Source organism: Semicossyphus pulcher, unplaced genomic scaffold, assembly GCF_022749685.1.
Source record: "Semicossyphus pulcher isolate SPU_LCO1_2020_fin unplaced genomic scaffold, fSemPul1.0.p SCAF_9, whole genome shotgun sequence".
Classification (NCBI taxonomy): domain Eukaryota; kingdom Metazoa; phylum Chordata; class Actinopteri; order Labriformes; family Labridae; genus Semicossyphus; species Semicossyphus pulcher.
The window spans coordinates 17,105,026-17,228,885 of NW_027211770.1; the positions used below are offsets into that span (position 1 = coordinate 17,105,026).

At 42.5% G+C, this 123,860-nt stretch overlaps 8 protein-coding genes across 8 annotated transcripts; 5 read left to right on the forward strand and 3 right to left on the reverse strand.

The window, feature by feature from the left end:
• The first annotated feature begins 1,641 nt into the window (after positions 1-1,641).
• ankrd28b (ankyrin repeat domain 28b) lies at positions 1,642-17,150 on the forward strand. The gene is made up of 28 exons (XM_069655855.1): positions 1,642-1,813; positions 6,204-6,287; positions 6,781-6,859; positions 7,343-7,413; positions 7,511-7,711; positions 9,092-9,179; positions 9,348-9,490; positions 9,660-9,872; positions 9,991-10,069; positions 10,183-10,297; positions 10,468-10,550; positions 10,702-10,765; positions 10,854-10,922; positions 11,023-11,163; positions 11,300-11,411; positions 11,596-11,622; positions 11,758-11,832; positions 11,919-12,120; positions 12,315-12,402; positions 12,484-12,601; positions 12,943-13,162; positions 13,496-13,583; positions 13,676-13,759; positions 13,865-14,010; positions 14,132-14,214; positions 14,366-14,448; positions 14,617-14,708; positions 15,578-17,150. The coding sequence occupies exons 1-28, from the start codon at positions 1,787-1,789 to the stop codon at positions 15,859-15,861; spliced, it is 3,159 nt and encodes a 1,052-aa protein (XP_069511956.1). The 5' UTR covers positions 1,642-1,786; the 3' UTR covers positions 15,862-17,150.
• Positions 17,151-18,040: 890 nt separating this feature from the next.
• On the forward strand, positions 18,041-22,988 carry hacl1 (2-hydroxyacyl-CoA lyase 1). The gene is made up of 17 exons (XM_069656560.1): positions 18,041-18,240; positions 18,514-18,618; positions 18,726-18,766; positions 18,863-18,943; positions 19,034-19,106; positions 19,184-19,261; positions 19,377-19,471; positions 19,573-19,685; positions 19,799-19,934; positions 20,121-20,226; positions 20,459-20,542; positions 20,705-20,806; positions 20,902-21,056; positions 21,187-21,345; positions 21,419-21,526; positions 21,623-21,809; positions 22,821-22,988. The coding sequence occupies exons 1-17, from the start codon at positions 18,190-18,192 to the stop codon at positions 22,851-22,853; spliced, it is 1,707 nt and encodes a 568-aa protein (XP_069512661.1). The 5' UTR covers positions 18,041-18,189; the 3' UTR covers positions 22,854-22,988.
• Positions 22,989-23,501: 513 nt separating this feature from the next.
• On the forward strand, positions 23,502-32,772 carry colq (collagen-like tail subunit (single strand of homotrimer) of asymmetric acetylcholinesterase). Its single transcript, XM_069655708.1, is given in 20 exon segments — positions 23,502-23,584; positions 23,742-23,898; positions 23,901-23,959; positions 24,000-24,178; positions 24,703-24,812; positions 25,072-25,179; positions 25,937-25,981; positions 26,168-26,194; positions 26,983-27,054; positions 27,314-27,376; positions 27,880-27,906; positions 28,002-28,046; positions 28,135-28,170; positions 28,264-28,344; positions 29,227-29,323; positions 29,867-29,997; positions 30,317-30,436; positions 30,528-30,669; positions 30,770-30,872; positions 30,971-32,772. Coding segments are annotated over 20 exon segments (1,755 nt in total). The 3' UTR covers positions 31,041-32,772.
• Positions 32,773-34,014: 1,242 nt separating this feature from the next.
• On the reverse strand, positions 34,015-42,261 carry plekha8 (pleckstrin homology domain containing, family A (phosphoinositide binding specific) member 8). The gene is made up of 13 exons (XM_069656938.1): positions 42,110-42,261; positions 41,510-41,626; positions 41,261-41,416; positions 41,030-41,151; positions 40,593-40,751; positions 40,429-40,469; positions 40,096-40,214; positions 38,429-38,780; positions 37,588-37,673; positions 36,521-36,579; positions 36,064-36,265; positions 35,915-35,976; positions 34,015-35,836 (listed from the first exon to the last, which is right to left on the reverse strand). The coding sequence occupies exons 1-13, from the start codon at positions 42,147-42,149 to the stop codon at positions 35,639-35,641; spliced, it is 1,713 nt and encodes a 570-aa protein (XP_069513039.1). The 5' UTR covers positions 42,150-42,261; the 3' UTR covers positions 34,015-35,638.
• A 308-nt stretch (positions 42,262-42,569) lies between these two features.
• On the forward strand, positions 42,570-44,089 carry fkbp14 (FKBP prolyl isomerase 14). The gene is made up of 4 exons (XM_069656860.1): positions 42,570-42,837; positions 43,120-43,271; positions 43,357-43,484; positions 43,596-44,089. The coding sequence occupies exons 1-4, from the start codon at positions 42,641-42,643 to the stop codon at positions 43,752-43,754; spliced, it is 636 nt and encodes a 211-aa protein (XP_069512961.1). The 5' UTR covers positions 42,570-42,640; the 3' UTR covers positions 43,755-44,089.
• A 1,778-nt stretch (positions 44,090-45,867) lies between these two features.
• On the reverse strand, positions 45,868-69,732 carry chn2 (chimerin 2). Its single transcript, XM_069656724.1, has 13 exons — positions 69,148-69,732; positions 62,089-62,127; positions 60,507-60,562; positions 58,308-58,339; positions 57,995-58,108; positions 57,644-57,914; positions 51,062-51,145; positions 50,061-50,145; positions 48,581-48,754; positions 48,292-48,369; positions 47,944-48,081; positions 47,749-47,854; positions 45,868-47,205 (listed from the first exon to the last, which is right to left on the reverse strand). Exons 1-13 carry the CDS (start codon positions 69,194-69,196, stop codon positions 47,034-47,036), a joined length of 1,398 nt encoding a protein of 465 aa, XP_069512825.1. The 5' UTR covers positions 69,197-69,732; the 3' UTR covers positions 45,868-47,033.
• Positions 69,733-71,949: 2,217 nt separating this feature from the next.
• cpvl (carboxypeptidase vitellogenic like) lies at positions 71,950-76,831 on the forward strand. Its single transcript, XM_069656621.1, has 13 exons — positions 71,950-72,032; positions 72,205-72,383; positions 72,458-72,579; positions 74,381-74,495; positions 74,604-74,662; positions 74,785-74,864; positions 74,960-75,026; positions 75,128-75,250; positions 75,388-75,519; positions 75,611-75,709; positions 75,814-75,987; positions 76,115-76,297; positions 76,380-76,831. Exons 1-13 carry the CDS (start codon positions 72,028-72,030, stop codon positions 76,476-76,478), a joined length of 1,437 nt encoding a protein of 478 aa, XP_069512722.1. The 5' UTR covers positions 71,950-72,027; the 3' UTR covers positions 76,479-76,831.
• Positions 76,832-77,588: 757 nt separating this feature from the next.
• On the reverse strand, positions 77,589-113,290 carry creb5b (cAMP responsive element binding protein 5b). The gene is made up of 10 exons (XM_069657115.1): positions 113,218-113,290; positions 112,764-112,857; positions 110,922-111,043; positions 109,362-109,519; positions 99,362-99,488; positions 97,964-98,074; positions 83,948-84,274; positions 82,554-82,781; positions 81,256-81,364; positions 77,589-80,284 (listed from the first exon to the last, which is right to left on the reverse strand). The coding sequence occupies exons 1-10, from the start codon at positions 113,269-113,271 to the stop codon at positions 80,130-80,132; spliced, it is 1,485 nt and encodes a 494-aa protein (XP_069513216.1). The 5' UTR covers positions 113,272-113,290; the 3' UTR covers positions 77,589-80,129.
• Positions 113,291-123,860: the final 10,570 nt, after the last annotated feature.

The following is a 123,860-nucleotide window of genomic DNA, read 5'->3' on the forward strand; positions in this document are numbered from 1 at the left end:
CCATCTACAGTATATTATATGTTTTCCATCATAGCGGCAGATCTAGTTCTGCATTGCTACACTGTGAACAATGAAGCTCAATGTACTGGCTGTGTCTGTGACATAATCACTGAGTCACTGGGTGCACCATAAACAGACAGTTTTATGTCCAAGCCTTTTGGCACTCTTCCATGATGTCATCCCCGCCAGTCCATACAGAGGAAATTACTGTCCCACATCATCAGCTGTTGTGGCCGTAAAATTCTTCAAGTGCTTTAGACTTTTAAGAACAGACATGCTTATTGATAGGATTATTAATGCAAAGACTGTGTTTCATTAAGTTAAGCATGGGTTTATTATTTTGTCCAGATCTGATATCCCTTAAATTTAGATTCCATATTATTTTCCAAGTTCTTTGAAGTTAAAGCAATATTTTTCCCCCCACAGTGATTACAAAAGTTTGCCCAAATCAATAATGCTTTCAAATTCACCCTGTGTCATAAAATAATCGTCTAAATAACAAGTAAAAACTACAAATATTGCAACCTGGGCTTTTTTATAATGTATTTGTAGGCTATTCCTTTTTCATGCATTTTTGCAATTTGATGCACACTGTCAAAGCATGCCTGTAGTTTAAGGTTAAGTCACTAGAGGGCCATGTTTCATAATAATTTGGTGTGAGGTCACAGGACATACTGAGACTCACTCCAACCTGTGGATTTTTCAGAACTTAGGCTGCTTCTCCCTAGTCAGTTCCACATTAGACAGTGCTACTCTGTCTTATTATCTCATTGTCACAAGATATGTCCTAGAATTACTTATTTATCAGTCAACACACAAAGCATACATATTCTTAAATAGTGTAATAGGTGTAGGCCTATAGGGTCTGAGTTTTGCATGTCAATCGCTTTCCTCCAAATAGCTTGTGCAGCACTGTACATGTAGTGAAATCACATTTTCACATTTAAATCAACCTTCATTATTAAACCCCAATTTTTAACATTAGCCTATAACAGAAATGAGGAACCAGGTGATTATAATACTTTAGGTAGCCTACCGTGAATAGTTTTTATTTTACAAGATTAAGAGTATTGCAAGGGGACCTGACCTCCATTAAGCTCATTATACTTAGTTTTGTGGCGTGCTACCATAAACCAGAGAATACGTTAATGTTGGGTGAGATTGTGTCTGAAGTAATTCCTCTTCTATTCTTCCTTGCATAATAATATAATATAGTTTGTACAATACACTGACTCAATGTAGCTCCAACCGAGCTCTTGCGTCCGATGGAAGCATGGCTCTCGTTTTTTGTGCAACTTCATGAGTCACGGTGCGTAAAAAATAGAACAATAAGCAGCTGTTACTCCGACTAAATAGAGACACACATGTAAATACGGTGAATCAAATGAGCGCAGAATTGTTGTACTGTAATTAAGATCGTTCAATATAATATATCTATTATATCATGAGCGCAGGCAGCAATGCAATATTCAACACAGTGCGCCTCTTACAGGACGCTGTTAAGATCAACCAATCTCTAACTCCCTTACTGGAACGTCCGGCGCGTCAGACCAATTGAATCGCATCTTTGTGAGTAGCGAATTATGGTGGCGCCAATGTTATGGAGTTTCCGCTACTCCTCTGCTTCCATGCCATCAGGTTAGGGAGCTAGCAAGAGAGCTAAGCTAGCGTCACACAAGGCCTCCGGCAGACCAGCGGGAGAGCTACCAAGATCAAACACTGCTATTCGGAAGGAGAAACATATCCCTTTATGAATCTGCATGAGAACGATTAAAATCCCAGAAATATGGTGGTTCTCAAAATTCGAGACCAGGTAAGTGACCATTCAGTCAAAACAGACTCAAGTTAAAGCTACTGTCGGCTGGCTGCCGTTAGCCAACGTTAGCTGCCCCGATTTCAACAGTCGCAGGCGGAATGTAATTCGAGTTTCCCCAGCTATTCTCCGAAACGGAAGCATCTCCTTAAACGTTTGAAATGAGCCTAAGTTATATAGAAAAATGTTCAATGAAAGAGGTTGAAAGTTTGCCACACCACTGTTGGTTGAACCATATTTAGAGCCATGTTTTGGCGAGAATAAGTGACATTACATTTACCTTGATACACATGCTCAAGAGGTTGTTGAGTTGTAGCCAGCTAATGATACTGTGTTTATCTCCAGCAATTAGCCAGAGCCTGTGTGAAATGCTACCAGCTACTGAGTTGGGAAGTGACTTGTTAGCATGTTGTGACTTAACAAAACAAGACTGGGATAGAGTTCTGGCTTGTAAGTGATATTACGACAGAAGAATAGCCACTACATCTCTCTACTGGGGGAATGGTGTGAAATTATTACCATAACAACAAAGAGAACTGTTGGTGGCGACGTTACTGTGACAACTGGACGTTTATGACATCTTTATATGAGCTAACGTTGACTAAGCTGGGGAGGTGTCATGATAGCCATTTCACTGGATAACATGTAAACACATAAATAATGACATACGCCACTATGCCACGATTAATCCTTATACCTGTTTTAATAAGGTCGGAATACCACTAATGCATTGTGAAAGTGTAGATTCGTCAGAGGCTTTGAACCTTGTTCTTTACCTGATTGTCCTCATGTGTTTTTTCTCTCTCTAAATGTGGTTTATAGCAGTGTTATAGATGCGTTATGTCATCGATCGCAAGTGTTTCCCCCTTGAAAATGCAGTTAATAATTTAACCGTTAGCTTTTTAGGAAGTAGTTGTTTACCAAATTGTGTTTAGGTATTATATTTAAGACTATACCTGTGGGTAAACTGCTGTAAATCGTTTAGATAAATGTATAAAGTGACTGGCAATGTGACAGTATTAGACATGCGTCCTCTCACTTTATTAAACACTCGCCACCTACTTTACAACACAAAAATAGCTTTCTGTTATCATTTAAGGGCTGTGTGTTTTTGGCCATGCCTGCTATTCTTGTACCAAAATGTACGTGCACGTGTCTTTCATTGTGTGCGTGTGCTTGAATGATCGTGTACCTGAGCTCATGTGAGCTGCTGGAGTTGCCAAAGAGCTGTCTCCATGGTGATGGTATTAACTAGGCTGGCTTGTATGAGAAGAGGAGGTGCACAGTCGTGCAGCTAGAGAAGCATAGAAAATCTCCTACACCAGTCGTGCAGGACTGGGGAACTTGAAAACAACAAAATGCAGATTTGTCCTTCCATTTCATAGTGGGGGGGTTGACAGAAATGTAACAGTGTAAGAAGCACAAGTGCCTGTTTGTTACTCTGAATTTATCCCCAGTAGCTCCAGCCACTGTTTCACCCTGCAGATATTCATGGGCATTATAATCACTGAATGAGAGGATTGTCTTATGTTTTTTTTAAAGCCAATGTAAGCTACTTGGTCCCTTGATGGTAATTGTAGTCTTTGTTTTACTTATTCTAATAACTTCCATCCGTCTGCTTAAACGCATCATGTGGCTCAGTTTTTGTACAAGGCCATAGCTTTTTTTCCCTGTTTATTTCAATGGACTTCAAAGGGAATAATCTTAACCATGCCTCCTTTTATACTTTGAAATATTTATAGTAAAGTTTTCTCAATAGATTCATATTTTCGTTCAAAAAGAAGTCGTACAATATAAAATAGAATATGTTATTCTGTTTGTGCTATACCAAGGTTTATTGCGTACAGTACATGCAGTCCAAGTTCATTCTGTCAGCTAAAGGTGAAAGTACTTGGATACATGCTTGACTTTCATAAGGCTGACAGTGTACCATGTAATGATACTAGATAGCAATGTGGTTGTGAGCACATAGCTCAAACTATTCCATGTACACTGAAGGTCTTTGTTTTACCTCGATACATGGCTGAACGTTGGCTAATTAGCTAGGCTGGCAGCCTGGTGGGTTAAATGAGGGATAAAGTCTTAATGAACAAACGTAATCAAATATAAGTTTAGTGTTTTTGTTTCCTCTCACAAATTAGGCTTGTAGAGTATTTGCCTTTTTACACTTTGCACTTTTTCCTCTGAAGATGTATTCAGGGCAGACGGTGGCAATGCATAATGCAGGTTCTCATTCCTGCCTAACAGTCCAGCAGGTTGTTGTCAACTCTTTGCCCCATCTTCATCTTACGCTTTGTTTTGGATACATGGGTGCACATTGCTCATTCAAATGTTATGAATGCTCACAAGTAATGCAAGTGCTTGACAACCACTCACCTGACACAGACAACATTTAAGCACTGCCAAACTTCACATGTGGATAAAAAAAATTGTTGCTGTGGTTGTTGCAGATGAATGCTGAAACAAACTCGGTTAAACGGCTTTAATGGCTTTATTGTTCTGTTTTTTTAAAACTTGATTCAAGTCAGGAAAGAGTTAAGTTTTAGCGGAGGCCAGGAATGTTCCATCTGGGTCTTTCATGGGTAACCAGTTGCAGCCTCTGGATGGGATCCCCTGCCCTAACTGTTCTCCCCATCTATGCCAGCCTCCTCCCACTGGCAGTGGAAAACTGCCTGATCAAAGACTCTCCACTGGTGTTATAGTGGATCAGATAGGGCAGCAGAGCAGTGTTTAGCTGGCATATATCACACATGAAGGTTAATTTGCACACTTAACTACACAGTGATGACCATTTCATAAAGTCATAGAGATATAACACTGGTTATAATCCCAAGCAAACATTTGTGTTATGTGATGTAGAATCAATGAAACAAGCACTTGAATCAACTGTCTGTGTCGTGCTTGTTCTCCATCCAGGACATCAAACATCAATTAATTTAAATTTAAAATTAAAATGCTAAATTGCCTCCCTATGGTGTGGCAGAAGTGAGAGATTTATATTCGCTGCCGTGTCGGTTAAAAGTAGGAATTATTGCATTCACAGTTGCAGGGTTTTATTAAAGAAGTGCAAAATGCTGATTCTTTTCATGTAGTTGTGGGCAACTTCATGGACTAGATGTTGTAACCCTGTTATGTTTAAAGTCTGCTGTGTTGGGACATTATGTTCTCAGATGCAACTCACTATTCAGAGTCACAGCAAGTGTTGTAAAAGAGCCTTGTTGTCTTACAGGAAGTGTTGGCAAAAATCTCTTAGAGTGTAACAATGAATAACAGCTGGTTCCATATTTTGTTAAATCATTAATATGGTTTCAGCTACATGTCTTACAAAACAGTGTTACTTTTGGCTATCTTTGCTGTCCTTTGAGGCACAAACATGAATAGATGTGCAAATTGGAAATAAGGGAAATATTTTGCTTGCTTATAGCAAAGCCCACAGTTCTACTATCTCCATGTACACACCCCTAAGAAGGGTGGGGCAAATTCAGCAACTTTTTAAGAGGCTTGGGCACGACTTGCATAACGCAAAGAGCAACACTTCATAAAGGCCTTCAACAAATTTCTCCTTTTACTTTCAGTATAAATTTGGAAACGTTGTTTCACATCGTCCTTGTTTTTTGTCCTGTTGGATATGTTGAACCAGACCAGCTGTATGGATCTTTCCCTTTTCTTTTCTGCTCTGTCTCCGCCGAAGATGCAGACAGCCACAGGAAGTTAGTCATGCTTAAGTCTAAAATATGTCTGGAGAAAAAGATGGACAGCGCGTTATTTGGAGCACCATGTTGGATTGTGTTTTTTTAACTCCGTGCAATGGGATAGATGTAGTTTCGCTTGCCAACAAACTGTAAACACCGGGCAGAATTAGAAACTGGCTGCTCAGCACTTGTCAGTATCAATCCTGACAGTCTGCCTTCATCATCCTCTGATTCATGGACTCATCAATTTGTTAAATGACCGCTGTAATGTCGGATCCAGCCTACTTTAGTCATATCCCTCACTGCCATTACCTCAGGCTTCAGTCTGTGTGTTTTTATTTCAAGGATTTCAAACAAGAATATTTCTACAGTACTTTTTAGCAGGTTTAACATGATCGTGTAATCTCTGAGCAAATGAGTCGCGTGTGTATCGTGGTGCTTGAGGTCGAGGGTCCCGAAGTTTCCCCGAGGTCTAAGGTCTCCAAGGTCTGAATGGTTATTGTTTTCTCAAGTTTTAACCATAGCTAATCTCAAATCTTAACCGAGCGTCTGGCATTTAAACCATGAAACAGTGTTTTCATTTCATCAGCCGCACATAAAAAATTTACTTTATTAATGAACGTCTGAGATAGTGTTTCATGTCTGCCAGAAAAGCCTTGAAATTCAGTTTTTAAAAACCCATTCTCTTTGTTTTGCAGCCTGCTTTGCTGAAAGCTATTTTCAATGTGGACCCAGATGAAGTACGCTCGCTCATATTCAAAAAAGAGGATGTGAACGCACAGGTAATCCCAACAGTTTCTGCTAATCTCTTTCCGTTTCCTCATATTATTTCTATATTTTGAAAACGTCCCAGCAACACTGAATTTAAATCCTCTAATGTATAACTGTCCTCGAAAAGCCTCTCATAACTCTTTCAGTCAGTAGTTTCTTAGAACTGGGAGCTCATAGCTTGTTTTTACAGTTCCTACTGCAAGATCTGGATCTGCTTATTTTATTGCATTCCTCAACATTACTGCTCTGGTGGGGGGCGTTCTGTTTTTGTACGTTCTTGTTTTTCAAAAGTTAACTGTCTTTAACAGATCTTTTGCTATAAACAGTTTTTGTCAACCTTTTTTTATGTCACCAATATTAGATTAAACAGAAAATATGTGTTTTATAGTCACAACCGGTCATGCACACATTGACCCATATAAATAAAAACATGATACAAGGTTAGGATGGAAATGTTTTGTTTCTATTTAATCCTACTAATGTCTTTCTGTTCTTCCATTACAGGACAATGAGAAGCGAACTCCATTGCATGCTGCTGCCTACCTTGGAGATGCAGAAGTTATAGAGCTGCTGATTCTTTCAGGTATGTTTTTCCAAAACAGGATTTATGGAAAAAAAACTGATGTACAAACAAATGTGATTGTGATTGTGTGACAAACAAGGCCAAAGGCATTATACCAATCTGAGAAGTCTGGTTCTTTATGACTTTTGCATCAAGTTTAAAGTCTTAAAATCAGTTCAAAAGCATCGACACCTTTCTTTGCGATGCTGTATATCAAGGCTCTGACATACTGTGTTTTCTTTCCTGGTAATTGAATTGAATTCAAATGTGACACTCAGGATATTCACATGCCTACGTGGCCACATGGTGCATCTGTATTCAACATTTTTCTCTACATGCACCCTTTGCAGTCTGCCCTGTTTTGCTTATGCAGATGGTAATATTACTAAACAGGACCTCATAGCTGTCAAAAAGACTTTAGTCAAGCTGTTGAAATGTTGCACTTGATGTCATGTTGCTATATGACCTTAGACAGTCTGACAGCCATCGTCCTCTGACTTGTAGGTGCCAGAGTAAATGCCAAAGATAACAAGTGGCTCACTCCTCTGCACCGGGCTGTGGCCTCCTGCAGTGAGGTATGTGTATTTTCCTCTGATTCTGTTGAACACAATCTATTGTGCATTATTTTACAAATCTAAAAACCTACATGTGATGACTTCTTCTTCTTCTTAGGATGCTGTGCAGGTGTTGCTGAAACACTCTGCAGACGTGAACGCCAGAGACAAGAACTGGCAGACTCCGCTTCACATCGCCGCGGCAAATAAGGCGGTGCGCTGCGCCGAAGCCCTCGTCCCGCTGCTCAGCAATGTGAATGTGTCAGACAGAGCAGGCCGGACCGCGCTGCACCACGCAGCCTTCAGTGGTCATCTGGAGGTACTAATAAGTCTGACGTGTTGTTTGATGTAGCTGTGAGCTGCACTTGAATATGTGCTTAAATGACGTTAGTTGTAGCTTAATGGATAGAAGACGTTTGAAATATCAGTATCTATAAGTGCAGTGGCTGTACAGTCTGTCCTGTCATTGTAGTGTATTTAAAGTATTACCACTTTAGTACTGCTCATATTGACAGAGTAAGACTTCCCTCAACAGAGCATGTACCACATGCACAACGTTTTTATTGGCAAACCATCACACCAGCCCTGCTTGTTTGTATTTGCTCAGGACCCTTTCCTCTTGCTGAAAGGAATTGTTTCTGCTTGCCTAATGTATGTGTCAACACAATGTGCATTGTAACTTGTACCACTGAAATAGAGAACAAATACACAATGGCTATTTTTTGCTTGTTTGAGAAGTGTGCGCTGAAACAATCTACATCCCCATATAGCTCTTCTAACTACCTACTGTAAACAGCTGTGCAGGCAATCACCACAACTGTCATTATCACAGCTCATCATGTATTATTATACAGGTGGCTATATGCTCATATCCCGTTGCCTGGTCCTACATTCCATTTTAGTCAAGTAGCTAAGCTAAGCTGCTGTTGTATTGATGTTTAGTCGACTTTTGACAGGGTGATAATAATCAGCTCTTTGATGTTGTCACCAACCCAAACCCCCAAATTGGAAAAAACCCCAACTAAACAAACAGTAAAGCTGCTTCCCAATGAACCAGTCATAACTTGTTTTGAAAACATTTTCAGACAGTCGTTTCATTTCCACCTGGATGCAGAGCAGACTGACACTGTCGGTCATAAATTGTGGTCACACTTTCTAGGATGCCACGTGCACAGACAGTGCTGGTCCAAGCGCATATTTGCATGCAAATGAAATCGTATGCCCTCGTGCAAGTGTGTTATCTTAAAGGTATGCAAATTAAGTGCATCAGAGCTGTTCAGACAACCTTCTGGTTAAGCAGCAATAGTTAGTAAAACACAACAAATACTGAGGTGAGCTGCAGCTAAAGTCTGTGTTCAACCTGATGACAGCTCATGCAGAGGCTTCAACATAGGTTAAATATGGAAACGGACTGTACAATGCTTAATGTCTTGAACCGCTGATGTAAAGTCAATAGATTTTTCAACCCACACATGCTCAGCAATTAAATAATGTACTGCTTTGTGGAGGTGCGTCTAATCCAAGAGATTAGCTTTAAAGTAAACTATGCATTTCATGTAGACCAGAATGAGTCTGCATTAAATGCATGTAAACACAATGGCTTTATGAGTTGCCATGCTGATATAAAGGCAGTAGAATCAGGTTCAACTTTCTTTGACACATTTTCTTCTTGCTCCCTTCTCTGTGTCTCTGCTGATAGATGGTGAGGCTCCTGCTCTCCAGAGGAGCAAACATCAATGCATTTGACAAGAGGGACCGCCGTGCAATCCACTGGGCCGCCTACATGGGTAATACATCAACCACAGGGGTTTTTACGTCACATTTTCTATGCAGCTTCTTTTAATAAAAGTCTCTGGGACTCAGTTTTATTAATGTCTTCCTTGTTAATATGATACTTAAATTCTTAAGGTTTCTAATGTTAGGACATACTCTTGATCACTGATATTTCTCTTCAGGGCATATAGAAGTGGTGAAGCTACTGGCATCTCATGGAGCCGAGGTGGCCTGCAAAGATAAGAAATCCTACACCCCCCTACATGCAGCAGCTTCCAGTGGAATGATCAGTGTTGTCAAATACCTCCTGGACTTGGGGGTGGATGTAAGTTCCACCCACGAGCTTATTGTCACCGCACTGTGGAGTCTGCTAGAGTTTCCCTGCATATGAAGAATGACTTCGATATTGTGTTTAAAAGAAATTCAAGTATCATACTAGTTAGTTGATTGGAACCATGGGGTCATGGCTAATTCCTGTTCATGTTTCCCTGCAGATTAATGAGCCCAATGCGTATGGCAACACGCCGCTCCACGTGGCCTGCTACAACGGGCAGGATGTGGTTGTGAACGAGCTCATCGAGTGTGGAGCCAAAGTCAACCAGGTGAACGAAAAGGGCTTTGCACCTCTCCATTTTACCGCCGCCTCCCGCCATGGAGCGCTTTGCCTGGAGCTACTGGTGTGCAACGGGGCTGATGTCAACATCAAGGTAAATATTACCTGGACAGACAGTTTTGATATACTCAGTCTTTCATGAATATATTCAATAGCCAAAAGCCCTGTTCCTGACCTTTGTTGTAACACCGCCATGTTTTGTTTCTCTCCAGAGTAAAGACGGTAAGACTCCCCTCCACATGACGGCCATCCACGGGAGGTTTTCCAGATCTCAAGCAATCATTGAGAACGGTGAGCTCCTCTACAAAATTCAGCCTGGTCATGCTGGATCGTAAAACTTAAACTGCTTCTCGGTGTAACCCCATCTTTAGTGCTTACTTAGTTTGTTTTTGTTCTCCCTGGAGGTGCTGAGATTGACTGTGAAGATAAGAACGGAAATACACCACTGCACATCGCAGCTCGATACGGACACGAGCTCCTCATCAACACACTCATCACAAACAGAGCTGACACGGCTAAGTGAGTGAGCCCGTTTGCCCTGTATTAGCAACTGTTCAAACTTTAAACATCATGAGCAAGTTTAAACCTCTTCCATTTTACATTACGATAAAAGAACTAACTATTAAAGATCATTCGGTACTAGTTTTTGGATAATACCAGGTAAATCATCCTGTGTGTGTCTTTTTCAGACGAGGCGTTCATGGTATGTTCCCACTGCATTTGGCTGCTCTTAGTGGATTCTCTGACTGCTGCAGAAAGCTCTTGTCTTCAGGTGAGCAACCCTTTTACTCATGTTATTCAGCTACTCACATTTAGCACAGTACAAATTGGCCCGTTCTTTATATTTGTCACTTTGAACGTCTGTGCTGTAGAATTTCATACAGACTGCAGACTCTTGTTAATAATCTTGTGTTCTGATGCAGGGTTTGATATTGATACTCCGGATGACTTTGGAAGGACTTGTTTACATGCTGCGGCTGCTGGAGGGTGAGTACAGGACAGCCTAATACTATGTTTAAAAGACTGTCATCATATTTAACAGTTCATCATCTAGTAAATCTCCCTCACCCCTCAGGAACCTGGAATGTCTCAATCTTCTCCTCAACACGGGCGCAGACTTTAATAGAAAGGACAGCTTTGGCAGGTTTGTAGCATTTAATTGTAGGTGTTTGAACAGGAGTTTGTGCTCTCCTAGTTTCTCGGTCAAGTTTGAACAAGAAGCTGAGCTGTGTTTGCTTTTCCAGGACCCCTCTGCACTATGCTGCTGCCAACTGTAACTACCAGTGCCTGTTTGCTCTGGTGGGCTCTGGGGCCAGCGTTAACGACCTAGACGAGAGGGGCTGCACTCCTCTCCACTACGCCGCTGCCTCTGACACAGATGGAAAGTCAGTATTAGTTTAATTAGAAATCAGGGAGGCGGGAGGCGGGTTAATTTTGAGTTGCATTATGAAAGGGGCTGAATAACAGACTTAAAAGATGATGATTTTTGCCCCGACTACAGCCTCTTTATTGTGTCTGCAGGTGCCTGGAATATTTACTGCGTAATGATGCAAATCCAGGGATCCGGGACAATCAGGGCTACAATGCTGTGCACTACGCCTCGGCGTATGGACATCGTCTCTGTCTGGAGCTGGTGAGAACATAACTTCAGAGTACACAACATACACTACCAGTCAAAAGGTTGGACACATTTTCTCATACAAGTGAATGGGAAAGTGTGTCCAAACTTTTGACTGCTAGTGTATAACAAGTATCTCTGTATTGCTGTAGTGTCATGATGTTTAATCCTTTGCTACATCTCCCTTTCTGTCTTGCAGATAGCAAGTGAAACACCTCTAGATGTGGTGAGTGCTTTTCTTCCCTGTGTGTGTTTGTTTTTTGGATAAGCATCAAAAAGAATGTACAGCGAAAAACACGTGCTTGACCAAAAGTGTACATATGAGGTCTGTTCTAACTAGTGCGCCTGTTGTTTTTCTCAGCTAATGGAAACCTCAGGGACAGACATCCTGAATGACTCTGATGTCAGAGCCCCTGTCAGCCCCCTGCACCTTGCTGTGAGTACTGCGTCCTGTCATACTTATTGTCTTCAACCTCAGCGTATCTTAAATGTTAACGTATTCCTGGTGAATGAATCTTCCAGGCGTACCACGGTCACCACCACGCTATGGAGGTCCTGGTGCAGTCTCTGCTGGATCTGGACGTCAGAAACGCCCAAGGGCGCACACCTCTAGACCTGGCTGCCTTTAAGGGCCATGTAGAGTGTGTGGATGTGTTAATCAACCAGGGGGCCTCAATCCTGGTCAAAGACTTCACTCTGAAGCGAACCCCCATCCATGCTGCAGGTACGGTCCAGGAGTTGTTGACTTGTAAATATGCCTACATCTGACCTGCGTACTGTCTTATTCATTGGTGTTTAATTTGCTGTTTTTATTGTAGGGTGTATTTGTTTTTATCTTTATCTAAATGTTGCATTATAAAGAAAGTTAATTTTTATTATTATGAGTATTACAATAGTGTCTTTATTCTTTCCCTGCAGCTACTAATGGTCATTCAGAATGTTTACGTTTGCTGATTGGAAATGCTGATCTCCAAAGTGCAGTAGACATTCAAGATGGCAATGGACAGTAAGTACAACTTTTTATTTTTAATAACCTTAAATCCCACTCATGATCTAATGTATTTCCTTTTTTCCCGTTTTCTCTCAGAACCCCCCTGATGCTGTCGGTCCTGAGCGGACACACAGATTGTGTGTATTCCCTATTAAATAAGGGAGCCAGTGTAGAAGCCAAAGATAAGTGGGGCAGGACAGCTCTACATAGAGGGGTAAGGAGGTCCAACCATTTTTACATGCATCATCTGTATTAACTGTGGGACAGTTGTTTATATTCATAACCTTATTTTGCTGTTTAACTATTTTCATTGCCAGGCATGTTATATATAAACAAATGTGGATACTTTTTAGCCGCCCAATAACAACTAGTCACCTGTATCAGATGTAAACTTTGATTTTGGATCTGGGCAGTGCAGTCCTGCCTATTTGTCTAAGGATAGAGTCAACTCCAAATCATTTGTCAGCTCTCATCAGCTCATTTGAAAAGCATAGTCATCCAGGATATGATCCGTCAGCACTAATAACACTAAAATCTACTGTGTTCTGGCTTTAGGCGGTGACCGGCCACGAGGAATGTGTGGAGGCCTTGCTGCAGCACAGCGCCAACTTCCTGGTGCGAGACTGTAAAGGGCGCACGCCGATCCACCTGGCATCAGCATGTGGACACATTGGGGTACTGGGAGGCCTGCTGCATGCTGCCCAATCAGTGGAAACACTCCCTGTCTTAACAGACAACCAGGGCTACACCCCACTGCACTGGGCCTGCTACAATGGTACAGAAATGAGGGTGTAAAGACCTCTTAAATAGGGATAAATGGAGTTATGGGAATGTTTGTGGGATTTTAGGAATGTATGCTTTTAAGTTGTGGCAAGTTGCCAGAAAAGTGATAAAGATCACTTCAGCAAGGATAGATTTAAGATAGGCATGGACAAATTCATGTTTCATGTTTGATGCTTGTTCTTTATGTAATTCTGTCATGCAGCGTCTCTCTGCACCCAAAGGCTACGTTTTGACACGTGTTGAATGAAGCTAAATGTCAAAGAGAGCCCTGATTGTGAGAACTGCAAGATGAAAGCTGATGTGGCTCATGCGTTCTTTCCTGCAGGTCACGATACGTGTGTGGAGGTTTTGCTGGAACAAGAGGTTTTTCACAAGGCTGAAGGAAACACTTTCAGCCCACTCCACTGTGCTGTGTAAGTTCTTGAGCTGTCTCCTGTTTGGATCAATGCGAGTAAGGACAGTAGCTCTAACAGAGACATTAATTGTGCTCTTTTCTCCTCTTTAGGATCCATGACAACGAAGGTGCTGCTGAGATGCTAATAGACACTCTGGGGCCTGCCATTGTCAATGCCAAAGACAGTAAAAACAGGTAAACACACTCATGCAAAGCAATATGGTTTGCAGGCTCAATCATGGAACCTGATAATTAATAGAAGTTTTTGATTCTAATATTGTTGTCATGATGTTTCTGCAGGACCCCACTACACGCAGCAGCTTTCACTGACCATGTAGAGTGTCTCCAGCTGCTGCTGAGCCACAACGCTCAGGTGAACGGTGTGGACGCCGCAGGGAAGACCCCACTCATGATGGCTGCTGAAAATGGCCAGACCAATGCCGTTGGTATGAATGTTTTTCTTGTTTAACCACTAGACTGAAAAATACATTTGTGGGATATAACAATCAGCATCATTGTATTAAATTAACCTCTGTTTTTCCCCCTGCTTGTTTCTCTTACTTTTAGAACTGCTGGTGAGCAGTGCGAAAGCTGATCTCACTCTGCAGGATGCTGTGAAGAACACTGCACTTCATCTCGCCTGCAGTAAGGTGTGTATCGCCATATGGGGGCACTGTTCTCTCATGCTACAGCATGATCCTGAGATCATGTGTAACTATTATAAACGACGGACTGCAGAAGGAATATAAGCTATCGTAGGTGTGTTTTTAATATGCATTGTACCCTTCATGTTTTCTGCAGGGACATGAAACCAGTGCCTTGTTGATATTGGAGAAGATTGCTGACAGAAACCTCATAAATGCCACAAATGCCGCCTTACAGACGTATGTATCCCTTGAATTACATCAGTGTCTTGTCTCCTGCTACATCTAAGCGATGGGATGGTTGTGTTGTTGGATTACTGTGGGGATTTGTATTATTAATGTCGGGATACAAATTGTACAATATTGACTTTCCTGTTGGTTCATCCATGTTCCAAATCTTTCATTTAGGCCTCTACATGTGGCTGCAAGAAACGGATTAACTGTGGTGGTGCAAGAACTGCTTGCAAAGGGAGCCAGTGTACTTGCAGTTGATGAAAACGGTAAATTTCCAATTAAATTTTTTATTCTTTTTACCATCACATTTTATGTATGACGGGCTTATACAGTACACCACGTACACATACATTCTTATTTACACTGTAGGATAAAATGTTATTGGTGACATTCAGCAAACTTATTTTATGAATGGCTATTTGGCTGCTTTTATTTTAACACAATATCACATTTTTTACATTAAAGCGGCTTGCTAACCTTCTAATACATTTGCCTAATGTTGTGTAAAATGTTTATTTAGGCAACATTGCCAAAAAGATACTGCAACCATCAATGTATCTAGTGATAACCAATTAGTGATAATACCATTATCATCTTCTTAACGGTGCCATATGTAACTTTCAATAAATCCTCATTCCTAGCGACACGGTTGGCCGTTGAGGGAACTGCAGTCAACCTTCTTGTTGCGAGCATCAGGGTTTTTTACCGAAGACACACGAAACTGAGCATGCTCAATCTTGGAACTCACCGGCTCTGTTTACTTTTAAGTGACGAGACGTGTTCATTGACCGGCAGCATGTTAGGCGGCAAATTTATGTGTAAAGCTAGACTGACAACACTGACGGACACACTCTGACACTATTTTGGTTGACATAGCGTTAGCGGGCATGATAAGGTTAGCCAACTAGCTCTGACATAACTACACTGATGGATCTGGCATTGTGCTTAGTAACCAAATGGCAAATTACGCCGGCGAACCAGCAAATCATCACAAGCATCAGCTAACATTAGCCATGCAGGGCAGGGCGGCTAGAGAGAGCTGGGACGAAGCACTTGTGTTAAATAGTGATATAATGTGGAAACTGTGTACAACATTTATAGAATATGTAACATGGGTGCACTGTCATTGTTCCAGGTTACACACCCGCCTTGGCTTGTGCCCCCAACAAAGATGTGGCAGACTGCCTCGCCCTCATCCTGGCCACCATGATGCCTGTGTCCCCCTGCACCCCGGCACCCACCATCCCCTTCAGTGCCATTAACCACTTCACCACCAGCCCCTCCAAGAGTGTCACCTTCGACAGCCTGCCCGTGCTGCGCGGCGAGCACAGCTCCTACTGCAGCTTCAACAACATCGGCCACCACGACGGCTTCTACAAGGACGAGGAGCTCAACGACTCGGATTCAGAGACGTACTGAGGGGCGGGAGGAAGCGAGAAATGCATAAACACACACACTGTGTCTTAAATATCACCCACCGCCAGCTTGGGAGGGCAGAGGAAGAGAAAAGCCCCCGCAGGAGCCTTAAGAGACCCCCCGCCATCAGAGAGCAAGAGAGGGAGGAGGAGCAGCAGGCTGGCCCACACTCATCCCGACCTCATCCAGCACCAGGTGTCCTTCAGCTGATACTGGACCTCAGTAACCGCTGCTTTACCAACACTGACTTCTTGAGTGCTATAAGTGTACTTGTTGGGTGGACAGCAACTTTTGTACAGCAATAACATGCTGGAGAGGGATGGTAGCACTTCGCAGAGAGCTAAACCGACAGGGACCAAAAGACATGGATGCATTTTAACCCAGTTTTAACTGTGTAAATGAGAATTTTTTGGGTTTATCGGTTCGCAGGGGGGAGGAGCCAGTTTTCAATTTTGAAATTTCTTGATAAATTTGACGCTTATTTCCGCACACTACATCAGTCAGAATGAACTCTTCCTTCAAGTCTGTAATTCATACAGGGCGAAAATCATTTATTTTTTTGAGATCAAAATTTTAATATACCCATGTTCATGTCTTAAACTCCTCCTGAAGAAAAAACAGATTTACTGACCTGGGTAATTTAAAACCGTTTGATATGTGCACCAGGTTATTTTTAAGTTGATCATCCTTACCTTTGTATATTGACCTGTCCGTTGCGGTTTAGTCTTTCAAGAATAAATTATTTGTGTACTTTTGGTTCCTATTTATGTGTTCATTTTGTGCCTTCATTAGTTACTGAGAATGATGGGTTTGTAGAGGCAGCTCTGAAAGTACAGTGATGCACACTAGGTAAGTAATGAAACATTTCTAAGAAGCACTGATCCAGTACTGAGGTATCTGAGGCTCAGCTTTGTGAGAAGAAACACTGTAAACCAATGACAAGACAGCGTGTGATTTTCTTCTGTTTGAATGATCCTTTTGCTCTTATATTAGTCGATGTTTGTTGACAGGTTTTGCTTGCTTTAACTTAAAAAAAAAAAGAAACCACTTGATCCTACCATGATTCAAATCTTCCCTTTTCTGTCTGTTGGAAATTAATTTTAACTGGAAATATGTAAAAATACATTTGCTAGCTTTATTAGAACGGAAAAGATTTTTTTCTTTTCGTTTAATTTTCTTGAAGAGGGATGAAACTAGCATGTATATAGAAATTATGACTGTGAATTCAAAGCTCCGATGAGTTCTTTCAGTACTGAGATTGCTGTATATTTTATGAGTAATAAAGAAATGAGTTATTTAATAATGAATATGAGTCTTTTTTTGGAGTATGCTTTAAATAGTGTTAAATACTTGAAACAGTTGGACTATTAGGAATGTCATGTTAGCAAAAGCAAAGGTGTAAAGAACACAATTAACAGCTCATGCAGGTACACTAAATACTGTTAGTAGGAAACTTGAATAAAACAAAGCATCATTGATTTTATTAGTAACACCTGTGCTTTCTTACACTGACGAGTCACAATGTCTGTCGTGAGTAGGTCTATTAAACAGAAATAACAGTGTACAGCTAATATGGGTCTACTACCATTTTATGAGTCAATCTATCACAAGTGTGTCTTTTATATCCTTGTAAATTCTGTGTTGTGTGTGCAGCCTGGGCCAGAGGACTCCTTTAAAAGTTATTATGTCAGAGGTAGAATTGGCAGAGTAAGAGTTAGAGCCAACAGTGTGAGGTGTCCTTTTTGGTAGTTTGTTAGCCGCTGTTATGCTATCTATTAAATTCCCACTGACTTACAGTGATGCGCTATTCAGTCCTCTTCCACAACAGCAATAATTAAAACAAGATAGGCTATTAATATAGGTCCCATTAAAATGTAGCTATAATGATTTAATGTGTTAAAATATTCTGGTCTTTTATAACCAATGTTTCCAATAATAAATGGTAAAATGCATAACGTAGAGTATATATTTAATCAACTATGAAGTGAAATCATACGTGTATATACGCACAAAAATAAGAAAGCCTCTAATTGTTTTAGAACTTCACTTTAACAAGCACTGTATTGTAATGTTGCCCGATTCAAGGTTAGCCTTCAATACATGTGTAATGTTCCTTGTGTGAGGTCATACGCAGTGGCTCCTGTGATTGGATGGAAACCCGGAAGTGATAGGAACGGGGAGGCTCAGGGGCAAAGGATGGTGGAAAACAACTTGTTCGAGTAGCTTTTAGTTGCAACAGTGACAGTTTATGACAGTCTGACCTTACATGTAGCTCTGAAGGTACACATTACAACAGCTTAACAATTAGTAGTCAACAGCTTCTGGACAAACATGGACGAAGTGACGGGAGCTCAGCTTATTGCTGAGTCTCTAAAGTCTCAGGTAAGAACGCTAAAAAACACAAACTATGCTGAGATTTATATAGCATGCTGATCTATTATTGAACATAAAAGCTGAGTCTTTGCTGAAACGTAACAATGAATCCCTGCAGTGGTTGCAGAAAGTGTGTCAAAGTTCAAGTGCTGCGCAGTCGAGTTTAAACTTTTTATACCCTTATAGTTGCACTTATATCTACAATATGTGCAGTTTCACTCATTCTTTAAGCTCGTATATTTCGATGTCTGTTTAATAAAGATTAATTTTTTGTTCTTGCAGAAAGTGGAGTACATGTTTGGGATAGTTGGTGTTCCTGTTATTGAAGTGGCCATGGCTGCTCAGGCTGCAGGGATCAAATATGTGGGAATGCGCAACGAACAGGCGGTAATGGACCTTTATAATATTATGTTATGCTACCCTGCTGTTAACCTGCACTTCTAATCTACAACACCATGATACTTTCATAAAGAATTAATTCTGTCACACAACAGGCATGCTATGCAGCATCTGCTGTTGGATACCTCACAGGCAGGTAAGATATTTAGTAACAGAACAGCATACCTGTGAGCAGCTGGTGTGTCAGTTTGTATCTTACATGCTGCTGTCTCCTGTGGTTATATGTATGTAGACCAGGTGCCTGTCTGGTGGTGTCTGGACCCGGACTCATTCATGCTCTGGGTGGAATGGCCAACGCCAACGTGAACTGCTGGTATGACTAAAAAAACAGAGTGTATAGTTTTGATATGGCTCCTATTGCTCTGGTCGTATTGTTGGTAATGTGTTTGTATCGGTTGTACAGGCCGGTGGTTGTTATTGGAGGGTCCTCAGATCAAAACCAGGAAACAGCAGGAGCCTTTCAGGAGTTTCCTCAGGTAATGCATGCCTTCATCGTCTGAATTTTGCCTCTTGATCCACTATTAAATTGGCACTATCTTTCTTTTGTCACAAGGTGGAAGCATGTCGCCTCTATAGCAAGTTCTCTGCTAGACCCAGCAGTCTGGAGGCCATCCCTTCAGTGGTAGAGAAGGTAATTCCCAGTATATTGTGTTTGTCTGATCTTTGCTCGTTTTTTTTTCCCTCTAGCAAACTGAATAGGATACTTTGTAAAGTAAGTGAGTTTTATTGTGTTTGTTTGCTCATAGGCAGTTCGCACAAGCATGTACGGCCGTCCAGGTGCCTGTTATGTGGACATTGCAGGGGACATGGTGAATGCCAAAGTTGATAGGAGCACAGTCAGGTTTGCTGTGTTTTTTTCTTTTTTTATTTATTTTACCACTACAGTATCACTTCAGTGATTTCCGACATGTAGACATTTAAAGTATTGCAATTCTCCTGCAGGGTTGTGTCCTGCTGTCCGACTCCTCCGGTGAGTTTGGCTGACCATGCTGCTGTCGCTGAAGCCATCTCTGTCTTGAAAGCATCTAAAAGACCCCTAATCATCATTGGTAAAGGTAAGATAAAAAAATAATAATTTTGCATTTGCCTGTAGATTTGATCATCATATGTGGATCAGAGTAGTTCATTAGATAAGTCATGATTGTATGAGTATTGTTTTTCCCTACAGGAGCAGCGTATGGCCGGGCAGAAGCTGCTCTGAAGGAGTTTGTGGAAATGAGCGGTCTTCCATTTCTGCCCACCCCTATGGGGAAAGGTGTCCTACCTGATGATCACCACAACTGTGTGGCTGCTGCCCGATCCAGGTCAGCTTCTCTTTTACTATACACATATACAATGTTGTCATTAGAGTAAACTGAAAATAAGCACACAATTCAACAATATTTAAATTATTCATACAACAGTTTTACAGTGCGTTCAATTTCTTTTTGTTATTCCCCTTTTGTCTTATTTCATTGTCGCCCCTCCTTCTTCTCCTTCTTGTTTTTAAGAGCTCTTCTTCAGGCTGATGTTGTGCTTCTGCTTGGAGCCAGACTAAACTGGATCCTGCATTTTGGTCTGCCACCTAGATTTGACCATGATGTTAAGATCATCCAGGTGTGTAAATGAATAAGTCTTGTGTGTTTCATTTGTGGAAAGTAAGACTTTCCTTTGACGCCTTTCAAATAATGTTAAAAGCACCTCACTTTTACAGAGTGTATTTCTTTTCTTATTTCATTCTTAGTGTTAGTACTTTAATTTGGTCACATTAGTGCAGTTTCTTGGGCCGTGTCCTCTGTATTTTTTCTGAGTATTATTTAATAACAACAAAGATGTCCTCTGTATGCAGGTTGACCTTTGTGCTGAGGAAATGGGGAACAATGTGAGGCCTGCTGTTGCTCTCCTGGGAGACATCAATGCTATTGTCACTCAGGTAACAGCAACATACCAACTTAATGTTTGATAAATCTCATCTCCATGTGGTCTGTTTGCTTCCTTCTTGGCTTCCTTAATGATGTGCACTAAACATTGACTATAAGTAAAGACCTTGTGTGTTTGTAAAAAGTGGTTATGTCTTTAATTTGTTTTTTCTTAGCTCCTGGGATGCGTCCGAAAAGATGGCTGGAAATATCCCTCAGCTACAGAGTGGTGGAGCACACTGAGGGACAAAATTGCTGCTAATGCAAAAATATCAAAGGTGGGTTCAGACTCAGCTGATGTGTGACTGTGTGTGCTTACTTTAACTGTTGTCTCACATGCTGTAGACCATTAAGTAATATCATGTACCCACAGGCACTCGCTCTTCAGTCATCAACGCCCATGAACTACTACACAGTGTTTCATCACGTTTCCCAGCTGCTGCCACATGACTGCATCATCGTCAGTGAGGGGGCAAACACCATGGACATAGGACGCACCATGTTGAACAACTACCTACCTCGACACAGGCAAGGCAGCCTCACTGCAACTGAGAACTTACTACATTAGTGACAAAGTCTTACATAGTGTTTGACTAAAGTATGTTATACTCTCCATGAATTTTATTAATGGCTGTAAGCGTATCCCGCTGATGTTCAGGTTGGATGCTGGTACATTCGGGACAATGGGAGTGGGTCTTGGTTTTGCTATAGCAGCAGCCGCTGTGGAGAGGAGCAAGAGTAAAGGCCAGAGGATCGTCTGTGTGGAAGGAGACAGCGCCTTTGGCTTTTCCGGCATGGAGGTCGAAACCATGTGCAGGTGAGTCAGCTGCCTCAATTTCAACCGACCCCCTATAACTACTTCATTACATCTTAGCTTTATTTTTTTACAGGTACAATTTACCTGTGATCATCATCGTGGTCAATAATAATGGCATTTACAGCGGAGTGGATCCTGAGACGTGGAAAGAAATGGCAAAAATGGGAGATCTGACCTCAATGTGAGTCAAACATTATTGGTAAAATTATCAACATACAATCTTTATATCAATGTTTATGTAATGAAAGTTGTCTAACATCATCATGTTGCTTGTCAGAGCCCCCCCTGTGACCCTCCTACCTGAGGCTCGCTATGATGAGGTCATGACAGCCTTTGGAGGTCGAGGCTTCCTAGTGAGGACAGTGGAGGAGCTGCGCAGTGCGTTACAGCTCAGCTTGAGTGACTGGGAGAGACCCAGTCTCCTAAATGTGCTCATCGACCCCTCCTCCGACAGAAAACAGCAGGTAACTGTCACCTGTCAGAAATGTGTGTGTGGAGAGTCATCGCAGTTCCCCCGAGAAATACAGGTTGCAATAAAATGTCTCTTGAGTCGTATTGTGAAGTCATCGTTAATTTGAACGCCTGCTTCAGGTGAAATTATATCTTTAGCATCGAGGCAGTGGACATGCCGCGCACCCATCAATTTCCATCTGTCATTAAATAGTGTGGGCTATTTGGATAATGAGAGGCAACCATTAGCTTCACAAAAAATGGCTTATTCAAAATGAATTCTGTGACTTCTGTGTACATACAGGTGTAATATGGAAGATTAAGTCTGTCACTTAAGCAGACTTTTTGCAGAACGTCAGAGAGGGCGTAAGGGTAAAGAACTTGGCGTTGGTCATAATGATTCGGAGTTCCGTCTCATGCAGCATGTTACCCCCCTGCAGCCCTTGCAGACATGAAGTCAGCACTTAAAACACTTTTACGACCGGAGGCTGCAAATCATTTCACCTGGTTTCCCCCCAGGAAGTCAAACAGAAAGAAGATGGACAATGACTTAAATGACACTGACAGTTGCAGCAGTAAAGCCGGGCCTGATTAAAAGCGGCGTGATTTCAGCTCATGATTAGTGCAGAGCAAACAAACAGTGTGGTGTTTACTCTCCGTTCATCCTTATTGGGCTGCGTGACTGACATGCCTTACTCAACTGTAATCCATACAGTCCAGGTGCACCGCAGAACTGTTGTATTCCCCTCACAATCCCTGCACCTCACACCAACCTGACCTTTCTATTTCAGAGCCCCCATAATTAGAAAGCATGGCCCCCTGTGTTTATGTTGAATGTATCCACGCAACCCTCCGCTGACATGTTTGAAGGTTGTACTGAGGGCTGTATCCATGGTGCTGAGCTCCATGGTTGTACACTCATAGTCACAGTGGAGCTTTTGAAAGGGCATTTTAAATGCGCCTAATATTACATAAAATACATTTAAAGGAGGTCTAACATTATGCTGTGTTGTGTGTGTTTGCAGGAGTTCCCTTGGCTCACGCGCTCCAACCTATAGACTGAAAGAGGTACCTGCTCCCTCCTCGTCCCACCACCTTATCAGAGCTGCCTTTGCTCTTTCTGATTGTTTCCATGAAATAACTTTATATTTTATACTGATTTTTACTACACAGTAGTATTACAATTAACAGAAAAATAAATAATACAACAATAAAGCATTTTCATCCAAACCGGAAATGCCTTTCGTCTTTATTCCTTCAATCAATTTTTTTATTAATACGTGACATTGTTAACGCATATTAAAAGCCTCATTAAACTGTTGAGATGCTGGGCAGCTAAAAATGCAATTTTCACTAATTTAACTCATGCTTAAAAAGCAGCTCTGTCCAGGTGTCTCAAATTTACAGATGTACATGCATACATTTACACCCTGCTTTGATTTCACACCTTGTCAGGAACATCTGAAAAACAAGCAGCTAGAGGACATCTAACAGCAAGGACTATTTTATGCAAAGTCGTCATATTTTTTTATTATAATGCAGCAACAGTTCAGAAAAAAAGAAGTGCATAGTGTGATCAATGTTTATTAGAGGAATTATTAAATTAATGTTACATGAAACACCTACTTGAGTCTCTTGCAGACCTATTCGATGCAGGGTTTTTGTGCTTGTGTTTTCAATGCAGAACAATACATTTGCTACTTTTGATGTTCCCTGTATTTACAGAGTTGTTTCCACACCCTCCAGAGAGCCTCCTTAGAAACGCTGGCTTGGTTTTGTGGGACAGACTGTAAGCAATAAAACCAACCAGCCTGCACTATGAGCACCCCAACAGAAGGGATGCTTATTTAGTGCATAAGAAAAGTACTAATAAATACAGACAAACTGATGGACTCAAGATGTACAAATGTTACATTCACGCAGAATCTTAATTGAATCTCTTGCAGAAAATCCCACTGTGGTCAGGTCCTGATAACCCCTCCTGTGAGAGGAGTGGAAACAACAAAAGGCACCCCCTGCAGTAGTAGAGATCTAATATTGGCACCCGAAGCAGCTGGCGGGCTGTCTCCTGTAATTTTAGCGCACACTGATGCAGAGGAAAGATTTAATGGGCATTGGTCGGCGTACCCTCTTCTGAGGGCGTAAAGGAGACCGAGCGGAGGGAGCTGAGAGGGAGGGGAGCAGAGGGAGAGGACAGTGAGGAGAGAGAGCGAGAGAGAGAGAGGAAGGCAGCGTGTGAGGGCTGCTGAGGCTCAGAAATAAAGTCAGGCAACTATCTGGAGCAGCATGACTCCTCTAACACTTGGAGTATATCTGCCTCTGTGGTTTTGTTATGGCCTGGCTCAATCCTCTTTTCTGGACAGCTTTATTTCTTTCCCAGCAGGTAAGAACGCTGTGAAACCGACGCTGATTGATCCTGCATGCGTGTGTGTGTTTGTGTAGGTGTGTGTGTATCATACTGCACATGCAGTTCAATGCATGCACAGGTGTTGAAAGGTTTGGGCTGTAGAAGCATGGATTCTAAAATGTAGAATTTTAGGGGAATTTATGAGCTTGTTTATACACTTGTTTGTATTTCTTGTTGTCCATGAGGCAGACTGGAAATGCCTCTATAAATAGCGAGAGCAGCTCCAGTCTTTCAGTGAGACGCACAGGCACTTCATATCTGTGTCCAGCTCGAGGAACTCTGCTGGACGGGTGTCATGAGCTGATAGTTTGCACCTGTTTCCCTGTCGCTTCTGCTGCTCGTGCATGCTATAACCTCTGCCATTGCTCCAATAATTACTGCATATACGGAATATTTCTTATTTTAAAGGTAGTTTTTGCAGATAAAACCACCTCCTCTGACTCTTCTTCTAATTTCGACATGATTCCCCCTGTGACTGACCGCATGCACACCTCACTCAGCTCTCAGATCCCAGGAGCAGCAGAAGAGGTTCAACCCATGCTGTTTACTGAGTCCGCCTCCACCCCCACTGTTTCCTCCACCCCCTTCACTTTGGCGCCGCCACGCTCATGTGAGTCAAAGTCATGTGACTTTCTATTGTGGAATATCTGTCTGTTGATATGTCCTTGGGTGGCGTCCAAACGGCCCCAGTCTTACTGCGTTTTGACCCCTGAATGACACCGTAAAAAAACTCAGATGGTGGAACACGTTTGTAGACAGAAATGCCCAAACAAGACAAACTTTGACTATGTCAACATTATTGTCAACACCAGAAAAACCCGCTTGTTGACATTGAAATACAGATTTTAATTTTTTCTTTAATATCACAGATTGAAGGTGCTTCATCTTCTGGTGGAGAGTCAGAGCCGGGCAATGAGGACAAAGGTTCTGCCTGTGTCAGAGGTCTCCCCGGGCCAGCTGGTCCTCCAGGCCTTCAGGTAGGATTTGGACTCTTTCCACTTGCACACTTCCTTCTTAGGATGCCCGTCAGACTGTCTCTGTTTCATGTTGGGGTCTGCATAGTTTCAAGGTGTTAAAAATGAGTACTCCAGCACTGTATGACCCCCAACTGTATCTCCTCTCCAACTTGAGAGTTCCTGCAGAGCAGGAGATGGGGATTTCTCTGGCCCATGCAACACAGCAGCCCCATTAACGCTCTACATTTAGCCCAGACACAAATAGCCTTTTTCCACTGCCTGCCAGTGCGCCACACATCATTCTCAGAAACTGTCCAAAGAGCTGTCTGCCTGGAAAGGCACACTGGGCTGCGTAAATTCCAGGGATTACCAACACAAGCATGTGTCCGTTTGTTTGTTTGTCTGCTCTGGTGATGAGCGATATCAAGACAATTCGGTTCAATGGGTTCATGTAAAGCGAATCTCCTCCTCTGCTTGCCCAACATTTAATAAGTGAAATGCAGAGTCTCTAAATGATTGTTCAAGCTTTGCCCAGCTCAGGCTGTTACAGCACCCGCTGGACTGCTGCAGCAGTTCAGTTTATCAAAAGAGGCCCGCGAGGCACTTTTTAAATCAATAGTGGCCACTCAGCCTTTAGCTAATTGAAACTGCAGCTGTGGGCCTCCAGAAGCAGACAGGACTTTGTGGTGGGAGGTTGTGGACAATAAAACTCATTTAGATACAAATCTCTATGATTTACGAGCATGTGCCATATATTAATTGTTTTTATGCTCATCAGGGTCCACCTGGATTACCTGGGATAGGAGGGCCCAAGGGAGAGAAGGTAGGCGGTGTATTTCCCTGCGCTCTAGTCTTGTTTCATTTATGTGCCTCATTATACATCTTACAAGCTACTTATCATTTTATAAGTTATAGTTTGATTGACCTGTTGCACATGACCGAAAGCCGTTTCCTAGAAGTGCATTAAACAACATCTGTCCTTGTCCCCTCCTCCGCATCCTGTCGTCAGGGAGAAATCGGAAGACCTGGGCAAAAGGTGAGAGTCTCCATTAATCACTTGATATTCCCGCTAAGTGGATTTACTCAAAAATGAGATACAGTGCCTCCGCCCGCTCGCTAGCTGTAACTCAGAGCGAGCGCTGCCTCTGCCTGGTTGTGTACATCAAGAAATTGCGAGCAAGTGCAACCTTGACAGGAGACAGCACAGACGCGCTGACAGGATGCGAGGGATTCAGAGATGCTGAGAAGGGCTGTTTTGATGGCAGAGGGGAAGTTAACATGCAGGTCCCCTCTCGCTGTTGACCCCTCAAAGACACCCAGCCTCCCTGTCAGATGGCCCTCCCTCTCTATTAAAACACACACACAGCTTTATTGAAAGCTCAGGACACAGGGTTTGATCCCCTGAATGATCAGACGCCATGGTCGAGCAGTAAAAGCGGCCCGCTGGGAGAGCTTCGTGGCCGGTGGTCTGACTGAGCAGCTTTGCAGCACTGCAGTGCAATTTAGCTTAGTGCTTCAGCCAGGTCGTAAATCATTTTATTTCCCACAAGCACGGGCTCCTGTTCTATATACAGCCCATCATTTAATTAAAGAGAGCAAAGTGACAGGGCTCGTTAAAGTCATTCTCCCCCTACATGTGCAGCACAGTCTGATAAATACTGGAGCAAGCAGCCTGTCAGCTTATCCAGCAAATCCTGCAACAAGAGGCCCTGATTTCATAACCAGATAACTGCTTCTTCAGCTGTGGTTGCAATTGTTTTACAAGTCTTTTAAAAGGTATTACTATATCTAAGATGAAGTGTTAAAATCTATGTCCAATGTTAGGGTCGGACAGGTCCACCTGGACTTCCTGGTAAGCAGGGACCAGCTGGATGGCCGGGACCAACCGGGCCCAAAGTGAGTAAGTCAGACTTCATAATGTAGATGATGTAACAAATATATAACACCACAAACCACCTATAAATGCCAATATAAGAAGGTAAAGATGTATATTTGCTGTGATTTGTGTTCAGTCAAATTTCAATGAAGTGCTGAGTTTATAAAGATTGATTGCGATGTATGTATTCTTCTGGGAGGGGTAATGTTTTAGGACATGTGTTCAAAAAACCAAACCAATCCACACCTGTCTTATTCCTAATGTCTTCACCTGTGTCAGGGTGAGAAAGGTGACCCGGGGCTGATGGGTTTACCTGGAGCCAGAGGACCAATTGGCCCACGGGTAAGATCTTTTCTTTTGTTTATTGTTTTTGCAAAGGGTCGATGATCATCTCCATATAAATCTCTACGGAAGCCCAAAGGGGACATACATCCATAAGTATTATTTACTCCGTTTTCCCGTGATAACGAGTCATTTCCGTTTTTTTTCTTGAGATCTCAAGTTATGTATCTCAAGATAACAAAGCTGCACCACCGAAAGGTCAGAGGATCATAACTTATATCTCCAGAGCAAACATAGAAAAAGGCTGAACTTACCTCATTAGTGTGGGCAATGGCAGCATGGCATATCCCTGCCTGTTATATCACAGAGACCGGCCTATTGTTTTGTTTTCTAGATCGCCAGAAAATGATCCCGTTACCACGGGAAAACCAGCTTAGAGAAAAATAAGTGGAGATCTCGACAAAACAACTGGAAATGACTGTATGTCCAGGGCTTCCGTAGATTTCACCTTAGTACTTTTTAATATCTTCAATATTCTGTGACCTTTATCTTTTTATTTCTAGGGCTTACCTGGGTATAAAGGGGAAAAGGTATGTCACAGCTTCAGTGATTATCATTATCAGTTAAAGTGCAGTGAGATATATTGATTTTCTGTTATGTAACACACTGAGATCTGCTCCGTCAGGGCTCTCGAGGTGATCGTGGTGAGAGTGGAGTGAAAGGCGACAAGGTAAGCAGAGTCCATCAGCGGGGGATGTCGCTAATGAAAGCACTATAGTAAATCTTCATCATCACTCATTCCTGCTCTCTATCCACAGGGTGGGATGGGTTTCCCAGGAATGCTTGGACAGAAAGTGAGAAACATTTAAGGAGTATTGATTTTTTTCTACAGCTTTCCAAATGTGACCAAACGGAATGCTGAGTTGATCTGATTTGATGTTTTTTAGGGCGAAATGGGTCCAAAAGGAGAACCTGGAATCTCAGGAAACAGAGGACCCACCGGCCGACCAGGGAAGAGAGGCAAGCAGGTGAGGGGCCTGTGTGCATGTGGCATTCTGGTTGCTCTGTTTCGAAGTGCCTTTACATATGGAGTTATTTATGTGTCTGAATTCTGAGTGTGTGACCAGATATTTTTAGCAAAGAGGAAGATTGTTTTGACAGCATATTAGGGGCGGGAATCAGAGGGTAACTCAGGATACGATACGCGATACGATACGCGATACGATACGATATGTGGCCCACAAGACAGCGATTCTGCGATAAGATATATATTGCAAGACAATCATACAGTGATGCATCACAATATCTGATTAACTTTTTATCCGGCAAATTCATTTCCGTTCAAGTTACCTTCATTCATGTCATAAGCGCCACCGCGAGGAGTCATGGAGTAATGACGTGCTGAGTCAAAATCACAGGGACATTTAGAGCGCCGTATATTTGTACATTAAAATATCGATATTTGACGCCAGCCTATTGATAACCGTATTGCACAAGTCAGGGTTATGATATATTGCCGTGACGATATTTTGTCCCACCCTTAAGGTATATGTTGTAGAGAACAAACATCAAGTACGCAGGGAAACTATAAATACACACACAGGACTTTGGAGTTTAGAGAGAAAGGAGAAACTTTAGAGGGAAAAGGAGTGAATGCGTCTGAGGGAGATTATTTCCGTGCACTTATTTGTATATTAGCAGGCACCAATTACTTAATTTTTAATAATTAATGTTTGTAATAAATGTTTTAATAATTACTAATTAAAATGTTTTGAAAGATATTTTTCAGAGCTCAAAATGTCAGATTGTACACTTGAGGTTAAGTGTACTTTAGTCTTTATCTCTGTAACATGATGTAAAGAAATGTTTAAAATCTGACCGCCCTGTGCGTTGTCGTGATTGTGCTCCAGGGTATGAAAGGAGACTCGGGCAGTGTTGGTCCCATGGGACCTGCAGGCCCACAGGGACCCACCGGACACCCTGGCCCTCCTGGTTCACCTGCCACAGGTGAGAACTTTTACACAAATAAAACTCTTGAGGATGCTGATTTAAAAACTGGTGTGTGTGTGTGTGTTTGTGTGGCCCTGCACGTATCCTGTCTATGAGGGTAAGTGAAAAGCTGAGCTACCAGTGTGACAAGTAGCAAACATCTCAGTCAGCAAAAGGAGGCACACTTTAGACGAGGTCGCAGCAGAGAAACTTTATCTGCTGAGGTGAAACAAGACGCTCTCCCTGTGACATCATGCGGCTAAAACGGACTCACAGATGGCCAGCCTCCTTACAGACAGTTTGACACATATTACCTCAACAGATAATTCATGGGACATTTGTCTTCTTGATCAAGTTTATGTTTAAATAAGTTTATTGTGTTTGTTTCTTAAGATACTTTATGTACTGACAGTGTTTTATAAGCTATCGCAGCTCTTACTCTGAGCAGCAGGTCAGCTTAGCTCACTGACCGTGAAACATCCTGTTGCTGACATTAAACCTGTTGCATCTGCTGTGTTTCTCTCTGTATAATATACCAGTTTCCTCTCTGTATACGTTTAGGACTATATATGGTTGGAACAAAGGGCGCCCGAGGTCCACCAGGGCCTCCTGGAAAGTGCAGCTGTGGCTCTCTCAGCAGTTTTCCGTACGATGATTATCCTTCACGAGGAAACTATCCCAAAGTACCAGCGGTGAGGAAATTGTAGTCTTATAATAAAACTTATAAAGCGATGTGATTTTTGAATTACTTCTTAAAGATTATTTTTAGCCACCCTGAAGTTATGGGGCTTAATAACTTTTGAGTGAATAATTTAAAGATATAAACATGTTGAAAGATTAAAGTCGGCCTTCAGAGGAGATGGATATTGCTTTGAGATAATATTAGCAGCGGGGATATTAAATGTTGATGCTCAATATCTCAGTATTTCACTCCAACAAGACTCACCTTTCTAATTTAAAATGTACTAAATATTAAAAGCATGACAGTGAAGTTCTTCACTTTACTCTCAGATATTCGTTGTGAGCAATGAGGAAGAGCTGGAGCGTCTTCACACAGATAACGCTCTCGCATTCCGCAAAGATCAGAGATCTCTCTATTTCAAAGACATCGACGGCTGGCTGCCGATCCAGGTATCACTGCATGCAGCATTTTATCCTGTTAACACATTTTATTACGCAACTTTTCCCCCCTTGTGATCAACTGTTTTAAACTCTGTTAAAGACCTTTCCATTCCAGCTGACGCCCTTCCAGTCCATGGAAAACGCACCTGATGATGAAGGTTACTGCGGTGATGGGATCGTGCAGATTTCCAGCGGGGAGGAGTGTGATGACAGAAACCGAGTCGTCACTGACGGCTGCGTCAGTAAGTCATGTGTCCCTGTTTAGTGGTCAATAATAGCTCATTGGTTTGCTGTGCACATATAGCATGACCCCTCCAATCCTGCTGTCTCCCCTTTCCACAGAGTGTAAACACGCCTACTGTGGAGACGGGTACCGCTATGAGGGGGCCGAGGAGTGTGATGGAAAAGACTTTGGATACCAGACATGTAATTCATATCTTCCAGGGTAAGCACACTGTACAAATATATTTGTTGACAAACGCGTTGCTGTATGAGAAGTGTTTTGTTGACGGGTTAAACTGACCAAAAGTCTGTTATCTACAGGTCATATGGTCACCTCAAGTGCACACCATACTGTGTTATTGACTCCACGAACTGCAAGTACTTCACCTGAGGAGGCAGCTGGACGGTGCAGCAGGATCCTCTGTGTGTTACTTGACACATAACAGGAATATTTTCATGCAAAAAAAATATTATTAAAGCTCCAAGCAAAAGACTCTGAAGGTAGAGGCAGCCAGTGATGAAATCTCTATTTCTATGATGACAGAAAACATAACAAACGTATATATATAACTCCTCTGTTTTGCTGCTGAGATGCCACGTAGCTCCCCGGAGTTATAGTCGATCAGTGGAGGTTGAAAGCCTTCGCCCACACATTGGAAATGTACAGGACAACTGCACTCCGTCTTAACAAGCAGGACTTAAGACCGGCCTCCTCACCACGCCTAATCGGACCGGAAACACCCTCTGGATGCAACAGTTGTGTGACAGCCATGCAGAGACTAAATGAAGTGAAGGAGGGAGATGTTGCAGAAGGAGCAGCAGCCGGGCCTGAGGCCAATTGATCTTGACCCAGTTACTGTTTTAAAAAAAAAAAGAGAGAGACAGCAGGACATCCAGAGCCATGGCCTCAGGTATTCTGCTGCAGTGTGAATGACAGCGCGCAGCATTTGCATGAGGCTGGGATCTATGAGACCATGACAGCAGCTGTCACTGTCCGAGCATGTTACCCATCACTTTACTTATAATTGCCACAACAAGGTTCAAACTGTGTAGCGTCAATATCACATGAAGAAGTTGTGAAGGTAAAAGCAGGCACATAGAAGCATCAATATGTACAGTTAGGTTTGGATATATGAGTTATGCACATAGTGAGACTGTTATAACAGGCCACACTTCAGAGGCTCCATTAGCTTGTGGCGGTACTACTCGACAGTGCATTCTGTTCATTAATCTAAATATATCTCAGGAACCAACAGGTAATGTTGCTCCACCTTTCACACGCATCCTCCACTACTCCCTTTGTAACATAAAATGGCAGTGACTGTACGCCGAAGCACACAGGAAGCTCAAACAAAAGCTTTAAAGCATCCACACGACCGAGTGTCCTCCCTGTGCTACAGCGTGAAATGAAATATTCTGTATGTGAAGGCTTGAAACTGTTACGTTCTTAATTTTCTCACGGCACAGGAAAAGGCTGGAAAAAGTCTGTTTAGCTGCTAAAAGAAGGGAGGTGTTTCAATTCCAGTCTGCTCTATGGTCATTACTGTATTTACTCTAATACCTCTTTATCCAGTCTTTCTGTCTTACGGTGTATACAGCAACCGAGAAGCTCAACAGTATACTTAACAGTGTAGATGTAGTCAGTGGTGAAAATGACTTTGCAGATGTATAAGCTGACATTTTCCATAAGCTACTGTACGAGTCGCAGTGCCAAGGGAGACTTTTCTCAGCCATACTAAGATGTTAGTCAGGTGTTGTTAAAGCAATCGAAAGATAAAGACTGTTACTCTATTGTCTCCGCATGCTTGTGCTAACGTGCTAATGAGTGTGAAACGCTTCCACTTTGTCAAGCAGTGTTTTGTAAACTATGCATAGCAGGTGTCTTAAGAAGTACTGACACGTATGTATGACACTTCTTATATGATAGTGATGAACTGTGCCATGCACAAATATCGTCTGACGTGTGTTGAATGTCCCGTCCGTGCTGTGCTGTACTGTCTGCACAACGCTGCTGAAACATAACATGCATGTGGTAACGTACTGTAAGGCTTTATGAAATATATAACGCACTGTGACCGGGGTAGTTACTTTGTTTTATTATTCTGATATGATTTATACTGTAGTTGTGGATAATTTTAAAGAGAAACTGAAATAAAACAGATTTAAATCACAGTTTTTTTTACTCATGTATCGTTAAAGTCCGGGGTTTGTCAGAAGCTTTGTTTCCTGTCTGCTGTGAGCACGCGGTGACAGTGATTGGGCGCTGTGCAAAAAGCCAAGAGACAGTGATAGAGATGCCATTGATGTTCCGTCAGAGCGCTCACTGTAAGAAAAAAACAAAAAGCAGATATCTATCAAGTGGGGGAAAAGATGCTGTCAGCAGCTCCTCACAAAGTGCTGCGTTAGGCTGAATAGTAAACAGACCACACAGTGAACTCTGTGCAACACTAGCTCTTCTCTCTGTCTCCATGAAACCCCTCTGAGATGTATCTGCGCCTGGAGATGTGGCACAGCGATACAAGTCGGGCACAGGCAGCCGGTCCGTGTTGCAGCAGAGATGTCCGAGGCTGGGTTCGCCCATGTAACTCCATTAGCAGCCTGTATTTCTTTTCTAAATCACATCAGGACAATTTGTCTGCTGAGATGCCCGAGTAAAAGCTTACCTTGGCGGATTTATGCCATCATGTGCATTCCCCTGACCAGGCCAATCAGATTTGTAGCACAGATGTCACAGAGCAGCATTAAATGTCGCTGGAGATGCTGCTACCAACCGGATTCTGTAATGAAAAGCTCTGCTCCGCACACATGAAACCCCCCCAAGTGAAGTTTTGTACCTTTAGGATTTAAAGATCCTTGACACAGGCCATGAAGTTCAACGTGTAGTAAGCGGGATCTATTCTGAGCTCTCACAGGTTGATGAGTGAAATCAAACACTTTTTCCAACAAAAGGGGTTATTTTGGTGCAGCTTGTGTAGTGTAGCGTTACCGCTGTGGCAGAAGGGGCCAATGCAAAGGAGGCCACAGGGACAGGAAGCAGGAAGGGACCCAGCTGTTGGCCCTAGCCGAGTGAAAATCCCTGACCTATAGGCAGGAATGGCCGGCATGCAGGGTGCCGTGGCGCTGGCAGAGGACACACTACCTACCGCTACACATGCAAAACATTCATTTAACAGACAGCGAGGTATGCAGCTGTGTTATTTAAGCTCGGTGACACTGTTGTTTACACAAACGAGTGTGGAAATAGACGAGTGAGGGCAGGAAATAGCTTCATAAAGTAAAGCATGATTCAATTACGTCTGGGCGCAAAACATAAGACAACATATTTGACTGCAACAAGACTGCACACACACTGGAACAGTGTAGTTATTTATTATGTAAAAATCAAATAGCATCTTATATACAATCATAGAAAAACAAAATCAAATTGTAATATTACAATAGCATCATTTCAGGATTAACAGTACAATTTATCTGCACATCTCAGATGTAAACCTTCTGCCAATGACTTGGCTACCGTTACTGTTTTTATTCCTGAAGAGGCAAAAAGAAAAGTTAGAATCAAGTTAAAAATACTTGGTGGTATGTTTGGGTAAAAAAAAAAGCCCTACGAGGATGTTCCTGCTTTGTTCGAATGGCTCAGTAAAAGTGCGGACACTTAAACCTGGCCGGGAAGTGGAGTCTAACCACTTATTTTTCCTTTGTTGAATCGACATCATCAAAGAGTAAGTACAGCTAGTAACAACACTCAGGTTAATGTAGGACAGTGCATGGACCAGATGGTGAAAAAAAAGATCATTATCAGTACAGAGACAAATGAGAAGCAATATGTTATAACTTTCATGATCTATCCCCTTTAAGATTATTTACTGACCTATATTAACTCTAGGTATTTGCCTATATTCAGTTTCCACTGGCCACTATGTTACATAATACATAAAACCATGCAGTCAACATGCACTGTGGGTACAAATGTCCATCATACATTCACACACAAAAAACATCTTCCAAAATGTCCCCGAGATATCAATATGAACTTAATAACTTAAGACATAATAAATAGACATTGTGAAAATGCAAACTATGCATAGGTTTGTGCAGAGGATGTCCACATAAATAATCAGCAGTTGTCAGTACTTGAACAGCTACGCTGTTGTTTCATTCATGTGTGTTGTGGTACTGCAGGCAGCCGAGGCTAAAGCCATTCGCGTGACAGTTCCTTTTTGGTCCCGTGAGAAGTCTCTTGAGTGGTAGCTCATAACATGTTAGCGGTGTTAAACATTACATTGTCAAACTGCAGGATTCAGATATAAATTTCAGGGGAGAAAACAGAATAAGTATCAATCATAATTCACTTAACTTCGACAGTCAGTGCAAGAATATATGTTTACTTAATACAATAAAAGCTAGCCCAGTATGCAGTTTCATCACATACGTAAGGCATATTTGGGCATTGTAACAATCTGACATTGTTTTTAGTGCTTTGTGTTAGTTACAAGAATCATCCTGTTACCAATTTATAGTCAGTCTTGATTAAAAAATGCACAACTGATCTTCCAGGGTTTCTAGAGCCAAACTCCCTGTGTTGTACCTCAAAACACAAACAGTACATAAAAAGCCACGATACCACAACAGAAATAAACATCACCATCAATCATTATGGTTGGAGTCTGCATAATAGGGCTTAAAACCCTACATCATAAAGAGTCTTTTCAACCAGACTCTTTTCTCAGCCAATAATGTCTTAGCGTTTGCCCCTTTAGGGTTCCCAGATACAGACATTAATACCTTTTTCAACGCCAGACCCTCCACTGTCGTAGAGTTCGACAGCCACTGGACACACCTTACACTGACATGGGACACGCTCACACCATTTTGTACACAAGACGCACTTGAACGCATCTGGCACCTTCCTTCAGCAGGTAGCCTCGTCTCTGCGCCCTGCAGTCAGGTTCTGTCCTTCCCGAAGCCCGGATCGTCTCCGTTTAGGTTTCACACCACTTCATCCGACTCCAGGTTGTTTTCTTCATACAGAGCATCGAGGATGGCCAGCTGCTTCTCCATAGCAGGCAGGTACATTCCCAGGTCCCTGTGCACGCCGCTGGTGAAGCCGCTTTTCAGCTCGTCGCCTTCTGTTGTGACCAGGGCAGCGCTGAAGCTTTGATAAGACGGGGCAGCTCGCAGGGCCAACTAGGAAAACAGGAAGTGGTCACACTCCAAGAAAAGATCAACCTCAGAGGGGGGATAGTGACAGTAAGAAATACTTACAGCAAAAACACCTCGCACAACCCATCCGTGGTACTGCCGAAGGGTCTTTCCATAAGCATTGTCTGGGTGAAAGAATGGACCGAACGTAAAGCTCTGTGCATTTGAACTTGTTTGTAGATGTTAACATTCATCTTAGATATCAGACTCACTCAGCGCTCCCTGGATGTCTCGCGCTCCTGCGTTGACCTCTGACAGAAACTCCTTGAGGAACTTCAGGCCTCGTCGGAGCCACAGCAGGGCCTCGGTGGCAGAATTGCGCACCTTGGCAACATCTGTGTCGACTTCATGAAGCACAATGGACTGCAGCGTGGGGAAGCTGTCGGGGTCCGACATCAGCTTCTGGTTGATCTTCTACAAGGTGAAGAGACAGGCGGATGTAAAGATTGTACTCAGGACAACAATCAATGATAGCGTGTTTTGTTTTTTTTAACTGTGCCTCTTGCTTATTTTGTTTTTTATTTATTATCAATCAATTACTTTAACTTGTCTTTATTACTGGAATTAACTTAGAATATTGTAATAAAGCATAAAAAGATACAACTATGATATAACTTATTAAGTGTGACATCTGTTATAAGACCATGTGTCGATGAGGTGTACACATACCTTAATATTTCCAACAAAATCCATTTTAACTGGTGCAAACACTGTGGACCCCAGCTTGTCTGGAAAAGGAAAATCCATGATCATTTCTTTGTTGCTCATTAAGATTTTCAGTTTTGTGTCTTTATGATGTTGTGGCTGTTTTACTTTTGAAATGATCCTGTGTAACAGCTTGAGAGTAGATTACACCTTCTGACTGCAGATTTGATGGAAAATAATGAAGGCCTTCGCCAACTAGAGGACCTCTAAGACGTCGAGATTAGTGTCAAGACTTTACGGGGGATCTGTCATCAATATGGGCTTTAAGCATTTGAGCACAGCGGGAGGTGAGCAGGCTGAATCAGTTAAAACATTGCCACATTATGAATATAAATTACGGTTCATAAAGATTTGCATAGTTTTCAATACATGAGAAAACCTAAAGGGGCATCTTGTCATGATCAATTCAACCAGTTAAAAAACACTTAAATCCCCCCTCACTCTAGGTATGTTCATGACATTCAGGCTACATTAAATGTGTGCAAATTGAACACTGATGTAAAAGTGTTTCTGCAGATCTCTCATACCACCAGATCATGTTGGATGACAATCCTAATTCCACCTCTCCTCCTTATTAATTGGCAAGTCTGATAAATCTCACACCAGGAACTTATTTGTCAGTCTGTGAGTGTTTATCAAATGTTGAACTTGTTGATCTTGTAACTGTGACTGTGAGTGACTACCTTATTCATGTGTAGCACACAGAGACAAGGAGACACGCAGCCACAAGAATACGCATGAGCAACAAACCAACATCATCATACATAAGACTGCAAAGACAAAAACAAAACCTCTGACGGACAAAGAGATGCAAAAGGAAATAATGAAGGCATGAGAGGAAAGGATGATGATGAGTCCAAGACAGAAAGCTTCCACCTCATTATATACAGAAAAGGCATGCACACATGATAGGAAAAGAGAAGAAGGTAGAAAGTTCTCCTTGTAAAGGTTATAAAGGGTGACCACATGAGTGGCATCAGGAGAGAGAGGAACAGATTAAGATGAGGAGAGACTAAAAGTGACCAGCCTACCTAATACAGGCACTATTGCATAGCATGAGTCCAAAAACTCTTGAGTAGGGATACCATTGTCGTCGTCCAGTCTTATATCACTAAATCTAAAAAAAAAGTAGAACAGATTGAAACAGGAGAATATATTAGAGGTGAGTATGCCACTTCAGATTTTATTTGATCAAATCAAACAGAAGATACAAACTCCAAAACCAAGCCAGAGAAATGATTCACACATTGTCATGCAGAGCTATGCCTGACAATACCTGAGACTATTCTGCTACTTTGTCTTCAACTTAAAATAGTTGCTGCTAATGTTAGTGCTCTAAATCTGTGCAGACTGTGGTCCCCGTGTTGCAGCTGAATACTGGTTAAATGAGACAGTTATAATGATAATGTTTACCTCATAGTTAAATATTACAGAAATAATTATTAACACTCATTGTTCAGTAACACTCTTCAAGGTCTTTAAAAAAGAAAAGTAAAATACGTTTGAAATACAGAGTGAAACAAAAAAGCTTTACAAACCCAAATATCAGATGAGGGCCTCTCTGTGTCATGTGATCAAGAGAGAACACACTAATATAAAACACTTATCATGACATCTTGATTCAGTTAAAATCTTTAAAACCTGTCATCTTACATTTTTCTGTGTAACACTGTAATACAAGTTAAATATTTCAATAAACTAAATAGCTGTGCAGCAAAAGTGCAGTACCTCAAAGACAAAAATACTACAAATAGCTTAGATTGGTTAATCCTAATACTGTTAGAGTGAGATATCACAGAGGATCATACAGTAACTTCATACAGTAATAATGCCTCCTAAAGGATGTGACCTTCCTGAGTAGCATTTTCATACCTGTGACTCATTGTGCTGAAGAAAGTTTCCACCTGCTCTGTGTCTTCTGGCTCCGGTGTATCTCTGGAAGGGTCGTCTTCCTGTGGAGCCTCTTCTTGGTCCGGATCAGCTTCCTGTTGGTGCTGAGGCTGTTCGGCGTTCACTTCCTTGTTGTTGTTGTCGTGCTCTTGACTTTGGTCCGGTTTGTGCTTCTGCTCCTTTTCCGTCTCCTTTTCTTCATCCGCTTCACTTTCTTCGTCCCCCTCTGCTGGCTGCTCGTAGTGTTCCGTCTCAGAGGTATTCTGGGTAGTGTCTGATGCAGGATCGACTTGCTCTTCGTGGAGTGAGCTGTTGTCATTTGCTGCTTCGCTTTCTGCATGAAACAGTGGACACAGATAAGACATGTACAATGTATGTAATAAGACAAAAGGGTTTAAAAGGCATACAGATTATTGTTTTAGAAAAAAAAAAAAGCTCTGGCACTCACAGGATCATGTATGACGGAATTTAATGTGGGTCGCAGATAAACACACTTCAGCATGAAGACGTATGCGTTTCGGCTCTATGCCGTCTTCAGCCAAAACGCGTACGTCCGTGACCCACATTAAATTCAGTCACACATGATCCTGTGAGTGCCGGAGCTTTTGTTTTTCTAGATTTAATTTTCTACAGTGCACCCGAAACGATATTTTGTAACATAGTTTGGAATTGTGCGCGCTACCACTGCTAGATCCTTGTTTTAGTCAACATGAGAGTAAGGTTGATTTCTCATCAGACTGGATGTAGCAAACGGGGAAAGCTGCACTTAGACCCATTCTCTTTGACCACTGGCCGGGTTCACTGACACAGACCTTCATGTGGCGTTACAGTTAAATGATATTCTAGAGTAGCACAAAATCTTGTTTAGTATAGCTTTTGACTTCATAGGGTTCATATTTTCCAGTGTGACATCACAGTTGGGTGTGGTGAGGTGTGACAGGTTTCTGTTGTGACTGAATTAGCATTGGGCTTTGTTAAATGCTGTGATTTACAGAGGAAGCAGGAATTTCAAGAAGTGTAATGATTCTCCCTGCCTTCTCTTTGTTTTAATTTAGTGTTATACACAATACAGACAAGATTTACAACCTTAATTATAAACTAACAAAACATTCTTATATCACTCCTTAAAGTCTGACTGAATGTGTTTTTTTTAATTGGTCAATTAAACAATTATGATAAAATAATCTATTATTTTTTTGTTATTGTTACAGTGTTTAAAGGCACTACTGCATCACTGATCAATAAATTCTGAAAAAGTGCTACATTACATCAAAATACTCCTATAATATTCCTTAAAAAAATCATTACAATACCCTAAAAAATATAAATAATCCCATAAAAAAAATAAAAATAATTATGTCTTTTAAACAATGTATCTTAAATGAAATAGCATATGGATAATGGTTAAACCAAAACAATCCATTAGAGAGCCCTGGTGGCTTGCCCTGTGCACTGCTCAGGGACATGCTATAATGTTAGTGGACATCTATCAATGTCTGCTCACTTAAAAAGGCAATAATCTATCCATGTCAGTTAAGGCGGATGTACAGACAAAAACCAGCCCCCCTCTTGGTCTGTGTGGTCTTAAAATTTAAGGAATGCTGTAATGTTTGCGACTTAAGAATGAGGGGATGGGACACCAGACTTACCTGAAAGGGAAGAAAGGTGTTCTGGTCTATCAGGCTCTTCTGGTCCCTCGGCTCCAGAGTCAAGGCTCTGGTTGTCATGTGCAATTGCTTCTCCTGACTGTTCAGGCAAATCTCTCCATCTGGAATTAATTGGGGCACAATTTGTTATTTCTAAAAAACTTGGGGTGCACTTTGTGTGGACAAATATTTTGATTGCTATTAACATATGAAAGGGTATTTCAGTTTTGTTTCACAGTGCGGAGTGCTGATTTGAACATCTAAGCAACCGTTAATTATAGAAGGAGAAGAAGTGTAAGCAACATAAATAGGTAATGACAGAAAAAAGCAACCTACTTTTCTCCAAGGTTCTGATTTAAATGATTGACAGGTTTAATCTGTTGGAGAAAACGAAATTAGAAGATCACTAATATGAAATCATCTTTGAGAACAAGTCCTACTGCTTACACTAGATGTTATTTGGTTATCTCATTGACAAAGGGGTGGTGACATTAATGTACCTTTTGAGGTTTGATGGCTGCTACAGGAGGAGATCCTGGTGGTGTCTGTGTTGGCATATCTGTACTGAAAGTACGATTTGCTATCTGCATGCATTCCTCTAGAGTCTTCAGGAAAGTGGTGCATGTAGACTTCACCATGTTTCCAGTATCTATGCCTGTCTGAAAAGGCCAAACAAACACACACATGAGCTACCAGTGGCACATATCCAAACTTGGCCCTAAATTCTGGGACAGGCAATTATGTTGTTAAGTAATAATATGCAAATAAAAAAGTCAATATACTTGTGCTAACATTTGCTGCCATTTTGGTCTACCAGTAAGCACAAATACAAATCATTTAAATGTCTTTCTAGTTGCAAATAGGTTTCCCTATACTGCAGTTGCACACCAACAGCAGCTTCTCTTATTTCGTCAGCTCATCCAAACTTTAACCTCACCTCCGCTGTTTCTCCTAGCTCATCATTGTCCTTGATCTTGTTTACTTGCTGTAGAAGGAGGTCACAGTACAATCTAAGCTCTGACATCTTGGTTTTCAGCGCCTCTGAGTTCTCCTGGAGCTCTGTAACAGTAACAGCAAATAAGCCAGCATTTAGGAAATGTTACAATAAAATACTAGCTATATTTGCATCCATATCACATCACAATTGAATGTTATAACACCAGAATACCTTTTTCTCTTTTTGTACGGTTGTCTGTAAGGCAAGCTTTGGCCGTTCCCAATGCCACCAGCCATTTCTGCCTCTCTGCTGCATTGATGGCTCTGAGGTAAAAGTACTGCTCTCCTGGTATGGTCAGGTCAACTCGTGTAGAGTCAGAGGAATGAACTAATACCAAAGAGCAGCAAACAAGGAGGCAAGTTACGGACACACTCTTACAATATGAAACACAGTACACAGGGCAAAGTGAGACATACTGACCTTGTATTTCACAAACTGAAATTTTAATGCTGCCTTTGCAACCTTTCCAGGCATCTTCTTGAGAGTCATAGTAAGACAAAGTTCCTCCATCGAGCACAAACCAACGAGGCTGCCAACCTGTAAAAATACATTTAAAATTTGTAACAACATTTTTGCACTGTTGCTATTAATAAGAGTATGAGTATCTAATTTTTAAATATTGGAAGTCACTTAGTAAAAGTCATAAAAGAGAGTAACCACAAACTTGGAAAGAGTTAACCCTTACGTTATGCTAGCAACGGCTAATCAGTTAAGTCAGATTATAATGACAGATGGTGGCAACTACCTTAACTAGCTAGCGCTACCTGTTACGACTAAGAGAATAAGGTTACATTCAAATTCGTTAAATGCCTAATTTAGCTAAGTTATTAAAACCTAGATAATTTAAAGTCCTACATAAGCTCCAACAGTTGAAAGCTTACTGCAGCTAGCGTTAGCTCGCCCCCGCTGCCAGTTATCTGAAACTCAGTACAAGTGCGCTGTGACGTTGTCGTGCTAGCTAGCAGCCTCAAAACCGAGCACTACAACCGACAACACCAAACAGCTATGGAGTTAACTTACCGCTTATGTAATTGGTCCATTTATACAGCATTCCTTCCATTGTTTAATTGTGTGTTCTAGCCGTTCATTACTTGTTTATCATAACAAGGTAGGATGCACAGCTGATTGCAACGACTCCATCGGGCCCCGAGTGTGATTTGTGGAGTAACGTCTTCAGCTTTACATCTCAGCTACGTAGATAAAAGTACGTAAACTTTTCCGTGAATGGAGCTCTAAGCCGTCACGAGAGCAGCTAAAGAGGTTCCTCCCCTTTACATCAGAGAGATTTAAGTATTGTGGGCGTGAATTGGGGTGATTGACGTAAAGACGAACTAATCAAATGAGATAACATCTAAAAAGGGCGTGGCTTTTGAATTCAGCTATCCAATTGCAGACGGAGGAGGGCGGACAGCTGCAACAGTGGCTGCGTTCATTGCAGAATTTGGCTGCCACGTAGTTTGCATTCCTGCCATGTATTTATTTTTAGGTCCTCTATCCTACGGAAACATTGAAATTAGTTTTTTGTGAGAAAGTGAGTGATTGTTTGTCAAAATGTTTCTTTTTACTATTTGTTCGATATTGCCCTCACTTTTTGTACTTGTAACTGGGAGGAAACTGCCCGAGCCAGAGGTGAAAATTGAAGTTATAGACAAACCCTTCATGTGTTACCGTAAGTCAAAATATGGAGACATGCTTCTTGTTCATTACGACGGATTCTTGGAGAGCAATGGCACCATTTTTCATTCAAGGTAAATTGTCGCTTGAAACTGTAATAATGCTGCATGCACTGCTGTATAATGTTTTCAGGAAAAGTTACTTTGGGGTCACTTAGCTGTAAAACTCATTATATGTAAAGTATATGTTCGATGGACTACACTATGCTTCAGTCAACCACTTGTCAGTGTATCTGCAATGTCAGTTAGGTGGCAACCATTCAACCCTTACTGTACAGATTTGTGATATCAATTCTGTGTTTACTGAACTCTTCTTTCTCTAAGAAAACTGTGATGGATCTTTGTGACTCTTGGCAGCCGCAAAGATGGGGATAAAAATCCAGTATGGTTCACTCTGGGGATGAAAGAGGTGCTCAAAGGTTGGGATAAGGGTCTGCAGGACATGTGCACAGGAGAGCGCAGGAAACTGACCATCCCTCCATCTCTGGCTTATGGCAAGGAAGGAAAAGGTAACATAGGCCTTCATACAAAAAATACATTTTAGAAAGGATTGCATCAAATCTGAGCTACTTTTACCTGAATGTTTGTTAACAGGAAAGATCCCTCCAAGCAGCACCTTAATTTTTGACATCGAGCTCATGGACATCCAAAATGGTCCCAGGTCACATGACTCTTTCCGGGAGATGGATCTCAATGATGACTGGAAGCTCTCCAGACTGGAGGTGTGAAATTCTTTTAAGCTGCTGTTCTTTGTATGAAGAATGCATATATTAAAATGTATACATATAATGTGTCTATAGTTGAATGTCATTATCCATCTGTGTGCCATGCAGGTGAAAGAGTACCTGAAAAAAGAATTCCAGAAACATGGATACTCACCGAATGACACACATCATGAAGTGATGGTTGATGACATCTTTAAAAACGAGGATGAAGATAAAGATGGTTTTATATCTGCGAGGGAATTCACCTATCAACATGATGAGCTCTGATTTCAACTACTTTTTAAACTAGTGCCGTTGTTTGTTTCCTGAACTTCAATCACAATTATCCGATGAGGAACTGTGAATTAGTTACCGGGCTGTTTTACAAGGACTTTTGCTGTCAACACTTAACCAACTTTAACAAGGTCAGCCATGATGGAAATAAGCATTTCAAGTTCAATTTCATTTCAAACTTTTTTGCATTCGAACAATATGTTCTCACTTTTGGTTAAACATCCATTACATTTCTTTTTGTACCTTTAAGGAGATGATATCCATAACTTATTTGCATCTCTGTTCTTCAAGCACTGACAATGTCACCAAAGTTGTATTAAGGCTGCAGTATTGAATAAATGTTGAATTTAACAGAACTTCATGTGCATTGATATTTTTTACCTTTGAAATGTGTTTAAAACTGAACCTTGGTGATGTCATGCTGGATGATGTAGTTTTTCTCTGTGCATGTCATCATTAATCACTAGAGGGCAGTCTTGTCCTACACTTTTGTGTTGTCCTTAAATATCATCAAGTTTCAAAAAACAACAACATTCAGTCAGTGGTCTTTGTATTTCAGTTTCTGCATTTCATTCTGTTATTGAAAGACTAAAGGGACTGAAGGATCAAAAGGAGAGTGCAGTCACACATACCATTTCATGTCATTGAGGTGTGACTCATGGAAAAGGACGGAGTGGGTTTATATTGCAGGCTTTCTGCTACTTGTAGTGATGAATAATCCAAATGTTCTGTTATGGCTTCAAGGAATAACATTTCATTTCTATTCATATATTTCATACATAAGACCTTCAGTCTTACCACCCTTAGTGGTTTCCAAAATGTATGTTTTACTGTGAATAACTTACAATCAGACATGCTCCTTAAAAACATATCTAAATGCAAAACTGTGTCAACATTTATGTGATTTGAGAACAAACCATAACCAGGAGGGGAAAACCTCCCTCTGACATCAGTGAACGACTTGTCAAACTCGTAGCTCTGTAAATACACTCATTGTATGTCAAACATCATGTGAGTCCACATAGCTTCCTATATGTAATGATTCCTTGTAATGATAAGTGACTCTATGGAGGGATGGAGGGACTTCCTTACTGAAAAGAATGTCAATTTAACTTGACTTGTTAAACTAAATATAATCTAAGACGTAAAACAACTGCAGAGTATCTCAACAGGCAACCCCATAACAGGCAGAGCAGAAGCAACCTGTGGCTCACTGATCAAACAGCAGGCAGCATCAAGAGAAAGCACAAGGTTTTAGAGATTAAAGAAATAATGTGTGATAGCTGTCAGAGCTCTCAGTCAATTTTTTTTTGTTTAAACCATACAAATGAAAGCTCTGTAAGATTTCAGTGAATCCTGACAATGAATATATGAAGTTTAGATAGAAGAGGATGCAACGTCTTTTCCCTCTTAACAGTAAAGACTACCAACAAGCATTTACCAGCATCACATGCTAGGAGTATGAATTGAGTATTAGCCTAAGACACACAATGTCCTGTTATAGAAGTGCATGACAATTCCACCATAAGTGAGTTATACAGGAGTGTAGAGTGTACACGTTGGTTGCTTTTTTTAGTCCCTAATTTGACTGTTCGATTTACAATACTTGAGAAAAAGAAGAAAAAGAGGTGGGAGAAAGAATGCTATTATTGTTTTGCAACCTTTTCCTGCTAACATGTCATTCTAATGAAGGCTGACATGCACTGTGATATTCTTAGAAACCACAGAAATATTTCAGAGAAGCAACCCAGAGTGTGATGGTGCAGCTTCGTGTTAACTCTGCAGTTCATGTGCTCTCTGGCAAAATTCCACCAAGCTTACCACACCTACAGGTAAAACTGGAGGAGAGCGAAGGTGTATACGGCAAGGCAGAGTTTAAATATTAGATGAGGCCTTCAGGGTAAAAAAAAAAAAATCTGGCATTTAGCATTAGCTGTCACAAGATAAAAAATGGTTGTACACCACATACCTGTGATTCACTGAGCCTCAGGCTACAAGCAATCAGCACCAACACAGGGATGGGCCTCTATTCTGACTGAACCTCCTCCAGAGCTCTCACACTGAGGCAAGATGTGATCATTGCGAGAAACAGGTCAGACTATAACTATAAGTTTTCTCTCCTTTAATAAATCATTTGATAAATTACATTTTAATTGCAACCGTCACAAAAATACATTTTGATAAAATGGATTTATAGAAAGAATCACATTAAACATGAGAGAAACACGCTCAGCACGGCTAAAGGATGACTGTTCACTTCTATGGCTTTGTGAAGCGAAAGGCCACTGCAGCCGCTCTGAGCGATGTTACTGGCATACAAAAAGGAAAAAAGGGCCCAGATCTTGTTTTTCACTTGAAAATATCCCAGATTACAGCATGTAAACAGAAATACTACAAAACTGGCAACAATCATGTGTGCAGAGGAGCTTTACTCATGTGTTGCACAGTCTGCAGTATGACGTGAATTATAATGAATAGAGCCCACGCATGTATTCCTCATCATAACACTGAGCACAGTGCAAATGAAAACGGTACAGCCACAAACTTTCTCTGTTCCGACTCTGCTTTTCTCCTGTGAACAGTTTTATATTCAGACATCAATTCAACAGACATCATTTCAACAGTATATATTAATGTGACAACAGAACATGATGCAGATTAAAAGACAAAAATAAACATCTTTACAAAATAAATCTGTACACTTGTTGCAAAAAAGTGCTTCATGAGCGCCCAATTGTCTCATCTCTCATGTTTTAGTACACAGTTAAAATACTGATCATTACATGATCTGATTTAATGGACAATTAAGTTTTTACCAGCATTCCCACTGAAATCACAATGAGCTCACGCGTCATGTGGGAACGCCGGCTTTGCTGCTGTGAGGCTCGGTTTACACAGCATCAGACTTTCACTGATTGACACCCTGCCTGAGGCAGATCTCACACAGCGCTGTCATGACTGAGTCTACACCAGGTAGGCTTCAAACTAAAGAGAGGAGGGAACAGCACTGTAGGTAGTTAAAATACTGGATCCTTTCCTAATAAAAAATTGATGGTCTTGGCTGACTCTGAAAACCCAAAACATACAGCAACAAGACAATGTCAACACTAAACAAACTTCAACTAAAACAGTCATGCGAGAGAGAAGCGTTTCAAGTTCTTTTGATTACAAAGTGTTCAGAAACTTCATCAGAATCAAGGTGGCTTGAATTTCCTCTTTGACAGAATAAATATTGTCCTTCGTGTCTGTGAAAAGGCCTGCACGCCTCGGTCCTCAGAATAAGACATCTTCGTGCTCGATCATGAGCTGCACCACTAGTTTCTGCTGCCTCATGTCATTCAGGGTTGTCAAGGCGTTCAGCTCCGTCGGCTGCATAAGTGTCGGACCGAAGACAATCCCCAGGTTCTCAGCATTCATTAAATTGTCCTTTTCGAACAGTGTCACCCTGCAAAACAGGACAGAGGTAACGAGTCTGTAAGGACAGTCGCAGAAAGATAATACAAATGCAGCAACATATTTTAATGTGGTTTTCTTTCTGCGTCATCATTATTCAATTATCCCCTTATAAAAAGGCCAAAAGCAACAATGATCATGTGCTCTCAATAACAGACCTCTGTACTCTTACTGTGGCACTTCCTAAAACAGCTGTACACTCTTCTTCTCTCAGCAAATTTTATCCTAACAGGAGTAAACTGTTACATTCTTGGGACTATTTTCATCTGGGGATGAAGATACAAGTTATACTGAGCACTAGTTGTATTGAGTATTTATGACATTTATGATCTGTACCCAGCCTGTGGTGCAGAAAGTAATGTTAAAAAGGAAGATAATCAAGCTGTGGTCATGCATGCAAGATTTCTTAACAGTCACGATATTGTTGGTTTTGATCTTTTCAAGGGATTTGTAGTGATTACAAGAAATATGGAACATTTTAAGCCATAAACTTTAAATCAGAGCTTGTTTTGATGACCTGTGTGTGGGTACTGACCTCTTCAAATGAGCCATCAGGTAACGCAGGGTCTCATAGTGGGCGGGGGGAAGCTGCAGCAAACTCTCGTGGATGGCCTCCAGTCTGGATTCAGCATTTGGATTTTCTACATGACATGAATAACACGATAAGTATCAGAGAACGGCAGGAGACTGGTGACACTAGTGGAATAGCCAGGAGTGGAGCAGCACTTACTTGCAGCTTGAATAAATTTGGAGTACAAGTCGAACGTAATGACTGGAATGGGAAGGTCTCTTAAGTAGAGCTTCAAAGCACCAGCGATGATGTTGATGTCTGCATAGGCACTGGCACTGATGTCAGCCTTTTCACCATCTGTTCATGGAAGACAGGAAATCTATGACGGGCATGTAATGTCGTATTTAGATGCAATCATAAATCGGAGCTGAACGTTCTGGTGTGCGTCACGTAATAACTGAGAGTGTTTTGTCATGCTGAAACAAGCATCTCTATTAGGTTTTAAACCCATGAACCAAAACCTCAGAGACCTAGATCCTGGGGCACAGAAATGTGGTGTCAACAAACCTCGGTCAAAGGAGAGCCTCACGTCCTCTATGTGCTCTGAGAAGCCAGACACTCGGTAGAGACCTTCAGATTTCATACCTGAAACAAAACAGTGGGAAACGTAGTTTTTTAGGGACTTTATTTGTACCTCCCATCAAATTTAGGCCCCTTTTTCTTGAAACAAAGGGATACATTATACTTCTAATTGCTGCAAACTAGCAGCTGCAGAATACATGAATGTTTGCGGTACGCGTTTAATATACTATACTGAGTGATTGTTTAATTTTAACACCTATTAATCCCACTCTACCTCTGAGCTCTATCTCCTGAATACACATGTCCACCACCATGGGCCGTGTCGTGTTGTGAGCTTTGACCAGCGTGGTGAGGTCACAGCTGAACACTTTCTTTATCCTGCGCAGGTCCGGCATGCAGTCGCTGGGAACCAGTTTGGAGCACTGTTTGTGTACATTCAGCCCGCAATCTGCAGAGCAAGAGGGAGATAAACAGAGAATGAAAGAGATTAGTCTCAGACCGATGATAACACGACATTCACAGCAGGCTCAGGACAGCTGTTTGAAAAGGTTTCCCAGACTCTGTGATGAACTGCGCTGTCAGACAGAGCAGCAGCCGCTAAGCTGTCTCGGTGCACTGCGCAAAAAAGGTAGATAACAGCAAACATGGCAGCATGGGCGGCGGTTCTTGTTGTACTTTTAGTGTGCTGGGCAGCTGAATATGTGTGAGACGTGCTCCTGCTTGTGTGGCGGTACAGCTGGGGATGAAGGTTTTAAAGGAGCTGCACTTTTTAGATGGTTGTCTGACTGGAATCGTCCATCACACAGACGTTTTTACTGCCTGAGCGACGCTTACACCGGGTGGCTGATTGGGGTCTTCGCTCTCGGTCGGCGCTCGCAAAAACAGTTCAGAAGCTGATATAGAAGAAAGAAAAATAAGACGCTATAGGGGGAGAGAGTGAGGACAAAAAAAAGTCTCTCCTGTTTTTCCCACAGCACATGAGGTGTCTGATGATACCAGTGTTCGCCTCTGGCTTATCAGCAGGGCAAATGTCTCAACAACAAACAGTCTGTTCAGGGAGAAAGCGAGCGAGTCCACTGATGTGCACATCAGTTTCAGGGCTGTGTGTTCGAGAGGAGGAATCTTGTGACCAGCGAGGCCTTCAACATTCAACTGAACTCTTGTACGCGATCATCGATTAGTTCTGCTGCTATATCTGGCGAACAATAACAAAATATTTAACGATTTCAGTTGTACCACATCACTTAGATATAATCATAACACTTTTATTTATTATTTGGAATGATTTCTATTGACAGAAAAACAACTGACTCATGGATTAAAGTGCGGTGAGCACACTGAGTCACATGGCTTTTCTTTGCTGTTATAAGGGAATTAGAAAACAGCGTGGAAAATCATCTTGCTGCCTTTTATTTTGGCATGAATGCGATGAAATATTCTAGATTTTAAAAAAGAATGACAGCATTAAAACATCAGAGGTGCTGGTGCCTCTCTGGGTTTTCCTCCAGAATGTTTTAGTTAATCACCGACAGGATGTTTTAAACTTGTTTGTCACAGATATAAAAGAAAAAAGAACCATGAAACATGACATCATCAAACCACCAATGAAAAGTGGAAAACACTTATGCAACTGGAACATCCGTGACAGGACAGTGTCAGCCACAGATCGTACACCGCTTGTGTAATCCAAGACTTATGAGACATTCTGTGTGTAATCCATGACATGCAATTTAGATGTTTGAGTGCGCAGTTACCTGAGCAGCGGACACCCTGTGCGATGAGGCCCCACATGAAGTTGGCACAGTACTCGCACCAGTGCGGCCCTCTGAAGGTGTGTACCTGTGGTGAGAGAAGACATTGTTATACACACACACAAACTGCAAGTCATTCCACGGTCCAGTCCAAACTGGAGACGCTCCCTTTTGATGTCCTGGATGGAGCTTACATTTTGATCCACAGCTACAGCGGATGGGACCCCCCTCGCCAAATGAGAGCATTTGTATATACAAGGCAGATTAAAGGATTTACAATAATGTGTCTGGCATCTGCTGCCGGGCAATCGGATACATGCAGGCAAGCGCAGAGGCGAGCCTGCCAGTCAAATAACAGATGTACAGCCACCATTCACCCTGAAACACACAGATAAGATGGCAAATGGAGCCACACACACACCTGACTGTGAATAGGTAGAGTGATGAGTGAGGGGGGCAGACGGCAGGTGGTGAGTGGATGGTTTTTTTGTTCTTTTTCAAAGGGGAGCACACAAAAAGCTGGGGGTCATTAGAACCAGCCGGGTAACTGAAACCGAAGATACAATTGCAAGAATGTGGAGCAGCCCAGGGGCAAAGTATCCCCCATATTCTGCTTTGTGTTTTTAAATGCCTCCATTACACGTCCACAGTGTGCGATGCACTTACACTGCCTGTGTGAGACAAGAGTGGGCTCTACAACACTTTTCAACTGCTTTTACAAAAATGAGCAGCCTCAAACTAAAATGGATCGAAGAGCTTTAAAATCAATGTGCCCGGCTGTTAATGGGCTGTGGAGAGTGTGTCCATTACTTCCCCTCAGTGCATATGGGTGTCAGCTGCACGTGTTCACATTGACACAACACACACATTTTGGTCTATGAAGTTGGCAGGCAAACATGTGAGGCAAAACCACATCTGTAAATGCATTTATCTTAGCACTGCACAAACTTTAATAGCAAACAGAATCGTGTTTGTGCTTTGTGGAAGAATAAAAACCTTCTCACCTTGAAGTTGTGATTCTTCTCATAGGTGCACTGCTTCTCGGGTGTATCCTTCAAGGCACTCCGTCGCACCAGAGGGGAGGAGATCTGCGGACAGGAGGCCAACAGTTTAATAGGCTTCCACAGAAGTGTCCCTTTACTCCCAAGTTTGACTCCCAGAGCCAAAGCCAGCAGCTCCTGTCGCTTCCTCTCGTGTCTTTTCGCCTTGTGGGTGATCAACTCCCCTCCTGAACTTCCTTTGTTTTCCTCAGCCTCCATGCTCAACTGCTCAGGTTCCCACAGACTCTCCATCTCCTCTGGGGAAAGATGTGGAGGGGAGACCTTGGTGCCGTGCAGCAGACGCTGCCTGCAACAGCCCAGCGCAGAGGCGGCAGCTACGCTCCACTCCCCTCTGACCCAGGAGGGCGACTGATGACAGCCAGCGCGGGGTTGGCTCTGCATCTGCTCTGAATTCAGCGACAGAAACAAGCTAGAAGAGCAGGGGGGGACGGGATCGGCAGTGGGCGGCCTGAGGGCAGGAGTGTGCCTCACACAATGGCCCTCTTTCACACGGCCAGAAAGGAAAGAGAGAGAGAGGACAGGGTCCCTGCCAGGGAGGGGCCAGGAGGTTGAGAGCTGTCAGGACCACTTCACACAGCTCATCAGCTCTGTAAAGCAGGATCAATAGTGCGGACGCCCTCTTTATATCACACAGCACTCTCCCATTAGCACGCTGCCTTCAGGACCCACTCCACTCCACTTAAGTGGAGATAAAAAGTGGACTGCCAGCAGCACCCAGGCAGCACCTAAACGGGTCACTCGGCTACACAAAGGCTGACCCAAGATCTTCTCTGCTGTGCCCTCGTAACTCAAACAGATCTCGACCTCCAGCTATGACAGGCGGCTGGTGGAATTCCCCAAACTGCCGTCCAGACTGGCTCTTCCAGACACTCTGGCTGCAGACTCCTCCCGCCAATCACAATCATCTGTCTCAGAGGACCAGCAGAGACAGACCCTCAACTTGGATTGGGGGGGATTACTTCCATAATCCGTACACAGAGAATAATCCCACAGTGCCCAAATCCATGTAAAATCCTGCAGGAAGCTCATTTGCAGGTCTGCAGGCGTACAGTATTTTGCCAGTGGGGGGCTGTTGCTACATTTATGCCGAGTTTGTCCCTATTAGCTTTGCTTGTAAACAACCAGATAACAGCAACACAAGGCGGTCTGCCTTTTTAATTAAGCATGAAGAACTTAGCAGAGGCAGCTACATGCCAAACAACAAATATCTGCAAGAGTTTACCAAAAACAGCTTCTTGTTTTTAGCCTGAAACACAAGAGTTCATCACAAAAATAAGGTTCAACTGGTTTACTGAGCAGGGAGAGAGGTGAGAACGCCAGAAAGCATTGGATTTGTGATGGTAAAGTTAGAGCGGGGTGGTGAGGCGGAGCGCGAAAGACCCAAAGGGCGACTGCAAAGCTGAGATAAAATAAAGGATTGGCAACGTACAGACACAAAAGCAAAGTAAAAACTGCTGCAGGCCTTTAGTGTACCAGCTTTTTCTTTTTGTCTCTGATGTCTGCAGACAACAGTTCACTGTCCGATCGCTGCCAGAGTGACAGGACAGGTGAAGATATTTGTCATTGTGCTTGACATTCTTCCAAAAGACCTACACATACCATACCATACAATGCAGCTCTACAGCTAAGTCTGAAGGGACAGATGAGGCATAGACCACTCGGAGGTATTTTAGCCCTGCGAGGAGACTGGAGGGAGGGGGGGGTGGGCGAGGGCTGCCCTCTTTGTCTGCAGGCAGATGGCTTCTTGTCTCTTAAAGAAGAGCTCTGAAGAAAAGGACACAAAAGGTGGTCGCACAACAAGCCCTGCTTTCTTTTCAGTGGCTTGGCTCTTTTATTCCTTTTGTGGGACTCGTGGGCAAACAGCACAGTGGGCAGTGACACAGTAAGACAGCAGGATACAGCTACACACACCACAAACAAAACAGCTCTAACAACATGTCGAACAAAAAGATAAATGGACATGCTGTGGAGCGGTCAAGGATATCTGCCTTTATTAAAAAGTGGAAGAAATTGCTGCTTTTGTCTTCAGTAGGAACACTGAAAATGATCTATTTTTCTGTCTGAGAATAAATAACGACTGGACGTGTCCTCTTAGAAAACAGTGCAACTCAAAGACCTAAATGGCTGTTTTTTTTCTATTTTTATGGCATGACACTCTCAGTACCGAACAGGAAATTATCCTGACAAGAAACACCAAAATGTCTTTGGAAATCTTTCCAGGGTATGCGGGCGACCAGGCTGTCGACAGCTCCACAGAGTAAACCAGCGTGGTGAGTATCGGGAGGAATGTGGCAGAGGTTCTGACCACTGAGCAAATTCCTGCACATGCAATGAGAAGGAGACTCAGGAGGTTGATCTACAGGTCGAGTAAAGTGTCCCCCCCTCGCTCACCTTCTGGGAGCATTTTAATTACACAAGAATTTGCAGTCACGGCAATATGGCGGTATCAGCCTGACACTGAGTAAATACACATGAATGTTGACTATACAGTGAAGCTTCTGTGGCTGTAATGCCCACGGGCGCGGCTGTGTAATTGGTAAACATGAAGTTCAAAAAGCAGCCACAGATTTGAGCCATCAGGCCAGGTCTCTGCTTCTTGGACGCGTAACATTTGAGCAGCAGACAGAGAACAGTTTTCCTCTCCTTTCTCACTCTTTCAGAAGTGACTGGCAGGCGGTATTCAAGCACTGCCTGACATCAGCGTGTGAACATCACAGCCGGCATTGACTCAGATCCTCGTGTAGAAAAACTTGGCAGGAGGAATATGAAATCAGTTTGTCAAAAGCACTGAGATTACTGACAATGTGACATAAGAGACGTGCTCCACATTCACTTGCCAAATGGAGGTTAAACGGAGCCTGCAGTCCGCACAATTTCAAACATCAAAGCTGCAAATCCAACAGAGGGCAACAGCGCGTGACACTGTTCAATAAAGCTCTGTGTGTTAAGCAAACATACATTGGAGAGCTTATGAAGGGAGTTCTCTGCCTCGAGGGCTTCCTAGAGGTGAGCAGAGGCACATGTAGCATTACGTTTTATGAAACTAAGTCTTTTTACCACATTCACACAGCGGCCATTTTCCTCTGATATCATGCTCAGGATGGGAAGCTCAAAAGCTGTTATAATATCATAGTGTTGTGTCTCTAAGTTGTATGAACTTCAGCTTTTTTTGATTCATAAACAACTGAAAGACCAGAGGGAAATGTGGCCATATTTCAAGTTCAAACAATCTATCTACCGACTATCAGACAACAGCTAACCTTAGCATTCAGCCACTTCCTAGCTAACATTACCGTTAGCTAGGTAGTGGCTGAATGCTAAAAGTACCTTTTTAAAGTGTAGTACAATATGATAGAAAAGGCATATATTCCTAGCTAACATTACTGTTCGCTAGGTGGTGGCTGAATGCTAAAAACACCTTTTTAAAGTGTAGTACAATATGATAGAAAAGGCATATATTCCTAGCTAATATTACTGTTCGCTAGGTGGTGGCTGAATGCTAAAAACTCATTTTTAAAGTGTAGTAAGATACAACAGAAGAGGCATATATTCCTTGCTAACATTACTGTTCGCTAGGTGGTGGCTGAATGCTAAAAACACCTTTTTAAAGTGTAGTACAATATGATAGAAAAGGCATATATTCCTAGCTAAGATTACTGTTAGCAAGGATGTGGTTGTATACTAACATCAGCTGTTGTCTGACGGTAGCTAATAGATAAAATAAAATATGTTGTATTTACTTGAAAATTTGCCAATATCCCTCTGGATAATAATTGCCATCTATTCTACATTTATATGACGAACATCCTGTAACACAGCATTATACCAGCATTTGAGCTTCCCACACTGAGTATGAGGAAAATAGTCACCATGTGAATATTGTCAATGGACTACTGACTGACTGAAAGATGTCTAGTAGGTTAAAATTGCAGCTTTAAAGGCTCATGTTACAAAACCAAACTGAAGACTGATATTAACACGGCAACTGATGCTCCTGCTGACAGAGCTGTCTTTTGTATCCCATTGAAGGACTGTCAAACTGTAGGCATTTTGAAGTATCCACAAAGCATTAAATCTCACCTTCAAGCAAAGAGGATTATAAAAGATCATAAAAAGAAAGAATGTCTGAAGAAGAAAAGACCAAGAAATGATTGGTAATAAAAAGAGCTGGGTGTGAATCTGTGTGCTCCAGAATGAGGAGGAAACAAGATAAGACTGCCCCCTAGTGGAGGGATACTTTTAAAGAAAGAAAACAGACGTTCCTGTTTCCTCATTGATAAATCATTCACAGACTTTAATCCAACAACAGCTCAATGAATACAATGAGCAATTTGTCTCACCCAAGATGAGTGTGTATGATATGCACGGCAGGCAGAGCAAAGTCCCAGTCCCCTCGGTCATCATTACCTTTCAGAGTACGCAACAAAGCGTGGCAGCAGTGAACACACCCAGGGGCTATGGGGAGAATGAACGTCTCACTCACAGGACAAAGTGTCCTCTCATCCCACCGGGAATGTACTGAAATGTTCAGCAGCATGGAAGTAGATCAAAATATTATACAGTGTGTGTCACTGGGCCTGGGAAATGTAGCATTTAAGTAACTAGTGAACTGAGATGAAGGTTTTTTCTAAATGAGATGTATTAGTGTGAATAAAGGGTAATCTTTAGTAAGTCTTTTTGAAGGATAATTAAGTTTTAAGGATTTTTGATAACAAATTGAAAATAGTTTTCAAGGCTGGTTGTTTAATAATCTAAAAGTACTGATTAACAACCTTTAAATCTGGTTTTATTAAGTATATTTTTTATAGTGTACTGAAACTGAGAACCTTCACAGACATCTTTTTATTGTGTACATAATTCTTAGGCACACTTATCCTCATTGTATGACTAAGCTCTTAACATTTTGATTTACTTGTTACTAGTCTCTAGTATGTTAGATAATGGTTATGAAGTAGATTTTTATTGTTGTATACACTCAACAAACTAAAAATGAATGTTATTAAAATCAAATTAATCATTAGAAATTTGAAGAGATATGCAGCTTCTGACATGCTCATGGGGCATGTGCAAAACTAACAACATTAAAGAACTTAATGTAAATAACTCAATTGACCCAATATGTAATTTTTACACTTTGGTTTTTGGACAGATAAAAAAACAAAAACATGCGATAATATATTAATTAATGAACCTTAAAGTTGCTGCTAGTTTGTTACTTTGGACACAGGCAGGCACAATGTTTCCCATTGTTTACTTGTTATGCTAAAGCCGTTTCCCACTGGTCAAAAAACCTGCTAACACCCGGCTTTTTTGCTTAATGAGAAAGGCTACAATCAGCATTCAGACCCGGGTCAAATGATTCTGCAGTAGAACCGGGTAATTATCGCCTCGGCTCTGATCGCCATTGATGGGAACACAAAACCCGTGTTGACATGCTAATCTCCGCCCCCTTTCCGACGCGATGCTATGCTCTGTCGGTAACTTCTGCGACTCCTTGTCATCCCAGCTACAAATTCCACCTGTCTCCGTCTGAGCAGCGCTCGAACATCGTTCCAAATTAGTCAACGCCGAGTTTAATAAACAGACTGACTGAGTGATAGATACAATAAAGACCTAACCACTGTAACATCTTCCCTGTTTGCTAACCCTGTTTCGGGCGGATCAGTGACGTCAGACAGTGACGTAGCAGAAAAGAGACTAAAGAGACAGCATCTATAAGCGGGTCTTCCCGGGTCTGAAAAACCCGCATCACAGCGCTAATGCTTAAGTGGTTTTTTTTAACACAAAATCTCATCCTGCTTTCTTTAACAGTCGTTTCACTCACAGAGGCAGCGTGCAGTTACGCTTTGTATGACACCTAACCCCCACCAGCGGTTTCAGGCATTAAAAATAACTATAAAAAAATAATCAATCTTGTCGCTGATGGTCGGTTTGTGTGTGCAGGTCATAGAGAGTAATCAGAATTAATTTCAGTCTGTTTCATAACCAGCGAGAAACTCTTCACAGGAGCTTTAAGACAACCAGCTGCTGGCGGTAGCAAAAATTAAACTACTGATCAACTCACCTCTCTGCAGGAAATTGAATGAGCCTATTTCACAAAATGTTGAACTCATCCTTTAAACAAAAAAGATCCTTTAAGAAGAGTGGACAGAGTCAGAAATATGGGAAGCGAGAGTGGGAATAACATGCAGCAAATAGCCGAGGGTCGGAGTCGTAACCCTGGGCTGCTGTGTTAGGGTCTATGCCTCGAAATATGGGGTGTTCGCTTAAACCGCTGAGCGAAACCGAATTTGAGAATTGTTGACGACTAATTATCTGTCAACCACTGACTGACTGTTTCAGCTCACAACAGCAGTCTGAAGCTTCGTCTTGCTCAAGGACAAATCTACAAAGCAGATGCCTAAACACCTTTCAAACAGCCTCTCACTTTGAAACTCTGCAGTACACTTCAAATAACCTTGAAACTCACAAACAATAAACTGTATACTGAATTGTTGTGGTGACACAAACAGTCATAAAACTCACCCTCTCGTCTCTCTGAAAGGTGACCCTGCGTGGTTCTATGCGGCCGCGGCTCAGCCTGTGCACCATCTTGTCCTTAAGCAGCGAGGTGTAACCGAGGTGCTCGTAGATGGGGTTGGTGGTCATTTTGGCGATGTACTCCGCCGCCTTGGTCTCGATGTAGAGCGTGATGAGGGCGTCTGTAACGAGGTCGTGCACCGACTCAAACCTCTTCTCCCCGACAAAGTGCTTCCCGTCATAGAACAATCTGTAGTTGAGGGTCTGGTGCCCAAACCTGGATTGAGATGCATTGTCAAATGAGGATGTGTTGGAGATTTAGGGAGGACTTTCACTGAATACTGATTGTGTTATCACCTTAAGGCCAAGGTGTGTGACCCTGGCTGTCTTTGGCTCTCCCTGATGAGGTAAGAACCCTCCACTCCTGCCAGCAGCTCATCTGCATACTCTCGGGAAATCATGCCATGAAATCTGTAATAACAAAATCATGCATTTCATCCTCAAATACATTTTCATTTCGCTAAGCTTCAGCTTTTTTCAAAGGAACAAAAAGACACAAAAAAAATACACATCCACTAACTTAAGCCTTGAACACATCTAATAAAAGAAAGTAATAACAAAAAATGAAACCACGTTCTTGCCAGTAATATTTCAAAAAAGCTACACTCACTCTCTGCCGTAGTATTTGGGTCTGCTCTCCATCTGTAAAACAGAAGTAGACATGTTAGCTGGAGCAGCATGATATGAAAGCTCAATTAAATGGCTTTGCAAATTGTTCTTACAGCCTCGTGTGAAAGATAAAGGACTCTACACCACAGGACAGATTATCTCCATCTGTGCCCCCACGTCTATTCTCAGCTACCAAACCATGAAGCCAAATCACAGAGTGTGGAGATGACGTACGGGCAGAGCCAGAAAACAGCTGGTGAGACTCGGCCAGCTGCAAAGAATCAGTTATCAGTGTGTTACTGTGTCGCGCCGAGATGTGTAGTGTCTGCATTGTTAATATGAAAGAATATAAAAGATAAATCATTGTAAATTACAATAAGAAAGTCAATCCTCACATTTTGTATTAGCCTATATACACACTTTTGCAGATGACAGTTAAACAATATCACATGAGAGGGAGTGACGTTGTCTACGACCGAATCACAGCCGTGCTGATATTCAGTACAACATCACAATCTTGAGTGTGATATTGCTTTTATACAACAGTTATACAAGCAGCAAATAGTAATAAATAGTAAAAATCAACAACAGATTATTTTGTGCTCCACCAACTCAACTAGTTCCACAGCTTAACTGAAACTGAACTCTTGTTGCCAAGCAACACGAACATTCTCCTGCACTCTGTGCCTACAGGTTACCAAGATCAGCTGTTTCTTATCATGTACATTTATCTGTTTGTTTTAATTGATCATCAACCAGTGAAATAAGAGTCTGCTGTGTGATTCAGAGATCAGCTACACGGCCTGCTGTAATGTTAATAACAGTATTCAGAACGCCTGGCTGAGGCGGAGTGATACACCGAGTGACAAGTCCCAGTGATGTTCTCTTTATCAGCACTCATGTAATGCCTCTTGTCCAATCAGATTACTTGGTCAGAACTAACTGTTGTATAAAACTCAATATCTTTGAAAAGTCACATTTATGATCAAAATAGATGCTAATAGATGTAAAAATCTTTTTGTGCATAATGTGTAGCAACGTATCCTGCCTAGCCAGCCCACTACTGTCAGGTTTATCATCATCATAAAAATAGGATGAATCATGTTTTCTGACAGGCTGCACAACAGAAGAGTGACAGTTCTCAGTGAGGGCAGTAACACATATAGGAAGCTGTTTCAACAAGACTGAGGGAATAAATTCTATGCTGTCAAAGTGTTCCTGCTGCTTACATTATTTAACTGTAAATTGTTACAGTCTTCCAAACGGTCTTAAAACAACAGCCAGGCGCTCCTGTGAGCACTGAAGCAGGTTTTTGCTTGCTGTTATATGTAGAAGACTTCCCTAATGTTCTAATGTGGGGTCAGAATCCACCTTGGAAATGTATTAAGATTATCTTAAGCTAATCTTATCTGAGTTGGACCAATCAAGTGGATAACATTCAAAGGTACAGACTTATTAGGACCGAATTCCCTTTTAGAACAGTCTTGAAACACTTTGAGCCTATCCTGGATAACAGATGATTAGCAGTTCTCTTCTTAAGACAGATGTCAGCTCAGACCCTCCCTACACTCAAACCACTTCCTGGGCCAATCACTTATCAAACGTACATGGGGAATTCACTGAAAAAAGGCTTACTTTCTCCTAAATTACCACCAGATTTAATTTCTAAACGAATTAAGGGCCAAGAACAAACCATCCAGTCTCAGGATCTTACTGGATTTTGTAACTCTAGTAACACCACAGAGTTTAAACACGCGTGAGCTACAGGAGTCACTCTCCATAGGTTACTGATTGGTCTGGTTTTCCAGCTGCCAGGCTCAATCACTGCTCAGCGAATGTTTTCCCGAGTGAAAACTCAGTTTGCGAGACGTAGCGTGGCTGTCGTCTGGTAGACTGGCTTCTGAAGTAAGGGGAAAAAAAACTCTATAAAGAAATAAATGGGAGCAGCAGGTGGTTCAGTTTGCAAAGGTGCCTAACCACATGTGACAAGAGAGAAAACTGTGTTTCTAATGTTGAGAAATCTTGCATCTGCCTTTTGGTGTGCATTTTTTAACTTTTGTGGAGAACATTTCAGTATGGAATATGCTATATAAACTAATTTTATGATAACAATTATGATGTTTTATGTATTGTTATGTGTCACAAATAATTCCAGCCCAGTACAGCAGCCTATTGTACACAGGATTGCAGATGCACTGACCTCCTGAGGACATGTGATCCTCTTTGGTCTCGGGGCTTCCTGCTGGAGCTGGTACACTGTTGGCCAAGCACATGCATGTTAATTAAGGCCCCTCTGACTCAATGCAAGTTGTGAAAACGCATTTATTATAGCTGTTTTACAAGATAACAACACACACTTGAGATAAAGGAAGCTCGATGGTGCAGTGCAGCTTTTATACACCCTACAGGAAATCAAACACTTAACAGTCCATCTTCTGACCACGGCTCTCACTCACTGCAAAGCTAACACGCTGCAAAAGGAAGCATTAGCTGTTATATGCTATGCTAAGCAGTCAGTGGGTTTTTATGACAGGAGCCATATATCTGCAATGCATCTGAGTGAATTAAGACCTAATGTGCACTTACAGGTTCACTTACAAGTGCACATTAGGTGACTGCAACACCCAAATACTTGCACTTATAAATACAAACATCAAAGCTTCTCTGCATGTGAGATATTTAGAGTATTTGGAGAACCTCAAAGTAAATCAGTGAAGCAAGGTGAAAATGGAATTGAGGGATTTGTGGTGAGCGGCGTGATCACCATAAACACCTCAGCAGCCGCACAGAAATGTCACACTGCTGCTGTTTACCAGGATGTCTGTTAGAATAGAGAGAAGAATCGGGAGCTGAGTGTAGTTCCCTTCTTTACAACAATAAGAAGTCTTCTTCGATTTGACAAACCAGACTCAATGTAAAAATCATGCGATTTAACAGCCTTAAGTGATTTATACTGCAGTACAGACACTCTAAGGCAGGCTTTAACCTTGTAAGGTGTGTATTAGTACTGAAGACTGTGCATTCTCCTTTCTACCAGCACAGAAGTCACTGTGCGAGGGTGAGCTAAGTCGTTGCTGCAGCAGATTTTCCAGGCAGGGAAGGAAGACTCCCGACTGTGAATTTGCATGTTTTTGTCAGGCTGACTTAAGCCAACCAGCAAGATCTGGACATCATCCAGTCCTGTGACATGGTGAGCTCTAAAAATACCTCTGCAGAGGACCAGTGGACTCAGGAGAAGATTCAGAAAAAGCAGTTTAATTACAGGGATAAGGTATATATAAATATACATCACAAGTGGTTAAACGGGAATCACTCTCAGGATGGTAACAGTGTGAATTTCTTTGTGCTCTGCTTTGCCAAATGCACCAAATATAATCCGTGGAGTGAACCCATTTCCACCCACATGATGAAAACATCGTATAATGAGGTGGGTGTTGTGAGGACCCCATTTCGGCTGAGCCTCTTTGCAGGTAGAAAATGTTATTCTCCCCAGTGACGGTAACCCATTTTACACACGGATCAGGAATCGGCTGCTTTGCATTTTGTGCATGCGTGAGTGTGTTGTGTGGGCGAGTGTGTGCATGCGTGTGCAGAGCCTTTTGGAACCTGTGGCGTGTCTAATTGTACTGTGTACGACTAAACCCAATTCTTCCAAGTATAGAAGCATGTCTCTTTGTTATTTATAGATCTTAAATAAGCGGGCTGGTATTTAAAGAAAGAAGCTAAAGGTCAAAGTCAGGTAAGAAGTATCTTATCAGGATATAAAATGAATTATTACTCACAGTATGACTTCCATATGGGCGGCTGGTAATCCTCAGGGTCTGTGAAACACAGAAATAAAACAGGTTTCTGTTAGTGGTGTTAACAGACTGTGGCCTGCTCTCTCTCATTAAAACCTCCATTTCTTTCCCGTTCCCAGCGGAGTGTGAGCCCTTCACTGTGGTTATGTCACTGTTGTTTATCTCTGTTATAATTATGCATATGGCTTCACACTGTGCAGCTGCCTCTTGAGATGCACCAGTGAATTCGCTTGTAATCAGTGTCTCTGACTCGAGGACAGGATCCATACAGATGTCCAGGTCATGTCAGAACACCTGATCTATAAAAACCTGTCTGTATCCTGACTAGGGATGCACAATATTATCGGCACATTATCGGTATCGGCCAACACGCCGATATCCGCCGATTTAATTAACCTATAAAATAATGGGCTGCTGCATACTTGATTAAATGCCCGACCTCGGCGCAATGTCCCCTATGCGAAGAAGACCTGTGCGGCGCAGCGTGATGACGTCACGTGTGTCGACCTGCAGCATGAGAGAGTTAGAAGCCTAAATGTCCGTGGTGTGGAAGTTTTTTCAAAGTGTCCGAAATAGAAAGCAAAACTGCTATTTGCAATGACTGCTCAGCTTCGGTGATGCGAGGAGGAGCCAAGGCAAAGTCTTTCAACACTACAAACTTGATTAACCATCTCAAGACCCGTCACCCCGACCGTTGTAACAAATGTGATAAGAGTATCACCATTATACTGTACTCTTAACCCAATACAGAAGAGAGTTGATGATCTCTGCATTAGGTGTGCGGGAAAAAAATATCGGTATCGGTAATCGGCTAAATGAGTTGTAAAATATCGGCATATCGGATATTGACAAAAAATCCAATATCGTGCATCCCTAATCCTGACGCAAGAGTTCAAAAACACCAATCAAAATGAGCAAAAAGTAAACACAATTTAGACGCCACCACCCACAGTTAGACCTTCCTCTGGGAAATGTAGTCCCTGATTTATGATCATGTGAACACACTCCTGGAATATATGATGAAGTGTGCTGTTATATTAGCTTGAAAAGAGTCAGAGAGGTGATGAGGTAAATGCCCTGCAGCAGCTGACAATTTACTGTAGTGCAGAGCGGCTAAAGTAATGACTTGTAATAAAACGTGTCACTTAATAATTCAAAAGTAAAGCAAAAGTTGCGACTGTTCTACAATGGCAGTAATGTAATAAACGGTCTTGGCCTTCATTGTGAGACAAATGGTGCGGCATATTTTTACTCCGACTATAATAATGATCCACATGTCAGACCGCAACAAGCCTTTATAGTGACGACGGCCAGGAGACGAATAAATGAACAAATTGGACCCTGTCGCCAAGGATTTTTGCAGCTACTGATTCTAACATCAAGCATCAGACTTCAAAGTAAAATAAAGACATTGCTCCTATGTTATGTTAAAAACAAAGCTATAATGTTGTAATATTTCTGTTAAAATATCCCAACAGAAAGACCCTTCCACTAATGCTATCATTTAGCTTAGCAGTAAAAATGTGATGCTACGTACAGACACGTCTCTGACAATAAAAGATTAATTTTGCAAAGTCTAATAGCTGATTAAACCGTCAGCGCCACATCTAAAGACTCTTCTGATTGTGTGCACAATGAATCATGTCGGTCCAGAAGATACATGTTCCTCATATCAAACATTCCTCTGCACTCCTCGGCAGACGAGCGCCACACCCCTGTGAAAAACACCTGAGAGGGCGTGAAAACCAGTGAGCACTTGTTGGATGTGGGCAGCAGAATTGTGAAACTTAACCTCATGAGTTGTCGGAGTCAAATCTAGGGCACGAGTTCTGCTGAAGTCGTGCATAAAACCTGTAGATTTCTGTGCTATATTAATCTGGACGGAGAAGGCAATCAGATTATTGCTTTCTCTGCAGCCGTCTGCAGGCTTGTTGCAACATCATTGCTTCTCATTAGTTCAAAAGTAGCTGAAATATTTGCACAGGAAAGCCAAGGCAGGTGCATATGATCAAATGCTGAATAATGGAGTTGATGTTTCAAATGTGAAGTGAGTGTTTTGAGAGTAAATGCCCTCCGCATAAAGTCTGCCCTCTAATACAAATAAAAAGGCTTCAGCCTCTGTTTGCTGATGTGTGGCCAAAGCTGCCTGAGAAAATGAATTGTCCTAACGCTGAGGCTTTGTCACTGTGTATTGCGCTGGCAACAGTCTGCAAGATTTATTCCACTGCGGCTTGTTTAAAGAATGTGATTTCATCTGGTGGGCTGCCAACTATTCTCTTTTCAATCTGATTCATTTTAATGACGAATGGCATTTCAGTCTGGAATTCTGCAGCGGCTCCGGCTCAGGAGAGGGAGCTCTTAGCGGCCGATTCTGATGCAAACACTGGCACACACTTGCACAAAACACACACACACACACACGAATACATTCTGCTGCGCTGTACAAACCCGCTCTGAACGACACACGCGCATAAACACACACAGGGAAGAGAACATCAAAAAGATTGTGTAAGTAGCTCAGAGTCTGCACAGTGTCTGATGATGAGGGAGAATTTAAGATTCTGGAGCAGCCAGAGGGCTCTTCCCCCCCGAAGAAACATCTATTAATTGTGTTGCCCTCCATTACTCACCAGTCAGAGGCATTCAATAAAATAATTACCGGCGGGTGTTTGCTTTGGTGACAAAGAGAATATGTGATGAATGAAGATGAAGCTGGCCTTAGACTTTTTCTCTCCTGAGATAGCGTCTGCTGCGGAATCTGTGCACATTCGACTCCGGCCCATGAAACAGGAACTTGTGTTGAGGTGTAACGAGTGCATGTGTGACAACAGCATGTGTAGAGCAGAAGCCAGATGTAGACATGCAGTGATCTCATCTATGCAGGTAGAACGACATAAATCAAAGTCATTAATCATGACTTAAAAGCTAATTATTCAGCAAGTTTTATTTTGAAAAATAGCTATAAAAACCTGCAGAAAGAGAATGCATCAATACAAGGAATGTAATTACGTAGTGTTGCTCTTGATGCATTAACTGCATATGGACAGTGAAACAGTACTTAAAGAGGTAATATATGAAGCTGATCATGTTTCATTCCCCTTTCCCAACAACACACAGACATTGATTTGTTGTTGTATATTGCAACAATATGCAGCCGCTGTTGTGTCTGCACATTTGTCAGGCAGGCAGGAGTGCTTCCTTTCTATAGAGGCAGAAAACAGCCAGGTAAACACACAAATATTACTAAACATTACTTTCAGCGTTGGCACCCGGGTACGTGAAATGTTTGCACATCAGTGTACACAGGGAAAGGCTTTTGGAGTATTTGGAGAGCAGGGATTTCTCTTTCTAGCACCCCGGATTGTGCCAAAGGGAAACAAGTACATGCTGTTTTGAAAGAGTGAAACACAAAGTGAGACAGGTGAGACGCTACAGAAAGAAACCTCATAACAGTTGAGTCATTTTCTGGCAGTATTTCAGATCAAAACAAGAACATGTATGCTGGACTAAAGCGATCCATCTTCTCCTCCCTAAACTGATTACTTATTAATACTACATGTGGCTTTAAGATGCATCTACAAACATACAGAGCTACACAGCTGCACCATGGCACATTTTCAAACCTGTTTTCACTATCACCTCATCAGCTTTAAAGGTTGACACGCGACAGCGGAAGTGAATCAGTCTAAGACCAGCCGTGCGACGTTTCTAGGCTCTATTTCCACCTGCTCGTCCGCGTCAGGGTGTCTGTCTGAGTGGCAGAACCTGAATGAGTTTGTGGTATTTTGCTTCTATCAGTACATCTCCTTTTTTCTTTCATTTCAGGCTACGAGTGAGCCGGGCGGGCAATAATGTCATCCTCTGTGATCCCTGTCTCTTCTGAGGACCTGCGGGTTGTTGTTATTGTGATATTGACAAAGTAATGAGGATGAGTTTGTATTGATGCGCTGCAACCACAACCTCATGTTTCACCGCAGCATTTTGACTGTGTTAGTTAGGTGTAGGTTTCTCCGCTCTGCTAAAACTAGGACAAGAAAATCTGTTAAAATATGCAGAAAATAGTCCAGTGGGCTGCGGTTAGTCTGATCAAACATTGAGCTTGCTGGATGAGTTACATGAGTGTACGCTGACTCATGACAACCTTTGAATACCTACTTTACTAAGGTTGGAGCTTGGAGGGTATCATGCTTATTATTGGTGCAAAAACTGCCCACAAAGACCTTGAAACTGTAAACCAGGCTGTTGGAATTATCCATTTGACACACTTGAAAATTACCTCTTGATTCAATGTATTTTTCCTCCCAATGTCGTTTAAAGCCTGCTTTATTCACATGATGTTGAATGCGACCCTGCAGACACATATAGACCCTCACACACACACATTATTGTGTCAGCGGGATGCAGCAGAACTGCAGCAGGGAGACCATCTGTGTATTTAACTTGTCCAAAGCAAGCATCACAACGCCGCCTGCCTGACAGATTATATGAGCAGGTAAGAGTGTGTGGAGTGTGTTTGTGTGTTACTAGGCCGGTCTCCGTGGCTGTTAAGAAGAATTGTAGGCGAGTTTAAATAAGAGAAAAGTGTAGTTTTAATGTTAGTGATCTGATTCTGACAGTGAGTGTGCCATGGAGAGACTCTGTTGTTGTAATTAATAAAGGATTGAGCACTGAGTAAAGCCAGGACAGAAATACCCTGGGGATGAACTCCCCCCTCTCCCTGTAAAACATGCAGATTATTTCAGTTTGTCAGTATACATGACATAAATCCAGTCCTACATGAATTACACTGGTAAGAACAGACGTAGTGGAAAGACTTGGAGGTGAACTGCAGCGTTTGCCAGAAACATGTGCAGGATTGTGCCGAGCCCGTCTGTAAAACACGGCTGTAATTCTGCCTCCCTGACCAATTTTGTCATTTAGAGCCCGAAGCTGACGGCATACTTTCATGCTCTATCCCTCAATTTATTTTCAAAGCTTTATGTCCTGGAGCTGCCAGGCGAATGGTGAGCTGCTGGTACAGTGCATGCTTCCATGCCCGCTCGTGCCAGGAATGTGCAGGAATCTGCCCGATACAGAAAATATCTTTCCAGGGAATTAAAAGAAGAAATGGTTACTTGTGTGTTGCAATCGTGGTGCAATCGTTTCAGCTTGTCTGTTATCTTTTCAGACTGGCCTCAGATATGTTGGATTTTCACCTGTGTATTAAGGCTGCAGTTGTAGACTGCTTGGCAATGCCAGTCCGCATATCACAAGACGGTTTATATACATGCCGTCGCTGCCTTAATTTGCAGGAAGTACATTAATAAATCAGCGTTTGCTCCCATAATTTAATCACTGTTACCACTGTCATAGATCAGCACAAAAAGCTGCCATAAGTGACACTGGATAAACTTTATTTACACACTTACCCTCAAACAACAGCCTCCAAACAAGATTAACAGACACTTATCATTAGAGGAGATAACAACACCGAGCTGGATCACACGACCTAATACGGAGCAGACGCCGAGCCGAGATTCATTTTTTGAGTCATATGCCTCATAGACAAGATTATTCAAATGTTGTGTCTGACTGCCAAAGAGCTCTGCATGAAAATAATAATACCCTTGTGACAACCACTCCATCCCTGGCAGCAGCACAGCTTGTAACCTCTGATAATTATATTGAGAGCCCAACAGTAATGACAACCCTCCGCTGCCACAGAAAGAAAAGACTTTCCTCTTAAAGCAGCAGCGGTCAAACAGTAAATCCACTGCTTTCTGAAAGGCACACATGAGATAATGCTTTGTGAAGCGTGCGGTTACCACGGGCTGTATCAGCTTGAAAACGACTGTCTGTCCCTCCCTCCCGTTGGGCAGGAGCTTGGGAAATGTGACTCTGCTGTGTGGTGTGGTTAGGATGCAGAGAGTAACGGAGGAAAACAAATACTGTGTCGACTATACCTCACCCTGTAATAAACATATAGCTCTGTTATGCTATGCGCTTTTATTTTGAAGGGGGGGGAAGTATCACAACATGTTTTCTAGATGTTGAAATGTTAAATATTGGTGCCAAAAGCAAAGATTAACCAAAGTGCTGAGGCTGGTATTATAAACAGCCTCTCCCTTTACACACACACACACACACACACACACAGTTTCTCATCTTGTTTTCTCATGTGAGGCTTCCACATCAAACAGCACAGTGATAGTAGAGTTTGTACTTTATACCCTGGCAAACACGAGCAACGTGCTTTATCAATACATACTGTGATACACGCGGACACGAGCATGCAACGCCTGTATTTTAACAGCTGCTAACCCACTTTCTGTTCTCATCCTGCAAAAACTGAACCCCCAAATTGAAATTCTAACAATAATATAACACTGTTTGAGCTGCGCTTCATTATGCAAAGAGGATTTGATTGGAGTTTTGTGCACACTGCAGCTGAATCAACTGTAATACGTCACTGAACCAAAGCATATTAGAGGTTTTTTTCAGTCAGAAATTGCCTCAGCCCCGTGCTGCTTTTTGGAAACTGGTTAGACTACACAGGCCAAAGATAATCCTCAAAGCCAACCCAGTGGAAAGTCAGTAAGGGAATTGTGGAGATGATTGGCAATCTAATGATAACATCCAAACCCAACGTCAAGCTGACTGCATCTCACTCTCAACCATAAAATCTCTCTGCACACGGAAGGTGCCCTTTCCTTTTAGTGTTTCCACCACTGCAGCCAGATACAACAGATGGTGATAATTGTCACTTATTATTGATCCTAAATCACAGCAGTCACTGGAAGCTGCTATGATAATATGTTTGTGTCATGTTTATTATGCACATGTGAGATGCAGGTGAAGAAATGATTTCAGGTTATTTTCTGCTGCTATGTTTATACAAGATAATGAAAAAAGTTTGATTCAATACAAATTAACGTCAAAACACGCAAGATTATAACCTCCTAAACAAAATAATTTATTATTATCAATATTATAGTTATAATTATTATTACTACTAGTAAATTCTGAGTGTGTAGTTTGAGTCTGGTCTATGTGAACTCTTACCAGAGGACAGAGATGAACCGGAGAGGCTGGAGTTGCTGGATGCTGCCATCCCACCCGCTTTCACGGCTCGGTTACTCCCGTTTGGCCAAGGTGCGCTCACAGCAGCTCGTCCCCGGCGGCGGTGCCTCCATTTCACTCACGTCCCAATGTGCTTCACCTTTGACTAGTCACCGGTGACTATTTCATGTCTCGCCTCTTCCCGAGCCCACCACCGCCAGTCCGCCACCGCCACCCGTCCGTCTGGATCCTCGGCTCTCCGTGCGCTTCGGTGGGAGCTCACGCTGCCGCATACACTGAAGGTGCTCCTAAAAACAGACAAAAATAGTCGAGCCAGCTACAGGAATACACTCCGTGTATCGGTTTCCTCAAAGCTTTCCCTCACGCACGACGGACGGAATCTGTAGGTTTAGATGTGTGCCATGCAGGACTCAGCTATGGTTTCCATGTGCCACTTTAAGGATTGTAATAAACACACTACACTGCAGCGTAGACGCGCCTTCTTAAAGTGAAAGTTTGGCTTGCCAGATGCCAGCACAAGAAGCCCAAAACTACGGACTCCAGTTCTGTTTTCAGAATGCAAACACACACTGTAAACCCACTGCTATATGAGAGTCATGGCCCAACTGGCTTAACCACATTATTCCCAGCTCTGACATTGCACAATTTTATCAGATGTCATGTTTTTTCATGTTGTGTTCAAAGACTGAGAATGAATGTTAGTGTCTGTTGCGCCATCTGGTGGGGCTGCTTTGCACCTTATTCCTGGGATCACAAACAGAAGATGGATTTGGTGTCTGTGCCACATTAACTACACGTTTTAAATTTCTTCCTCTAGGTCCTGTGTGCGTTTGTATGCCTTCCGCTATATAATCTTGTACTGAGGAACAATTTAGTTTGGTTGCTGACATGCTTATTTTGTGCATGATCAACAGGTTGTTAGTTTGATCCCTGTAGTGGCAGTATAAAGCTGGCCAGCTACTTCCTTCAAATTACCACTGCTGAGATTTCTTCGAGGGAGGCTCTTGGGCCACGTAAGCTCCAGATGTTTAAAAGTCAACAGAGCAGTCTTTGTGGTGTAAATAAGAAAAACAAGCTGACTTTTGATAAGCCAGCTGCACGACAGCATGTGGCAGCCTGAGAGAATCCAAACTACCTCAAAACAATACTTACCTTCAAGCCTTATTAGCCTTTAAAAAAACAGTCATTTAAAACATTTTAACCAAAACATACATCATAAGTCAAATCAGCTGTTAATACGCCCCTTTCTAAGTGTGTTGTGTCTTGTGCTCCTCACCTGTTCACCTGAGCCGTCACATCCCATTCTACCATTTTCTTCTCAGCTGTGAGTAGCTTCATCATTACCCCCGTGCACAGCATGGAAGGCCAAACGTGTCTGTCAACACAACACTTAAAAAATAAGTGATTTTTATGAAGGCACAGTGCCAGTGCCCCCTAGTGGCCAAACATTTATTAGTGCAGCTTTAAAAGTTGGATATAAATTGCTTTCTTTTACCTCCATAGTGAGGCACATGAAGGTACTGAAATTAATGAGTGCTCCATTATTCTTTGTTCTTTTTGCACTGGTTTGGTCTCCACACCAACTCTTTTCACTGAGGCCTAGCTGATCGCTATCCTCCGTCTGCTGTCGTTTGCTGGATGAAAGATACAAATGGATTTAACAAAAACAAAACAATAAGCTACTATAGGCGGACACGCACAATGAAATGTAAGTTGTGAATTCTCAAATGTTTTGAGAATCATTTTTCCATTGAGTACATTTGACTTTGGGGTGTTTCTTTTGATTGACAGGTGTCTCATCCAATCACAGCCAGCCCTGGCTATATCCACATGTTTATTCTCTTGTTTACAGGTGACAGTGACAAGCAAATCCAAACCTGTCATGTGCTTTACTAGCATTTATGCTACCTCATTAAAGTATAAGAAGAAGTCTACAGTAGGCTACAAATGCTGACCGAGCATTGTTTTGGTGGTAAGCCTAAATAAAACACTTTATCACTTAAAGTGCTACACGGTGAGTTTTAAAAGTTAATTAATTTTACCGTTAAACATAAATGCCTCTTTTGAAGTTTGGTCATTTACACATTTTTACTGGAGCAAGTTTAGTCATGAGCACCAGAGCTATAAATACAATTTCACTTTCCTTTTTTGTTTTTTTGTTATTTGCAGTATGAGACAAAAATACCGTCTATGCAGCTCTGAGAGTTAGTTATTTCAGCATTTGAGTTTACTTTATTTTGGCATATTGTGTTGTGAAACTCAAAGCTAAAGTGACTTTATGTTTGTGTCACGTTAAAAGGGTATAAAATGCGAAAGTATGACAGGCATAAGGACTAATCATACGAATCATGTACTGTCTTTTGCACTAGCATTATACATAATTATACAATAATAGTCATTGTACTTCATAACTCTAAGCTTTATTTCCCATTTGTTTGCCTTCTAGTAGTAAGTTATGCTTAACAACGCTTAGCTAGAGACAGCATACAGTGCTACTTTTCAACAAATACTTTCACGACAACGTACTCACCAAGCCAGACTGACCTATTTTGTAATTTGGCCGTTTTCAGAAGTGTTTTAGCAAAAAGAACAACAACGTTCAGTTTCTGTTAGGGAACTTCCACGCCGAGAATTTCCTTTAGACAGCGCGGAGGGCTGAAAATGCCGAAGAAGCAAAAACAATCACCACGTGATCTAATATCTCACGTGACCTTCCCAGAGCTGGTCATGTGACCCAGCTCTACAAATTCATTTTCCTGTCTGCCCCATACGATCAATGGTCCGTCCACAGCTGAGCAACGTCAGTACGTCTCTCTGAAAAAAGGCTCAACTTTCTTCTGTCGCTATAAAACCACAGTGAACATGAGGTGAGTAGTGACGAATTAAAGTGTTTGTTTTCCCTCTTATTCCGCCTACAGTCTGGCACGTGCAGTGCTTCTGGCTACACTGATTTGAAATCTGAGTGACTTGCGGTATTTGATGCTCAAACATCTGTGAGTCAGGCCTGTAGTCTGATATGCATTTTGTAAATATTGTCAGGCTGTGTAAGGAAACCCTGGGTGTCCTGTTACTGTGGGCCTGTCTGGACTCTGTGCTCTCCCGGAGCTGCTCGTCGTTTTTCTGCCGAAAATCTCACCGTGTCAGCGGCCTGAATGGAGTCGACCCCGGGTCACCTCTTTTCCTCACACCTTACCTGGAGAAGGGCGCCATAGATGAAGGTAAAAGTGCACCCACTGCTATAATACTGAAGTTTATATGAACAATCAAACCGACTTGTTTGTTGTTGTTACAGCCAGAAAACTGAGCCTGGTGGGAAAACTGCCAGGTGCCAACGTCAAGAGTTATGCAGGGTACTTCACTGTCAACAAAAAGTACAACAGCAACCTCTTCTTTTGGTTCTTCCCTGCGCTGAATGTAGGTGCAAACTTTATAAAGAGTTATAAAAGTCTTTCTTGTGCCTGTTTGCTTTTATAACTCAACGTGATGTGTACTTCAGGGATTTTAACTGTGCTACCTCAATCCACTTGTGATAAGGAATTACAAAGTCTGTGTTTAGTCAGCTGCAACTGAGGAATTACAGCTATGATGGTGAACTTTGTTTGGTGTTAAAAGTGGTTTTTTTCAACAATGGTTTTACAGGAACACTGATTATTTGCTTCACAATTTTAGGGAACCTTTCTCTGTTGATAGCTGTTAATAAGTAACCAAGTTTCATATCTGTATTTTATACTTCAATGTTATAATGTCACATGCAACTCTGAAAAAGTGAGCTGACGCTGAATAAAAGATCAGTTTTGCAGCCTTAAAGAATATATTATATGATACACGTCATTTAAGTGTATGTCTTTAAAAAAGAAAAAGAAAGCTGTTTCCTTCTAGTTCAGCCTCTCTCAAGATGCTTCTTTGTGTGACAGCTCCCGTTTAGAAGAAGCAGTTTTTAATATGCATACTGTATGGAAGTTAATGCATCACTCAAATATTTAAACATAAATATGCCACCTTATGTTAAAACATGTGTGAGGTCGCAAGAAGCCACCTTGCAGTGTTGGATATTGATCTCTGCCTGGTTGTAACTCTGATCAGTTAATAAGAGGAGCACAAAAGACTGATCTTCTCTGATGTTTCTTTGGAGAGCTTAAAGAATATTTCAACTATGAACATGGGTGTCATTTTCTCATGTTTTTAAAAAAAATATTTTTCTTTTATATATTTTTACAAATGATGTTATGTTGACATATGTGAAGCACAGATTCATCAGGCTTTTGATAGACAAACTCTGTTCTGAGAGAAAGCAGCCTACTGTTTCAGTAGCATTCCTCTGGGGGCATTAGATGACCATTTATAGATTAATTATCCACCAAAAATCTGGCCAAATAAAATATGTGTTTTCTCCTGTAAATAATCAATTCTTGTTGTGGTACATAGGTGTAGATATGAATGTAATCTAGTGTTTCTGTTAATGTAAGAATGATGTTTAACTCACTGAAGGTTCCTTGTTCAAAACCTTCTGCAGCCTTTTTAGGACCAATTCCCTTTTACTCTATTCACACTATTGTTTATGATAATGATAATAATAATAATAATAATAATAATATGGTGTCCTTATCATCTGCTTATTTGTCCTCCACAATGATAATGGTAATTGTACTGATAATGGTGTTCTTATCACACTATTATCACAAAGATACCATTACCAGATGAGGGATTTTCTTCATGATACCTAAACAAACAGCAAAGAACATCAGTGCTTAATAAGTTAACTGGTTGGGTCTTTCAGTTCAAGCGCGGAGTTCATTTCTTAATAATATATTATCTTTAGAAAAATATCCATAGTGATATTTCTCTCTGGAAATAGTCATATGCTAATTTGGTAGACAATGCCCAAAATATAATTTTGAGACACTATACATTCTTGTCATGCTGCCCTGTGATTTATTGTAAAAACAAGTTAAATGATTAAATGTCTGAATGTGTTTTCATTATTTTAAAGCTTAAAAGACATCCGTCCATTGTGATATTTCCCTACTAAGTGACAAAAGACAGGTACTACTTGGTACCATGGTTATTCACCATATCTCTACAGTGATAACGTAAAGCAGGTCTCTCGGAGTAAAGTGTGTTCTATTGCTTTTCATCTTCATCAGAAGCTGAAGTGACCGCTAGGTGGTGCTGTGTTCTTATCTTACCTTTGTGTTCTCTCTCTGCTGTTTGACAGCCAAACCAAGACAAAGCTCCAGTCCTGCTCTGGCTGCAGGGCGGCCCCGGTGGCACCTCCATGTTCGGCCTCTTCGTGGAACACGGACCGTATGTGGTGTTTAAGAACTTGACTGGTGAGAAGTGATCTGGTGGATCAGCAGAATACATACACATTCACAGTAAACCTCAATAGAGTTCATGTAGCAGCTTCTCTCATCTGCTGGTGTGTGTTGTCTTTGCAGTTGGTATGAGGGATTACGCTTGGACATCGAGATACTCGGTTCTGTACATTGACAATCCAGTACGTATTATCCTGAGATCAAAAAGCCAAACCTTTCATGTCAGGTTTCTCAGCTCATTTGACTTTTTATGTGCATGAATATTTACTTTCAAGTCTTTGAGGAGGAGTGTTTGTGTTTCCAGGTTGGCACAGGTTTCAGCTTCACTGATGATGACAGAGGATTTGCTCAGAACCAGGATGATGTTGGCAGAGATCTGTACAGGTAAAACACCAGCATCGGAATAAAACATGCTATACTTAAATCTGGTGTATTAAGTTGTTAATAACTAATATCTTCCCATCTCTTCCTTTTTAAAGTGCTTTGACACAGTTCTTCCAGCTCTTTCCCGAGTATCAGTCCAATGAGTTTTATGCAACTGGCGAGGTGAATTCTCTCTTTTTTTGTTTTTAAACTTTACAGATTGATTTTTAAAGAGCGTGTTAAATATAGCCCTTACCCTTGTAACCGTCCTCTTCCTATTGCAGTCCTATGCAGGGAAGTATGTTCCTGCTATTTCTTACTACATCCACAAACAAAACCCCACTGCCAAAGTGAAAATCAACTTCAGGGGGATGGCTATCGGTGATGGGCTCTGTGATCCAGAACTGGTGCGTATCTGACAAAGTGTCGTTAAAAACCACATCTTTCAATCATTCATTTCTCCTTTGCTAGAACTCTAAGGGTTTATTGTTAGCAGTCTATAGTCGAAGTAGAAAGTACAATGTGTTACTGTTTTCTCTTTCAGATGCTGGGTGGTTATGGTGAATTCCTGTACCAAACCGGCATGATAGATGAGCTCCAGAGACAGTATGTCAACAAGCAGACAGACCTGGGGGTCAAACTGATCCAGCAGCAGGAATGGATCAAGGCTTTTGAGGTGCCAAATGTTGGTTGTCAAAAATAAATATATAGTTATCATAATTTATTGTGAAGAGATTTAGATGATATGTATTTGTTTCTGTCTTCAGGTTTTTGATAGCTTGCTGAACGGTGACGTGGAGCCGTATCCCTCCTTCTTCCAAAATGCGACCGGCTGCACAAACTACTTCAACTACTTGACATGTCAGGTACATACAAACACTGGCACACTTCCTTCAGCAAAACAATGTTCAACTTTATTTAAAAATAAACAAACTATCATTGCACAACCCTCTACATTTGTGCACCACAGGAGCCTGAAGACCAGGAGTACTTCTCCCAGTTCGTGACTCTGCCAGAGGTCCGACGTGCCATCCATGTGGGGAACCTGACGTTCCATGACGGCTCGGAGGTGGAGAAGCACCTCCTGCAGGATGTCATGAAGAGCATCAAACCTTGGCTGGGGGTCCTGATGGACAACTACAGGGTAAGGGGTGAAGGTCATTCAGCATCCAAGACTTTTTATTAAGTAAAGGCAGCTTTTTCTGTCTTGCATTTAAACAAGAGAAAGTCCCCCTAAGTCTGCTGTTTGGTCCATTTGCTCATGTATCCAGGTGTTGATCTACAGCGGTCAGCTGGATGTGATTGTCGCAGCCCCACTGACTGAGAGGTTCCTGCCTACTGTCAAATGGGCCGGAGCTGATGAGTACAAAACCGCCCCTCGCTTCCACTGGAAGGTTCAGCCCAGCGACACAGAGGTGGCCGGTTACGTACGACAAGTGCGAGAGTTTTACCAGGTGAGCGGGGCAGATAACAACAGTCAAATGTTAAAAGCACTCTGTGAACACCTGATTGAAATTCTGCCCTCTTGTTTCGCAGGTGATCATCCGAGGAGGGGGACACATTCTGCCTTACGACCAGCCGGCGCGGTCCTTCGACATGATTGACAGATTCCTCTCAACGACGGGCTGGATATGAAACCTTCCGATGCTGGTGAAAGCACGTAGGAGGATGTTGTTGATTTAAAAGACGGTTGATTATCTCAGGCAATTTGAATCAGCACATTTTTTGTTTCCGTCTTTGCAGCTGATTTTCTTTGCAGAGGTGACGTAGGAGTTGAGGACTGCTCTCTGATGCACTGCGCGCGTAATACGTTCTCTCCGTCTAAATCTAGACGTCTAAAATAAATGAAAACAAGCCTCAGCTCTTTAAGAATTGTTTGTTTATTTTGAGATGAAAGATGTTTATTTTGTGGGAATTGTGTGAGGGAGTTTACGTTGCATTCATTCACTCCATGCCTGAAGATTATGTGTAAAGAAAGAGCCTTTAACCCAGAGAAATAAAGTGATTTCTTTTTCTAAATTAAGTGTCTTTATTATCAGGGGAAAGACAAAATTTTGAAACAGCCTGAAAACCTTTTTCAAGGACTACATTTGCAGTGTTGCACAGATATAGCAGCACCTGTTGATGAATGTGATTTCTCCTCTTTAATGCTGTTAAACAAAATGACCACCAGGGGGCACTGTGCGACAAAGAAATATCCCCTGATACCCTGAAAAAAATCAGGTAACACAAAACTGCAGTGTGAAATTAATGTATTTTAAGAAGATAATAACATTACATTGATATAATATTATATTAGCTCCTAAAAATATTAAATGATGTAATATCTCTGAAAAAAATGATGGGAGCTGCTCCGTGTTTAGCAGTTACACACAATGGTTGATAGTTTCATTAACTTGGTTGCTGTCGCTTTAAAATGAAGTGCATGTCTGCTGCAATGATTTTAAAGGCATGCAACAACAATGTTTGTGTACTGAGGTTAACAGCCTCGTTATTTCATCGGGTTACTATCAAGATGTCTAGACGGTTCAATAATTAATGAGTATTCTAAACCTTTAAAGCATCTAACTTTTTAATGAGCAGTTATGTCTCGAGGACAACAACCGGGGAAACGCCGCTGATCTTTTGGCCTTTTCTTTAAATATTCAATCACTGTCCTGCCGGTCATGTGCGGCGCTCTGGTTACTCTGGGTAGCTGTGACATCCAATCATCAGTTAGTTGTATGTTACAGAACAAGTGCTTTATTTTCATACCGTAATGTAACTGCAGTGATACTTTAACATCTGTACAAATGCAAAACTAAACAAAATGGAGATAATGTCATTACAGACACAGGAAAAATGTACAAAGTTATGCAGGCAAAAATGGATTCATCAGTTCATTACATATAAACAATGTGTTTAAGCGCTGAAATGAGCCTCGACGTACAACAAAAAGGCGACAAGTGCTATGCAGACATTATTTACAGACATGTACCACACATTGACTCCCTTCAAAAAGAAAGGTGGTTTCATTACATGTACAGGGTTACAGAAATTAATGACATTATGTACAATATTTATAGATTTAAAATAATACAGTTATAACCTCATTAATGTGTAGGAGCTTTTCTCCACCTCTCACAAATGCACACAGACACACTCACACTGCACCTGCGCCCGTCCTTTTGTCGGCCTCTGCGATAAAAAACGTCTTTTTCTGAACCTGGATCCGATGGTGGAAAGGAAACTAGAGACTCTCACGTCTCTAACTCTTAGAAAGCGACATCCTCATTGTGATTCCAGTTGAAATTTTGAGGTCCTTATATTTTCACATGCAAGAGGTGAATTTGGAATGGTTTTACAATCTTAATCTTAAACTAAGGCAAGCTTCGTGTCAAAGGGTTGGTACGACAAAGCCCTTTTTAGAGACTCATTTTAAACCGCGCACACTGACTCCGGAGATAAGACAAGACACAAACAGTATGAAAAACTTAATTGCAACCCATTAGGAAGAGATGAGATTTTAAATTCACATGTAAGCGTCCTTCATCTTTAACAAAACTGGAGCTGGAGTTGTTTGTTTCCAGAACAACAAGGGCACGAGCTTAACTGAGCCTCGTCCTACAAAAGAAGCTCACTGTCCCTGCTTCTATCTAAAGACACGCGATGCATGCCAGGCACATGTCTCTTTTCTATAAAGCCAAACACAGTTTAAGCTTCTCGCTGGTGTTTGAAAAAGAGGCGCTCACTGAGAATCACTCGGACCTTAATATGGCTTTTCTTCCCTCTGGCGTGACAGAAGACAAAGTGCATAGACAGCTCTGCGACCGCTCCACCTGTCAGTGGAATGTATTTCATCCATCCTACTGTTAAACACAGTGCATCGTGGTCATCACGCTAATGAGACATGAATCGACATTCCTGGTCGTGGGGGAGAGAGGAAGAGGAGTTTTGGTTAAGGTGAGGAGGCAGCTGAAAAAAAGGGGGAAGCTAGTTACTGATCATTATCAGTACATCCATCAGGAATCTGAGGCCTGAGAGAGAGCGGAGGAGGAATTGATGGAGAGGTCAGAGGTCGAATGGATAACGGGTGTTTTTCTCCTTGGTCAGCTGGTTTGGCTCTTACATGCAGCAGACATCCACAACAAAACCAATAACAGAGGAAAATCACTAATAATACAGTGGAAGGGTTTTGATTGTTTGAAGGAGCGAGTGGCGTGTTGCTGTCTGCAGAGAGCCAACACAAGACTTAAGAAAGATTCAGGCACATCGTGACATTTTGGACCGCTCCTCTTTAAAACACTTTGCCAGTTGTGGGATGCCAGTCCAACAAAAACAAAACGAAAAACACACACACACACAATCTCTTTCTCGCACACTTTTCCTTTGTTTCCTGTCTTCACACACCTGCTGAACTTTGTTCTGCAGAGTAAGAAGACAAAAAACAAACACAAACAGACGCACACAACTGAATGTTAAATTCATTTGGAATTTGGATCCGAAATGTGGATCCAGATGCAAAAACACACAAAGAGGCCTCAATAATTAAAGCTTCAGTTGGTCCTGGAGAGCGGAGGAGTTTGTTTCAACCCCCTCGAGCTGCCTCACTGGTATCACAGTGTTCACTTCTGTAGCTGTAACAGCTTCTCATGTCCTCGGGATCAGAGCGGCTTGGCCACGCTGATCATAATGTGGACATACAGTAGAGAAGATGATCAATACTGTGATGTATTGCTCTCATTCGATCACGTTTTCACCGTCATGCTGTACTTTGTAACACTCTTTAAGAACACCGCCGACAGGGAAAGGTTAACAGTCGTTTCTAGGGAAGTAAAGGATCTTTACACCTGCTTGCATATTCCTGTCTTCAAGACATCATGGCGACAGTTTCACCTGGTTTCAGACACTATTTAAAGGCAGCACTCACTTTTTCAGACTTTGTCGCACACACTCCACATACTGTCCACGTGTGATATGAGGGAATGGTTTGAGTCAGTCCATCAGGCATTCAGAGATGTAAGGTTTGCTTGAAGAGATGACTCTTTCTTCTGGTTCCATTTGTACCATTAAAAACAGAAACACTTAAATGCGGCATGAGATTAGCAAAACTCCCTTTTTTCGCTAAAAAGCACAAATAAAAACGGATTAAAAAAAAGAGGCGACAGACAACAGAACATTTACGCGTTAATAGGGTTGGTCTATAAAAATACATACTGCAGCTACTGTATAAAGAACAGCCGCACAGGCCTTTGAGGTTTCTCTTGATGGAGGGAGCAGGGTTGGGGGTGACAGTCTCTCTTGTCCCTAGTGGATGGGGTTAATGTCTGTGCGGTGGTTGGCTTGCCCGTGCACACTGCTGCCCCCTACAGTCGTGGTGGAGGTGGTGATGGTGTTGTGCTGAATGACCTGCTGCTGGGAGCACGCTGGAGCCGGGCTGCCCGCCGGACTGCTCTCTGGACCTGAGGAGACAGCAGAGACAGCGATGAGGTGTGTGTGTAAGAGTACATACCATGATGTTTAAACTCTACACAGAAGCCATAAATATTACAGAAGAATTAAATAAGTAATATCAAAATAAAAAGAGACCCACATTTCATCATTTTTATCATAAAAAACTTTATTAGCAAATAAGTTTCAGACATACAACAGAGTAAATTCACACCGTGAGTGTCACTTGTCATCCCAAAATTCACCATAACGGATAACAGAAAATGGAAAAGTGAATCAGTGAACTCCACAAACACGCCTGGTGACTGTTGGACACATCGAAGGTGACATCTGTACACAAAGTAGACTCATCGATGAAGGTCCTCCCAGCACAGTCTGGGAGTTGGCTCTCCGCTGCATAAAAGAACCATTCAGCCAAGAGGGATGTGAGCCTTATTTTCCTGTGCCGAAGCCACACAGGGAGGTGCCTGATCCTAATTACATGGAAATGTCACTAGTATCCGTATCAAAGGGTGGGGCTCTGATGTCATGAGCGGCGCAGTCGAGGCACCGTGCAGGAATAAGGGAGATTCTCGGGCATCCGTGTGCGCTCGGGCGCCAACGTGCAGCCTGTGACGTCTTTTCTCACGTTGAGTCTCGGCTGCCTCTGCGCCGGAGCTGCCGTCAAGTGGAAAAACAGGTCTCATGCCGGATTCAGACTACCAACTCCCAGTCCAGGCCGGCTACCAGAGTGTGCAACACCCATATGTGAAAGGAAGAGTCCTGAAGTAGCGAGCGTGGGAGCTGGATACCAGCACACAGGAGCGCAGCGTCTTGGCAGTCAGTTCAGTCTGTAGAGTTTAATCCTTGTCCTCCATCGAGACAATAAAGGAGCATTTTCACAGTGGTTCTGTCTGCTGTCGGGCTAAGGCACGCAGATCAAAGTGTGTGTTTTTGGTCAAATTCCCAAGTATGTGTGTGTGTTTGCGTTTGAGCTACTCACTGAGGTAACCCTGCGACTCTTTCTGCATAGTGGTGATGGGACAGTCCTTGTGTGTGAGGAGAAGCTGCTTGAGTTGGGTCACCTCGTTCTTAAGCATCGTCACTTCATTCTGAAAAGAAGGAAAATATCACTTTAAGACTTTCATCCAGGGAAATCACTATCTAAGCAAAGCGTTAAATTTAATCATTTTACAGTCATTGGTAAAAGTGGCAATAACAGTGTATTCTCATTATAACTACAGCTATATCTATTCTATGGTCATCAGGAATATTTAATATACCAGATTTGTTTTGGGACTTTGAAACTTTATCTGAAAATAATTTCCAAAATCAAGTTTCAATCATTTTCCTCAGACTGTAAAATGTTGGGATGTGGAGTTTAGAAGAAGAGGGCCTTGAACAGGCAGAGAGGGCCTAACAATAGATGCTATTCAGCTGCATTATTGGAATTGTTGGATCAAGTGTGTTTTTTTTTTTCCGTCTTTTCCTTTCGTTAAAGCCCTTCAGTGAAAATCAAGTGTTTAACCTTGTAAACATCTCCATGTGGTGTTCTTCATGTGATACAAGACTATCAGGGACAACATAAACAGTCATCTCCATGGCTGGACCTGTCTGCTTTTAAACTGCAGTGTACCAAGGACAGGCTGAACAACACGTTTTCAGACTGGCAGGGTTTGTGATGTCACAAACCTAAGGAGCCAATCCCGTTAATGGACGGGGTGACGCTTTGCATATCATTATGTGTTACCTATGGCGACCACTTTGGGTGCGTGAGCCAGCTGTAACCGTCATCAGAATTTTTGCAAACTCACTACTGACTACTAACGTTAATGTTACTACTACTAATTACAACATTTTCAAACTCGCTAAGTTGCCACTAAACGATGGCAGAGACGTGAGGAAATTTGCAGAGTGGGCGGGGCCTATGCAGAGTCTGGAATTTTTAATGAAGGAAGAAGGAGGAAATGCCTTGGGAGGATGTTTACAAGGTGATTAAACATATTTTGCAGAAAAACATATCAAACACAACTTATTATTTCAAGCAGAGCATTTTATGTCTTAAAACATGACTGGAGCTGCACTTTAAATTATTCTGTGAGACCCACAAATTAAAGTGAATGTGATGTTTAATATTCCATTAAGTCTGTTTCAGTCAAACCTAAAACCTTTCCAATTTACTGCCATTGTCTTTGGTTCTAAATGAGGTGATATCATAAGTTTAGAATAAGAGTCCAAATTCATGTGATTGGTGATATTGCATAGATTTCAAGTTCACAGGCGATTATGTTCACTTTGTACCTGAAGCTGCATGTTGGTCTGAGTGAGCTCCTCCGCTTTCTTCTCTAAAGACATCACCCAAACTTTTCTCTTCTGTCGGCATCTCGTCGCTGCCGCTCTGTTTCGCTCCAGGAACTTCCGCCGACGTTCGTCCGGATCCTCGTCCACTACCCGCCTGCGCCGCCCGCCGCTGGGAGGCGGAGACTGCATCGTCTGCGTGGGCTGCATCTGCTGGGTTGCAGGTGACATCTAAATTAATGGGAGGAAAGATATCAGCATCAGCGTCATCCAACCAGACCTGTGAGTATCCTGACACACCGCCAGCCACCTGTCTGCTGTCACAGCTCCACTCACAACAAGCATCTATACATACTTTTCCACGTCTGGCAACTTCCCCAAAAACAACATCTGGTTGCGCCACGTGCCCCGTGAGCCGGACCGTGGGCGTCAGCAGCGACAGGGTGAGTGAGTGACTGGGCTGATTCACCCGCCTGCCCACCTTGTTAAAGAGGTGTCAGGAGGCAGTTTTCCACCGCCCACTTCTACTCAGACTAACACCACCAGACGCAGTCAAAAGACCCGTTTCTACAACTGTACGTGCTCTGACAGATCTCGACATAAACTTGGCAAGGTCAAGTGTTTTCAGTCTTCGGATCATTACCATTTTTATGAGAACCACGGAAAATACAAGCTGCTTAAATGGCCGGCGTGCATACAGAGAGCGTTGTTTTAATGCCTCAGTGATGCATTTGGAACATACGGGGAATCGCATTTCTTGATTTCAGACCGTCCTTCAAACTAAATGCCTGGCATTGCAGAGGGCAGGAGACAATGCAAGGACAAAGTGTCCCACATCATGTTATTTTCAAACTTTCTATTGAAATTAAAGCAAATATATTCATAGCTAAGATGTTCCAGGACTTTTAGCCAAGGCTGTCTGTGAATCATTAGTATTTATAAAACTCTTTCTGCACGTTGTGGCCACATAATGGCAGCCCGGCGGTGAAGGATGCTGTGGAGCATAGTTTCCAAAGGACAGTCCTGAGCATCTTTTATAATGGGCCACTTTATGGCCTCGTCATGACCCTTTCCCTCCGTGGCAGGCGTCCAACACTGACCTGTAGCTGACTCGGAGAAAAAAATTACCTTTGAGGATGTTGCCAGGAAACTACTTGGCATTATGGCTGCAGCGGGGGAAAATGCACTGTGAATTTGAAGCATCATTTCAGCTTTACTTCTATACTGACCACTAATAGCTGACTTCCAAACCGCTCAAAGGACTCCGAAAGCGATGCCTTGTTTCAGTCGTGGTGCCTATACAGTGAGAGGGTTTAATGTGCAGTGTGGTTAATGTGTTATTGAACCTGTGGCTCTGTCTAAAAGCCTCGTCTCTCCCGGGAAGCTGCTGTGCTTACATGTGAAGAAGAGTGCATCGGAGGGTGCGGTGAGGTCTGGTGAGGGTGCCCGGGATGGAGGTGGGGATTGTGGGAGTTGTGATGGGGGTTGTGTCCCTGCGGGTGATGGTGCCCGCCTTGGCCGTGCGCCTGGCTGTGGTGGTGGTGGCCGCCGTGGTGCTGGTACGCGTGGGGAGGGGCTTGCATGTGCTGGTGCGGGTGCGAGTGCATGTGATGGTGGGCGCCTTGCTCCTGCCGCGATGTCATCATCTCCATCATGTGACCCATGGAGTTCATGTTGCCGTTGGCGATGGAGCCCGGGTGGTGTGAAAGTGCAGCCTTCAGCCTCTGAGAAGACAAAACAGACACAAAAATGATGTTTAACATTATTTTCTATGAGGAAAATTTCGTTCAAGCTTTCATCTGTGAGTGGTCTGATTATCAACAGCTACAGAGCGGCTCATGTGCTGACTGGAGGATGATGAATGGCTCCATAAATCCAGATGTCAGGAGAACAAATCAAAGCCACTTAGCCTGTCCTCTGTCTCTCCTTCAGTCTTGTCATTCTCCCGCTTTACCTTCCTTGATTGCCATCCCACCGGTCCCTCCTCTTCATATTCCTAATAGCCTCTCGCTCCTTTAAGCACATGTGTGTGTGAGCCTCAGACTGCTCCTCTGCTGGAGGTTTGTTGCTTTAACCGTGTGGTCTACTTAGCCCTGACTGAGCCGCTGTCTGCGAGCGGCCTCGGAGGGAGACCAGAGAGAAGCTCCTTAAAGGTGCGCTTGTTTGCCTCGTGTTTACCGAATGCACCTCTCCTCCAGAGAGTGTTTGTCTTGGCATGCCATAAATAAAACCGCAAGAGCAGAGAAAATCCTAATCCAAATACACAAGTGCCAAACATGTCCTCAGGGCTTCACCTGTTGTACACAGAACCAGACAAAATAAAGAAAATCATGTCTGAGCGCTTTCATGATTCACTGATATTTTAACCGCTTAAAACAGGTTGAGAGAGTGTTGAGACGGCTGATTTAAATACATCTTTTCACCGAGTGCACCGCTGGTTAAAAACTTAAACAAATACTAAAGTCAAGTCTTAGCTGATTCATCCACCTGTGACTCAAAAAGAGAGCATCAAAACCGAAACAAAGGACTTCATTTCAAGGCTGCTGCTGTGAATTCCACACACTTTTCTCTTCTCTTTCCCAGTGCTCTCCTTCTCCTCTCTCTGCTCCCTTCCCCCTTCTCCCAGCTGCTGTCAGTAAGTCCACGCTGCGTCCAGGGCTCCATATCTTTTAACAACCTTCACATTCATGATTCCCATAGGGAATGGCATCCAGCTGGTCTGGATCACTACGCTACGACACGACCCGGAGCACAACATCGGCCCTCTCACTCCTCTCTCACAGTGTTCATGAGCGGAAAGATTTTTACCAGCAGGGAGGAGACACTGTCGAATAAACCGTCTTAAAAAAAAACAAAGAGCTTACTCTTCTGGTTTTTATTATGTTTACAAATTACATACATGTATCTGTTAAGGAATTTACTCATAGTCTCGGAGACAGAGACGCGCACATGAAACCAGCAGAGAGAAATTACGACCTTGCCAAGCCTGTTTTGGCTCGCGTGTAGTTTCTGCTTGACAAACCGAGGGATGCCTGACATAGTGAAACAGCACTGCATTTTTAGAGCCACATTGTTTAGTATATTTAGTATATTACTTGTTTAGTAATGTTTATCTCCATCTGATCACTGCTAACCACCTTCACCACAGCCTCAGCAGCTCACATCTCAGAAGCCACAGGTCCTCGAACCAGTGAGAGGTTAAAACACCACCGAGTCTGCACTAACACACTCGCAGGCCTGCAGCTGTCCACAGGCTCACAGTCATACTGAGGCTTATAACCACAGTGTATCGTCTCTGACTGATATATTCCTGCAGTCTGTATTTGCTTTATGAAAGAGTTCTACCTGGACGTGATATAAACGCTGCAGAAATAACAAACAGCTAGTTGACACGGTACTAAACAGGAAATGTATTTAAACAAGCTTACAGATATCAATCATAGTCACCAGTGTTGACAAGGACGTCTTCCGTGTATCACCGGATGAATCCTGCGGCTGACAGCTCTGACTAAACACCGTCTCCTCAGCCCTCAGCCTGTCACTCAGCACCACAGAGGTGAGGCCCACCTCTCTTGTAAAAGAGGAAACCAATCAGGCTTTGACAATCTCCTGCCACTTAGTCGCAGAGCAAGCAATCACCTGAATGGACAGAAGCCAGAGGAATCTTCTGGCTGCCTGTCTGCCTCTCTGCTGGTGTTTTTAAAGGCCCTAGTAAAGATGTCTGTGTGTGGGTATAAGATGCTCATCTGGGGCTGCCTGAGTCGCTGCCAAGCAGGCGCCAGGGGAGAAGGACAGAGAGGGTAAAAGGGAGGCGAAGGGGGACCGTAAGAGAGAGAGAGGGAGAGACCAGGGGTGGGGGGAGATTAGATGGCTTCTAGAGTCTCCTCCCCGCACACCATCAGCCCGAGACAGCGAGCGCTCATTTATCAGTGTCTCTGAGAGCTTTCCAGCTGGCGGTGAAGCGCTATCTGTTTATTAATTGAATTAGCCTGCATCCGAAGAGGCCCGAGAGTGTCGGAGTACAGAGGCAGGTCAAAGAGCGGAGGGGCCGCTGAGCTTCAGTGGTGAGGGTTACAAACAAGGTAGGGACAAAACAGGAGAAAAGAAGAGGACTCATATCAGAGGAGGAGTGGAGATTACACCAGTTTCACCCAACATAATTCAGTGCAACGCAGCTTTAAATGCACTCTGTTGAAGCAAAATCTGTCCAACTTAAAAAACAGATACAAGACACAAAGGAACAAAGACAACAGACGAGGCAGCAGGTATCATATTAACACACTACAATCGAGTTTAAATTCGCGTTAAAAGAGAAACTCCTTACCGTAATAAACTTATTCCTGACGCTACCTCTGCACAAGTTCCTGCTACTGCTCCATCTGGAGCTGACTCTCCATCTCAGTTAAACCCTGCTCAGCCAAATCTTAAGTCTTTGTATCCAGAACCACAGTGACGCAACTATGGGACGTTAGCAGCGCGATGATGAGCAGGCTGTGATTCTTAAACACCTTCATCAGCTCCCTAATGACTCTTTAACACATGGTTGTATTTCCCCAGACTGTGCTAAGCACAAGAACTTAACCACCACGTGCACTTTCCTCTAATAACACACACATACGTATAGATTTCTCCTGCAGCAACATGGCCGCTGCAGAAAACAGTCATTACAGCGGTGCAGGTGTTAGCCTGTGGTGGTAGATGGGATGGCACACCGTCTGTCCAACCACTGTCTGGCCTGCTGTTGTTGAAGATATGAAAAAACACAGGCAGGCATATTAAGAGGATGATTAGTACATGACGCCATAAATACATGTCAGCTTCTACCAGGATAAATCTATAAACTAGCGGGCTATAAATACGTAATCACACGCATTTGACGCTACATTTCAGGCATCCTGTAAGTGTACTTAAAAGTAGTAGGCCTATTGATTTTCCATTGTTAAAACACCTCCCCTGATTCAGCCATCTTTTGCCCAGAGGGGAGCTATCTCCTCTCAGACCTCTGACCCCTGACCTCTCCCCTCCAACTCTCTCATTTATGTGGTTTCAGGGAAACCAGGTGATCACCCATTAATGATATTTATTAATGGCTGCTTCCTCTCTGACACAGGCGGGGGGCTCTGAGTGATGTCCCTGTGAGTGCTCTGGGCACATCCTGAAAACACACTCAGGTTTCTCCTCGCCAGATGACTTCATATCTATTAACCCTGGGAGGAGGAGGAAGCAGGAGCAGGTACAAAAGGGAGGAGACCACGCCCGCCTCAGGATGGGTAAATCAAACCTGCTGAGGTCAGGGTGAGCACTTTTATTCCCCTTAAAAGTGGAGCAGTGTACTATCAGGGGACCTGTGGCCCTGTGGCGCCTTACAGCAGGTTAGAGAGATTTAACCAGACTGAGGAGTCAGAGTTTAAGTGCAAAAAGATCAAAATATAATGGAGATCTTCCGCTTCACATAAAAGAGTAGACGGAGAAACATTAAAGCTTGTGTCTGTCTGTTAGCCTTTTGTTAGCACCATAAGCACAGAGATCATGAGTAAGCACACTGTATTTGTTTTTACACGTGTACCCGTGATTGTAACTTGATTGATTGGTGTGTGTTTTGGTGTGTTTGTTTGATGTAATACTCTGTGTTCCTCAGAACTTTTTTTTAACTGTGTGTATGTTTAAATTGACCTGCTAAGGGAAAGCAGATGAAAATTAGCTTTAAGCTAATCTCTATTTACAGATTCTAGAAATGTAGAATCTGTAGGCAGGGACGTGGATTTCTGGGGCCGCAAGTGTTCTGGTTTCCATTTGTACTACGCTTGTAGTCCGAGTAATATTGACCCATCACGTATCAGCAGGCTGCGGCGTATGCAGGTAAAACAGTAATGCCATCCTGGCTCCCATCAGCGTGATCTGACGATGAATTCCTTCCTATTAATCTCTATAAACAGACATCTGCATGCTAACAGCTAACAATCCGTTCTAGATCAAAAATTCATCTTGAGATAAATTCCCTTGACCCTGTGTCACTAAAGCCGCTCAGAGTTCAGATTTCCTGACTTCTTCGAATGCATCAGAAATGATCGACCTGACCTCCGTTCATCAAACGAGCATTTTAAAAGTAGTTTTCTTCTCCTCTCGAGGACGGACCTGACAAAGATTCATTTTTACAAATCTGCATCATGATGTTGAATCATGTTGAATTTTCAGGTAAGTAATTAAAGTAAAATCACAGGAAAAACGGGTTCTTTTTCTGTAAACAATGCAGCACGCGGAAAGGGAAGTCGTTTATCGCTAACCGCCGGCTACACGCACCGGCATGTTCACGTTTGTCCCAGAGGCTGTATTGTCATCAGACTATTGCTGATGTGATCCGCGATTGGCTTTAAGCTAACTCTAGTACAAAATATCAAGTGTTGTCAAGTTATATATTTATAGCCTACTTAATATTGTACATTGTTCCTTTACAAATAGAATACATAATAATTACATAACTCATCATAGTTGTAATTTTCCTGGCAGTATGTTCTGTGGGCCTAGCCCCCCTCACTCACTCTCTAAACCCAACACGGGTTCACCATCTGCATTTAAAAGCAGGACTTTGGCTCTGCTGCTTTGCCAAGCACTCAGAGGATCTAATTCCATCCTCCACCACCACTACCCACCAGTGCCTGTCTGCAAACCCACTCTCTATGCCCTAAAACTCCACACCCCCATTAGTCCAATTTTATTAGATTTCCCTCTCGCCCAGAGAGGCACTAACATCCCCCCTTCTCTCTCTCTCTCTCTTTCGCTCGCTCTCTTTCACACACCTCGTCCCTGTTCCTCCACCCCCTCGCCCTCTGCTTGCCAAGAGCTGGGGACTGTTAAACTGATTTCCTCAGGGAACGCCGAGGCAGACAGTCTGATGGGAGCTCTGGGCTGTAATGTCGCCCCCTCTCTCGTCTCTCTCGGGTTCTGGGCCAAGCCGATCTGAGCCGGGCCGCACAGAGCCTCCCTGTGGTTCCAGACACAGACATGAGATGTACATAGACGGGCTGTTCTGCCAGGGCCCGGCGCTCTGGTGGTGCTTTGGAGGAACCGTGGTGGTGCGGGCGCAGCGAGACGCACGCCCACTGAGGAGCGTGCTCCAAAAGCATGCGCTCATACTCTTGGCAGCTTCTCCACCCTGTCAAGTTAATGGATGGGCCTCTGACTCCGGTCTGTATATCCCCACTGTTTCTTCTATTGTAAAGCGTGGCTCTGGTGCAGCCTACATGGTTATCACTACACACACTGCTGCCACAATGTTGAATACAGACAATGCCTCAGAGTGAGAGACAGACGGGCATGAATACAATAATTAACACTAACATGTGTCTTAATTTATGGCTTCAAAAGCAACAGGCATGTTGGTACACAAATGTAATGACCTGATTCAAACTGAACTTTAAAGATGCTTGTTAATTGTGTTCCTGTGATAATAAATACTCATAATTGAATCCATACATTTAAAATATAAGAGCAATCATTGTTAAGACCTACTCAATGTCAGCTCTACTTCATGAAACAGAAAACCTCTAAGCTAACAGACTTTTTCCAATCGCCCTCCAGTGTTTGACAGGTTATTTTGGAGTGCAGCGAGTATCTCTGTCACTGCTGAGGCTCCAGGGGGGCTCATGGTGGCTGGACCAGTCCAGTCTGGCCCGTGTGGTGATGGCAGCTGGTTTACCCAAGCTTGGCTCTACCGGAGCCCTGTCCCATTGACGGGCCCTGAACCATGACCAAATGGCCTTCACATACACGTCCCATCAGCACAGCTAAAACAACACGCAGTCATCCAAAGACAAACAGATGCGACACGACTGCTACCCTCGTCTATAACCCCTCCTACACACGGCCACACAGACATGCAGAGGGTTAGGCATGCAGACACACACACACACACACACACACACACAGATAAATGAGTCAGTTTTTATATTACTTAAAGATGTCGCTTTGAACTTTCAAGTATAAAAGTTGTTAAGTTATTTATCTCTGAACGACTGTATTCAGTTTTTTAAAATAACTTATCTTTTAGACTTGCAGAGATTTTTCAACATACTGCTCACAGAGTCGGGATGCACCGATACCACTTTATTTCAGACCAAATAACAATACCGATATGAGTGCTTAATAATATCATTACACTTCTCATAATGACTTTAAAAGCATGTTTCATTTTCATCACATGTTCCTCACTTTCTGACTGTAACAAAGTAAATCTACAGAATGATGCAACTGTTGCTACTTTTTAACACTCAACTTTGCTTTACTTAACAAACATGACACTGCTACACATTTTATTCCCGTGTAACCTATAACACATTCAGTGGATTTCAGTATAACACAACATATAGTGTAAAAAAAGGTCATGTGATGAGCGCTCCCATTTCTGAGCGCACCTGAACGCAGCACTACACAGCGCATCCCCCTGCAACATGGCAGTGAGGGAGGCATGCCCGGACTTGTTTACGGGACCTATAGGTGATTGCCGACTGACTCTTTTTATCGTGTGTGCGCCCATAAATATGTAAGTTAGTTTGCCTTAATGTTTATGTAACACTCTGTTAGCCACAGTTTGGCCGTGTGTGTGTTAGTGCTGTCTGTGAGGACTGAGCCTTTTTCTGAAAAGTGACATTGCTCTTTCTCCGCCTACCTGCTTAACTAACGGGAGGCTAACGTCAAGCCGTAAAGTGATATCAGGTGCTGTTGTTTCGGCGCAGTTTTACGTGTACGAGTACCAGTACTTAAGCTCTGATACCGCCGACACTGGCATAAGTATCGGTGTATCCCTATTACAAAGTGTACTGTTGATGAAGGACATGAAGTGCTCCTGACTTATGCAGAAAATAAAACAATTTTAGAATATTATCACACTGCCAGTAAAGCTGTGTATTGGCATTATTATATATAACATTATTTAGGGTTACAAATCATTATTGCAAAACATTGCTATACTTTAAGCAAGGAGTTTTATTGCAATGTATGATCTTATTTTGGAAAACTGTCATAGTATGAAATATAAACCAACATAAACATACAATTGGAGAAAAAACAGAGTTTCCGTTTTATCAGAACATTTCATTCTGCATTCGTATTCATCACAGTCCCTGTAACATCCAACATCAGCAGACTATTTTTTGTGCAATCAAAAAATATAAAATATACTACACTATAAATGAAAAGTTGTGTTTCTGAGAATCAATACAGTATCAAAAAACAGAACTATTTGATCCACAACTGTATTAATATTCTGTTAATTTAGCCTGAATTAACCTGAGGAAGCATAAAGGTGTAGCTGTGTTTAACCTTTGACTTACTATTACTATACACTGTTTGTCTCCTCTCTGTGCGTCAGACAGATCAAACACTTTGAGGAAGCGTTAGACGAAGTCAGAGAGTTCCCCTTCTGTGGTTTTTCTCCAACACTGATAAACTGACAGACACACATTGATCCAGCAGCTCGTAACTCCTGCACTTCACTCTGCTGAAGGAAGTCGCCTTCATAGCAAGAGAGAGCAGCATCATGTGGTTATCATGTGCAAAACTTTCTTGACATCCAAAACACATCGCAACGTTATATCTTGCTATGTGTCTCGTGTCCTTGTGTGACTGCTGCATATCACACATGTTTACTTAACCAACCACAGGTATGTGCACAGCAGATCTGTATCAAACACAACGTACAAACTCTAGCTTCATGGTTTGTTTTAGCTCACTTAAGTCCACAGATGTGTTGTGACTCCAGGGACAGTGATTTCCACAGAGGGTGCCAATACACAGAAAGTAAGCAATCAAGAGCGACACACAGTGTATGCTCCACATACACATATTGTAAAGCTGCAGTGAAGCAGCCCGCAGATTCAGCTGTGCTCTTAGCTCACCGTCCGCCTCCGATGACATCACACCCTGACAATGCCACCATTCATACAGATGTTGCTTACAAAACCTGCAGTTAGCCTCCTATTGTGTGCGCTGCTCCTCCTCACAAACGAGACGTTTAGCCAGAGGTGCTGCTCTGCTACAGGGAAGGCAAATGAATGGAACACGTAATAGTGTTAGCACGTACGCTAATGGTTTTAACTGCTTACAAAATGACTTCATGCTCAGGTAATCGCTCCATCAATCAAAGTGTAGCGGATTTCTAAAAACTGACACATCTGTGGCTGCTCACACGTTTTCTTTTCTTTCACTTTCTGAACAGAAAATGTAACTTTCTCATTCCTCACTTTATCACTTCAGGGCAAAACCCGATCTCTAGGCCTATAAACACAAAGGCCTTTTGCAATCCTGTAGCTACGCTGAAACATAAGAGCTGTAAGGGGTTGTGTAAATTAAATGTAAAAAGCTGCAGAAACACTTTGATTATTGGTCCTCCTGTGTCCTATGAAGTGTTTCTTTAAGAGGCGCGCTGTTTTTTTCCCTCCCAAGTAAAAAGGAGTACATTTAGAGCATGCCAGGAATTATGTCATCCACCCATCCAGTGCCAGCTCCACAGCCAAGAGAGCTGCAGCGAAGGAACATATAGTATTGTTTACCTCATAAAAGACTCAGCACCTAGCCTGATGCTTAGTGACACATTTATTGTCCTTAGTAACAATGTAAACAATAGATAATTGGTGGATAATAAATAGCACATTTTCATTCACCGGCCCCTCTGTCTGAAATTAGCAGGCAGGCAGGAAGGATGTGTGGAAAGCATTCGGCTCTTTCAAGAAGCACACAAACACAATGCAGAATTCCAGCGCTTTAAAAAGGTCCAACACGAGCTGGATCATGAACCGTAGCTGGCACACGCAGATGTAGTTAAAAAAAAGCTTGATAAGAGCTTGTTTGGGCTTCCCTTGTTACAGATGAGAAATGATAGTGAATGTCTTTCATCATACGAACAAAGATATCAAACCATCAGAGCAGGAGAGGAGGGATTTCCATTCCATAATAAAATCTAAGGATTCTCTACAAATCTCAATCATCGCTTGAAGTGTGTTATGATGTCTGTATCTGCACAGACCCTCCCCTCCTCCTCTACTTTGTTATTGCGCTGTGTTCGGGCCGTTTCTGGGCGTTAACCTTTGGGCAGTGGATGTGCAGCTCCCAGCCAATAACAGTGCGCAGGGCGTGAGGAGGGGACTCTAAAAAACGTATGCGATCAGGTGCAAGATCGTAACCACGCATCCAAGTGGGAGCTGTTGTGGAGGAGTGGCCAACATTAAATGTATTAAAGTATTGTATGGCTTCATTTGAAGTTGCTTCTGCGACAGAGTTAAACAAAAGCCACATGAAAGCTCATAATAGGTCGTGGGAGAATTGAGAAGAGAAAGAAGCCAAATCTGCAGCTGGAGCAGAGAAGGAGCTGCGGCTGAGTCGGAGGCTGCAGGAGCAAAGACATTCAGTCACTGCAACTGGGAAGAATGATGTTTTTATGTATTAAGTTTAGGATAGATTTTTTTTAGTTGTATGCTAAGTCACTTTACTCAAACACACTGACAGTGTAGGCTGGGTGAAGCTAACACACAAAATGCTGAATGACAAGATATATACTTAAAACAATACAAAAATGTCTGTCGTATGTGTTTTTCTTTAACGTCTCTATCGTGATGTCACAAAACAAGAGGCTTTACGTTCTACTGCTTGCACGTGTGAGTGAACCTGGAGCGAACCATATTTGTCAAGTATTTAATTCACACAGGATTATCCAAAAATAGACTTTACCATATGGTTATTTCATATGGACTAATTATGTGTTAAATTAGCAGAAAACATGATATAACGTGATATATATCGTTATCGAGATATGGCCCAGCCCTAGTGCTCACGGTGGATCCTGGTGGAAGCCATGTTCACTTAGGGACTTCTAACTTCAGCGAGGTGTGTGTCAGGCCTGTCTGCAGTTTCCCTGCCGCAGCTGTGACTGCAGAGCGTCTTTAAAGTCAAAATGTTTAAACATTATGAGGAGTGCAGTGACAGAGTGGCTGAGATGACTCGTTACATCATGTTTTGAGGATAAACAAACAAAGAAGCTGAACACTGAGCAGATGTGGAGGAACAGAAGGATGCTTAGAGAGTTAGGTACAACATAAAAACTACCATATGTAGTAACCATATCGCAAGGTAACTTTTATATTGCTCTTTATTCTCTTATAAGCGGCAGATATTTCCTGTGAGCTAATACCTGTCGCACCTACTGTGGGGTGCTTAGTTCTTTTTCTTTATGAGCATTTGTGTTTTAGTTTTTACATTTTGAAATCCATTCTTTTAACTTTTATCCAAGTCAATACTTACATAACTTTTCTCAAGTAAAATTTGTTGAAAGTGCCACTACTCACTGACTCTCTCCATCCTTTACAATATTCTGTGTTCTCTGCACGTGTGTACATCTCATCTGTCAACTGTTTTTAAGTACCTGACTGCCTGCATGTGTTTGCATCTCTGTGTGACATCGAAATGAGGAGGAGCAGTCAGCGTGTTTGTGTGTGTGAGTGTTCGCGAGGCCCTGTGGAGAACTGGCTCTGAGCGTTGATGTAATGCTTTGGCCGGCGTGCTGTGGAACTTGGCCTCCTCTCCGCACCGTTTCCTCTACGCTGTGAGGGTCAACTATCCCACAACCTCCAGCGCACAACACGCACCATTCTATTCCCCAGACCACAACAGAGCAGAACACAACCACACCCGGCACCGCGAGCACCCAGTCCTTCACGAGAAGGAGAAAAACACTTGAACCAAAAACTAATAAAACACTCCAATCTCAGAAACCCTCCCAGACAACAGGCTGAGAGCAATAAGAGAAAACACACAAGGCAGTAACTACACCACCGGGGCTTTGCTGCACCACTTAAACGACGGCACTTAAGGAGAAAATCAGAGATAGAGGAGAACAAAGATGGGCACTGATGCAGATACAGTCTTTGGCCCAGAGAGCACAAACAGAGAGGTTAGAGCAAGATATGAGTCCCCAAGGGGCCACAGCAGTCCTTCGGCTCATTAACTATTTACACCAGAGACAGGCCTCCCTGCTGCTCCGGCCCACCACAAAATCAATTAGCCTTCATTAGCCCCGCTCTGAGCATGCTTTCTCCGGCAGGGGAGGGTTAATCCCGCTGGTGAGGCCTCCAGTTACCCCACAATATCAAACATTCACACACATACGGGCATACATGCATGCACACATGCAGAGGGGCGTAGGAAAGTAGGCCGAGCAGAAGTCCTTTCACGCCACTCACAAAGAATTTCTCCCTCTCTCGCCGTTTGGTGTCTCAGATTATCAATACCATCTCTCGCCTTTCAGCTCCCCCCTGCTCGCTCCGCCTGTCTATCTATTTCCTTCATGTCTATCAAAGTCCCACTCAATCCCCTCCTCTGCTCGCGCAATGTAAACGTTGAGCAGAAAGAGTGCATCCAGGTCTGTGCCTCGGGGGTGTGGGGTTACAGTGCGGAGATTTCCCATTGGCGGAAAGTCAACATGGTCGGGGTAATGCGATTAGAGCCGGATTGAGAACGTCGCAGGGGACACATGGGCCTGATCATGGCCCAGTTATCCGATAGCGAGGCCGTATTTATCGACTTGGCCCGGGCGCGGATATTAGAGACATTAGAGACGACGTCTATGCTTATGAAACCCTCACTGGAGATCGCACCCTGATAACACAATTAGACTCTCACTTTCTGTCCACAATCACTGGATTCCATCAGTTGCGTTCAGACGTCAGGGATCGCAATCTCAATTGATCCACATTTGGTTGCCGTGCCTCGCGTCCGGATGGCAAACTAACCAGAAAGTTGCGTGGTGGAGGAGCCTGTGAGCGCGTGTGTTCAAGTGAGGCCTAACAGAGCATTTACAATTCAATTACATAGAGAGGAGGAGAGAAAAAAAAAAGAGTAAGATGTGTCTGGATGACGGCCAGAGGAGAGATAAGCCTAATACACTAATATTGTGTTACCCCAGCGTGTTACCATAGGAACAGTTGAAGAGATTCAAAAGACTACAAAGACGATCAATCTTGAGAGAGCAGGAGGAAGAGGGAGAATTAAATGCCCTGGGAATGCTCCCGCTCTCCTCTATCAGAGCAATAACTCTTCTAATGACCTCTGCTACCTCCTCTCTCTCGCTCTCTCTCTCTCTCTCTCTCTCTCTCTCTCTCTCTCTCTCTCTCTCTCTCTCTCTCCACATGAGGTTTCTGTCCAGCAGACTCAGCTATCAGCGAACCTCTCCAAACACAAAGAGCAGCCAATGCTTTTCATTAGCGTTCGTGTTTCTTTTTGATAACCGCTCATTTATTCGGGGCCTTTTCCATTTTCAGAAGTGTTTATTTTGAAAACAAAGGCCGGTTGGTTGTCATGTTGCTACAGTATTTATCAGTTCATATCAAACTTAACCGTAACTGATCATCCAGTCGACATTACTAACTGCGAGGAGGTTAAAGCAGGTTATGAGACAATCATCTCGAATTAAGAAAGATGTTTCAATATGATGCACAAAAACAAAAGACACTGTTGGCGAGAAGTTTTGCTGTGAGTCGTCTGTGAGCCTGTTAAAGTAAACAGGAGGAGATTTTTCTTTAGAGAATACAACACACGCAAAAAATGTGGCTGTGTGCAGTTCATGGAGGTCACTATTGACATTGCAGCAAAGCAACTAGCTTGTAACACAACTTTTTATGTTGGCATAGCCACCGAGCTATAACTTCCTGTTGGCTTATTGCTGTTACGGAGCAACATATCTGTTAGTTGTAAGCTATGCTAGGAGTATAAACAGTACTAAAACTTTACAGTTACTAATCTTACAAAGCTACAAATAGATGCATTAATATATTGCTGTATTTAAACAGAAAATTGTTGCATTGATATCATCCACAGGGGCAGCTAAAATCGATACAAAACAATAGTTACTTGTAGTCCTTTAATCAAAGCCTTGGCATCAACATAAGTTCTACTAACATGAAAAGTCAGACGTTTTCTTTCCTTCAGCTCTTTCTCTCCCTCTGAAACTTTCTAAACCTGTCTCCTCTCACTCTCTCTGCTCTCTGAGCTCCGTCTCACTCCCACTGCTCTAACTGCCCGCTTTGTGAAGGATGAGGTCATTTGATTTTTTCCCCCACTGTGTTAAACTAGTGCTAACAAGTTGCAGGACCTACAGAACATGTTCTGTACATTAAGATATACATCAGGCAGTCGGTGGGCAGCACAGCCACAACCACATAAAGGGTCCTTTATTCCAGCCAGAGTCTCCAGCGCTGCACTGGCAGGTTCAGACGCAGCTTTGATTACACACCAAATGATGAAATCCACACAGACCTAGGAGCACAGCTCTGCTGGCACAGCCCAGTGGAAAAGAGAGTTGCAACACTTTGAGCTTGAGTGTGTGCAGAAATGTGTATGTATCCTTGTGAATACATGCGTATACTCACCAGCTTGGCTTCTGAGTGCATGGAGGGAATGTGAGTGGAAGAGCAGGAGCTGCTGTGGGTGGGTCCCTGCATACCCATCATGTTGGAGCCCATGGACATTTGTCTCTCCATCTGAAGATTACAACAGCATGAAATCAGTCATGCTCACAAGTGTACACAAGGTATTTCTGCAGCCCAAACCGTTTTCATGCTTTTGTAGTGTGAACAAGATGCTATCACAGTTCTCACAGAAGAATAATTAGCACTTAAAGAGTGTCACTCATCTTCCTGCACAGCTAGTGGATGTGATGAGAGCGCCTGAGAGCCTGATTTCACATGACAGGCTGCCCCGTGCACAGCTCTGTGTGATGATAACTGGAGCTGACCCAAAACAGGAAGCCAGCACGGAGGGACTTAACACAGGAAGCCGGTGCAGCAGGGGTGTGTGTGTTTCTGATAGTATTGTGGTGAGCCTTAGTAGGTCTAACACATAAAACCTCTGCCCTTCTTGGTGCAACAAGTGTTAAATTAGGTGAACAAGACTTGAGAAGGTGTGTGTGAATGCATTAGGATCTGTGTGTGTGTGTGTGCATGTGAGGTACCGCCTGCCTGTGAGTGACCGTGGTCAGTGTGGTCTTGTGTCACAGCCGAGGCCTGAATGTGAGGAAATCAGCTGGGCGAGCTGACAGGGGTGAGGGGTCAGTGTTCATCGAGCTGTGTGCGCAGGAAAGAAGAAACCTTTGTGTGTGTGCGTCTGCATGCATGTGTGTGAGCTGCTGTGGCCTCCCAGCTGCTAATCTGTGCTATATGTGTGGTGGTCTCAATGGGGAATATCCCCTCTACACCCCCCTTTCGCCTGACCCACGCTCCCCCCTCCCTCGTCCGCAGAGACTCAGGCCCAGAACCTGACACACAGCCTTAATTGCACTAAGTGTGTTTTGTGTAAAAATATCACCCAAACCTGCACCCCTTTCCTGAACCGTCAATCTTCCCCAAAATCGCTTAGCTCTTAATTTAATAAACATGGGAGGGTTTTTTTTCCATACCATAAACACAGGCTGTCTTGTGTTACAATGAGAACACATGTTGTATCATTAGAATCCTGATACGAGGAGCTTTCCTGGCTTGTTATCATTCCCTGTTTCCCAATGCGGGTCCTCTAAGTCTTTAGGGCTTAATTACAATAAGGCACATATTCTAACTCCGAGGTAGAGTCCTTTATTTCTACCGGGGATGAACTGCTTATAAAATGTGTTCAATTATATTTAAGGTGAAAGAAAACATCCCAAACTGCAAACTTACACAGCTTGTATGCAGTTTCAATTGACTCTCTTGTCCTACATGAGTGAGTGACTTCCCTCCTGCATGTGTGAGTGCGCCCGTGAGTGAAGGCTCTCTGTGCTCCCTTGTTGTACTCACAGGCATCAGCACGGCGGACGAGCCGGGCATGGTCGGGTCTGGCAGAGTTCCAGGCATGGAGGCTGGCAGAGGCTGTCTCTGTCTGTTTCGTAGGTGCAGCAGTGAGGACAGCGAGCCGGGGACAGGCCTGACGAGACACACAGACGCACATTCTCTGTTACAGACAAATGATGTCATTATTCTTTACTTTATCATATAGCACGATCGAACCAAACCACCAACCACAACACTCTGACTATGGCTGTAGCTCTCCAATGAAGCATCCATAATCGGTGTATAAACACATGATGACTGAGTGATAAAGCAGTGTGTCATACCTCTAATTATATACACATACAACCACAAATGTCAAACATATTGTAAAATGTATTATGAAACACTAACTGTTTAAACACATGAACCAATCAATCAAAGGCGGGTTTAAACGTGTTACTTAATGCCGTAAAGCTCATGTAACATGGTTTGGCTTTATTCTTAAACTCAGAAATAACTTCTAGATTTCTTCTTTCCGTCTCTCAGATCTTTTGAACCTCATCTTGTTGAAGGACTCTCAGAGTTACAGCTCAGGGCTGATCAAGCCTTTTCGGTCGCAGCTCCAGAGCACGTTCGGCTGTCCTCCCACCTGATTCTAAATCAAACCTCAAAACGCGCTTTTATTCGTTGGCTTTTAGTTCTGCAGTTAATTCCTTTTCCTTTCCCATTGTTTTTGTTCACTATTTTATTGTCCTGTTGTCTTTAAATTGGTCCTAGTGTTTTATTGTGTTGTTTTTATGGCTGTTATGTTTTGATTGTGCAGAACTTTGGTCAACTTTTTGTTGTTTTTAAATGTGCTTTATAAATACATTTGGATTGGATTGGAAGAGGTGAATAAATAAGTTTATCATTGATAAATATAATAATCATAATAACTACTTTGTCAATTCATTAAATATATATTTAAGGCATACTACATGTTTCATATGAAGCTGTTAATTTAATGATTGATTTGGGATATTTATAAGTGGAGGTGTATTGGTAGAGAAATATGATAATAAACCTTTATATCTGCTTAGTGTGTTTTATTATGTTATATTACTTTTGTAAAGAATAAAGTTTACAAAGTGCTTTGACAGTCACATGTAAAAAAAAGTTGATCAAACATTGCAAAAGCGCCAAATGAAAGTATAGAGCTATTAAACAACAAATTAAATGGGTTATTTGTATCACCTAAAGGGGTTAATGACTCGCATATACAACACTGAATGTTTTAAAGTGAAATTCATGAGGTGCAATTGGTTATTATTAACACCAAAATAAAAGTCTGTCTCAAATGTCTTTTTGAGTTTGAACATTATTAAAAGTTTTCATCGTCTCACTGGATCATGTTTGGGACTCGATGCTTCTGGCTGCAGCGGCATGTTAGAGGACAGACTATCCACAAAGAGGTTTGCACTGAAAATAACCCCTGAACAACAATAGACAACTGCTCATGCATCCTGAAAATAATTTCACACATGTATTCTTTCCACATCTGTTCTATTTCAGAACAAATGTTTCCCCTAACTTCTTTTGTTTGGAGTTTGTTTCTGCAGAAAAAAGAGTTTGCGGCTGCGTTTTCATGCTGCAGTTGAAAGCTGAGGCATCTTGGGAGTTTTTGGATGCACTTTAAACAAGCACACTTCATGTAGTACAATGGATGAATAACGACGACGGTGATGATGGATGAATAATATTTGTCATAACAACCACATGAGATGTGCATGAGCAGAATCACGTTTGAAAAAGGGCCACGGCGGTGGAAGCCCTGCGTGGAAAATCCCCCTTGGTGACCACAAGAGCGTGTGTGGACCAACAGGCCTCTCCACACTCACGGCCACATCAATAAATCACATGTAGAGAAGAGGCCTGGGCGAAGTTTAAAGTACTGACAGCAGTCCTGTCACAGTCACCGGCTCAGGGCTGCAGCCATGCAAACGCCCAGGCCTCTCCATCTGCAGGCAGTGACATCATTTATACAACTGCCACCAAATCCCTGCTTATGAGAACACTGATTCCCAGCTGCAGGGAGTCGCGACACCCACATGGATACAGTAACTACTCAGTCCAACGGCCTGCAAACAAGAAGCGCTTAGGTTAGCGGTGTTCACAGGTCAATGTGATCAATTGACCACATCATAGCCTCGATTACCGTAATAGTGAGGGAGTGATGGCCAAATAGAGGGGGTGTAGCAGAGCAAACGTTCCCCCACCTGAATAAATACCTGTATTTTTCCAGACTTAAATATGTGCATTTACGCTCCAGACATGTTAGATTGCTCCACACACACACACAGGACCATTACCATCCCGACTGTGTGTCATTCCTGTCCAACATCCCAATTTATCACAATCACACTCATTTAGCAGCACGTATGACATGTGAGCAACACGGTGAATGCAAACATTTCCACATGGGGGAAAGTCATGAAAGTACAATGAGGTATGCAGTGGAGCCGCGCGCTACATCAACACAGCTTCCCCTCTGCTGTTAGGCTCTGCCAGCGTCCGAGAGGATGAAATAACAGTCACGAGGCAGAGGAGGTGACACGCTGTTGATTTTGAATACATAAAAACTGTTTGGCTGGATTTTAACATAATGACTGCCTGATGAGGTTTTTTGTCCAATAAGATGTTCTTTGGCAAATTCTTAAATTCAACAAACATATTTTTTACACTTTGCTGTAAAATGAATGCCCTCATCTCTGGAACAGAGTGCGCCTGAGCCTTTACTGGTGAAGTAAACAACTTTTTAAAAGTCAGCAAAAACTGAATAACAAATGATGTACGGTGCTTTATTCTCATAAGAAAGTAAATCATGCTTGACAGCTAACAGATCCAGAAATAGATACGATCTGTTTCCTCATGTCTGTCTTCATTCAAGATAAGCAGGGAAACAAACACAGAGCTGCCTGTGTCAGTAAATAACGGGCAGAGGTCGGAACGCAGCACAGGCAGGTCGCTGGTTGTAGCAGGTCGCTCTCTAGAGAAGAAAGGATCCTTTGAAGCCTTTACAGTCTGCACTGCTGCTCCTGTCTGTGAGCTATGCTCACCTGCAGCAGAGCAGGGGGAGGACGGACTCTGTGTCAGTCACCATAACACACCAAAACACAACCTGCCTGTCCAGTGTGAGAAAAAACAACGTGACAGCACTTCCTCTGGGGATGAACTCAGCTCTGTGCTGACTCTGCTGATGAATCTTAGAGGGACTGAAGGCAGAAAGCGATGCAATGATACATTTATTTTGTTACTTGAAGATTTTCATTTGAATAAATAACTATCTATTGCCAAATGAGGTAACACAATGGTGATTGAGCCTATGGCCCACTGATGAAAGCCTTTGCATTTGCAGTATTACAGACTGGCTGTCTGTGGCGACTTTCGCAGGAAAAATCACAAGCAGCGCCCAGTTAGTGACGCGTTTTCCATCAGCCAGCAGTGGTTGGTCTGCCAGAGAGGGTAGGCGGAGCTAAGCGGCTGCTTCTCCGGTTTCTGTAAGTGTTGCTAGTAAACAGTAATCTACTATGGCTGAACAAACAAAGAAAAGATGGATGACTACAGATACAACTTCAACAATAAGTGAAAATCCAAAGAAAAAGAAACAAATTCGACGCTCAGATGAAGGCAAACAGTCTGAAAAGGAAAGCGACCGTCAGCAAGGAAAATCAAGAGTTACAACCACAACAAAGAGAGCCAGCTGGGGACGTCTGGTTAAATTGGGACGTGTCTGTCGAAATTGCTGACATTTTATAGATATTTCCGCCCTGATACAGACTAGCTAACCATTTAGCGCTTTTTAACCAATATGCCTGATGAAATAAAGGCGCTTTACTCAACCTTTTTCTTTCTTCTTGGCTTAAAAACCTGAAGAACCTTTTCTTTTCTGTAACCACCTTCACGTTCCCCTGAATACAAGCGACCTTAGCCGACTGTTTGGAATAACTATTCAGCAAATCCAATACTTAGCAATTGTTCGATCAACATACTTTAATGAAATGCATACTTGTAGCTTTAGCTTGTGGCAGGTTTTCTATGATCAATATATATACGTATAGATATATATATAAATGATAAAATGATTCAGTCTGTTGTCCTCTGCTTTGTGTGTTTACATCTGTTTGCCTTTGTATACATAAAGCAGCAGACTGGACAGTGGATTAGTGCATGCATGTTCAGAGTGTTTGTGTGTGAATGTTCCTGAAGCTGTGTGTGAACATGTGTGTGTGTGTGTGTGTGTGTGTGTGTGAGAGTGAATAATGACAGGCTGTGGCTCCACTGAGGGGATTGATAATAGCCCGGGCTGTGGGCCCCAGGGGAGAGCAGGTAGACACTCTGCAGCTCTGACCCTGCGCTCTCACATTACTGAGTGCCTCGCTCTCAGCCCTGCTCTCCTCCACAATCCCCGCCCAAGAACCACCACAGCACCACCCTCCCACCCACCTTCACTCCACCATGACATCACTGCTAGACCTTCTTCCCTCCCTGGGTCTCTCTTTTTGCGCTCTCTATCTCTTCTTCAGCAGTCTATTTCTCTTCCTTATCCCCTTCTCTCTCTGTTAGAGCAGAACTGACAGCCGCTCATTGTCCTGTTAATCCTCTATAACTCTCTTCAGGGTGCACACACCTCAGCTCGAGCCCCTCTGGACTTGCTTGCTCTAACCTACAAATCCTGCGGTCTGCACTCACGCTAAGCTTTACTGTCCCCACAGTCCCAACTCCAGCTCGAGCACTGGAGACTTAAACACAAGGGGCCTGGCTGCTGTCCAAGAGGAGAGAGAGAGAGCGAGGGAGAGAGAGGTGCAGTCAGTCCACTGACTCATATCCTTCCCTTTCTGACTCTGCTCCAGCAATGATGTAATGCTCTTGGCTTTTCGCCCTCCCCCCACCCTGTGCCGGCCCACTCCTAGAGTTCGTCCCTCCCTCCTCTCCTCCTCTCGTTTTCCCTCTCTTTCCCTCCTCGACTCGTCCAACATCTCTGCGCTCACTCCTCTCCGGGTGAAGTCACTGCGAGCTCTGGGTAGACACAGCAGCGAAAAACTTTCGAACGTAACCAAAACAGCCCGGGGCCAAGTTCCAGACGCTCGGGAGACGGTGGTGCAGTCGCCATGGGAACGGGGGTAAACAGAGGGAGAAACAAGGGCCTCAAACAGCTTGCAGCTGCCTGGCTCTCTGAGTAAACACTACACAGGACCTGCCCCTGATTTACTGCCTTTAATCACTGGTGGGAGGAGAGTGCCATGGGGTTTGGACTGAGGAAATAATACGAATCTGATCAAATAAATCAGCCCTAATGGGTTACGACACAGGCTGACTTTTATTAGCGGGCTAGAGGAGGGATGGATGCTGGGAGGGTGCTGCACTGGGATGGGGTGTCCTCACATTAGGGAGCCTCAAGCTGAGTTAAGCCATGCCAAGGCACAATTGAGAAATGGTTTTGGATGATTCTCTGGAGCAAATTAGCGCGAGTGTTGCGGTTTTTATTCACCAAATATGATGCTGTTTTGATTCATTGGATAAAATTGGCAGGAGAACGGAGGAGATGGGTTGTCTTTTCGGGTTTTCAACTTCGGTAAATAAGCACGTCAGAAAGTTCCCATCAGCAGTGAATCAGAGAGAAGTCTTAAGCAACAAGTGTGCCCTCTTCCCACAAGCTTACCTGGATTCTATCTGAGTCAGCGTTTAGCGTACACAGGCCCTCTCACTTTCAACGGTAACTCATCCTGTCCTGCTCCTCCCAAACCAACTTCTCCTCTTCTCATCCGGCCACCTGATTCCCGTCTTCCACCATCAGTCCCCATCCAGTTTTCCATCTTTGATTTCATAATCTCACTGCACTTTTTCCCACACCTTCATTCTTCTAATACCTCTCTTTCCAATAACATGATCTTTCCCTTTCCTTGCACAGGCACGTCTTGTATCCTCTCCGCCATCATCCTAACATCTGACGCCTCTCTCTCTCTCGCTCTCCTCCACCCTCCTGATCCTTCATTTCCTCTCCTCCATCTACCTCCTATCCCCCCTCTTCCTCTCCTCCATCCACCTCTGATCCCTTTCTTCCTCTCCTCTGTCCACCTCTGATCCCCCTTTTCCACACTTCCCTGCGTTGTGATCCCCCCGCGCTCCCCAGAGCTGTGAGGCATGTCCCTGTGTGTGTGAGTTGCTTGTGCAGGAGCCTGCATGTGTGGTGGCCCCGGGGCAGGGATGACACAGCCCCGCTGGAATGAGAGGGAACAGAGTCTGGGCGTTCCTCTACAAACGCACTATTAAACCCACTGCAGTACACAATGAGCTCATCTTAATTCAGGTCAGATGTACATCCTGCATTCTCTCTCTTTCTGTTTCTCTCCTTCCTTTTTTCTAATTAATTTCACTGTACACCTTTCTTTTGTCTTTACGTGTCCTTCTCGTCACTCTAACTGCTACTTCTCCATTAGCTCTTAGTTTATACAAGGGTGGGAATATTGCCCGTATTTGCCTGTAAAAACAGGCATTTGTCAAGTTTTGTAAGGCTGCCACACTCCTGCGCTCAGGATGGACCTCCCTTCTTATCCCCTCTTTCTGAATGCAATCTCATCATAAACAATAATAAAGGAAGTTTGCATTTTAAAGGTCATGAGGTCAACGGAAAGTCATTGGAAAGTGAGTGTGGAGGCCTTCTCTGTTCTGTCGCTGGCACAATGAGTGTTGAAATCACTTGTTTTATCACGCATGGGAAAATGTGTTGTGCAATCTATAAACATGTGGTATGAAATGCATCCTGGCGATCAGAATCGTAGAAGCTATCAGTATCACTTTGTTAACAATCAATTCATTGTGCTCTTAAAGCAGCACAGTCGGAGAGCTACTGAGTCGTGCATCAGAATGAAAATCTACTGGTGACAGCACAGATTTGTTGCATTTCATTCGTTTGCAAATTTGATCATTTAGTTTGAAGTATTTCAGGAAGTGCAAACTCGAGAAAACACAGGAAGTCAACAGCAAATGTGTCACCCGACACTTCGGGCTGTGCACGAAACACGAAAGACCAGCATCTATTTCTGATACTTCCCTTAAGAGCAAAAACAAGGAGCGCAAGTAGCTGGTGGCTCTGAGGTGTGAAAATATTTCGCATTAAAAGCTGCATGGGAAACTAAACCGCAATTTGACTTCCTTCAGAGCTTTGCACGGTGCGGTGATGTCAAAGTTGCACACGGTGGGACATCAGTGAGAGACACGTTTAAAGTTTAGAGACGAATCGTGTGTAGAAAAGCAAAAGAAAGACGACAAAGAAATGTGCAAACTGCATGACGATGAATGCTTATTAAAGTATTTTAAAGTAAAAGAAATGATCATGTCGCATTTGTTTTAAATGGATCAAAGTCGACTGGCTAACAAACACTGGTTCTGTGCTTTGCAAGCTCCATTGTAACTCATTTAAACTAGTAAAAAAGTGACCTCATTTATTAAAGCACCTGTATTAAAACACAGCCAAAAATTGAAATTAGCATTTAAATACAACATCATTATAAACTACACTCACTCCCACTTAACCCAGCTGCTTGATTGAGCTACGTAATGGAAACCATTGGACTGGATTCCTCTCCTGAGCCAGGATAGAAAAATGTCTTTGTGAATGCGCGTGCCCACACCCAAACCCGCACATCTCCTCTTACGAGTCAAAAGGTTGAGGTTTCCACACAATGTTGTATCTCACATGCTTGACTAGTAATGTCTAACGCGTTTAACTCTGACATAACTCAGCGCCAGATGTTTATAATTGAGAAGCAGAAAGCATTCAAATCTGTTGGACGCCGCTTCCCTTTGTGCGATAACGATAGCCGTGACATTAAGATCTGCTGGCTGTTTCTTATGCCTGGTTTTAACACTGGTTTGTGTCAGTGCGGCTCCCCAAAGACCTTGTTTAGGGACTCGGAGCAGAAGGGGAAAGAGAGAAAAAGTGAGAGAGAAAGAGGTCCTCAGGTTTCACAGCTGCAGGCCCGGCTCAACCCTAAAGTAAATGGACTTGAGGAAAGCCAATCCTAATTGATTCCAAGCCTCAAAGCTCTTTAGTAAACATTGTGGAGCAATGAAAATTACTTGTTATCCTAATTCATTGGATGCTCACGCTGTGCACAGAAAGGAAGATGCGGATGGAACTACATTAAGCTGATTTTGTTACATTTTCTCTCTTTTAGAAACATCTTCTCCGCAGCACTTCCTTAAGCGTGGGCCTGCAACGATCAGCACACAAACATCTCCAGTCCTGACGGGGATAAGCGGTTCTTAATCGTCTCTCTGGTTATTATGATTAAAACTAAGCGTAAACATTTGCAAAGTAAAAACAACAAATTGAACACGCTTGTCTTTGCTTTGTAAGGACGTTGTAAATCATTGTGAAGATTACAGCCGAGGTGGCAACAACAGAGTGAGACAATCGCTGATCTGACCTGTAGCAGGCTGACTAACTGAATCTAAACAGAGCGCAGCTTGTGAAATGTCCGACTTGATCTCTGTGTAGGAAGTTCCTGTGGAGAGACACTGTGCACGGAGCCTTTGGTTGGCCCTAATGGCTTCCTGTGGAAGGACTACTTTTTATTGTCGGGGTTTCCTCAACCCAATTTCCTGCTGATGTGAACATTTCCAGATCACTTTTCTCTCATGTGAATCTGCTCATCCTTTTCATGTGTCAGGACTCCACCGTCCTAGTAAACAAACGACGCCTCTGCAGTTTTTGCACACAAGTGTTGCTCAATGAATAATAAGCTATAGAGAACTGCGGCTGAGACTTATGTGCCATTCTGTGGCTGAAAATCACTACCACATGGCATACCCGCTCTAGTGCTCAAGTGATGTGTGTTTGTGTGTGTGTGTGCCAGCGCTAAAACCACCAGTCTCTCAACAAATCAGGAAGAGATTTGTGATCATAAAGGCCTGTGAAGAGAAGTGGAGTGGTGAGCCTCTGCTTTAGCTGAGGTGAGGAGTGTTTAATGACAGGTAAACTCAGGTGAAGCTGGCCCAGCAGAGGCTCTGTTACTGGCAGTGATTGCTGCTCCTCCAAAGGGGATGAAATTCCAACCCCGGTCCTCGACAAAGAGCCTGACGGGGTGTCAGTCAGGCTTAGTGTTGGGCCTCCCATCCAATATTCACTAGCTCCTCAAGCTGTAAATCTACACAGGACAACCTCGACGCAGCGTAGCACCGAGCCATCTCAATGTCTAACCGACACGCCACAGGTCTGGTTTACAATAACAAAGCCTTGGCACAAGTTTGAAGGTTGTTGGGGTTAAGAGACGGGGAGTGAATGAGGTCAGTGGAGTGTCTTCATAAGGGAGAAAGTGTGTATCAGTGTTTGTGTGTGGTAATCATTATGTTACTGATATATAAAGAACTGCACAGCCTTCTTACATGCTGTATGAAGACAAGGCAGCAATGAACCACGCTGCTCATTCCCTGACCACTAGACCCTGAAGGTGAATAATAAAGCTGCACAGCACACTGATTGATGTTAATATAATGTCTATATCTGTTGTCATTATACACCTGTAGCATGGCAGTGCGCAGGTATCAGAGGAACAGCTCTAAGGTTGTGGCTGACATTCCCATACAGTGAAAGGAACTATTTTAGAGCATGAAATGCTAAACCGTTGTACGGCTGCGGCTTCGACAATGACCTCATCGTGTCCTCTGGGACCCTCTTTGGCATGCTCTGCTGTGGGACAATACTCAATGAGCACCAAAACATGAATCGCCGGCCCCACACGCACTGATCCAAATGTAACAAAACCCTGACATTACCTCAGAGACTACGCAGGGATGACAATCGGCACGGACAAAAAGGGTCCAGGCAGAGCCTGAGGCTGTCGCTATAACAGGGTGAGGTGAGAGGATACGCTCAGATGATCTCAGGTAATTTTCAGTCTGTCAGCAGTTCTTCACAGCGTCGCTTCTACTCAGTTACAAAAAGAAACAACTAAAATAGTCTTCCCTCTCTGCTCGGCGTACTCACCCTATCTGTCTGTTGGTGGATGGAGCCTGAGTGATGACGGAGCTGGACTGAGGGGAGGGCAGGGCCTGCTGGATCACGATGCTGGTATCATGGTTGCCCATCCGCGAGTGGGAATGCTGGTGCTGGCCTTGGCCCGCCTGGCCGTGCAGTGAGATGTTCTGCAGCGAGGAAGAGGACAGGAAAGCGAGGGGATACAAGGTTAGGAATCTGTTGTGAGGAGCGCCACATTCTTCCCAGCGAGATGTATTTTCAACACAACAGTAACAAGCAATTACAACTGTTTGGCCTTGGGCTCCATTCACGCAGCTTGAGTGAGTAATGAGGAACTATATAAACTATCATCTACTGCCCTGTTCTGAGTTGATTTGGGGTAACATTTAGAGCCTAATGAAGACCAGGTTTCCTTATTGTTATTTGCCCAGCAGGACAGATTGTTTGTTTAAGCTCTGCTGTATTTTACTTCACATACATACAAGAATAACCCTCTAATATAACTACAAGCTCGACATACATATGTGGGCATGAAACAATCAGGAAGTTGAGTTAAGTTGCATTAAATTAATGTCAAACAGCACCCTGCAATGGTCAAATGTAACAAGGAGAATAAAGCTTGTCAATAAGCTATTTCTAAATAAATATACACCTTCATTTTCATATTGCCTGATTGCTGTTTTCCTGTATTTCCACCTGCCCCTCCTCCTCTATGCTTATTTTACTACAGACGCCCAGAGTGTCTTGCTCTGACTCGCCTCCTGCTGACTTAGCAGAGCCTCCCCTCGTAAACCACACAGGCTGGGGAGGCCAGACGAGGCTGACCTGAGCGCAGACGAGCTCCAGAGCCAAACCACCCAGACAACAGCTTAGCTGCAGCGTGCACTGCACATCTTCCCAGACATTAGATAAGCAGTCTGTCTTGCGGTGATTTGACGAGCACCCTTGTTTCAGGTGGAGGTACTTCGGGGCAGATCTATAATGCATAAATGATCGCGTCCTTTGTCAAGTGTCAAAGCTCTGCGACTCTGCGCGCATGTGAAAATGTCTGGTCTGGTCTTTTATAGCTGCAACAAAAGTTGTCTCAGGGGTCTGTCTTTGCGTCGGGGATGAAATAGGACCCCCCCCCCCCTCCCTGAGAGAAGGCTGGAGAGCTGTTTGAAGTTACAGGTGGAGAACCTGATCTCTTTCTGCTCATCTGTGGTGGGTGACAAATCTCCACCTGCTAGGCCTGTCTGTCACTGTCAACAAGAGTGATGGGGCATAACAAGAGCTGAGAGGCAACACACAACAGAATGTGGCAGAAATACTGGAGGTACTATTTTATAGTGTTTACCTGTGGTTATCAGCTTTCTAACCTGGAGCCCTGGTCACCTGGAGGTGAAGATGTTTTGAATCTATTAAAAGTGTGTGTATGAGATCACAGCGTGAGGGCGGCTGTTAGTGACATGACTGATGACGGCCCCTGATAACAGTTCATAACCACCTGACCTCACCCCTGCGTGTGGCTGTGGCTTTGGGTTCAGCTTGTATTTTCAGACTTGGGCTTTGCTCTTCACGCTGCAGTACCTGTTTACTGTCCTCTTCTTCCTGGGCCTTGCAAAACTCCTGCTCAATGGAGCAGTCCAGTTCGCTGAACAATCCCACCTCCTCGCAGTTCTTCAAGAAGCGTGTCGGTGTGGGCGTCTGGTCTGGAAGTCAAGAAGATGTTTGTCAAGTTTTGGCTTTGAAATCAATCACAGTTGTAAGTGTTTATTTGTGCAGCTGTAACTGATATCTCAGCGTGCAAAACAACACTCTGCAGAACTTCATACTTAGGATTATTTTTCATTATTTCAAACTTAATTATGATTTTTAAGAGACTGTGTACTATAATAACCTTTTACCACTGATGCATAGTGCCAGATTAAGCTTATTTAAACCTGCAGCCCTTTGGCCTGACAGAATTCAATCATACATAAAAGAACAGTACATGGACAAACGGGGCCCATGGTGATTAATCAAGATCATACTGTACAACACACACTATTTGTTCTACAAATTAAAAGTAAAGATTTCTGTATCCATTCTATGATCCGAATGTTTTGCTTGTGTACTCTCAAGGCCCATTGATTCTATGATCTTAAAATGTTGTTTATTTGTGGAGCAAAGTTCGACTAACACTTTGCAGAAGCCAGTGAAGTGAACATAAAAACTTAAGTGTAAAGAATGACCATTAAAAACATCCATTCTGTTAGTGAGAGGGAGATACGAGGCCTGACAGCCCCATTTCAGCTGATGAAGCACAGATCCCACCTACTGAGTGGGGGTCTCATTTGTTGAGCCCGGCGAGGCCGCGGTATTCAACTTGACGTTGTGGGGGGTGCGCACTACAGAGATCAGGTTTCAGACAGTTGAAGGTGATTTTAGGATCAGGCTTGTTTCACATGCTAAAAGCATACTCTGTGGTCTGTTTATCCGCTCTGACGAGGCCGGGGATTAACTCGAACTTTCATCATGCCCTGTGAGCCTGAAATACAGTTTCACTCCTAACATAGTTTTTTTCCATTTAGGCACAGAATGAAACTCAAGCTCTATTCATAAAAAAGGAAGTCATGATGTTTTTTTAAGTCGGGGATTTCACCTATTAGTCCATAAAAGATGAGCGAATGGAGCAGGAAGTTAACTCAACAATTATAGCAGCAGAAGAGTAGATACTTTTGGCATCCGGAGTAGGCCAACTTTCAGTGCAATGTGTGGTGTGCTGTAACTTACAGTAGCAGCAGCCACTATTTTTCCCCGAGTTCAAGGTCTCATTAAGAGAAATGGTCGGAGCTGTAACTCAGACAGGCGATAAGAACACCCGGCCTAGAAAATCTGATCCTGCTGTCCACTGAGCGTAAATAATACAGAAGACACAATCTCTGCGGCGCGGCGACAGTAGCTCACGCTGATGTCGAGTGTGGCCCGGCCGTTTCTAGGAATAAAGATCTATACTTGTTATGGATCGGCCTTGTGATGACACAAACAGGACACAATCTATGATGTGATGTTTCTTTGAACGGCAGATTTATGTGCCGATCACCTGAGGCTCGTACATCCCACCATCCATTGTAAACCATCTCCCTCTGCCTATATAAGATAAACCTAATGACACGTCTGATGCTAAACACGCCGACTTCTCCCGTCACACGTCACTGTCTCTGTATCCTCCTGCGCCTAAGTGGCATGCGCTGAACAGATCGGAGCTGCGGGGTAACGTGTGTCATATTATTTGCATTACTGTAAACAACCGGTATAGACACGCCGTGAAGTTTCCTGATGACAGACGAGTGTGTCTGAGCGTGAGTCATCGAGGCACACACCTGCAAATGAACTACAAGTTCCACGTGAGGCGGTGTGTGAGCGTGTATTGATGTAGCCGTAACTCACCTGATAACATGTTGTCGTTCTTTATGGAGGGGAACTTAAGGGTCATCTCATGTTTGTGTCGGTGGATCATCAGATGGTCCTCCGTGGGGAATCGCTGTAAAAAGTAGGATTGTGGGAAATGTATGCACAAAGACAAATAAGTATGCTTCTATCCCGAACAGTGATTTTTTAACCCAAAATAACAGCGACTCTTTTCCTCCATACTTCCTCTTAAAGTATCACTGCTGGTGTTTACTTCAAAGCCCTTTTTTTCTATAGGTATTTTCAACACCTGCCGCCTTATTTACAGTTTGTGTTCCACTTAGCTCCATCCTATTGTGTTTCCCACATCTACGTGAGCCAGTAACACACTCCTCAGACCTCCTCAATGTACACCTCTTCATATTACACACACATACACACACACACACACAACATACACACTGTGGCTTGTGTTGTGTCCCGACACACTCACCTGAGAACAGCCAGGAGCGTTGCACACGAACGGCCTTTCCTGGTCTGAGTTCATCACTCTGGCCACCTTCTCATAAAACTACAAGAAAAAAAGAGAGCGGAGAGAGAGAGAGGAAGTGAATGACTCGAGTTTCCCTGCCAACATCCAAGAGGAAAAATAAGCTCATTGTGTAACGCCTGACATAAAATAGCCATTGCACCTGAAACAGCTGTGTGGTTATTTCAGTAATAAACAGACATTTTTCTCACGCTACGCTCTTCTAGGATCCAATAAAAAAAGTGACATCAAGGGAAAAGTTCTGGGGTTTCAAGGACTGGAAATATTGGATTCAGTAACTTGACATAACGTCCATGCAATGGGAAAGCATTGAAATAGTCCAACATACTTTAAAAGTTGTATTTTTCTTACGATTTCTGTTACCATCATCATATCTTAATCATGACTCTAACACTCGTTTCTGCGGGTTAACAGGGACAGGGGCTAGGGACAACTGGGGTGAGTTTCAGGTTATATTTAGACGTGAACAATGACATGATCAAACACCACGCTTATGTTAAAACCACAGCTTCAACAAGGTGTCTTCAGATGCTTTTTTCCCACCACAACGTGACAGAAACTTTAACTTCCCTTAAGTAATAATAGAAATAATCCACTTAAAAGCATTTACCTATTAAGTGAAGGGGCACTTCAACCTGAAAAATACACATACAATGTTGTGCAGCAATCCTGCCGAGGTTTGATCCACTTGTTCTGTTTGTGTACGTCTCAAAGTGGGTACAAGAAAAGGAAGTGGTTGCAGAGCAGCATTACATGAAGGATGGACACAAGGTTCAATTAATATCTTCTAAAAAACGACTTTAAAACACGAGTTCACTTTAAGCTAACAAATACAAGACAATATATCTGTTTGCCTGCAACTTCTGCCAAATATGTGCTTTGTAAGTAATTGCTCCGGCTGTAGCCATGCATCATGTCGAATGGCACTGCCATCATTTATTGTTTTAGACTCTTTAATAATTTAGAGTGAAACAGGGGACAAACTTTAGCAGGAAAGAGGAGAGCTTTGTACCTGTGCTCTGTTGGAACAATATACAATGAATCCAGAGACACATGGGAAATGAAGAGGGATGAGTTCTGCATTCAGCTTAATTATATAATGAAAACAGCCTGAGTGTATTTATAAGAGGATATCGGAGAAAGAAATAACAGGCATCTTAACAACTTCTCAAGATCAAAGCAAGAGCAATGACACGCCATTGATGTGCACTTTAATCAATCATTGCAATCGGATGCATATGAGAGGCCTCACTCACATTTAAATATGGAAACCATAAAATTTAACAACAGTAGCTTATGTAATTGTTCCTGACAAGGCTATCAATAGAGTGTGATCAAAATTAAGGTCATAAATGAAGATAGAAAGAATAGCTGGTATTGGCGTCTGATTATCAAGGTTATATAGTATCATAAGCTGGCGTTAAAAGCTGGGTCAGATTCTTATATATTCTTGCTATAAAATGTTTTTTCAATAACTGCATACAACATTTAATAAACGCAAATAGTGTTAGGATGTTTGAGATTGATATTATTTAACATTTAATTTAGTGTATTTATTTAAATAAGGAACTAAGGTACAAAAAAGTAGAGCTTGAATTGAACACATAATATTTAGTGACTGCTGGCTGTTGTGTCACAGAGTAGGCCTTATTTCTTCTATCAAACTCTATGCAGTCATCACATGCTAACACATGCTGTCCAGCACTTCCTGACACACGTTCTAACAGATATAAAGTGTTAAAGTAGTCGTTATTAATCCCCTCTTAGGAGCAGCCACGCAGCTCAGCACCCAGGGACCACCTTCAGCTGCGAGCCGTGATCAATAGCAGGGGGATTTGTAACACTCGCCGTCTTTTGTATGAGACATGCAAACAGGGAACGGACATTCAAACTCAATACAGAGTGAGGTTTGAACTAAAGCCAGAGCATGTGAAAGTCCAGGGTGCTTAGCGTTACTGACAGTCACTGTCTTCTCCTGTTAGAGATTTAGACCTTTACAATCTCTCTGAATGGGCCCTGGATGAATAAGGGGATTGGCAGAGGTACATAAAGATGTGGCATCTGTATTCTGACACCACAGAAGTAAAGCTAAATGAAGGAATTTATGGATAAACAAACAATCTACGATAAACAATAAAGCAACAACTTCTCTGCCTCATGTAATGCTGCTCCAATCCCATCAAAACAACCTGGTTCAAAGGGGTCTGTTAAGACATTAATAATTCAATCAGGGGCATTAGAGTGTGTGGTCGCTCTTGATAATGACTGAATCATACAGAGTGTTTACAGCACTCACTGCATCCAACTGTTCTTATTTATTACACACACACAAAACAAAGTTTCTTTAAAACACATCTGAAATCTAAGTCAATGCCAAACATGTCGTGTCGACCATGAATACCTTCACACACCATGTACACGTGTGTCGTTTTCATGGGTACAGACTATTTCCTCAAGCGCAGTCAAAACACTCAAATATTGTGTTATGCTAAGCAGTGCTGTTTTCCTAACAAGCTGTACTTCATGAGCGGGCCTGCAGAACAGGGTCTGGACAGGGTCTCTCTGTCAGAGAGCAACGAGCCCTGCTCTCTCTTTCTGTCACCAGCTCGCTCGGGCTCTTCTGCGGGGCCCCTCAAAACTCACCTGGTTTCCTTTGACACAACAAACACGGCTGAACACAAAGTAGAGCCACAATGATTGGCAAGCACGACTGTAGAACCAGGCCTACAGACGCTGGTTATTCTGGTGTTGAATCAAGACTTTAGTCCACGTTTTTTCATTAAATGCAGCTTCACAAACACGACATTTTCAGCCGTTTTCTTCCTGAACACCTGCACCACTGTGACTCACTTCATTTAAAATCTACATTTTACAATAATTCGCCCCAAAGCATTCATAAAAAAAGAGACAAAAAGAGCACCCATGACTTTTAAACAGACGCAAACTTTTCTCTTTTAAATTCCTGTTTCTGAACTGGGACTTCCATCATTTCATCACATTTACCAGGAAATTCAAAACACATGACACATAAAACTTTTAACCATTAATTCTGTGAATGCCTCTGTGTATTATCCGATAGCTTTCACACTTCAAATAATCAGCGCGCAAAGCCGTCTCCTTGGAAATGGCACTTGGCTCTCATTTGATATAGATGTTTTAGTTTAGCGGAGGAAATTTGGTTACACTTTACATTAACTACATCCTGATGTGTGCGAGGGGAAGGATTAGGGTCCCGGCGTTCGATTTCAAGAGGAGCTGGGGAGGAATTCTCCAGGTAGACCGCTTATTAGAATTTAAACAATATGGTGAGGAAAAGAGGGGTTGGGGTGCAAAGGCATACGGGGTCAGAGCAAGCACAAACATGCAGAGCAATTCTAATCTCCTGCTCCCCACAGCCTGGGCCTTTGACAGCACAAGTTCAAGGTGGGATCACGGCGATGCCTGAGGCGGAGAACATGGCCCTCTTTCTTAGACAATGTCTGCCCTGACCTTCTGCTCTAAGAAGTGAATGCGTGACAGAAAGGCCGCTGTGATGTAAACCTGCAGACCTATCAATTTACTGCTCTCTTCCACAACATGTAAACTCATAAGAAACGCAATAATGTCCCGTCCAAGGGCACAAGTAACACTCACAAAAAGTTTCAGGCCGCTGCTGGAACAGAGGAAAAAGTTTCCATAATAAAAATATAATCCTGAAAATAATAAAACATGTGCAAAAGTTTTTTGTGTTCTGTGGCCAGCTGTTGATTGGACTGTGTGATTGGTGTTATGATTTCTGTTATATGACCTCGTCCTGCATTAGTACAATCATTACCAGAGGAATGTTTCACCTTGAGAACATGCATGCAACAACTATAAACAAATAAAAGTTTCATTTCACTGCAGCAATGAGCCGCTGGACTGCAACCAAGCTGAACTGTGTGTGAAACATGGAAAGAATCAGCATCAAGGTTATTAAATAACACAGGTTATCCACTAAGTTTAAAGTAAGGTTGATGACGTTTTGTATTAAATTACGTAATTATTCATATTATGATGTGCGTCATTGACTTATGTTGAAAAGTATGTTTTTTATGGAAAAAGAAAGATAGAAAGATAGAGGTTAATATTTCTTACATTTTTAAGTCTTGTCTATTTTTAAGGATAATAAAAAATAAAACATTTGCCCGGATATTTGCAACAAATAAAAAAAAAAAGAGTATCCATTTTCAAACTTTTTCTGTTGCTTTAATAAAAAGTAACCATATTATAAAACTGAGGAAAAATCCTGTAAACTAATGTCAGTCTGTATCAAAAGATCAGAATTACTTATGACTTCTTAAAGACCTTTTTATCAGCTGTTATTAGCACAGCCAATTAAAGAGGCACAATAAAAGTGAAAGCCTAAGCATTGATCTAAAGCCGCGTGCATGAGGAACGAGCTGTTATTGATAGTGTTGTCACATAAACATAATGACAGCGGAGGGTAATCAAATAATTAAAACATCTTTCTTCTCTTTTCGAGCCGTACGGTCTCGAGCCACAAAGCGCGCCTCGTCAGCACAACCTTCCTGAAAGTAACCCTCCACATCTCAGCGCTTAATCACATATCGACTGGCCTGCAGAATGACGTAATGTTGGTCACTTTGCAGTTCAAGAGAAAAGGGAACGTAAATTTCACAGGGATAAGAGCATCACTCTTTTCTCTTTAACCGGTATGACAGCAGAGAGACCGAGCTTTCATTTCCCAGACGGTCTCTGGTGAACCGCAGCACGCAGAGTCCGGGACGAGCGCCGGCTCTGCATATCCCGAGATGGGACAGGCGTGACAATGATGCAGCTCTCCATCCAGCTCTGGGGCTTTAACGCTAACAGAAAACATGCAGACGTGCCAAATTAGCGCAAAGTGCAATGAAAATCCTCCTATACAATAACGCATGAAGTAGTTTTCAGTCGAGTTCGAGATTAATTCCTGCAGACTTGTCCCCGCTGCTACCTGACAGACAGCCCGAGCGGCAGCAGCGGCACTTGACTCCGCGTTCAACTTCAACAACAGTCAACAGATAGTCCACCGCACGGAGATGACACTGCACTCACTCCAACAAACCGAACATGACACTATGCCTCCTTTCTTTGCACGCTTAAATAAGTTGAGAAAAAGAAAGAAAAAACACATCTAGAGCAGGACTGCTGTAGCGGACCACAAAACAAGCTGTTGCATGAGAATAGGAGCAGAAAAAGTAAGAAGAATCGCTTTTAACAAACACAACAAACCTGCAGAGGCGCGTGCACGGTCCCCTGCATGCTGCTAGAGCCTTTTCAACTTACCAAACAAGTGTAGAAAATGTGAAGCAGTCTCTCAGAAGAAACCACGTTGGACTGAGAAAAGATTACAATACGATCTATTTAGAGAAGCATAACGTCACCCCTGGGTGACGTCACGTGGGATTCCTGAACTTCTAAATCATTGCGGTCCGCTTGGAGGCGGCGCGTGCAGGGCGGAGTTAGCAAAAATGCACGCCCAGAGGCACGGACAGGACACTGCTGGACCTGGAGTGGGTGTGGTTCAAGGCTGGATCTGCTTTTCTGACAAATCAGGCATGCAAATAAGCGCACTGTACCGCATCTTAGGACTGATAGCGCTGATAACTGACTACTAAAAACATGGCGACCACAGCTCACTGAGTGTGACATGAGAAGATTGAACCACACATTTCAACACTTCAGACTTCAATTCTACGACTCCAAGAAGCAAACTGGAAACAATTCAACAGACAATTTGACCGTAACTACTGTAATATGCTTACTTTACACACTTTTTACCCTTTACCCTTTGTTAATAATGGATACAAATATTCTAAATAAACAGAAAACTTTCTTTTGATTAGTCATAGTGGGAAAAGCACAGGTGTTCCTAATTACATTAATTAAGGCTCTGCTCTATTTAAGTGTCCCAGTAAGAGTGACATGAAGCCAGCATGAACAGAACCAGGACCCTCAAGCTGCAGCAGCTAAATGGAATGTAACCATCGTCTAAACCTGACATGTCAAAATGTCCTCTGTGAAAAAGGGTAGTGGGCTAAATACAAGTACAATAAAATTGAATTGTAATATTCTTATACAATGCAAAAAGGTATCGAAAAGTCAGTCGTTCAACAGCACTCTTCATGTTATTAAGGACTTTAAGTTAATATTTAGCTATGGTGACCATGCACCTGTGTGTTCACAGATGGTGGTCTATTATGCAGTGACAGTAATGGCTGGATTAACCTGCAATGAGGCCCCGAGGCAAAAATGAACTGCTGGGCCACTATTAACCCTTTCCCCGTTCCTCTTACCCCACCTGGGCTCAGATTTTCTTTCTTAATTTGATCAACCACTAACCGCAACATGTAAGCACAAAGCTGAAATAGCTTAATAGGACTTAAATGTAGATTTTAACACACAGACCCTTCTTCAGACAGGGCCGCAAGATAAGAAAATATACCAGGACCCACCTGTGATTTCTATTTCTCTAATAGTCATATCAAACCAATGTCTATTTTTTTGGTTAATTAATAAAAGTAATGTTTCTAACATGCATCATCGACAGCTTCACCTGCAAACGAAATGGAAGTGAAAAACCCACAGTAGTCCCTCACTGTCTCGTCTGAAAAGTGCTTTAACTACAGCACATTAGAGGAGATTTAAACAGCTTCGGAGTACAAAGCATTTATGTTGGAGCTCTGTGTGACCTGCTGGTGCCAACTGGCTGTGATTTCTTGGGCCACAGACACAGATAGTGAAGCCATCCTCGGCTCCAGGGATTAATGACTCCTTGCACACTGAGAAATGTTTACCACTCGCCTGCGACCACTCCACTAGACGCACTAAGAGCTCTGTCACTGAAACAATAACGCAGTCTGAAAAGCCCTCATAACTCAGAGCCTCTCCGCCTCTGTCTTTTAACCAGAGCTTTAATCAACGTTTATGACATCCTTTTGTCTCTTTATTGCCAATATATTTTCCAACCAATCCAAACATTATGCTCCCAGAGGAGCAGACTATTAAGGTTGGAAAGAGCCGATACAGTTTTGGGTCAGTGACCCACACTAAAGCGGATTTGATCTATATTATACTAAACCTTTTATTATTATGCCTTTGTGCAGTGCTGGTGAGAAAGATCACCTTGGGAAGATTAGCCCCGCTGAGGATGCTTTGTTGCAGCAGGTGTGAAAGGTGAGGGAGGCTAAATTACAGATGTGTCATACAGGTTTTCAATTTAACAAAATATAAAACACCTCAGAAATATTTCATTTCAAACAAAGATGGAAAGCAGACGTTCTAATAAATGAAATTTAAAACATGGTTTTATGCTCTCATCACCTTCGACAGAGATGATTTTGCCGTCACTTAATAAATATCTGCACCTGTTCAAGGTGTAAAGTGGCTTAATGCTTGGGTAGAAAACGCAGCATCCATTTTTTCTGCAAAGTTTATTCAAACCGTATTTTAATCAAATGCCAGTAAAAAATTATCTTTTATCAGTAGTTCTCTGGCAACTGATGTTTTCTAGATTTTAATAGGCAGCGGTTGAAATTCTTCTCCCACCCCCTTGCAAACTTATATCCCTGATTTTATTTAGAATTAATCAAGAGTGACTTAGAAATTTAGATTACATTTTGGAAAAGAGATTACTCACAGCTGCCGAACCATAAAGCTTGTTTCACCAAGGACACGGGCAGAGTTCCATTAAATATTTTATATATTAAGAAAATATAAAGAAAGATAATGAGTATGGTTTAGATCATTTTAAGCAGGACTAATCATTTATATATTCTAATTATACATATAAGTTAAATACCCCAAAATTGTGCTTTGTGGAGGAGTGCATTAGACTACTCTGGTACATAGCAAAGCAAAGATGAGCATATAGAAGAGTCTAAGACTTGTTGCCTGTGACTATTGATACAATTTAGTTTCTGAATTTAAACGTATATAGATATTTTAGCCGTTGAAACCAGTTAGAAGGTCATGAAATATCGCATGGTGAGTAAGACCTCAGGACAAACAAACTATATGACATTAATGAAAGACTGGGGTGCTGACTGGTGCAGGACACACTTGCGTTCTGGGACACTAAACATCACTGCAGAGTGTCATGCTAAGACTGAGAGCCCAATTCAACAAAACATATGTGCGGGGAGGTTCCCACTAGATAACCCCAGTGACATTCCTGCACTCAAACACTCGACCCGATAACATTTATATTAGGTGGCTGGTGACTGGTGCTGCCTGTGTGATGACTCTTTAGATTTATACCAGTGTAGTATGATGTCCTCTGTGCTTAGCATTAAGTTCATCACTTCTGACATCTGAATCGGGCTTCTGTATGTGTTCAAAGTGGATTATGAAGGTCATTTATAAAACCCTATATAAATGTTTTCAGACTGGGTTTTGAAAAGCGTCATCTCAATTTTTTATCTGAATTATTTGTAGAGCAGTGTTGCCGAATATGTTTGTTCATTGGCCTGCAAAACGACGTACAAAAGTAGTTTTTGGGATCTCTGCTTTTCTGCTATGTTTACATGTATTTTACTTTTATATGTATGACATATAAAATCTAATTTTAAATATGTTGAATTAAGAATCTAATAGGTGTTAAATTGTAGAAGAAGAATGTAGTTTCCTCGCTTAACTGTAGTATGTAGAAACATTAGCTCAAACTTGTTGGGTAGTTCACAGAGGGCAGAAGGGTTTAGTCACTTACCAGCAGCTGCAAAATGTGACTTTTCTTGTATGTGCCTCCAACATTGAGTAAATCTCTGGTGCAGAAAATCACATCTACATTTATATGCTGTAACAAATTGAAGACTAATTATCAGCTGGAGCTAAAGAATGCTCAACACGCATAACCATCAATAAATAACTGAGGAAACGCACAACCAGCTTTTATACCGAAGCCATCAGCTTTCTCCAACAAGAAGCTGTGTGTGACATAATGCTCTCAAAGTAATGTCCTTTGGTTGTCAAGCACAACGAGAAAATATGTTTTACCATCACTGTGGTGCCTGGTCTAAAAGTGGACTGGGCCCAGTGTTGCACCATTACAACATCACCAGGCACAAACTCAAATACATTGCTCAGTCATTACATGCAGAAAATGCAGAAAAAAAAGGAAAGAAAAGTAGCTGTAATTTTCAAATGAGATATCTGCCAACATATTCTTACATGTACACTGTGCATTAATCAGTTTTTACCTTGCAAATTATTGTGTAGCTCCTCCTCCTCTTCCACTGAAAACACAAATAGATTGGTAGAAAATGAGACACAACACTGACACGTATTCACATTAACATTTGCAAAACCAAGCTGTAGCATAGTACATTTTATCCTTGAATAGCCTACCGCATCCACAGAGAATGAGACATTTTTCACGATCTAAAGGACCTAACACATCAATTTCCAGATGTAAATGATGCATGAAGAGATCTCAGTGGTCCTAAACCCATGCAGAAATAACTTCAGACAGATGCAATTAAAAAAGGTTGTATCTAAAATATATGAGATCCCACTGTATTTTAGTACTTGCCCCATGTTTGCAGCAATACTCTTGGTAAAGACTCTTAAATTACTGCACACAAAGAACAAGTACTTCTTATATTTTTCTACTGTCCAACACTGCCACACTGTGGCCATAAGATTTCAGCTACTTGTTGATCCAGTGTGTGACCCAGGCAGCAATTATATCACTATCATTCATTGCCAAATAAATATAACAGGTAATTGTATAATGCTGATAAAAATATTTGTTTTTTACATTTTTGTGTGCATAAAGTGAACAAATATCAAGATTTAGATCAAACTTTTGTTAAAGCAAGACACGTCTTTGGAGAAGACCATGCATGGTAAGCTTATTGAACAGTGAATGAGTAAGGAAGTAAAAAGTTGGAGGGTTTCATCAGGTAGTCTGTAGATATGATGCTGATTAGCTACTGACAGTCCCTCAACCTGCCAGTAGTAGCCAACTTGCAGCTACACAAAACATCCGTCAAGTTAGAGTAAATAACAAAGAAAACTACTTCCCCTCAAATGAACAAATAACACACAACTATATTATTACAGTCGAATTTACAATAAAATAAGTTTCTTTCCATTTATTATTCTTATAATTTCCAATATTTTAGTTATGAATTATGCCCTAGAGACAATGCAATCACTTAAAGTGGTATAGCCTAATACAAACAGTAATCTATATGGTATCATTAAAGAAAAAAAAAGCAGCTACTTACTGTGCCTTAGAGATTTAAGAGATTGAGACTACTGCTGCGTCGACTAACTTATATGTTTAATTTATAAATTAATTAGTTAATTAAATTAATACAAATGTGATTATTTATAAATCACTGAGTCATAGTCTCACTTATATAAAATTAAGGTAGGTAGCAGTAGTCCTATTTTTTGGGTAAAATTGTGCACCGGCATTTTAAACTATTTCAAAACACTTTGGTGTCTAGAAATCGGTATCTATCAGTAGCAGGTTTGTATTTATTTTATTTTTTTGCAACTTTAGGATAAATGTTCATGAATTATCATATATCAACAATTTTTGAGTCAAATAAATGTAT

What these genes read in the sequence shown, in the direction of transcription:
- ankrd28b (XM_069655855.1), top strand. Translation starts at nt 1,787, where the DNA reads ATGGTGGTTCTCAAAATTCGAGACCAG. An exon ending in TTCTCAAAATTCGAGACCAG is followed by an intron (nt 1,814 to 6,203) that starts GTAAGTGACCAT and finishes TTTGTTTTGCAG; the next exon opens with CCTGCTTTGCTGAAAGCTAT. An exon ending in ACTTGCAGTTGATGAAAACG is followed by an intron (nt 14,709 to 15,577) that starts GTAAATTTCCAA and finishes TCATTGTTCCAG; the next exon opens with GTTACACACCCGCCTTGGCT.
- hacl1 (XM_069656560.1), top strand. Translation starts at nt 18,190, where the DNA reads ATGGACGAAGTGACGGGAGCTCAGCTTATTGCTGAGTCTCTAAAGTCT. An exon ending in ATGATGTTAAGATCATCCAG is followed by an intron (nt 20,227 to 20,458) that starts GTGTGTAAATGA and finishes CTCTGTATGCAG; the next exon opens with GTTGACCTTTGTGCTGAGGA. An exon ending in GAGGTCGAAACCATGTGCAG is followed by an intron (nt 21,346 to 21,418) that starts GTGAGTCAGCTG and finishes ATTTTTTTACAG; the next exon opens with GTACAATTTACCTGTGATCA.
- plekha8 (XM_069656938.1), bottom strand. Translation starts at nt 42,149, where the DNA reads ATGGAAGGAATGCTGTATAAATGGACCAATTACATAAGCG. An exon ending in AGCTAGGAGAAACAGCGGAG is followed by an intron (nt 40,752 to 41,029) that starts GTGAGGTTAAAG and finishes TGGCCTTTTCAG; the next exon opens with ACAGGCATAGATACTGGAAA. An exon ending in TTGTGCGAGGTGTTTTTGCT is followed by an intron (nt 35,837 to 35,914) that starts GTAAGTATTTCT and finishes CTGTTTTCCTAG; the next exon opens with TTGGCCCTGCGAGCTGCCCC.
- fkbp14 (XM_069656860.1), top strand. Translation starts at nt 42,641, where the DNA reads ATGTTTCTTTTTACTATTTGTTCGATATTGCCCTCACTTTTTGTACTT. An exon ending in GGCACCATTTTTCATTCAAG is followed by an intron (nt 42,838 to 43,119) that starts GTAAATTGTCGC and finishes GACTCTTGGCAG; the next exon opens with CCGCAAAGATGGGGATAAAA. An exon ending in TTATGGCAAGGAAGGAAAAG is followed by an intron (nt 43,272 to 43,356) that starts GTAACATAGGCC and finishes GTTTGTTAACAG; the next exon opens with GAAAGATCCCTCCAAGCAGC.
- chn2 (XM_069656724.1), bottom strand. Translation starts at nt 69,196, where the DNA reads ATGGCAGCATCCAGCAACTCCAGCCTCTCCGGTTCATCTCTGTCCTCT. An exon ending in CGGTTCATCTCTGTCCTCTG is followed by an intron (nt 62,128 to 69,147) that starts GTAAGAGTTCAC and finishes TGTGTTTCACAG; the next exon opens with ACCCTGAGGATTACCAGCCG. An exon ending in TCACACACCTTGGCCTTAAG is followed by an intron (nt 57,915 to 57,994) that starts GTGATAACACAA and finishes ATCTCAATCCAG; the next exon opens with GTTTGGGCACCAGACCCTCA.
- cpvl (XM_069656621.1), top strand. An exon ending in GTTGGCAGAGATCTGTACAG is followed by an intron (nt 74,865 to 74,959) that starts GTAAAACACCAG and finishes TCCTTTTTAAAG; the next exon opens with TGCTTTGACACAGTTCTTCC. An exon ending in TCAACTACTTGACATGTCAG is followed by an intron (nt 75,710 to 75,813) that starts GTACATACAAAC and finishes TGTGCACCACAG; the next exon opens with GAGCCTGAAGACCAGGAGTA.
- creb5b (XM_069657115.1), bottom strand. Translation starts at nt 113,271, where the DNA reads ATGAACTCAGACCAGGAAAGGCCGTTCGTGTGCAACGCTCCTGGCTGT. An exon ending in AGACCAACATGCAGCTTCAG is followed by an intron (nt 81,365 to 82,553) that starts GTACAAAGTGAA and finishes CCTTCTTTTCAG; the next exon opens with AATGAAGTGACGATGCTTAA. An exon ending in AGAGTCGCAGGGTTACCTCA is followed by an intron (nt 80,285 to 81,255) that starts GTGAGTAGCTCA and finishes CTGTCTCCTCAG; the next exon opens with GTCCAGAGAGCAGTCCGGCG.